The 125,142-nt window shown below is 43.4% G+C and overlaps 2 protein-coding genes across 5 annotated transcripts in view; both read left to right on the forward strand.

Moving 5' to 3' along the window:
- Positions 1-10,081, forward strand: part of ITPKA (inositol-trisphosphate 3-kinase A) — a 104,714-nt gene extending 94,633 nt beyond the window's left edge. Inside the window, exons 4-7 of the mRNA XM_056546787.1 lie at positions 4,945-5,149; positions 6,540-6,641; positions 7,497-7,568; positions 9,878-10,081. Of these exons, the coding sequence (XP_056402762.1) occupies positions 4,945-5,149; positions 6,540-6,641; positions 7,497-7,568; positions 9,878-10,078 (580 nt within the window). The 3' untranslated portion in view covers positions 10,079-10,081. The remainder of the gene's footprint in view (positions 1-4,944; positions 5,150-6,539; positions 6,642-7,496; positions 7,569-9,877) is intronic.
- Positions 10,082-40,411: 30,330 nt separating this feature from the next.
- On the forward strand, positions 40,412-120,095 carry ZNF106 (zinc finger protein 106). 4 transcript variants are annotated; one of them, XM_056546772.1, is made up of 22 exons: positions 40,412-40,534; positions 72,343-72,427; positions 76,731-76,792; positions 80,311-80,505; positions 82,058-84,166; positions 87,134-87,722; positions 89,577-89,646; positions 92,038-92,192; positions 92,469-92,529; positions 97,300-97,626; positions 98,286-99,009; positions 101,099-101,148; positions 101,251-101,396; positions 101,993-102,127; positions 102,914-103,030; positions 103,704-103,895; positions 106,320-106,382; positions 107,071-107,190; positions 107,292-107,363; positions 114,347-114,418; positions 118,510-118,656; positions 119,513-120,095. In XM_056546772.1, the coding sequence occupies exons 2-22, from the start codon at positions 72,374-72,376 to the stop codon at positions 119,567-119,569; spliced, it is 5,517 nt and encodes a 1,838-aa protein (XP_056402747.1). In that variant the 5' UTR covers positions 40,412-40,534; positions 72,343-72,373; the 3' UTR covers positions 119,570-120,095. The 4 variants fall into 4 exon arrangements, with proteins under 4 accessions (XP_056402747.1, XP_056402746.1, XP_056402748.1 ...); XM_056546771.1 differs by having other exon boundaries at positions 40,517-40,630; XM_056546773.1 differs by having other exon boundaries at positions 40,517-40,630; positions 98,349-99,009.
- The last annotated feature ends 5,047 nt before the right edge of the window (positions 120,096-125,142 follow it).

The following is a 125,142-nucleotide window of genomic DNA, read 5'->3' on the forward strand; positions in this document are numbered from 1 at the left end:
TGTTTTAGTACCACGTTTGCGCAAATATGACTTTTTGATAGCTTTTTATTAAATTCATTTGCAGTTTGATGTGACAAAAAAGCTGAAATTTTTGACCGGAGTCAAATGTTGACTTCGGTCGGCTCATTTTTGACCCGTATGCGGTTTCCTGACCGGACTTAAAACCGCAGTATACTACGGTTTTAGGTCCGGTCACAAAACCAGATACGGGTCAAAAATGAGCCGACCGGAGTCACAGTCGATTCTTTAAAGTAAATGGACTTCAGGGCTGGTCTGGCTGGGGTAAGGGAGAGCCCGTTTTGCCCCTCCCCCAGCCGGATCCGGCACCCGTAACGTAAAAACGAGGTGTGAATGCAGCCTGAGCTGTTTTGTCTCTAAGATGTTTACAGCAAAGTACCCCTTTAAAAGAGATCTGCAGCCATAGACACTTATCCCCTATCCGCAGCATAGCGGTACGTGGAACCGTACCCAAAACAGTGCAGAGAGAAGAGAGGGAAACTGAATCGGATGGCGTGCATAAGAACAGGCCCATGTTTCTAAATCTGTCCTGTTTTCATATTATTATTATTCACGTCAGGTAGCCTCCAGGGAATGTTTATTTTAAGTTTTTATTATATTTCCATGAAATGGAGTTAGCACGGTCAATTTCCGAAAGCTGTTAAGTTGTAAAAATGAGATAAATTGTTATGTGTGTGAAGCCACAAGTAAACAGGTGAATTGCTTGTGACCTGGCTCGGTTAGTTACTCTGCTGATTACTATCAGTTTGCTCATATAAAAGGTTTTCAATAATTTTCTCAGTTGCTTGGAAATTCACCCAAATGTGCATATTTATGAGTAAAAATGTATACAAAAAAGCTGAAACAGCCACATAAAGTATGTAGAAAAATATATAAATGTGTATTCATATAACTTCACCATAAGGAAATGCAGCACTAAATTGCCCATCAGAGCTGGTGTCATCCTAGTCTGTGGGATACCAGTTTTGGTTAGTACAATCCATTGGCATAAGCAGATAGTTATGTGCTATGACAATTGTGTATAGCACATATACTAAGGCTGCATTCCCACCACGATTTGACCTGCCGATGCACAGATACGATTTCGGAAGCTCAAATCGTATCTGTGTACGGACAGGTACTGACAGATACGGAGCCATTACAGTGACTATTATGGGGCTGCGGACCCGATCCTAGTCAGCTAATGACTACGATCTGGTCATTTTCTCAGGGGATCCGATTTTTGACTCGCACTGAAAATCGTGGTCTGCCACGATTTTCAGTCCATGCCAAAAATCTGACATGCCAAGAAAATTACCAGATCGTAGTCACCATTATAGTTAAAGAGGTACTTTAAATCAGCTGGTGCCAGAAAGTTAAACAGATTTGTAAATTACTTCAATTAAAAGATCTTTACCCTTCCAGTACTTTTTAGCAGCTGTATGCTTCAGAGGGAATTTTTTTCTTTTTAAATTTCTTATTTGTCTTGTCCACAGTGCTCTCTGCTGACACATCTGTCCGTGTCAGGAACTGTCCAGAGCAGGAGAAAATCCCCAAACCTATGCTGCTCTGGACAGATCCTGACACGGACAGAGGTGTCAGCAGAGAGCACTGTGGACAAGACAAAAAAGAAATTCAAAAAGAAAAGAATTTCCTCTGTAGTATACAGCTGCTAAAAAGTGCTGGAAGGGTAAAGATTTTTTTAAAGAAGTAATTTACAAATCTAAAAATACAATGTGTGTGCAGCTCACAAACCGAGGATATATTTGGTTATAAGCCGAAACCCAACGGCCAAGAATAAAATATAGAAGAAGAAATGTATAACCAATCCTCAAGGATTTTACCCCAAAAGGTACATAATGATATTCAAATAAAATAGGTTTGCTTTAGTTAACAATTTTATTTAATATATAAAATCAATAGAATAAATTGCACTATTTAGTACTCTGGCACAGATGTAATGAAAGGGGGTGAAAAAAACACTGGGCCCTAGTGGTAATAATCACCTATAAAAATACCCAAAAAAATATCAAAAAATATGTATATAAAATAAAAAAAATATATGAAAATATATATATAATGTTCCGTAATTATATTGGCGATCGACTGTGGACTGGTTTGGTTATGGGCAGGTCTAAAAACTGCAGAGGGAGCGAGAAGAGTGACAACCGAAAGGGGGCATGGACTAGGCTGCACAAAGTGACTAACCTGGCTGTCTGCTGGGGGGCGCTGCATGCTGAATGGAGCACTCAGCGAACTGCAAGTTATTTCTGATAGATGAGCAATGCCTGAGCCAGAAGGAGAAATTTACTTCAAATTGAAATCAATATTGTATTTATTTGACTTGTCTCAAGACTAGTGATGCTGCCTTTTTATTGTTGTTTATATTTTTTGGAATATTCTTAGTGAGGCTGTTTCAGCTCTGTTTGTTTTGCAGCCATTAATATATAAAGTAGAGTGTAGAGTGTAAGATTAGAGACACTGCGGGAATTGATTTAAAGGGGTACTCCGCTGCTCAGCGTTTGGAACAAGCTGTTCCGAACGCTGGAGCCGGGAGCTCGTGACCTCATAGCCCCCCCCCCCTCTCATGATGTCACGCCCCGCCCCCTCAATGCAAGTCTATGGGAGGGGACGTGACAGCCATCGCGCCCCCTCCCATAGACTTGCATTGAGGGGGTGGGGCGTGATGTTACAAGGGACAAGGAGGCAGGGCTATGACATCACAAGCTCCCGGCGCCTGCACCAGCGTTCAGAAGTTTGTTCCAAACGCTGAGCATCGGAGTACCCCTTTTAATAGTGTGGGTGTTTTTTTGTTTGGGTTTTTGAATTGTATATTCTTCTTATTTATTATTGTTGTGCATGTTACCAAGTAATTATGGTGCATTTAGTTCTAGCGCAGTGTGATGCTAGAACTCGTGACATCACGGCCACGCCCCCTCAATGCAAGTCTATGGGAGGGGGCGTGGCGGCCGTCACTCCCCCTCCCATAGACTTGCATTGAGGGGGCGTGGCTGTGACGCCATAAGTGGGACGTGGCCGTGATGTCACGAGCTTCCGCCCCGCATGGCCAATCATCCGGCATAGAGCAAAGTTCGGATGTCTGGGGTACCGCAGCCGAGATCGCAGCGGCGGGACCCCTGCGATCAGACATCTTATCCTCTATCCTTTGGAACTGGGGATAAGATGTCTAGGGGCAGTGTACCCCTTTAAGTAAATTGGGGCCATTAGGAAAAAGAAACCATTCGCAGCTCATCTTTCTATTCTAAAATTGCTCTGGTAAAATAAAAGCTAAGCTGTTGTTTGGTTGCTTGCTTTCTAACACATATTTCTCTCGGATTGATAAATTTGGGCCATTGTATTGATTAGGGCATGGAACCTATTTTTCCTTATTACCAGAATAGGCTGTGTTCACATGGCGGCTGTGCTCTGGTAAAAGAAGCTCTATCGCTCAGTCCATTGGAAAGATAGGAGCTGAGTGGAGAAAAAATACTATATGTCCGATCATTTTTTTCCGCTCAACTCCCCTAAAATACTGGACACCCGACTGACCCAATTCAAGTCAATAAGGAGATGTATGGCAAACTTCGAGGAGGATAGGAATTCCGGCGCTGACCAAGGAGGAGACAATGGAGCCAGGTGTGTAACGAACAGATTTAATCCAATGCGACGCGTTTCACCGCGCTTGCGCGGTGAAACGCGTCGCATTGGATTAAATCTGTTCGTTACACACCTGGCTCCATTGTCACCTCCTTGGTCAGCGCCGGAATTCCTATCCTCCTCGAAGTTTGCCATACATCTCCTTACTGTTTTTAGGAAGGCTGCAGACCGGGATCCTCTTATCAAACGCATATCCTGGTTGAGTGGGAGTGCACATAACATGGCAGAGTGAGCCTTTGCCTTTTCCCTCCCCTCCCACACACCTGTGATCCCGTTGATTCTCCACAAGGGAGCGCCTGTTTTTCCTTGTTTTACAATTCAAGTCAATGGAATCTGTCAGGACATGGAAGTGTCAGTTTTCCTGCGACCTGTTCAAGGTCTGTTCAGCACAACAACAAAAAAGGTCTGAACGGACCCTGAAGGGGTCAGAGCACAACGGCGATGTGAACCTAGCCTTAGGAAATGTTTGTGAGCCGGTCAGTGAACATATCTAGGAGAATGCTGGGTATTTGACCAGCAGCAAATCTCCACACTCTTATTCTTACCTCAAAGCAGCATTACATCTGATGTCAGCTATTTAACAGTGTAGTCAGGCTACCAGGAAGTTCAAAGTTCAAAGGTTGGACCCCCGCAATCAGTCGCTTATCCCCTATCCTGTGTATAGGGGATAAGTTGTCTTTTGTTGCAGTACTCCTTTAACAGACATCACAACAACTTTTTAGACCACAAAAAAATGACATATTAGGAGCACAATTGTTGCATGCCTCACCTGCCATATTTCCCACATCCCATAAATATCTAGAGAAATCCAAGAGAACATTAAACAGAGACGCACTGTTTTGACTACAGTCTGTCTCTATTTGTGGTGTTAGGATCTTCAATATTGGGATGAATAGTCTTTCTTAGACATTTTTATCACCTGGCCTGTTCTTAATCACATTCACAACTATGCTTGTTAACATATTTTTTTTTCTTCCATAATGTGGAAAAATCATCTCTTGTCCAAAAAGGGGAATGGGACATGTGCCTAGTGACACAATCTCAGGACACGGATAGAACGGAATCTCTGTTTATAGATTACGCAAAGGAAGAAAAGTTACAAAAAGTGACAGGAAGTTTGTGGTAGAGAAGCAGAAGTGCTAGAGTCAATAGACAATAATACATGAACTTGTAAACTGGTGTCAGAATGCGTGGAAGTCCTCTGTAATAGGCAAAGAGGACATACCTTTGCATATGTGACATGTTTTATCTGTTTGAGCTCAATTTGTTTATATCTTCATCATCTTACAGGACATATTTGGAAGAGGAGTTGACTAAGGCCCGTGGTAAGCCCAAGCTAAGGAAGGACATGTATAAGAAGATGATTGAGGTGGATCCTCGTGCGCCGACAGAAGAGGAAAGTGCGCATCAAGCCGTTACCAAACCCCGATACATGCAATGGAGAGAGACTATTAGCTCAACTTCAACATTGGGATTTAGGATCGAGGGTATTAAGGTCAGTGTGCTATGGTTTAAAGGGGTACTCCGGTGAAAAACTTTTTTTTTTTTTTTTTTTTTTTTTTTTTCAAATCAACTGGTGCCAGAAAGTTAAACAGATTTGTAAATTACTTCTATTAAAAAATCTTAATCCTTCCTGTACTTATTAGCTGATGAATACTACAGTGGAAATTCTTTTTCTTTTTGAAACACAGAGCTGTCTGCTGACATCATGAGCACAGTGCTCTCAGCTGACATCATGACCACAGTGCTCTCTGCTGACATCTCTGTCCATTTTATGAACTGTCCAGAACAGCATATGTTTGCTATGGGGATTTCCTTTTACTCTGGACAGTTCCTAAAATGGACAGAGATGTCAGCAGAGAGCACTGTGTTTCAAACGGAAAATAATTTCTACTGTAGTATTCAGCAGCTAATAAGTACAGGAAGGATTAAGATTTTTTTTTTAATAGAAGTAATTTACAAATCTGTTCAACTTTCTGGCACCAGTTGATTTAAAAAAAAAATAAGTTTTTCACCGGAGTTCCCCTTTAACTCTTAAATGAATTCTCTGGTCCTATCAAAATGTATTGTGGTGGTGTACCAATCATGTTATCTGAGGCCTTAAATAATGCTCTTGAGTTCATTAAATAGTCATAGATCACATTTAGTTGGGTCAAAGGTTAGACACACAAGCACATACTTTTTGACACAGCTGTATTTGTGACTTGCATTTCCCCTCAAAACACTAGTTTTTCTTTTCCTTATGGTTGGTCAGAGAACTCAGCACTGATCTTTATTATGTCTAAACATGTTAATTTGCCTGCCCCTGGGGGCCAAACATGAGGAAAGTGAGGGCCACTAGTCAGGCATCACTGCTGTAAATGCTATCATGCTTATTTACTTATACATTGCAGCAATAGAAACTGATAAAATATAATCTCAGTGTTAAAGGGGTATTCCAGGCCAAAACTTTTTTTTTATATATCAACTGGCTCCGGAAAGTTAAACAGATTTGTAAATCACTTCTATTAAAAAATCTTAATCCTTCCAATAGTTATTAGCTTCTGAAGTTGAGTTGTTGTTTTCTGTCTAACTGCTCTCTGATGACTCACGTCCCGGGAGCTGTGCAGCTCCTATGGGGATATTCTCCCATCATGCACAGCTCCCGGGACGTGACATCATCATTGAGCAGTTAGACAGAAAACTTCAGAAGCTAATAACTATTGGAAGGATTAAGATTTTTTAATAGAAGTAATTTACAAATCTGTTTAACTTTCCGGAGCCAGTTGATATATATAAAAAAAGGTTTTGCCTGGAATACCCCTTTAAGTAGCACTGGTTGGTGTCTATTTCCTCAGTTCTTGTAACTCTAGACTAATGTTCTCAATGTTCTCTTAATTCTTCAGAAAGGTGATGGGACCTGCAACACGAACTTCAAGACAACAAAAACTCGGGACCAAGTTCACAAAGCATTCCTAGAATTTATTGATGGAAATATGATCATTTTGGTATGTAGACTGGTAAAAATAAATGGTTGGAATAAACAGCTATCCACAGTGGATGAACCATTGTGGTATTCAGACAGCTGAAAGAAGGGGGTACCCCAGACCTCCATCCCTCCCACTAGCTCATACGGTCTTTGGGGTGTGATAGGCACCATATTGCTCCAAACAACTCTATGGAAGACACTGGTGCCCCATACTAGCGATTGATGATGGTTTCAGCAGTCAGTCCTCTTTAACCTAACATTTATCATCTGCCCTGTAGATAGGTTAAATGGGGTTTCAGCTGGAATAACACTTTGATTTTGAGAGCTACTCATAGTAAAAAGAAGTAAAGTTTGTTGTTGTCTACTATAAAGTTATTTCATAAGTATATAAACACAATACAAATTTTACAAAGATGAAAAGAAAACAGGATTGCACTCACCATCCAACGAATCTCTATTCAATACCAAACATGACAAGCAAGGTGTGCAGGTGTGGAGGTGGGGGACGTGAACCGGCACAGACTGTTTCGCGCACTTACGGCGCTTCTTCCAGCCGGTATACCGGCTGGAAGAAGCACCGTAAGTGCGCGAAACGGTCTGTTCCGGTTCACGTCCCCCGCCTCCACACCATCCTTGTCATGTCTGGTATTGAATAAAGATTTGTTGGATGGTGAGTGCAATCCTGTTTTTTTTTTTTTTCATCTTTGGATATTTGCTATTTTGGATATATGCACCACCGCTACCCATGATACATCCGAAGTTCTCCACGCTCACCACTATCATTGATGGTTGGCTCACCTGAGTCCTAGTCCTGTTAGTGCCGGACCATTTGCTCTCACCCACTAATTTTACAATGTTTTGTTATATTCTGCAGAAGAAGTATCTGGCTAGACTACAGGAAATTAGAAGTATTGTGGAGTCTTCAGAGTTCTTCAGACATCATGAGGTAAGTTAATTATTGACACTCGGTATCTAGTCTGAAGTCTAGAGATTACCGATTACTAGGTGCGGCAAAGGAAACACCAACAGCTAGAGAACATCATAAACACATAAAAAACTATAGGAAAGGCCAGCATGCTCTCAATATGTCCTGAATGGGATATCAATACTTAACTGGTATACAATTTCTTTACATGCATGTCTGGGGATGAGAGACAGTAGAAGGAGTGTAAAGTAGCTAATCCACTTAAGATCAGCCTTGTCGTAACTGTATTTTAATATTGACCATTTTGGGGCACATACAACTTTTTGATAACCTTTTATTCTGACTTTTAAGAGGCGGATACCAAATGTCCAGTTTATAATTAGGGTGATACCAATTGTGTGTAGTTTTTTTTCTTTTTTTACACAATAAGCCATCCTGTACAAGATTTTTTTTTAAAAATCTTAAATTTCGTAATTTTTTTAAATAAAATAATATTTCAAATTGGTTTTCCTAAGATTGTCCACAGGATAGGGAAGTTTATCAAGAGGGTTGGACCACTGGGACCCCCACCAATCTCAAGAATGGAGGTCACTTGTCCTCCAAATCAATCGCGCAGCAATGTGAATGCTCTGCCACCGCTCTGTTTATTCTCCACGGGACTTCCAAGCACTCAGCAATATTCTGAAGTCCCAGAGACAGTGAATGGAGTGATGTCTAGGGATGCACCTGCTGATCCATTCACTTGGGGAACAATTGACCCCCGCCCTTGTGATCACCACTGAGTCACAGCGGTATCTTCAGTGGTGTGGTGCATGTTCTAAGTGGGCATTATCCAGATACCCACAAAATAATTGTAGTCCAAACCGAAACATGCAGGGCAGCATTCACTTGTGCCAAAAAAATACACAAAAATACTTTAAACACCAGGGAAGCAACAGCTGCAATTGAAGTTTTTGCTCTTTTTCTCTATATATCTCTCTCTCTCTTTCTGTAGAGTAGAGAGCATATGAGTAGTAGGGGGATATGTGATTGGCTAAGATTGCTGAGCACAGCACTATGACATGTTTTGGCACCAGGTAACTACAGAAAAGGAAGAGCACTAGAAGGAGGATGCAGGAGTGTATTTTATTTTTCTTACTTAAATGTTCTCGCATAACATCTTGACCCATGTAGTAATTAAATGAAGAACCTTTAAGCACGTTATTATTATGTACACAACATGACAATTGATTTTGCAAAAGCTTTTTGTGCAAGACTCCTTAAAAAACACTGTAAAGTGTTAGTGTCATTTAAAACAACTTTTGCCCAGAGATCAAAAGTTTATATTAAAGCCAGGTCTCACTCCTGTGCTCCGCTGTGATTGCAAGCTGAAAGCCAACTCCATCCCCTGGCTGGCCAGCAGATCCGACCTTTTCTCTGCATATACTTATGCAAAGAAAAGGTCAGATTTGATTGACAGCCAGTAAATGAGGCGTGCACTGCCATGCACTTCAACTGGCTGTAGCTTGCAATCACAGCAGGTCTTAGGAGTGAGACCTGGTGCAATCTCATTTTTTGATATATCTGGGTAACATGTAAAATATAGTTTTAAAATACACTAACATTTAAAAATATAAGCCTGGTATGCTGTCTACCGTACATTATGGGGAGAGGGTCCTGTTACCAGTCTTACACATGAAATAAAGTAGAGGTACAGTTTTTTATGTTATAATGGAATTTGGGTTTGCGCCCTTAAATCATCTCTGTTTTACATGCAAATAATGGGAAGTATTTCTATGTATGACAGTGAGAATCCTTATTGACCATGTTGTTTCAGGAACCACTTTAAAGGCTTCGCCCACTAGGAGTGGGACATGTTATTATGGTGTCTAAGTTGTGCCTCCACCCACAGACTATTCCTCCGTGCTTTGCTGCAGACGATTTGAATTGTGTTGTTTAGTTTTATTTTACTATTGACCCAAGTTCTTTTTGTATGCCCTTTTTTGCTTTACTGGAGCAAGGCTTTTCCAGCGAGTCTTAGCATGTAGCATTTGTAGGCCTCCGGCAATAACTGCATATGTGTATCTAGTCTCCCGGTATAATCTGTTCAATTGTTCCACATGTGAATACAGTTCTGTAGAAGGAAAACAGAATGTACCAGAGTTTCTTTTCATGTAATTTTTCATTTTTTGCGGCTGAATAGAAATGTCATTTTACAGTTTGCCTCCCTATTGAAGGCTTCTACCACCAACAGGATCTTTCTCACAGTCAGGGATATACACAGTAGTTGTCATCTATTCACAAATGTTCAGTTCTGTAATGACAAAAAATTTATCTGTGCTTTCTGCTAGGTAATCGGAAGCTCCTTGCTGTTTGTACATGACAAGAAAGGAAAGTGTAACGTATGGCTTATAGATTTTGGAAAAACAACACCGCTGCCAGAGGGACAAACTCTGAATCACCGCATTGCCTGGCAAGAGGGGAACCGAGAAGATGGTTATCTCTATGGATTTGACAATCTTATTGAAATCTTATCCAGCATTGCATCTTGATAAGGACTCTCTGGCGACTCACCTGACCACTACATTAGGATTATACATTTATTTTTAACGCTGTTTACTATTTGAGATGGATTTTATCTACTGGTGATGGAACTGAAGAAGCTTTTAACATAGGAATCACATTGCTTGTAATATACATCTTTGCCATATGGTTGTTTTTATGGGTTATTTATGCCTAATTTTTAACCCCATGACTTCCTGGTACTCTCTGTGGTGATTTGTGATGATCTGCGCAAAACTTTGGCTTCTGTGTTGAAAACTTCCCATACTCTACAACACAGAATCGTCAGTGATGTCATTAGAGTTTACACATTTTCCAAAATGTAAAATATGACCTTTTGACTTGACCAAAACCTGCATACTATACTGCCAGTGATGCTGACAATCAATTGGGTCTGTTTTGCACATAGAAGGTGGACACATGTATTTACTTCAGTGTGCCTATGAGTTACACTAATAGGGATCACTATATGGGCTGCTCTAAAGGCAAATCTGTGGCTGATCTCCACCGATCCCTCATACACATGCACGCTCAGCTTGGCTGAAAGTGCAGTTGTTCTCAATAGGTAGAAGGCCACTACTAGACCTCTCTTCTGGTGGCAGCTTATCTAACCAAGAACAAAAGGACTGGGCACTTGAAATCCAGCATGCCCGATCCTTATCTTGCCTGGCATCTGCCATTGAGGGACAGTCAGGACTTCTGCATACACAACAGATCTGTGGGTTTGGCTTACACATTTTTAACCCATCATTAGCAATCAGGAATGTTTTGCACAAAAAGACTCTCAGGAAAGGTTTCTGAATTACTTACTAAATCCGATCAAGTTTTTTCCCTAAATATATGACTCCTGCATTGATCCACAATACAGCCATCTGACCTCATCCTAATGGTGGTTTCAAACGACTCTAAAGTGACAGAATTTTGGCATCTGCATTACAGCAACTGGACCAGAACTTTGTAATTCTACTGAATTGAATATAATCCTGGTGTCCAGGTTTTGCAGGCCAACTGGTCTTGGTCTGTTTACCATTAAGTTTTAGAACGACTACATTTAATATAAATATGTAGATCAAAAACGTCATCCTAAGGTAATTTACAGCACGTATAACTCACCTAGGCTATCTATATTAGTGGTTTCAAACTGTGGACCACCAGATGTTGTAAAACTACAATTCCAAACATGCCCGGACAGCCGGTTGGGAGTAGTAGTTGTGCAACATCTTGAGGTCCACAGTTTGGAGACCACTGATCCATATATTGTGTTTAAAGGACAATCTGTATGCATAACACAAAGGTTTCTTTATCTCTTAACCCTGGATTTTACAAGCTACAGTATAGTCGACACGTGTGCTTACATTTGTGCTTACGTGTAGATGACAATCTTTATTTAGAAACAGATTCTCCTGATCCATTGTGCTCATTCATTTTGTACGACGTAGAGCAAATGAGATTCTTTAGCTGCAGACAAGAAAACCCTTTCATCACACTGTGTTCATTTATAACTATGCATCGTACCAGAATGCAGCCCTTTATTTTCTGCTAATTTGCAGGGGGAAAAAAAAAAATAATATATATATATATGCAGCAGTATAGGTCATCAAAAATAGATCTGCAGGGTCTGACTCCCAGGACCTCCACCAATGTCTGAAATGGCATCAGCTCTTGTGTGCGCTCTAAAGCCTCTTCAGTGGATGCCAGCTCTTGTTCCGATATCGCTATACCAGCAGTGATACAAGGTAGTGCCCCATTCACTATAATTGGACAAAGTTGCATTGCTTTGCTCTACCGCTATAAAAAGTACGGCGACGCAGGGACAAGCACTTGGAAACATTTAAAAAGGCAGCAGCAAATCACACAAGCGTCATGGGCCCCTTTAGTCACCTCATCGGTGGCAATGCTGGCAGTCTGACCCCAGCTGATTGAATATTGATGGCCTATCCTACCCAGTATTTGGTTAGGTGCCTTGTTAGTTACCAGGATTTCTGGTATGGGAAGAGATTGGGGAATGCTGGTTACTAGTTTTGAGCCTTGTGTCAAAAACCTATGCAGGTTTGAGATTACCCATTGTATAAATGAAAGAGCAGTGGGGTCCATTTCCATTGTACTTATGAGGTCACTGCCCATTGAATGAGAGATACAGAAACCACTGATTATCTTTACCTGTCTCTCTCTCTCTGCATAAGAAGCACACCTGAGAGCCCCCTAGGCTTTCCGCCATTGGGTTAAATCTTTGATTGGTGTATGATCATAAGAACAGGGCACTCATCACTTATGATTTAGAAGCTCTCATAGCACTTAGCAGGGCCCCTGAGGTTAGTTATCCCCATGCCTGATGGACTATTTTTCCTCATCCACACATACTGAAGGCCTATGTATGGTATGCTGGTGCTGTGGATTGTCATCACAGTGATGTCATATATTTAACACTATTATGTAGACCAGTGTTTCCCAACCAGGGTGCCTCCAGCTGTTGCAAAACTACAACTCCCAGCATGCCCGGACAGCCAAATGCTGTCCGGGCATGCTGGGAGTTGTAGTTTTGCAACAGCTGGAGGCACCCTGGTTGGGAAACACTGATGTAGACACTTATATAGGGAGCATCAGGACATCATTCTGTGATTTACCTGACTTTTGTTTTCCGTACCCTCTGAATTTCATAAACTAATATGGGAGAACATCCAGAATTTTAAAAAAAAAGTGTGTGAAGTTTATGTGACTAGTTACATAGATAGTAAGGTTGAAATTACTCCTTTGAGTTCGGTGTTGATCCAGAGGAAGGCTCTTAGGCTAGGGCTACATGGCGACTTTTCGCTCTATTTACTCTGATGAAGATCGCTGTGTCGCACTGCAGGGATCTTGCTACAATACAGCTAATGTAGGTGAATGGGTCATATTGCGAACCACAAGTGGTTGTGGCCACGATTTCTGGTAGGGTCATGTTTGTGGCCACTGACTTACAATATCTGCAATGCAGCATGATCTCTCTCCAGTTTTGCCACAGGTCGAAGAACGATACCCTAAAAGAAACACTAATATACAGTGGTCCCTCAAGTTACAATATTAATCGGTTCCAGGGCGACCATTGTATGTTGAGACCATAACTCTATGGAAACCTGGTAATTGGTTCTGAAGCCCCAAAATGTCATCCAAAAATAGGAAAAAAAAGTGAGGATTAAAGAAAAATAAGTAGATAACTAATATAGATAAATCAAGTTCTTACATATAAAAGTAAGAAAGATCTGCTGGGAGCTGTAAATGTCTATGTAGAGGAAAGGAGCTTCTTCAGGGTCCTGTACATTACACAAAATGTCCTAAAAAAGCAAAATGGAGCCGACCTTACTTGGTGTCCAGAGGAGCAGGTAACCCTGGCACAGGTGAAGAGTAGTACAGAACATGTAATACCTCCCTGCACTGTAGGGGGCGCTACCAGACAGGAATTCAGTGCATGCACTTCAGTAATACAGGGGTTTTACCAGTGAATGCCCATTTTGATTGGTCAGTTTTTCCAGTCATTGACACGTTTCGCAGATCTGGACTGTCCGTAGCATTGTATGTTGAGTCTGGTTTAATGTTACAATGGTCCAGAAAAGGCCATTGTATGTTGAAACTATTGTATGTTGAGGCCATTGTAAGTTGAGGGATCACTGTATTGTGTTATGCTTAGTGCAGTTTTCTTTGAGGTCCTTTAAATTCTTGCCTCATGCACCGCCCCCTCAGACCTAACATCTCTGAGTGTTGGTATAAGTTTTTTCTGGGGTGTTCCTTTACTTTGTATATTAGCATTAAGTGATGTTTGTTCTTATTTTTATAGGGTTCACAATGTGTTTTTGACCTCTGTTTAACATACACCAGGAAAAGTTCCACTATATATATACCGTATTTATCGGCGTATAACACGCACGTTTTAGGCAAAAATTTTTAGCCTAAAGTCTGTGTGCGTGTTATACGCCGATACACCCCCAGGAAAGGCAGGGGGAGAGAGGCCGTCGCTGCCCGCTTCTCTCCCCCTGCCTTTCCTGGGGTCTAGAGCGCTGCTGTCGGCCCTTCTCACCCCCTGGCTATCGGTGCCGGCGCCCCATTGCCAGGGGGAGAGAAGGGGCAGCGGCACCCATTGCCGGCGCCGCTGCCCCGTTGCCTCCCTCCATCCCCGGTGGCATAATTACCTGAGTTGGGTCCGCGCTGCTCCAGGCCTCTGGCGTGCGTCCCCGGCGTCGTTGCTATGCACTGAACGGCGCGGCGCATGACGTCAGTGCGCCGCGCCGTGCATAGCAACGACGCCGGGGACGCACGCCGGAGGCCTGCAGCAGCGCGGACCCGACTCAGGTAATTATGCCACCGGGGATGGGGAGAGGCAACGGGGCAGCGGCACCGGCAATGGGTGCCGCTGCCCCTTCTCTCCCCCTGGCTGTCGGCGCCGCTTCTCTCCCCCTGGCTATCGGCGACGGCAATGGGGCGCCAGCACCGATAGTCAGGGGGACAGAACGGGCAGCGGCGCCGATAGCCAGGGGGTGAGAAGGGCCGACAGCAGCGCTCTAGACCCCAGGAAAGGCAGGGGGGAGAAGCGGGCAGCGACGGCCTCTCTCCCCCTGCCTTTCCTGGGGGTATATCGGGGTATACACGCGCACACACGCACCCTCATTTTACCATGGATATTTGGGTAAAAAACTTTTTTTACCCAAATATCCTTGGTAAAATGAGGGTGCGTGTTATAGGCCGGTGCGTGGTATACCCCGATAAATACAGTATATATATATATATATATATATATATATATATATATATATATATGTTAAATGCCTTATAGTGGCCTCTGTCATTCATAACCCAATGTGGCTTTTCCTTGATGTGTTCATTGAATGGATACCATTAGAGACTATGGATGAGACCAGCCATCTATAGATTATTACAGCATCTGAATATGTAAGAAAAGCTATGGAAAAGCTCTTGATGCAACCATTAAACAGTTGTCTGGCAACATAAAAATATTTTTAAGTGTATCTGTCATCAAACAAAAACTTTTTATATAATGTAGATAATACCATTATATATATATATATATTTTTGTAATATACATTGGTTAAAAAATGTGTATATGTTTATCCCTGCAGCTATTGCCTGTGTGTCTCCTATGAGGAGTCCAAATACAGGAAGTGAGAAAAAGCAGGACAGTGTGCACTGAGGCTCTATAACCTGCTCCTGGCTCATACATCAGGATGATTGACAAGCCAGGAGCCTGCACAGAGCCCCACTTGTCCTACCCTCACTTCCTGTATTTGGACTCCTCATAGAGACACCCAGGCAATAGCTGCAGGGACAGCATTTTGTTCACGCAAAAATATACACAATTTTTAACCAATGTATATTACAAATATACATATAATGGTATTATCTACACTATATAAAAAAATTTTTTGGGGACGACGGGTACACTTTAAGAGCTCTGGCTGGCTTAAAATTGAGAAATTGTACACTTACCCGCATGATCCGCACATGGCGTCCCAGAAGTGCCTGGTTCCTGTCACGCCCCCTCCCATATACTTGCATTGAGGGGCGGGGTGTGACGTCACGATCTTCCGTCCCGGTGGTCGAGATGGACTCAGCCTGAGGACCTCCAGCGGTTCCGGAAGCCGTACAGGTGGGTGCTGCATGGTAGATCCAGGGGGACCCCAGCGATCTGACATCTTATCCCCTTTAAATGGAGAAAATCAAACAATCATATTTATGTATGACAGTTCTGTTCATCTTGTGTTTCTATATCACTGCTCTCAGTTGCGTGTCAAGCACTGTGGAATATGCGGGCACTGTGTAAATAGCAAGTAATAATACATGAAGAGGAAGTGAGGGGCTTCAGCAAGGTGAGAGATCTCTGCGAGGCAGCCAATGGGATTGCGTTACCGCTGGCGGTTGCCGAACGGAGGACTTGAAAAAAGAGAGCTGGCCGCTCTCGAAACGCGTTGTCTATGTGAATTAAAGAACCAAAACCTAATCCACGGCATCCGTGGTTTTTGATACCTGCGGTGTGCGCCCCCCGAAAACACCTGGTTTTTCCTTTCCTTTCGGCAACCGCCATCGGTAACGCAAGCATCTTTCAGCCACCCCCTGCAGGTGGATCGGGGTCCGGAGGCAGCCACGCACTGCATTCTCTACGCTACAATAGACGTTGAGCTCTGAGCAGGTACGTGAGGAATCGGCAGTATTGTTTTACACTGTCACACCCCTGGTAATCGGCACAAAACAGCGTAATCTCAGTAAATGGGATTGGCCACTTTACCGAGTTTCGTAAGCCTTTATTTTATTTTTAGAAGGGAATGACATTCTTAGCCCACAAGCGTCCACTAATGTTATTTCGTGTCAGGTTCAAATGACTAAAGATTGTTCCACAATTATAGTAGATCATAAATTTACCACCTGGTCCAATGCAAACTATTTCATACCCACTTGACCATTCACTTCAAGCCTATAGTCAGACTGCTAATGTGCCTCATGGAAAATTATTAGTTTAGCAATATTTCCAAAGATTTTATGCAGTCTGATTCAGAGTTGTGGGCCCATTCAGCTGGAGGCGGGAGCTCACTGGAACCGGGAGCTCGTGATGTCATAGCCCCTCCCCCTCAATGCAAGTCTATGGGAGGGGGCGTGACATCCGTCACGCCCCCTCCCATAGACTTGCATTGAGGGGGTGGGGCTATGACGTCACGAGCTCCCAGCTCCAGTGTTCGGAACAATTTGTTCCAAACGCTGAGCAGCGGAGTACCCCTTTAATGAATCTGTCATTGGCCTTATATTTGTTTAAACTAGGAGCAGTGTCCACTTAAAGGGGCTGTCTAGAGCTTGAGAAACACGGCTATTTTCTTCCATTACTGCTTGTATTTAAGGCTTATTAGTGGCTAATAATGAAGCCCCCGCACATAAAGGTCCCCAGTTTATCCAAGGCATCAGTTACTTTATAGTGCGACCATTTTTTTTATCCAAACAACTACAGAACCATGTGATCCACTATGTTGAGGGCTTGGAATGCACTGTGATAACAAATAACCTGTAAAATGTTATAATGATGTATATATTATCTATTTTTTCAGTGAACAGATGGGAAACAATTTTGAAAATAAACTTCTTCGAAAAATGACAACCGAGATGTAAAAAAAAAAAAAAAAAAACTTTTAAATGCTAATTCATTATATAAAAGAACATTTTAATAAAAAGAGTTTGTTGGTAAAACGATATTGATATTGCAAGACAATGCACCTGTTTATATGTGCACATTACAGAATCCTTATATACGGGTTCAGAACACTAAGCTGCAGCAACTGTATCATAAATTGTAAAACGCTGGAAACATATATTGTGTATTGTTCACAAATATTTGTTGTACATCTATAAATAAATTGCCAACAAGTTTCAGCATAAATAGTCTCAAATATCTTGATATGTTTGTGTATTTCTATAACTGACCTTCATGTGATTACAGGACCAAACTATCTGGGGTAGGCTATTGCATTAAAATAATTTAGAAATGCTTAAGCTACATTAACCCCTTCATGACCCAGCCCATTTTCACCTTCATGACCTGGGCATTTTTTGAAAATCTGACCACTGTCACTTTAAACATTAATAACTTTGGAATGCTTTTACTTATCATTCTGATTCCGAGATTGTTTTTTCGTGACATATTCTACTTTATTTTATCGGTAAAATTTCACTGATATTTGTATCCTTTCTTGGTAAAAAATCTAAAAATTTCATGAAAATTTTGAAAATTTAGCATTTTTCTAACTTTGAAAGTCTCTGCTTGAAAGGAAAATGGATATTCCAAATAAATTACATATTGATTCACATATACAATATGTCTACTTTGTGTTTGCATTAAAAAATTGACAAGTTTTTACTTTTGGAAGACATCAGAGGGCTTCAAAGTTCCGCAGCAATTTTCCAATTTTTCTCAAGATTTTCAAAATCTTAATTTTTCAGGGCCCAGTTCAGGTTGGAAGTGGATTTTAAGGATCTTCATATTAGAAATACCCCATAAATGACCCCATTATAAAAACTGCACCCCCCAAAGTATTCAAAATGACATTCAGTAAGTGTTTTAACCCTTTAGGTGTTTCACAGGAATAGCAGCAAAGTGAAGGAGAAAATTCTAAATCTTCATTTTTTACACTCGCATTTTCTTGTAGACCCAATTTTTTAATTTTTACAAGGGGTAAAAGGAGAGAAATCACCCTAAAATTTGTAACCCAATTTCTCTCGAGTAAGGAAATACCTCATATGCGTATGTAAAATGTTCGGTGGGCGCAGTAGAGGGCTCAGAAGGGAAGGAGCGACAATGGGATTTTGGAGAGTGAGTTTTTCTGAAAGGGTTTTTGGGGGGCATGTCCCATTTAGGAAGCCCCTATGGTGCCAGAACAGTGGACCCCCCCACATGTGACCCCATTTTGGAAACTATACCCCTCATGGAATGTAATAAGGGGTGCAGTGAGCATTTACACCCCACTGGCGTTTGACAGATATTTGAAACGGTGGACTGTGCAAATCAAAAATTTTATTTTTCATTTTCACAGACCACTGTTCCAAAAATCTGTCATACACCAGTGGGATGTAAATGCTCACTGTACCCCTTATTACATTCCGTGAGGGGTGTAGTTTCCAAAATGGGGTCACATATGGATATTTATTGTTTTGCGTTTGTCAGAACTGCTGTAACAATCAGCCACCCCTGTGCAAATCACCTCAAATGTACATGGTGCACTCTCCCTTCTGGGCCTTGTTGTGCGCCCCCAGAGCACTTTGCACCCACATATGGGGTATCTCCATACTCGGGAGAAATTGCGTTACAAATTTAGAGGGTCTTTTTTCCCTTTTACCTCTTGTGAAAATGAAAAGTATAGGGCAACACCAGCATGTCAGTGTAAAAAATTTATTTTTTTACACTAACATGCTGGTGTAGACCCCAACTTCACCTTTTCATAAGGGGTTAAAGAAGAAAAAGCCCCCCAAAATTTGTAAGGCAATTTCTCCCGAGTACGGCGATACCCCATATGTGTCCCAAAACTGTTGCCCTGAAATACGACAGGGCTCCAAAGTGAGAGAGCGCCATGCGCATTTGAGGCCTGAATTAGGGATTTGCATAGGGGTGGACATAGGGGTATTCTACGCCAGTGATTCCCAAACAGGGTGCCTCCAGCTGTTGCAAAACTCCCAGCATGCCTGGACAGTCAATGGCTGTCCGGCAATACTGGGAGTTATTATTTTGCAACAGCTGGAGGCTCCGTTTTGGAAACAGTAGCGTACCAGACGTTTTTCATTTTTTGGGGGGAGGGGGGCTGTGTAGGGGTATGTGTATATGTAGTGTTTTTTACTTTTTATTTTAGGTTAGTGTCAGTGTAGTGTAGTGTTTTTAGGGTACAGTCACATGGGCAGAGGTTCACAGCAAGTTTGCCGCTGGAAGTTTGAGCTGCAGCGCAAAATTTGCGCCATCTCAAACTTGCAGCACTCACTGTAAACCTCCGCCCATGTGAGTGTACCCTGTACATTCACATTGGGGGGAGGGGGCAAACATCCAGCTGTTGCAAACTCCGAGCATGCCCTTTGGCTGTCCGTGCATGCTGGGAGTTGTAGTTTTGCAACAGCTGGAGGAACACTGGTTTGGAAACACTAAGTAATAAACTTTCAAGTGTTTTGCAACCAAACTTAGTGTTTCCAAACCAGTGTGCCTCCAGCTGTTGCAAAACTACAACTCCCAGCATGCATGGTCTGTCAGTGCATGCTGGGAGTTATAGTTTTGCAACAATTGCAACAGCTGGAGGCACTGAGGTAGGAAACTGACAATGTTTCCCAACTAGTGTGCCTCCAGATGTTGCAAAACTACAACTCCCAGCATGCCCAGACTGCCAAGGCATGCTGGAAGTTGTAGTTCGGCAATATCTGAAGGATCAGATGTTGCTGAACTACAACTTCCAGCATGCTTGGGCAGTCTGGGCATGCTGGGAGTTGTAGTTTTGCAACATCTGGAGGTCCACAGTTTGGAGACCACTGTATAATGATCTCCAATCTGTGCTCTTCCAGATGTTAGAGAACTACAACTCCCAGCATGCCTGGACAGACTGAGCATGCTGAGATTTGTAGTTTTGCAACATCTGGAAGAGCACAGATTGGAGACCATTATACAGTGGTCTCCAAACTGTGGACCTCCAGATGTTGCAAAACTACAACTCCCAGCATGCCCAGAAAGCCAAAGGCTGTCTGGGCATGCTGGGAGTTGCAGTTTTGAAACTCTCAGAGGCAGCAGTGAGATCGCTTTTCGGCGATCTCACTGCTGCCAATGAAGATGCCGCACTGCTGCCGGAAACTCACCTCCGGGACGCAGCGCAGCCGGGACCGCACGGAGGATGCCGGGACCGCACGGAGGACGCCGGGACCGCACGGAGGACGCCGGGACCGATCGGGACACCGCTCGGACGGGTAAGTGACGCCGGGGGACGGGACAGGGACACTTAGCAGAGCGGTATGTGTCCTGATCCCCGTGATCGGGACTTACACACCGCGCTGCTAAGTATTTTCATAGCGAAACGCTGCTATCAGCTAGTCAGATTTGACCAGCTGATAGCAGCGATCGCTGGGGGGGGTGGGGGATGAAACCCCCCGTGGTCGCACGGTAAGATGGCTGGCTATCAGTGATAGCCACCATCTTTCCGGGCGCTGCGGGATGCCGCGAGTAGCGGCAGTAATGTCCATGACGTACCTGTATGTCATGGGTCGGGAACACCTTGCCACCCATGACGTACAGGTATGTCATAGGTCGGGAAGGGGTTAAAGGGGTATTCCAGGAAAAAACTTTTTTTTATATATATCAACTGGCTCCAGAAAGTTAAACAGATTTGTAAATTACTTCTATTAAAAAATCTTAATCCTTTCAGTACTTATGAGCTTCTGAAGTTAAGGTTGTTCTTTTCTGTCTAAGTGCTCTCTGATGACACTCGTCTCGGGAACTGCCCAGTTTAGAAGCAAATCCCCATAGCAAACCTCTTCTAAACTGGGCGTTTCCCGAGACAGGTGTCATCAGAGAGAACTTAGACAGAAAAGAACAACCTTAACTTCAGAAGCTCATAAGTACTGAAAGGATTAAGATTTTTTAATAGAAGTAATTTACAAATCTGTTTAACTTTCTGGAGCCAGTTGATATATATATATAAAAAAAAGTTTTTTCCTGGATAACCCTTTTAAAAGTTTATTAACACTGTATATGCAACAAAATTTACCCTGTAACATACTTGACAATATTTAAATCACTAAAATCAGGATATTTAAAATGCAATCTTAAAAGGGGTACTCTGGTGGAATTTTTTTTTTTTTAAATCAGCTGGTGCCAGAAAGTTAAACAGATTTGTAAATTACTTCTATTAAAAAAATCTTAATCCTTCCAGTACTAATTAGCAGCTGCATACTACAGAGGAAATTCTTTTCTTTTGGGATTTCTTTTCTGTCACGACCACAGTTCTCTCGGCTGACACCTCTGTCAATTTTCGGAACTGTCCAGAGCAGCATATATTTGCTATGGGGATTTTCTCCTGCTCTGGACAGTTCCTGACATGGACAGAGGTGTCAGCAGAGAGCACTGTGGTCGTGACAGAAAACAAATCCAAAAAGTAAAGAATTTCCTCTGTAGTATACAGCAGCTAATAAGTACTGGAAGGATTAAGATTTTTTAATAGAAGTGATTTAGAAATCCGTTTAACTTTCTGGCACCAGTTGATAAAAAAAAAAAAAAAAAAAGTTTTCCACCGGAGTACCCCTTTAACTAACAAATATCCCCTATAAGTATGCACAAGCTGTGTTGCTGTGTAATACAGCCATACCTTTGTCTGCATGATTGGTGGCTTTATGTACTCAAAAATATTTTTTGTCCACAGTCAGGAACAGTTGGGGTCTGCAATGCCGGCTGTTGTACTGCATCCTTCGGGCTACGTCAGTGCTTGGCCCATTGTGTGATTGACCCACTGGGCCTCACTCACTCTCTGCATCTATCACTGTTTAAGCGCACTGAACCGGGAGGCATTGGGAGCAAGCGCTCACAGAGACATCTTGGGCATGGAGGCCCTGCATCTATAACCCAGTGGGCCAATCACTGATGTAGCCGGTGAGTGGCGGTGCGGTTCCTGATCTATTTGCTGAACAAAGACTGTGGCGGATGCCAACCAGTGGTGCTTGCCACCAATAGCCTATAATGGTATTGCTTCAACCGATGCATTTTATGCTTTTTCATGATGTATCAATTAAACCGATGCTATTATTGCTTGTAACACTGCTGTTAGGGATCTGTGCAACATGTAAATCAATGATAGGTTATTATGGTAACTGTTTATCATATATGTCATGAAAAGCTATTGACATGCTTATGATGGATACGTTTTAGATGCCACCACTTACTGCACTGGTACTTTGCTGGCCCAGTCAGAAGTGATGCAGGGATGTAGTGTAAAACACATGAACTTGTATAACTTATAGTAATGGCTTCTAAAATACGTATTGCACCTTAATCAGTGGTTTCTAAAGTGGGTGATACTTCCATCCTGGGGGGCAGCAGTAGCTATGAGTGCTATTGGGGGGTGGGTGAAAAATTAAAATAAGGCAGTTAAAGCGTAGAGAAAAAAGAAAAGTCATAAAAAAATAATGTTCATACATGTTTCATCTTTTGTGTAGCATAGCATTAAATAATCACTGTCACTTCAGGTCACTTAGTAATGGAGGTTACCTGTGACAAATTTGTAATTTAGTTGCATTAAAAAATATAAATTTTAATGATTAAAAAAAAATGTCCAAAAGTGGGGGCCCCTTGGGGGTTTCCTCCTGGCCAATATGAAGTCCACTTCTTGCCACAATGGTAATCCATCTCTAGCAAGTACTGTGAACAGAAGTGAGTGCGGCGGTCATACTCCTGCCTGCATCTACAGAGCGCCAGACATCTGAATTAAAGATAAATCTTTAGAAAAGTCTAAGGTAAAAGCCATGAAGATGTTTTGCAATTTTAAGCATTTGTGGATAGAGTGTGTATGTGGGTAAGTGTTGGCAAAGGCTCTGTGGAGAGAGGGGTGGGGGAGGTGAACTGGCCGTGGTTTGGTTTACTATTAGGTCCAATAAGGTGCGAGGATCCACCATACTAATCATTGTATAGAGTCTCTGATTGGCACACCCATTACTTAAAGGGGTACTCCGCTGCTCAGCGTTTGGAACAAACTGTTCCGAACGCTGGAGCCGGCAGCTCGTGACGTCATAGCCCCACCCCCTCAAGGCAAATCTATGGGAGGGGGCGTGACAGCGGTCACGCCCCCTCCCATAGACTCGCATTGAGGAGGCAGGGGGTGACATCATGAGGGGGTGAGGATCCGTTCCTGAGACTCAGCAAGCCTGGGACACAGGACATCGGTAGAAGTATAGGTACACAAAAATGCCAATGTGTCACTGAATACTTTTTGTTTGCTTATAGAATGTGGATTTTCGGGGGAGGTGAGAATTTTTTTTTTCTTAATATGGGGCTGTAGACCAAATAAGTTTAGAAACCTCTGGTATAAATGCAAAACAGTCACTTTTATTACACTGACAGTAAAGTATTGATGCCTTATGGCTTCCTTGGTCCCCCAGTTTGTCCCATACGTCGCGCTTTCTCTCCTTCTACTTAGAATGTTTATTTTATTTATATTCCTGTATTTGGAGTACATCTAACCCTTTATTCTTCCCGGTAACAATCCTTTATAATGGCTGTACTTATAGTACCTACTGTGGATTGGTATGTGAATGATGTATATCTTCTTTATTGCTCCTTAATCCCCCTTTTCTTTTTATTTCTCTTGGGTGTTCTTCTCGTCAATAACAGACATCCACTAGGCTCCCCTGTGTGAGTTCCTTACGTCGTCCTATTAACTTCTGTATGATTTGTCTTACAAAACATTAATAAAACTATTGGAAACTTCATTAAAAGCCAAGTGAACGAGTGAAGATGGTGAGTGTACTCCATGAAGGAACTTTTTGTCAGTGCTAGTTGGTTTATGAAAAGGCTATAATTTGCAGGACAGAATTGTCACTCAGATGCCAATGTGTTATCCTTTGTTCTTTCTATTAGCTTTATAATATTTAATGAGCTTTTTCCTTCTGAAGAAATGTTTACATGATATGTTGGCATCATCTGTAATGGGCTCGGGGGGAATAATACATTCTCTTTAAATTTGGGGAAAGAATCAAACTTGTCTGCCAAAATACTGTTGCAATTTGCGCCAAAAAACTGTCTTACATGACTTGCACCACATTTTCATAGTGCTTTAGACACATATTAAACACTTTTGTACTTTGCTAGACTACTGTGACTTACTGAAAAGTAAAAATGGCCTTTTTGTGCACATTTTTGGTGTAAAACTAAGCCAACTAATATATGTTACAAACTTACACCAGACAGTCTTAAAATGTGCCATATTTTTAGTGACCTGACTGTCAAAATTCTGGCGCATCGTTAGAAAAAAAAAAAAAGATTGATAACAAGGTTTTTTATTATCTTCCTCCAACAGCTATGAAGGTGCATTATTAATATAAAGTTACATTATTAATTGGTTTTAGGATGACCATTGTAAGTTTAAAAAAATGGCCTAGATTTAGTAGAACTGTCTAATTCTTACAGTGTAAACGTAGACTAGACAGTTTAAGAATGTGTAAAATGTTTCAGTGGCTCAGGCTTATAAATCATAATCTTAGGGTATGTTGACATTTCTTAAAATCACTGGCGTATTCTATTTTATGTGCGCATTTTTGGAATTTTAAGCCATGCCCTTTTTTTTTTTACTAAAGCCACATACAATTTTAACTGAGGTCCTGCCTTCTTTCAGACATAACAGAAAATTCTACAACTCATAATAAATGCAGCACAAGTCATGTAAGAGTCTTTTGGTGGCAACTCTATGTTGCATTTGTACTAGTAAATCTGGGCCACCGTGTCTTAAGGGGGTATTCCAGCATTCTGGTATTTTTTATTAATATAATGTAATGTGCTCAGCTTGGGGGGGGGCGCATATACTTACCTTTCTCACTCCCCTCACTGTTCTCCCTAGCGCTGGTCCCGTTACAAAGTACTTGCTGTGTTTGGGGTCAGCCAGTGCACTGCCAGATCAGCCAATCAGCAAATACAGTGGTGTTCCTCCTCAGCTGCTGATTTGCTTAGTAGGTAGTGCACGTGCTGACCCCAAACACAGCAAGCACTGTGCAATGGGATGGACTCTGGCAAATGGTGGCAGCGGGAGTGAAAAAGGTAAGTATATAGGTTTTCCCCCAGGTTGAGTACATTACATTAATAACAAAAAAAAATAAATTGGTATACCACTTTAAGACTATAAGCCTCTAGAAAACTAGTAATTGATTCCAAAGCTTCCGAAATGTTAACCCCAAATAATATCCAAATGACTTATACATATAAGGCATGTATGTACAAATTACCATATAGATGCTATATACTACAAATCACTTCATACATTGAGGGCAGGTGGTTTTTTATGGTTCTGTACAGAACAAGCCATAATTTACAATGAAGCAATGGAGCCGTCTTCACCTGGTGTCCAAAAGGAGCAGCTCATCCTGGCACAGGTAGAGAGCAATACAGTACTACATTATACTACTAGGGCTCCACTGGACAACCAAACAATGCATACACTTCAGTAATACAAGGGTTTTACACAGTGAAATGCCTATTCTGATTGCTCAGATCATCTACCAATTTATACATGCTATGGACAGTTTGTGGCATTAAATATAGGGTATAGTCTAGGAATGACCATTGTATGTTAAAAATATAGTAATCCCTTGAGTTACGATTGCCATCGTAACTCAAGGGATTACTGTGCTCTACTTAACTTTTTTCTTAGAGGTACACAAGCTTGATGGTTACACACTAGGCACAACAGAACAACCAACTGAACACTTCTGTTGCTTTTTTTAAGCCAAGGACCGTACGACAAGCCATTGGCCCTTCATTGTAAATTCCATTGTCAGTATTTTCTATAAATCAAGGGACAACACATGACCTACTCAGTCCAAGTGCTCAGTTCTTTAGAATGAACAAACTCCTTAAAAGGAGAAATGTGGCAGAAATTTTTTAAGTTTCCCTGTGCCTGGGCTGCAAAAACTAAAAAAACAAACTTTAACTCACCTTGCTACATTCCCCTGTTGATTCGGCATCACTGTCCAGTTCCTCCGGGGCTGCTCGGCTCCGTGCTTCTTAAGCTCGAAATGTCACACTGCGGTCAGCGTATCGCAGGTCGCAGCAATGTCCAGCCTCGGCTGGTGATAGGCTGAGCGCACTGTCATGTAAGGAGCCGGCCCCAACATTACAGGTTAATAGCTTACATCAAGCTGTTTGGGACAATAGTTTTGCACGATTAATGGCTGCACCTACTGTCATTCTCTCTTGCGGGAGTTTACCAGTTCTCCTGATTTCCTTAGCCTTTTAACCCCTTAAGAACACAGGTCACTTTGGCCCTGAGGATACAGCCAATTTTCAATTTTGCATTTTCTCCCCCCCCCCACCTTGCTTTTTAATAGTTATAACTCTTTTATTTTTCCATCCACAGGCACATATAAGGGCTTGACCAATTGTACTTTTTAATGACACCATGCATGGCACAAAAAAAATAATTTTGTGTATGAAATTGAAAGGAAAACGCTATTTTGCAACTTTTGGGGATTTCGTTTTTATGCTGTGCACTTTACAGTAAACTGAACATGTTCTCATTATTCTGTGGGTCAATATGATTACAGTGATACCCATATGTATATGCTTTTTTATTACTGTACTACGTTTTCAAAAAAAAGTCAAACTTTGTTAACAAAATACTTTAAAACTACTACTATACTAATTAAAATTTCCTTATCCTGACCCCCTATAACTTTCTTATTTTTCTGTGTATGGGGATATATGAGGTCTCATTTTTTGGGCTGTGATCTGTAGTTTTTATTGGTACCATTTGCATGTATGTGACTTTTTGATCACTTTTTATAAAAAAAAATTCTGGGATGTGATGTGACAAAAATCATCAATTTTGGACTTTGGTATTTTTTTTTTTTTACATGCATGCCGTTCACCATACGGGATCATAAACACGTATCCAGGATGTCTAAGCTATGCAGGTATTGAATGAATGAGTGACAGGGGCGGACTGACAACACTCAGGGCCCCCGGACCAAAAAAAGAAGGGCCCTCCTGCAATGCTCCACCACTGGTCACACTTCTGCCCCTATAGAAGTGATTACAGTTACATAAAGAGACTCACAATTACGTATTTTCTGATCAGCAGCGTTCTTTCCTTTTCTTCTCCATCTGGATCAGACCGCCATGTCGATCTCATCTGCAAGACAAACATGTTAGATTCTGCATTTTTCCAGTGCCCTCCCCTCCTCTACACAATTTTCCCATCTATAGGTCCACAAACTGTAATAATACCCCCTTGGTGTACTGCACAGTAAAAGGGAAGGTAGGTAGGTAGCCTGGTATATAGGTAACTATGTAGGTAGATCAGAAAGCCAGATATGTAGGTAGGTAACTAGCTAGGTACTTAGGCAGCCATGTATGAAGGCCAGGTATGTACATAGTTAGGTAGCCAGGTATGTAGGTAGGTAGCAAGATATCTAGCTAGGTAGTAAGGCAGCCAGGTATGTAGGTAGTTAGATAGCCAGGTATGTAGGTAAGTAGTTAGGCATCCAGGTATAAAAGTTAGGTAGCCAGGGAGTTAGTCAAGTATGTAGCCGGCACCCCCTCCACCCTGTGGCGCATCTACAGTCTAGTCTCGGGAGGAGCGCTATCAAAGTATTTTGTGTAAGCGGACAGAAAATAAGGTGTTGCTTACAGAAGTTACAGGTAGGAAATGTCCCCAGGAGGTAGTGGCTCCTAGTAGATCATGCCCCCAGGTAGCTAATGTCCCCCAGGTAGGTAGTTATGCCCCTGTGGGTAAATCCCCCAAATAGCTGCCCCTGTATGAAAACCACCTATGTAGGTAGCCCTCCTATTCGTTTGGTAGTTTGTCCCCATATTAGCTATGCAGGAACATAGTAGATAGTCCCTCACAGTAGGTGTAGACAGCAGAGTTCCCCCAGTGGGTGTAGGCAGGAGAGTTCCCCCACAGTGGTTGTAGGCAGCAGGGTCCCCCCAAAGTAGGTGTAGGCTGCAGGGTCTCCCCACAGTAGGTGTAGGCTGCAGGGTCCCCCCCCCCCTCACAGTAGGTGTAAGCAGCAGAGTTTTTATCCCCTCCCCCCCAATCCCAGGTTGGAAAAAAAAAAAAAATTATGCTCACCTGATGTCCCACGCAGCGATCTTCTCCTCCGCTCCGCAGCAGGGGCCCGAGTCTTCCTTCCTCCACAGTGCAGGCACTGATGAGTGGCGTCATCAGCGCCTGGACTGCACAGCAGGGGGAGAAGTCATGTATCCTCTGTGTAGGCGCAGATGCGGCTCACACAGAGGGGATGCCTTCTACTGTATGTGCGTGTACCGCACATACAGGAGAAGGCAGCGCTGTCTGCTGGGGATCCGGAACAAGTGTCCTGGATCCTCAGTAGTGCCAGCAACAGCGGTCCCTTTACCTGACGGGCCATTGGACTATGTCCGATCGGACCGGCCTGTCAGTCCGCCCCTGAGTAAGTTTACAAAATTCGGGAGGCGACAGACAGAAAGATGCTTCTAAGGCGGGAAGCTAAATGGATTCTTAGGGGTGAAGCTACAGAACCATTAGGAATAAATAATTGGGACAATTATAGTCCATTTCATTAAATTCTGTGTACTGTAATGTATTGTGTATATGATTGTTTTTACATTGTTTTGAGTTTTAGGATAATAGTGACATAGTATGCAGATGGGGATATCTTGTAGGTAAAAGTATGTAAAACTACACTCAAGTGGCCTGGAGAAAGCGCAAGTGAGCCTCTATACTTAGACTCCCTGTCCAAATGGCATGAATTTTAGTGTGTTTAGTGGAATAAAGAGGTCAAGAAGAGTGCTGTTTAGTTTTATTACCTGTATAATACAAGAGTCTTTGCTGTATACAAAGAGCACTATCAACTTCTGCCAACATGTGAACTAAAGATTCAACAATGTGAACTGGAGATTCCCTTTACGTTCTACAACAAAGGACCAGGTCATAAAGTGGTCGACAGCTGAATAACTATTAAGGATAACCACAGAAATGTTTACACAAAAATGCCATTAACATCAAAGGCTTCTGTCAGTAGTTACATCAGATTTGATGGAAGAAAAAGCCAGCATACTGTGCTTTTCTTTCCAATCAAAATGGAACCAGACACCATTATAAGACAGTGGGGTCTGTCAGACTTCATCGGTGTCTCACGTTTAATGGATCCGGCCCTGCCATCATGGTTTAACCATGATAGCCTAAAGACCCTTTTGTCTATTATCAGGCAAAAGTGTGTTTATATGTAACTGGTAACTGGCCCATCTAAAAGGGCAAGCGGTCAACAGACATAAGAAAACATTGGTCTTTGGGCTAATTGGACCTTTTGTGTGGGCAATAAAGTCAACGTTATTGGCTGCACATAGTCCTGTGTAAATAAGGAATGTGCAGCAGATAATGTTGAATTTAAATGGGCACTGTCATTAAAACTATTTTTTTCTATTGCACTCCTTATGGTAAATAAAAAATCTTTCTAATGTACTTTGTTTAAAAAAAAAAAAAAATGTAAATGACATTTTCTATGTTTTATTTGTGTCTAAAAAAGCTGCCACTAGGTGTCTCTCTACCTGTCCAGGGCACATTTCCCCCCAACTCTTGCACAGACTTCAGACTCCTGCTGACCTGGCAGAAGTCCAAAATCAGGAAATGCAGTCGGGAGTGCTGAGGGTGGTGTGTGCAGCCTTAGCCAATCAGCTCATCTCACAATGAACTGCTCTGGGCTGTGTGTACACTGGAGATAAAAATTAGAGAACAACACACAATTTCCTAAATGTAAAGGTCATAGTGTAGTCCTATGTGAATATATCCTAATATGAGTAAAATAGTAGTATTTTAAGCTTATTTCATAAATTGCATTTATTCTAAAATACAGAATAAAAATGTAAATGAGATAATTGAACAAAAACACTGATCAAAATTAGAGAACACTTTCATATACCTGCAAGTTGTTGGTGTTAATCTGGCAACTGGTGCTAATTTCCTTAATGATCGACAAACCCTATTTAACTGGCAGCTTAACTTTCCAGTTTTCATTGACTTTGTGAAAATGGTGTGCCGTTCCAAAGTGACTGAAACCCTCCGGCAGCAGGTTGTCCAGATGAAGGCCAAAAGGGGTGACCCTATCAGCCATAGCAAGAGAAGTTGGTCATTCCAAGTCTGTAATTTCTAGAATGTTGCATCTTTACAACATCACAAACTTATTCAAGTCCCCCAAGAAGGATGGTCGCCCTCAAAAGACAAATGCAGGAGAGGACAGGATAATGCGGAGAATCTCCAGGGGTAATCATTTCAACACTGCAGCTGGAATTACTCGACAGTTCATGACTGAAAAGGTTAAGGATCTCTCTCATCATACAGTGTCTTGACGTTTAAGAGCATTTGGACTGAAAGAACACTCTGCAGTGACCAAACCTCTCATTAGCATAAAGAATCAAAAGGCTAGACTCACCTTTACTGAGGAGCATGTTGTGTGGACAGAGAAGTGGTCCAGAGTTCATTTAGTTAGGAAAGAAAGTTTAATTTATTTGGGTCTGATGGGAAACATTATGTTTGTCCAAACTGTGGAAAAGACTGAACCTAAAGTGTGTAAAGAAGTCAGTGACTTGTGGAGGAGGAAGTGTCATGGTTTGGGGAATGTTTTCTGCAGCAGGAGTTGGACCTCTCATACAGCTACATGGCAGAGTGAATGCAAGTGTGTATCAGAACCTTCTTCAACAACATACGATTCCTTTCTTGTGTTCATCACTCAATCAGCAGCAATTCTCATGCAGGACAATGCCCCCTGTCACATAGCAAAACAGGTAAAACAGTTCCTTGAAACTGAAAACATTGAAACAATGAAATGGCCGCCCAGAGTCCTGATCTAAACCCAATAGAAAACCTCTGGAAAATCATTGGTGACAAAGTTATGGCCAAGAAACTTACAACAGTCACAGAACTGTGGGAGAGACTGGAAGAAGAGTGGATCGAAATCCCACCAGAACAGTGTGAGAGACTAGTGATGTCCTGTGGGGGGCGCAGATGTGCTGAAGTCATTCAAAGCAAAGGCCTGTACACTTCCTACTGATTGATGACTTTTGGAACCTTCAGAAAATTGACTTACAATTTGTATCTGTGCTACAGTCATTGCTGTTCTCAAATTATCATCATCACATTTTTTGAAAAATAGAAGGTTTTATTTTGATAAACTTTGGATTATTTTGTAAAACATTGTGCTATTGGCATGGTGTACCCCTTACAAAATATCCTTCAAATAATGATCAATGTAGATTACATTATTTCAAGTTTCCAGTAATTGTTCTCTAATTTTGATCTCCAGTGTAGCATAGTGAGGGAGGAAGTTCTCCCCTGGATGGCTTCAGATGATGTCACGCCTGCTTGGGAACATCCCTTCCCAGTCTGTGAATCTGACTGAGCAGAAAATACAGAGCAATATCAAGGTAGAAAACTAAACAATAATAAAAATGAAGGCAGGGGGTGGTTTATCATGATGGGGACAGTGAACTGGGAGGATTATTAAATTTAACAAGATTATGACAGGTACTCTTTAAGGGGCCCTACCAGCCCTTTCAAAGGGGGTTTACTATTATACTACTCTATTATAAAATATAAAATGTGATGGATAATGCAACGCACCATATAACAGCCTTGCACTAGTCCTAACCTCTATCCTATGACATCTAGTGTATGAGTTCTCCCAGATTTCCCCTAACAATTTGTAATATTTTGTATAAGCCTGGAGGTTTATACATAAATATCCCTGAATACAGTGCTTCCTATTGTTTTTATTGTGTTATGTTTTATGCCCTATGGGTACTATTACTAAACACTTGGACTTTTTTCCATGTACTTTGCCAGCACGCACAGCAAACACAGTTTCCTGCAGGTAACAGTTCTGATTACAATGCTTACATCTGTGCGGAGCTCACCAGCTTTTAACTCTTTGCCTGCCATTGGGCATAAGGTCACATTCTTGAAACCTGAGAGGTTTCTGAGGATTTGCTTCCACCTGCATATAGTGTCCTCTATAACTAGGATAGGTATTGTGATTTCATTGTTTTCTGCAGGGATGATATGGGTATGGTAAGGTTCTCCTTCCATTATAGTAATAACAAGTATCTATTTGCTTTTCAGTTGAGCCATCTGTAGCATCCGACTAATAAACCACCAAAGGTGGTTCAAAAATACCCTTGGGTTCCCAACCATCAACTATTTACAGGACTTGGCTGGAAGGGTCCAAACGAAATAATAATAATAATAATAATAATGAGTGCACTTAGTGTCTGAAAATTAAAGATGAAAAACACATATTTAAAAACAGTGAGCAAGTAACCACCATGATTACAAGTGATATGGGCTCTGTGGCTCCATTGATAGTTATTAGGTTGTAGGAAATATCTTTGTAACAATGCCCCCTATCTACTAGTATTGGTTAAAGCACACAGCTAGTTAAAACCAGTAAACAATGCCCCCCTCAACATTTTACCACCTAAGTGGCTTTGTCAAGAGGCACGTGGGCAATGGCATCCAAAACGCTGACCTGTGTTTATAAAACCTCCTCTGGTGATGTCAGTTACAACTTGTTTCAATCAGGAATCACTTCCCATATCTTCTAATTAAATACATCCAATCATGTTGCTCTATAAAGTGATAGACAGCTGAATAGTCCAAAGATGGAATAGGAGATCCCAACCTATCAAGAATTGCCACAAGTATAATCCTGATAGGTCTAGAGGTCGGATATCCTGCACTGACATCGTATGTCAACAATGTGCACATGGTGCTGCGCAGGATCTTAAAAAATGTTCTAAGCTCCGGCGGCGCTATGCGCATACAAAACTATACGATGCGCAGTCTCGGCTGCTCAAAAACGTTGCCATTCCGGCAATGTAATCAGTCACTGCGCCTGCGCTCAATAGCTGCACCGCACCGGGATGCGTGGGGACATAGAGCCAGAAACAACTCAGTTGGACTATAGATGGTAAGAATAATAGTAATAAAGGTTATTATATTAATAACATTGGGGCTGCTCCTATTTATATAGGGGATATCACATATAATGAGGATGTTTGTTGGCAAACATGATTGGTGCATTAGTAACACTATTAAGAGGTCATACTGGATGTTGATATAAAGCCACTTCTGCATATCTGTACCTATATCAGTACCAATTCCAGTATATCTCGGTACCAATTTTGATGTTAATAGGGGTGACCTTAATTTAACCAATCAAAATAGTATTAAGAAGTGCAGAAGTGTATCAAATTTGAGAACAGGTCGGCCATGTGCGTTCCATCTTATTAAATTATAGTCTTAATTTAGGGTATAATCACTATAATATTAATGCAAAATTGTGTGGTAGGATTCATAGAAAGGCAGAAAAGGTAAAACCCTAATTGAGCCCCTGGGGGCTTAAACTCTGTAACGTATCGATCCATTTAGCCTCAATGCGCAGCAACATTTTGTCAAGGTCTCCCATCCTGGGACCTAATTTACATTTAATAAAACCCCAGAATTGTAACTAGGACAAGTCACCATTGTGGATTTCCCACATGTGCCTGGCCAATGGTGTATCGCCTCTGTTCTTAATCATACTCAGATGTTTGGAGATCCTTCTACGAAATTGTTTGATAGTTTTACCCACATATATCTTGTGACAGCCACATTCCGCAATATATATATATAATCCCAGATATCTGCCAATTAATGAAATACCTTATTTCATATTGGTGATTATTAACCGGGTAAACAAAAGCCTTCTTCTTGGGTACGTATTGACAAAACGTACATCTTCCACAGGGGAAGGAACCAGTTACTGTAGAGCTTAGCCAGGTCCTAGGTATATCTTCCGTATAGCAGCTTCTCGCCAGATGTTCGCGTATATTGTTGCCTCTTCGATAAGTGATAAAAGGACAATCAGGAATCACTTCCTTGATTTCTGAATCCGCCATAAGGATCGGCCAATATTCCTGTAATATATTTTTTATTTGTCTGTTGTTAGAATCATAGTTGCCAATACACCTGATGATACGTTGAGTTGTATCATTACTGTTGTTCTTTGATAAGTCTGTCCTGTCTGGCGCCCTGGCATAAGCCCGGTGTAATGCTTTTTTGGGGTACCCCCGTACTGTAAACCTCTGGAATAGGATATTGCTTTCTCTCTGAAAAGATTCACTGGTAGAACAATTTCTACAAGCCCTCAGGTATTGGTCCGTAGGTATTCCTCTTTTCAGAGGAACTGGGTGGAAACTGGTCCATTCTAAAAAGCTGTTTGTGGAGGTGGGTTTACAGTAGACTTCAGTTTTGACACTGCCATCAGACTCCAGAGAAATTTTTAAATCAAGAAAATGAATAGTAGCAGTTTGGATTTCAAAAGGTGAATTTCATACCTGCAGTGTTTATATTAAGTTGAGTAACAAATTCGTGAAATAGTGATTCAGTGGCATCCCAAAAAAGTAAAATGTCATCTATATAACAACCCCAAAACAAAATGTGCTGAGTTAATGTAGGAAGGTGCTCGGAAAAAACAATAGTGTCCTCCCACCACCCTAAAAAAAGATTTGCATAATTAGGTGCACATGCTGTGCTCATTGCTGTGCCTTTTCTCTGAAAATAAAAGTGCCTATCGAACAAAAAATGATTGCGAGTGAGCAGAAACTGTAACAGTGATGTGACAAAATAATTGTGCACAGTGTATTGTGTGCCCTTAGTGCAAAGAAAATGCTGTACTGCAATTATCACAAGATCATGCTGTATATTAGTGTAGAGTGATTGTACATCTGGCTCTCAGTGTGCCTTGTGGGAAAGAAATTTCCTGGAGTTTGGTGACAGTGTCTTTGGTTTCTCGGAGGAAAGATAGTAATGTGGTCATGAAGGGGGAAAGAAATTGGTTTATGTATTGACCAATCCCTTCAATCAGGTTATTATTCCCCGAAACAATGGGGCGGCCAGGGAAAGGGCCACAGGACTTATCAATCTTGGGAAATGCATAAAATGTTGCCACAGTTGGTTTAGGATTATACAGAACCCGAAACTCATCATCAGCAATGAGATCTCGACTTCTGGCTTCTTGCAGCAATTGATATAATTCGGCAGAAAACCGCTCTGTGGGGTTAACATCCAGTAAAGTGTATGTATCTTGGTCATGGAGTAACCAGAGAACCACGGCCTTATAGTCACATTTGTCCATCAGAACAGTGTTGCCCCCTTATCGGAGGGATTAATTATGATTGTATCATTCCTCTCTAGATCCTGTAAAGCTTTCAACTCTTTAGACGTTAAGTTCTTATTGTGCTTGTATCTAGCTGGTTTCAGTTGTTGGAGTTCATTAGTAACCATGCATACGGACGTCTCAATATTACTGTACTGGGAGAAACTGGGTGTAAATTTTGATTTTGAATCGTACAGAAAGGAGCACTAGTAGTGCTCACTCCGGTCTCATTCTCCAACAGCAACGATTGAAGATCGCTGAGGGCTTGTTTTTCATGTCGGGACCTGAGTGTTGGATTTTGGTCACGATGGAGATGAAATTTATGTAAAGCCAGTTTCCTGGCAAACAAGTTAATGTCTTTCACCCACTCAAAGGCATCATACTTCGGTGTGGGTGTAAAGGAAAAGCCTTTCTTTAAGACCTTTCTCCGACGGTATGAATTTTGCCCCATACCGCTATACCGGTGGGGCCCCTCCCCCCGCCCATGAATGAATTACAGAGCCCACGGCTCCGCTCTGTAAGGGGAGAGCAGGATGAGACTCCTCATCCCCGCTCCCCCTGCAGTTTCAGGCCGGCTCCTCTCTGCAATCAGAGCCAGGGGAAAGCGCTGAAACTGCATTCCCTGGCTCTGATGTTTCCCGGAGCCCCGAGCCGGCTCCCTGCTCCAGTCCACCTCTCCCCTCTCTTTGCCAGTGTTCATAACAAGCGTCCGCACCCCTTGGTCCTGCGGCGTAAGGCAGAGCATTGCGCCGCATTTCTTCTAGCTCCGGCGCCCGCTCCTGAGGCCCCTAGTGCACGCCGCAGGACCGAGGGGAGCGATTGCTTCAGGGGCGGACAAACTGCCTGTCAGGGGGCCCGCTGATCTTTGAAAGAGCGGCGGGCCCCCTCACACAACGCACGTGAGCTGCGCCGCTGCTGCTCACTGTTCTAAAGTGGCCGTGGCGCATAATAGCGCAGTGGGCACTTTAGATCAAAATTTCAAATTCCCTCCTGGCGGAAGCGTCAGCATCCTGCGCTGAACGCTTCCGCCAGAGAGGATCCTGTGTCCGGGCGGGAAGTGCCCACGTTATTGCACTGATGACAGGGGCACTTCCCATCAGCCGCATCAGCGCACAGGTGAGGAGGAGGAGGGGAGGGGGTTAATAGAAGCAGAGGGGGTAATGGAATAAGAGGCAGGATAGGATAAATGAAAGGAGCAGGGGGGTTAATGGAATGAGGGGCAGGATGGGGTTAATGGAATGAGGGGCAGGATGGGGTTAATGGGTGTAGGGGAGTTAATGGGTGCAGGGGGGTGAATGGAAAGAGGGGCAGGATTGGGTGAATAGAGAGATTTTTGCTGCCCTGACTCCTCATTCCCTGTAGTGCAGAGCTGTGATAGACATCAGCGGGGGAGTATACAGTACAATGCTGTTTCCCCAACCAGTGTGCCTCCAGCTGTTGCAAAACTACAACTACCAGCATGCCCAGACATCCGCAGGCTGTCCAGGCATGCTGGGAGTTGTAGTTATGCTACAGCTGGAGGCACACTGGTTGGGGAAACCCTGATGTTCTGACACTTTAACAAGCCCCCCCTCCCCAATACCGTTAAATACCGTGATAACGCGATAATTTAAAAATACTGTGATACACATTTTTGGTCATACCGCCCAGCTCTAGCACCAAGCTCTGCTCAGTTGCACTTAGTTGTATGAATGTAGAAGAGGAGTTTAAATCAGTGAAAATGATATCATAACTGTTCCATTCATCCAGAATCAGGTCCCTTTTGTGAGCTATGCTCTGGACAATGATGCCACCTGGAGGCTGTTCAGGATTGTGCAGTTATTAAAAAGTCAGGATAGATCGCTGTCTTATGACCACAAGCTGATTTTATAGTTTTGTTCAGTAACAAAATCTGTTACTAAGGGGTCCAATTCTGAATTACTCATTTGACAGAAACTAATTATAGAAATCCTGGGGCTGAGACCCCTAAACTATATATAATCCACAAGGAAATCCAGCAGTAAAGGTTCTATTCCCCTACAGGGTGACTGAAAGAGAAATAGTGTCAGGCTGGGTTCACATCACATTTTTGCAATACAGTTTCCGAATCAGGTTTTTAATTAAAAACGGATTCCTAAAAAAACGGAATAAAATGTATCAAAACATGTGTACAAATTTTAAACCGTATTCGGTTTTAAAAAATGATGTCCGGTTGCATCCGTATTTAAGAAAAAAAAAAAAACTGACGTTTTTAACTTTTCACTCCATTATGAATAAAGTTTCACTTGTTTGACTAAAATTCCAAGAAAAAAAAACTTTTGGTGTCAAAATCCATATGGTGAAAACCAGATGGAACCGTACGCACATACGGTTCTGTACAGTTCCCATTGACTCCCATGTTAAAAAAAAAACATATACGGTTTTCATACGGTTTTTTCACCCGGACCAAAAACCATGACATGTACATTCACATGTACCTTCAGCTGTTGCCAAACTACAACTCCCAGCATGTACGGTCTGTCTGTGCATTCTGGGAGTATTAGTTTTGCAACAGCTGGAGGCACACAGGTTGGAATCACTGAGTTAGGAAACAGACGCTAGCTCAGTGTTTCCAAACCAGTGTGCCTCCAGCTGTTGCAAAACTACAACTCCCAGCATGCACTGACAGCCAAAAGGCATGCTAGGAGTTGTAGTTATGCAACAACTGTGGAAGAACAGTTTGGAGACCGCTAAGTAGTGGTCTCCAAACTGTAGCCCCCCAGATGTTGCAAAACTACAATTCCAAGCATGCCCACACTGTCCAGGCATGCTGGGAGTTGTAGGTTTGCAACATCTGAAGGGTCACAGTTTGGAGACCACCGTGTAGTGGTCTCCAAACTGTGGTCCTCAAGATGTTGTAAAAATACAACTTTCAGCATGCACTGACTGTCTGGGCATGCTGGGAATTGTAGTTTTGCAACATCTGGAGGGATACAGCTTGGAGACCACCATATAATAGTGGTCTCCAAACTGTGCCACTTCAGATGTTGCAAAACTACAACTCCCAGCATGCCCAGACAGTCAGGGCATGCTGGGAGCTGTAGTTTTGCAACTTTCAGAAGGCCACAGTGAAGATCACTTACCAGCGATCTTCACTGCAGCCTCCTCCACCGCTGTACTTTCCGGCCTGTATCCTCCTGCTGCTGCCCGATGTCTCTGCAGCTGCTCCAGTAAGCCGGCCATGCCCCCCCCCCCCCTCAGTGGGCAGTGCAGGGGGAAATGAACTTTAACCCCCCCCCCCCAACTGCCACTGGCCGGTCAGTCTTGATCGACCAATGGCAGGGGTTGGCCCAGACTCACCGCAAATCGTAGGTCTGAATTGGTCTCAGACCCCCCCTAGGCATTGCCACAGGGTGCCTGCTGATAGATATCAGCAGTCATCCCGGTCCGATCATCGTCCTTAAGTACCAGAACGTGAGGGTGTACCTGTACACCCTCCTTCCCCAACAGGTTAAAGTGCCAGTGGCTGCCAGCCCCAGTGGACAACTGTTGGCCATCAGTAAGTAAATTAATGAAGGGGCCATTCTGGGACAATGGGTCATGACCCCAAATATGAGAATGTCCCGCTGGATCCGGGATGGTTGGGCGGTATGGCCCCCAGGTGTTGCGAAACTACAACCCCCAAAGGCTGTCCAGGCATGATGGAAGTCATAAATTAGCAACAGCTGGAGGCCCGTTTGGGAACACACTGTCATAAGGGGTCTGTTCACATTATACATTTTTATCAGGCCTTTTTAAAACAAAAACATGCTAAAAACACATCATGTGAACAGAGACAGTGTGTACTGTCTGGCAGGAGCAGGGATGCTGGGAACTTCTGCACTGCACCCCCCCCCCCAAAGCTCAAGTACTTTATACAGCACTTAGAGTTATAGAGCAGTAGTTTCCCTATGCTGCATTGCAAATTTTTAAAGGGGTACTCTGGTGGAATTTTTTTTTTCATAAATTGGTGCCAGAAAGTTAAACAGATTTGTAAATTACTTCTATTAAGAAACCTTAATCCTTCCAGTACTTATTAGCTGCTGAATACTACAGAGGAAATTATTTTCTTTTTGGAACACAGAGCTCTCTGCTGACATCTCTGTCCATTTTAGGAACTGTCCAGAGCAGCATATGTTTGCTATGAGGATTTTCTCCTACTCTGGACAGTTCCTAAAATGGACAGAGATGTCAGGAGAGAGCACTGTGCTCGTGATGTCAGCAGAGAGCTCTGTGTTCCAAAAAGAAAATAATTTCCTCTGTAGTATTCAGGAGCTAATAAGTACTGGAAGGATTAAGATTTTTTTTTTTTTTATTAGAAGTCATTTACAAATCTGTTGTACTTTCTGGCACCAGTTGATTTAAAAAAATAAACAAATAAAAAAAAATTTTCACCGGAGTACCCCTTTAACCTAAAAGTCACTTTAGCTGTACCTGTCATTCATTGTATGATGCTCCTGGCGATGACGGAATGGATGGCTGGAGGAGGCTGCACACTGCTTTCTCTCACAGGACAACACACTGGATGCAGGCTCCAGTGGCACAAATAGCACTGAAGTACTGTAGAATCATGTGACCTGATCATGTGACCCGGCCCCAGGCTCCGCTCTGTACAGTGTGAGGGATTTATCTTCCCAGCTTTGCATGAAAATCGTACATAGCTGGGACTGACAAGCGGGACAGAAGGGGGTCATTCCGGGACAGTTGGGGGTATGCCCCACATTCCTCTAGTGCACTGCAGTGAGCTCGAGCGTGATACAGAGCCCATGCTGCCGAGTCACATGACTTTACCTTGTCACGTGATGGTATTTCAGTGGGTCCTTACAGATTATAGTATTTAGTCTGCAGTTTGGGACTTAAGCGGAGGGGACACTCTACTCTAGAGACTTCGTGAAAACAAGCCAAGGGTCTGATATAACGCGGAACAAGCCCCGTTAGTATGCTCCTGTTCCGGAAGAGTCTGGTTCCCATGGTAACAATGTTACGTAGGACGCCATGTTTTACGCGCTGGTGACCGGAAGCGGAAGTGGCTGGTATTTGTCGGTGAAATCATACAGTAGTGGCTGGCGGGAGTGTCGCTTAATAACCCTGAGGGGAGCGGGATATCTGGGGGCACGGTGCGGGGTCAGGTGAGGGTGTATGTGTGACGTCACATGACGTGTGAGGTACAGAGGCTGCTGTATACTCTGACAGCTGTGGGAGCCTGTGCGGTGCCTGAGAGTGACAGCTGTATACATGACTGCAGGGTCCCCCAGGCTGGAGCCATTGTAATCCTATGGGACCCCCTAATCTTATGTGTCCTGTGGGACCCCCTAATGCAATTTGTCCTGTGGAGCCCCCAGTGCTATTTGTCCTGTGGAGCCCCCAGTGCTATTTGTCCTGTGGGACCTTCTTAGGCTAAGTTTCCACTGTATTCAAAAGGAATGGAAAATATAAATGAAAGACTTACACATCTTCTCCCTTATGGATCCACTTCTGACTTTGGCTCAAAAACTGCAGTGGCAGATATCGAAAAACTGCCAGAAAAAAAAAGTGGAAACTTAGCCTAATGCAGTGTTTCCCAACTAATGTGCCTCCAGCTGTTGCAAAACTAGTTTTGCAACAGCTGGATGCACCCTCGTTGGGAAATGCTGCTCTACTGTCTTGCTTGTCTTGTGGTACCCCCCCCCCCATGCTAATGCTATGTGTCCTGTGGTACCCCCCTCAATGCTATGTGTCCTGTGGTACCCCCCCACCCCAATGCTATGTGTCCTGTGGTACCCCCCAAATGCTATGTGTCCTGTGGTACCCCCCAAATGCTATGTGTCCTGTGGTACCCCCCAAATGCTATGTGTCCTGTGGTACCCCCCAAATGCTATGCGTCCTGTGGTACCCCCCCCCCCCATGCTAATGCTATGCGTCCTGTGGTACCCCTCCATGCTAATGCTATGCGTCCTGTGGTACCCCCCCATGCTAATGCTATGCGTCCTGTGGTACCCCCCCCTCAATGCTATGCGTCCTGTGGTACCCCCCATATGCTAATGCTATGCGTCCTGTGGTACCCCCCATATGCTAATGCTATGCGTCCTGTGGTACCCCCCCATGCTAATGCTATGTGTCCTGTGGTACCCCCCTCAATGCTATGTGTCCTGTGGTACCCCCCAATGCTATGTGTCCTGTGGTACCCCCCTCAATGCTATGTGTCCTGTGGTACCCCCCAATGCTATGTGTCCTGTGGTACCCCCCCATGCTAATGCAATGCGTCCTGTGGTACCCCCCCCCCCAATGCTATGTGTCCTGTGGTACCCCCCCCAATGCTATGTGTCCTGTGGTATCCCCCCCCAATGCTATGTGTCCTGTGGTATCCCAACCCCCAATGCTATGTGTCCTGTGGTATCCCCCCCCCCAATGCTATGTGTCCTGTGGTATCCCCCCCCCAATGCTATGTGTCCTGTGGTATCCCCCCCCCAATGCTATGTGTCCCGTTCTACCCCCCCAATGCTATGTGTCCCGTGGTACCCCCCTAATGCTATGCGTCCTGTAGTACCCCCCCCCCCCCCAATGCTATGCGTCCTGTAGTACCCCCCCATAATGCTACAGTATGTGTCCTATGTAACATACAGTCAGATAATGGTAAAAGAGTCAGCACTGCTTCCCAAATAACAACAGATCCTGTGGGCCAGGATCCATGGGGGAGTTTATTTTTTTATTCATTTTTTTTTTTTTTATATCAAACTCTCTGTAGCAAGAGTAGGGCAGTTGTCCATAGCAACCTAGAGTGCTTCTTTCGTTTTTACAAATGCCTTTGAAAAATGAAAGAAGCAAGTTTGCATAGCAGTAACTCAACTGTTATTCCCACAATGTGCCAAATTGTGCAGATTTTTGGGTGCATTTGCCACAGTGTAAAGGAGCGGGAACTTCTTTTTATCCCTCTGATATAGAAGTGATTGATGAGGCATGCAGTACTGTACAGGAGCATGGAGTCCATAGGAGTCTCTTGTCCTGTTAATATATTTTAGATCTGTAGCTGAAGCTCCACACCAAAATTTTCCTTACTTACAAACTTTTTTGTGTGGAGAAATACCACATTTGGAAATTCTGGTGTTCTCAATGGACATCTGCTGCACATTGCTGAATTTCCACTGCAGAAATTCGGAATCTGGATTCCTCCAAAATCCACGTTTCTGCCAATGGTGATGGTGCATGGCCAAGCGCACAAGTATGTGTGAACATACCGTAATTGTGCATTTTGACTTTCCTATGAAGATGCTGTTACACAGTGCGAAACTGCATCAAAAAACACATCCAGTTTTTAGTAACACAGTTAGAGATGAGCGAACTTACAGTAAATTCGATTCGTCACGAACTTCTCGGCTCGGCAGTTGATGACTTATCCTGCGTACATTAGTTCAGCTTTCAGGTGCTCCGGTGGGCTGGAAAAGGTGGATACATTCCTAGGAAAGAGTCTCCTAGGACTGTATCCACCTTTTCCAGCCCACGGGAGCACCTGAAAGCTGAACTAATTTATGCAGGAAAAGTCATCAACTGCCGAGCCGAGAAGTTCGTGACGAATCGAATTTACTGTAAGTTCGCTCATCTCTAAACACAGTACTAAACAGCTGACTTCATGCATACTACAATTATTGTCAAAGCACCCTTCACCTGAGGGTGCTCTTACACAATGTAGTTATGCTCAATTCTTCTGCTGCAGTTTTGAATTACAAAATATATGATGCTCTTACACATAGTGGTAAAAGCCTGTGGCTGGTGTGTGGCTGGTGTGTGGCTGGTGTGTGTGTGTGTGTGTGTGTGTGTAATCATTACAACAATGATTGGATATTAGCCAGCGCTAGTGGCTCCAATAAATGCGACCAGCACCTGGACTTACCACTGCTTAAAGTGCGAGCGCTTTTAAAGGAAAACGGTTCTCCCGTTCGCCTGCATTATAACCTGATACACAGAGTTATAGTGCGGATTAACAGGAGACCGATGCAGGGTCTTAGACCGCTATACCTACCTGCAGTCCGGAGCTCAAATCCTCTGAAGGTCCTCCTCTTCCAGCGCTGACTTGTGCACTGGAGACGGGCCTGCCAGCTAGATTTAAATATTCATAAGTGCCGGTCACGTGAACGCTCAGTAGGCACGAGCGCTCACGTGACCAGCGCTAATGAAACTTTAAATCCAGCCAGTGGGCCCGCCTCAAAGCGAAAGTCAGTGCTTGAAGAGGAGGACTGCAGGTAGGTATATCAGTCAGCGGCCCCGCATTGGTCTCCTGTTGACCCGCACTATAACTCGGTGTATCGGGTTATAGTGCTGGTGAACTGGTGACCGTTTTCCTTTAATCCCTAGAGGACACACAACATACATGGGACTTGGAGCACAGCAACATACACGCACGCCGCATGGTTCAGTGATACGGTGATCGGAACCTTCCTGCTGTTATTAGCAGCTGAGACATGTAGTTAATGGCAAACATCAGCAATATTGTCGCTGTCCGCCATTACCCCTACAGATGTAATGGCATCTGAAGTTATGTGGAGGTATAAATTTACACAATTGACCACCAACAGTGCACTGAAGTGTTAAAGGGGTACTCCGTTGGAAAACTTTTTTTTTTTTTTTTTTTTAAATCAACTGGTGCCAGAAAGTTAAACAGATTAGTAAATGACTTCTATTACATCTTAATCCTTCCAGTACTTATTAGCTGCTGAATACTACAGAGGAAATTCTTTTCTTTTTTGAACACAGTGCTCTCTGCTGACATCTCTGTCCATTTTAAGAACTGTCCAGAGCAGCATATGTTTGCTATGGGGATTTTCTTTTACTCTGGACAGTTCTTAAAATGGACAGAGATGTCAGCAGAGAGCACTGTGGTCATGATGTCAGCAGAGAGCTCTGTGTTCCAAAAATAAAAGAATTTCCTCTGTAGTATTCAGCAGCTAATAAGTACTAGAAGGATTAAGATTTTTTAATAGAAGTAATTTACAAATTTAATACAGAAATTGGGGCTCAGAGTCGTGAATATTAGGATAATATATGTTTATTTCAGGATATAATGTATAAAGTTAGTATACTTGTGAACTGTGAATCACAGGGCCCTTGTGAATCAACATAAACAAAAATGGTTGTTCAATGGTTAATACAATAAAATTAAAATCATGGCAAATGAAAAGGGTTATTACAATACAATATGGCTTGTAAAACACAAAATAATCCTTTAAATAAGTGTCCACACATCTATAGGAATGAAAGCAATGGTTTAGAGATTTGTAAAAATGCAGTGATTTCTCTGATAGTCTTGGTTCGCTATTTCCACAATTATTTTGTATCCTGTTAGAATAAATAGTAAATGTCTTGAGTAAAGAATGCAGCGATTTGTGCAAAGTTAGTTAGTGGCAATTGTATCAATTGACTTTAGAATGTAACAAATCTGGATCCTCTATGCAGAGGGCTCACTGTTGGAGACACAGCCGTCTCCCAATTGTGCAGCGGCAGTGTTAAATTCAATAAGAACAGCGATTTAAAAGAGTAGTAAGAATGGGTAACTTCTGTAGATTGTGCTGATCGCCGGACGAGTCCCAGTCCCTGGGCAGAGGGTGCGCTGCTAGAGACTCGGCCGTCTCAGATGTGCAGTGGCAGCAGTGGGCTAAGTCCATGGATACTGCAGCGGTCCTCCGTTGTATTCTTGTGGAAAAGGTTGATGTGGCACTTGGATTGGTTGTGGTTGAAGCTGGACGCATTTCAGGTCCTCCTTACATATGAGGAAGTTATTTTCCTTCCTCTAAACAGAGGAAGTTCTTTTCTTTTTGAATTTCTTTCCAGTCTGACCATAGTTCTCTCTGCTGACACCTTTGTCCATGTCAGGAACTGTCCAGAGCAGGAGATGTTTGCTATGGAGATTTGCTCCTACTCTGGACAGTTCCTGACTAGTGATGGGCGACACAGACCAGATTCGAATTTGCGATATTTTGCGAATATATGAACGAATATTCATCCTATGTTCGAAATTCGCATATTCTGTTTTTTTTTTCTTTTTTTTTTTTTTTTTTTTTTCATGCGAAAATTCGTAATGAAAAACGATCAGTGTCCAGTCTGGAAGTGCCAATATTCGCATAAATTCACATAAAAAAACAAACAAATATTCATCGTTACGAATACGGTGTATATCACTATATTCTAAATATTCGCAAAATCGCAACATGCCGATATACGTGGTAAAAATTTGCATATTCACGCTCAACACTATTCCTGACATGGACAGAGGTGACAGCAGACAGCCTGTGGTGAGAGTGGAAGGCTGTCCTGGCATGCTGGAAGTTGTAGTCTTGCAACAGCTGGATGCATCCCTGTTTGGAAACACTGGGGGAGATTTATCAAAACCTGTCCAGAGGAAAACCAATCAGATCGCTTCTTTCACTTTTGAAAAGGCCTCTGAAAAATGAAGGAAGTGATCTGATTGGTTGCTATGGGCATCTCAGCAACTTTTCCTCTGGACGGGTTTTGATAAATCTCCCCTACGAGTCAAGAAACAAAAATCAAACATTAAGATGGTAAATATCTGACAAATGCTTACAAAATATAGATTTTAACTCTATGTATTGTATTTGGCCCTCAACGCATTAGATTGACAACTGATAGTATACAATGAATGTACATGTACTGTTGTTTGGTGGGTGGCAAAGATCTGTAGGACTGAGTTGTTTGCAAAAATCTGCAACATATAACTTGACTGTGCCCACTTTTAAATGAGGCCAAACGTGGCCATGTTTTGTTTTGGATTGAGTGACAAAAAGACGGGGCATAACTGGTTCCTAGTATGACTTCTAGAAGTTGATCTGTCGGGGCGGGGGTCCCCAGCGGCGGATAGGGGATAAGATGTTTAGAGCGGAGTACCCCTTCAACCACTTAGAGACCCAGTGTGTACAGGTACGCCCTGGTACTTAAGGACTCGGTGGGAATTTAGGTCCACGCCGGGCAGGGACCAGAGCGGGATGCGTGCTGAAATCATTCAGCAGGCATTCCGTGACAATGCTTGGGGGGGACCTGAGACCCCCTCCCCCCCCCCCCTCATGTCGGCGATCGACGCTCAATTCAGATCGGCAATTCTGGGCTGATTGGGTCTCTGGTGACCCGATAGCCCTGAAAATAGTGATGATCGGAGCTGTCAGAAAGAGCTCTGACCATCCTGACGGGCAGGAGTGAGGTGGCAAGGGTGCCACCTCCTCCTATCCCCTGCGTTCAGCCGGTCAGGACTAACCGGCGAATCGCAGGGGTGAAAGTTCAGATCCTCCCCCTAGAAGTCCGGGAAGAGTGGGGGAAGATGGTGGCGGGGGCCGTCTATGCGGGGGGGGGGGGGGGGGGCGGCAGGTACCTCGGGCACCGGCAGGCAAGTGGAGGCAGCGGTGGCGTCCGAGGCAGCAGTGAAGATCGCTGTAAAGTGATCTTTACTGCTGCTGCTCGGACTTTCAAAACTACAACGCCCAGCATGCCCAGACAGCCTTGGCCCTGTGCAGTGGTCTCCAAACTGTGTCCTTACAGATGTTCAAAACTAAAACTCTCAGCATGCGCAGACAGTCCAGGCATACTGGGAGTTGTAGTTCTGCAACATCTGAAGGGTCAAATGTTACAGAACTACAACTCCCAACATGCCTGGACTGTCTGGGCATGCTGAGAGTTGTAGTTTTGCAACATCTGGAAGGGCACAGTTGGGAGACTACTGCACAGAACTACAACTCCCAGCATGTCTGGACAGTCTCTGCATGTTGGGAGTAGTAGTTTTGCAACATCTGGAAGGGCACAGATTGAAGCCCTTCAGATGTTGCCAAACTATAACTCCCAGCATGCCTGGGCAGTCTGGGCATGCATGGAGTTGAAGTTTTGCAACATCTGGAGGGCTACAGTTTGGAGACCACTGCATGATGGTGTCCAAACTGTTGTCTTCCAGTTGTTGCATAACTACAACTCCCGACATGCCCTTCAACTGTCTGGGCATGATGGGAGGCACATTAGTTGGGAAACACTGAGTTAAGTAACAAACTCTGTGTTTTGCAGCCAGTTTGCCTCCAGCTGTTGCATAACTACAACCCCTAGCATGAACGGACAGCAAAAGGGCATGCTGGAAGTTGTAGTAGTATGCACACTGGTTGTGAAACACTGAGTGTTTGTTACCTAACTCAGTGATTTGCAACCAGTGTGCCTCCAGCAGTTGCAAACTAAAACTCCCAGCATGCACTGATAGACCGTGCATGCTAGGAGTTGTAGTTTTGCAACAGCTAGAGGCACACTGGTTGGGAAACAGAGTTATTTAACAAACTGTGTTTTGCAACCAGTGTGCCTCCAGCTGTTGCATAACTACAACCCCCAGCATGCACGGACAGCCCAAAGGGCATGCTGTGAGTTGTAGTTTTGCAATAGCTATAGGTTTGCCCCCCCCCCCCCCCCCCCCCCCCCATGTGAATGTACAGGGTACATTCACACGGGCGGGTTTACAGTGAGTTTCCTGCTCCTTATTTGAGATGCAGCAAATTTTCCTCAAACTCCCAGCGGGAAGCTCACCGTAAACCCCCGCCATTGCGAATGTACCCTAATAACACTACACAAAATAAAAAGTAAAAAAAAAAAACTACAAATACACCCCCTTACACAGTCCCCTCCCCTCTCCCAATAAAAATGAAAAACGTCTGGTACAGCACTGTTTCCAAAACGGAGCCTCCAGCTAGTGCAAAACAACAACTCCCAGTATTGCCAGATATCCATTTACTGTCCAGGCATGCTAGGATTTTTGCAGCAGCTGGAGGCAACCTGATTGTGAATCACTGGCATAGAATACCCCTATGTTCACCCCTATGCAAATCCCTAAGTTAGGCCTCAAATGCGCATGGTGCTCTCACATTGGAGCCCTGTCGTATTTCAAGGCAACAGTTTATGGCCATATATGGGCTATTTCCATACACTGCAGAAATTGCCTAACAAATTTGTGGGACTTTTTCTCCTTTCACCCCTTATGAAAAGTTGGGGTCTACTCCAGCATGTTATTGTAAAAAAAAAAAAAGAATAATATTTTTTACACTAACATGCTAGTGTTGCCCCATACTTAAAAGGAAAAAAAAGACCCCCAAAACGTGTAACACAATTTCTCCTGGGTACGGAAATACCCCATATGTGGATGTAAAGTAATCTGCGGACGCACAAGGCTCAGGAGTGAGAGCGCACTATGTATATTTGAGGTGATTTGCACAGGGGTGGCTGATCGTTACAGTGGTTCTGACATAAACACAAAAAAAACACCCACATGAGACCCTATTTTAGAAACTACACCCCTCACGGAACGTGACAAGAGGTATAGTGAGCCTTAACTACCCACAGCTGTTTCAAGAATTTTCTTTAAAGTTGGACGTGAAAATGATTTTTTTTTTATTTTTTCACTAAAATGCTGGTGTTATCTTAAATTTTTCATTTTCACAAAGGGAAATGCCCCCCAAAATTTGTAACCCAATTTCTTCTGAGTATATAAATACCCCACGTGTGGACGTAATGTGCTCTGCTGGCGAACTACAATACTCAGAAGAGAAGGAGCGACATTTGGCTTTTCGAGAGAGAATTTGTCTGTAATTGAAGGCCATAGTGCCAGAACAGTGGACCCCCCACGTGACCCCATTTTGGAAACTACACCCCTCACGTAATAAGGGGGGTACAGTGAGCGTTTAAACCCCACAGGTGTCTGACAGATTTTTGGAACAGTGATCCATGAAAATGAAAAATTAAATCTTTTCATTTGCACAGCACACTGTTCCAAAAGTCTGTCAAACAACAGTGGGGTGTAAACACTCGCGGTACCCCCTTATTACATTACGTGAGGGGTGTAGTTTCCAAAATAGGGTCACGTGGGGGTGTGTGTGTGTGTGTGTGTGTGTGTGTGGGGGTCCACTGTTCTGGCATCACGGGGGCTTTTATAAATGCACGTGGGCCCCCCCGACTTCCATTCCAAACAAATTCTCTCTCCAAAGGCTCAATGCCGCTCCTTCTCTTCTGAGCATTGTAGTGCGCCTGCAGAGCACTTGACGTCCACACATGGGGTATTTCCATACTCAGAAGAAATGGGGTTACAAATTTTTTTTTTGGGGGGGGGGGGGTATTTTCTCCTATAACCTCCATTAAAAATGGTAAATTTGGAGGGGGAAAAATCAGCATTTTAGTGAATTTTAATTTATCTTTTATTTACACATCTGACGTTAACAAAAAGTCGTCAAACACCTGTGGGGTGTTAAGGCTCACTGTACCCCTTGTTACATACCTTGAGGAGTATAGTTTCCAAAATAGTATGCCATGTGGGGTTTTTTTTTTTTTTTTTTCTGTCCTGACACCATTGGGGCTTCCGAAATGTGACATCCCCCCCAAAAACCATTTCAGAAAAACTCACTCTCCAAAATTCCATTGTCGCTCCTTCCTTCTGAGCCCTCTAGTGCACCCACAGAGCACTTGACATACACATATGAGGTATTTCCTTACTCGAGAGAAATTGGGTTACAAATTTTAGGGTGATTTCTCTCCTTGTACCCCTAGTAAAAATTCAAAAACTGGGTCTACAAAAATATGCGAGTGCAAAAAATCAAGATTTTGAATTGTCTCACTTACACACTTTCTGAATGTCTTTTTGAATACTTTGGGGGGTGCAGTTTTTATAATGGGGTCATTTATGGGGTAGTTCTAATATGAAGGCCCTTCAAATCCACTTAAAATCTGAACTGGTCCATGAGAAATTCAGATTTAGAATTTTTTTTTGAAAAATTTGAAAATTGCTGCGGAACTTTGAAGCCCTCTGATGTCTTCCAAAAGTAAAAACATGTCAACTTTATGATGCAAACATAAAGTAGAGATATTTTATTTGTGAATCAATATATAATTTATTTGGTATGTCTATATTCCTTATAAGCAGAGTTTCAAAGTAAAAAAAAAAGCAAAATTTTCAACTTTTGGAAATTTTCACCAAGAAATGATGCTGAAATGCTGAATGATATTTGATATTTACCACTGACATAAAGTAGAATATGTCACGAAAAAACTATCTCGGAATACGAATGAAAAGTAAAAACATCCCAGAGTTTTTAATGCTTAAAGTGACAGTGGTCAGATGTGCAAAAAATGCTTTGGTCCTTAAAGGGTAGCTCCCACCATCCTATTTTTTATTTTTTTGCTAGCCCCCCCCGCGCTACGGCACTAGCCCGTTACCTCCTCCCCCCCCCCCCCGCATAACCCCGTTCCCTCATTACACTTGCAGTTACTGCAGAGTCCGTCAGCGGGCGTGCAGGGACAGCGGCGGCAACGAGGCGGCAGCGGCGATGTGCGGGAGGAGTGGCCTCCCAGACAGTGGCCGGGGAGCCAATGCACTCGCTCCTGCCTGTCTGATTGACAGGCAGGGAGCGAGTGCAGCCTAACTGAAAAAGGACTGATTGCCACTACAAAATCAGTCCTTTTTCAGTGGCCGGTTTTTAAATGTAAATTAAACCTTTTTAATGAAGAAAAAAAAAAATACAAGTATATTAGAGAGATGTTGTAGTACATAAGTACTACAACATATCAAAAAATAAAGTTGGTGACAGTGCCCATTTAAGGTGAAAATGGGCTGGGTACTTAACCCCTTTTAAAGGACCCTTGACGTATGGAGAATTCCGGGGATCGGACCGGGATGCCTGCTGAAATCATTCAGCAGGCATCCTGTGCAAACTACCAGGGGGCTCATCAGACCCCCCCCCCCCCCCCTCATGTCGGCGATCGCGGCAAATCTCAAGTGAATTCACATGACCAATAGCAGATCGGGGGTGGGGGTGGTGGGGTTACTTTCGGTTTCCCCGTTCTGCCCACCGACAAAAGGCGGGGCAGGACGGGGAAACCGACGGGGACCGGCGCGGAAGGTCGCTTACCGATCTGCGGAAGCTACGGGCACGGTGATCGATGGGCGGCGATGTCGTGCGGCTTTATCCTACGGAAGCTGGTGAGTTGCCTAGCAACATCTGGAGGGCTACGTTCTGAAACCACTATAAAGTGGTCTCTAAACTGTAGCCCTCCAGATTTTGCAAAATTAGAACTACCAGCATGCCCAGACAGCTGTTTGGGCATGCTGGGAGTTGTAGTTTTGCAACAGCTGGAGGTCTACAATTTAGAGACCACTGCACAGAGATCTCCAAACTGTAGCCCTCTAGGTCTTGCAAAACTACAGCTCCTAGCATGCCCACACAGCAGTTTGCTGTGTGGGCATGCTGGGATTTCTAGCTTTGCAAGGGCCACAGTTTGGAGATCACTGTGCAGTGGACTCTAAACTGTAGCCTTCCAGATGTTGCAAAACTGCAAATCCCAGCATGCCCACACAGCAAACTGAACCTAACTGAAGATTTCCAACCAGTGTGCCTCCAGCTGTTGCAAAAGTACAACTCCCAGCATGCACGGTCTGTCAGTACATGCTGGGAGTTGTAGGTTTGAAACAGCTGGAGGTTTGCCCCCCATGTGAACGTACAGGGTACATTCACAAGGGCAGGTTTACAGTAAGTTTCCTGTTTGAAGTTTGAGCTGCGGCAAATTTTTCACCGCACCACAAACTACTAGCGGGGAACTCGCCGTAACCCGCCAGTGTGAATGTACCCTAAAAACACTACACGAACACATAATAAAGGGTAAAACACAACATATACACCCACTTACACTGTCCCCCCAATAAAAATGAGAAACTGATTGTATGGCAGTGTTTCCAAAACGGAGACTCCAGCTGTTGCAAAACAACAACTCCCAGCATTTCTGGACAGCCACTGACTGTCCAGGCATGCTGGGAGTTCAGCAACAGCTGGAGGCACCCTGTTTTGGAATCACTTGCGTAGAATACCCCTATGTCCACCCCTATGCAATCCCTAATTTAGTCCTCAAATGTGCATGGAGCTCTCTCACTTCAGAGCCCTGTCGTATTTAAAGGAAACAGTTTAGAGCCACAAATTTTGGGGGACTTTTTCTCCTTTTACCCCTTATGAAAAAATAAAAGTTGGGGGCTACACCAGCCTGTTAGTGTAAAAAAGTAAAAATTTGCCCCATACTTTTTATTTTCACAAGAGTTAAAAGGAAAAAAGCCCCCCCCCCAATTTGTAACGCAATTTCTCCTGAGTACGGAAATACCCCGTATGTGGGCGTAAAATGCTCTGCGGGTGCACAACAAGGCTCAGGAGTGAGAGCGCACTGTGTACATTTGAGGCCTAAATTGGTGATTTGTACAGGGGTGGCTGATTTTACAGCGGTTATGCGCAAAAAAAAGAAATACCCACGTGACCCCATTTTGGAAACTGCACCCCTCACGGAATGTAGCAAGGGGTATAATGCTCCTTAACACCCCACAGGTGTTTAATTAAAATTCTTCAAAGTTGGATGGAAAAATGGAAAAAAAATTGCTGGTGTTATCCTAAATTTTTCATTTTCACAAGGGAAAATAGGAAAAAAGCCCCCCAAAATTTGTAACCCCATTTCTTCTGAGTAAGAACATACCCCATATGTGGATGTAAAGTGCTCTGCGGGTGCCCTACAATGCTCAGAAGAGAAGGAGCGCCATTGGGCTTTTGAAGAGAAAATTTGTCCAGAATTGAAGGCCACGTGTGTTTACAAAGCCCCCTTGGTGCCAGAACAATGGACCCCCCGCCACATGTGACCCCATTTTGGAAACTACACTCCCCACTTAATGTAATAAGGGGTAAAGTGAGCATTTACACACCACAGGTGTCTGACAGATTTTTGGAACAGTAGTCCGTGTAAGTCAAAAATGTAATTTTTCATTTTCACAGCCCACTGTTCCAAAGATCTGTCAAATGCCAGTGGGGTGTAAATGCTCACTGCACCCCTTATTAAATTCTGTGAGGGGTGTAGTTTCCAAAATGGGGTGGTGTGTGTGTGGGGGGGGGTTCCACTGTTCTGGCACCACGGGGGCTTTGTAAACACACATGGCCCCTGATTTCCAATCCAACCAAAATCTCTCTTCAAATGCCCAATGTCGCTCCTTCTCTTCTGAGCATTGTAGTACGGCAGCAGAGCAGTTTATATCCACATATGAGGTATGTCCATACTCAGAAGAAATTGTGTTACACATTTTATGAGTTTTTTTTCTCCTATTACCCCTTGTACAAAAGAAAAATTTGGGGTTGCACCAGCATTTTAGTGGAAAAAAATAAAATTTTTCATTTTCACGTCCAACTTTAGTGAAAATTCGTCAAACACCTGTGGGGTGTTAAGGCTCACTCTACCCCTTGTTACATTCCTTAAGGGGGGGGGGAGTTGGTTTAGTTTTCATAATGGGGTCCATTATAGGGTATTTCTAACATAAAGACCCTCAAATTCATCATGATCATGACAAGAGCACAGGGTAAGCCAGCCCATCTCCTTTTACTCACTGCCTTGAATAAGAGGAGATGTACTGGGTAACCTTGGGCTTTTTCTATGCTGTATTTTTTGCCCTATAGGACGCACAGGCATATAAGATGTACCCAATTTTAAAGGTGCAAAATCTAGAAAAAAAAAGATTCTGCACCCAACAGTGATCTTCAACCTGCGGACCTCCAGATGTTGCAAAACTACAACTCCCAGCATGCTGGGAGTTGTAGTTTTGCAACATCTGGAGGTCCGCAGGTTGAAGAACACTGGATAAGTGATAGTACTCACGTGTCCCAGCCGCTCCGGACGTCTTCTTCCCCGGGATCCACGCTCTCCGTCATCACGTCGCTACGCATGCCGCTCCTATTGGATGATGGGACGGCGTGCGCGACGACGTGATGATGTCGAAAGGGAACGCCGGCCATGCAGGGGATCCCGGCATGGAGCAGACACCGAGGAGGCAGGTAAGGTCCCTCCTGGTGTCCTGTAAGCTGTTCGGGACGCCGCGATTTCACTGCGGCGGTCCCGAACAGCCCGACTTTCGCTTCAGACGCGGCGGTCAGCTTTGATCGCCTTGTCTGAAGGGTTAATACAGGGCATCACAGCCATCGGTGATATCCTGTATTAGCCGCGGGTCCCGGCCTTTGATGGCCGCAGGGACCGACCTGATAGGTGTGTATTCGCCGTATAAGATGCACCAACTTTTCCCCCCCAGTTTTGGGGAAGAAAAAGTGCATCTTATATGGCGAAAAATACGGTACATCTTAGCAAAAACGCTTATATCTGAAGCTGAAAAAGGACGATGGAAATAAAGAGGTATTGCCAGAATCCTGATGACCAGCCCTGTGCAGCTGTGGGATTATTTTTATTTCTGTTTAGCTGCTGACAGGTCAATATACGGGGTGCGGATGTGCAGGGGCAGGCTTTCCCTGAGCAGGGAGAACTTCTCCGCTGCATTTCCACGTAGCTTAGACGGAGCAGTGCTGGTGAGTAGTTTTGGTGCTTAGTGAAAAGGTTCCTGTAGCTTTGTTGGTATAGTGGTGTAAATGAAGCCTTGCTTGTGTGAGATCCGATGACAACTAATGCATGAGAAACATGTATGAGACAGCTTGTCCGCTTTCCTTTAGTTTATTTATAGTAGGGCTGTTCATACCGTAAGTATTCCTGCAGAGCTTATTTCTTTAAGGTTACTCTGTACTTTTATTAACTGTAATGTGTATAAGTGAATGTGCAGATCTTGTCTCTGATACTATTCTGAGTCTCTTCCTTACTGAAATAGTTCTTACTTCTGGGCCAAAATACTACAGGGCCTTAAGAGTTCCTGTCCTGGGATGTGACGGCTTCATAGAAAGACTTTCTCACTAATTTGAGACTTTCTCTTCCCCCGGTTATGCAAGACCGATAGCTGCAAGAGTATGTTAGATACTTCCGCTGTGGGAGCTCTATGGTATGCACCCTAACGAATGGCATGTAGTGTGTGTCAGGAACACAAACTAATCTAGCTTGGCATGTGCCTCAAATCTTAAAGGGGTTAACTAGCCCTTGAAATATCATAGCCTGTCCTCTGGCTAGGCCATCAATATTAGATCAGCGGGAAAATGGCTTCGGGCACCTCCAACAATCAGCTGTTTGTAATATCGCTGCTCCTAATAGTACAACGTTTCTAGGAGTAGTCCAGTGAAATGTATTGTTCTTCCGTTCTGCCCAGGCTGAAAAGAGTAAAATTAACTGGGTTTTTCCTTTCACCTTGTCAATGGGAGGGACGCGTCCCTGCACCCTGTCCTAGCGACTCCGACTCCTCCATATGACTGCATTATACTTCCTCTTGGTCCAGATTACTCTAGGCTTTGTACATATGTTTGTTTTTACAGTACGGACCCATATACCTTATGTTTCAGCGACATGTCCCCGTATATGCTGCAATACCTTCAACAATGTGTATGCCACCATATAAAGAATTGGGGCCCATTCACTTTAATCGACCTTACATAGTCTACAATGCTTTTGATTTTTGCAAAACAAGTGACCGGCTCAGTGACAGGAAGCAGAGGTTGGGTGACAGTTACAAGTTGGGTTCCACAGGGGTTAGTACTGGGTCCACTTCTTTTCAATATTTTATTAATGACCTTGTAGAGGGATTACAAATAGTGCTGAATAGAGAATATTCACAATGCTAATTTTTACCACGAATATCGGCACTTCACAATTTCGCAAATATTTAGAACATAGTGATGACTTAATGAAGAATATTCATTGTTGTTTTTTTTTTTAGTTTTTATGCAAATATCGACTCTTCCAGACTGGACACTAATCCCTCCCTTTTAGGTGAAAGATATAATCATGCATGTGCACTATGCTAATTTCATTACGAATTTGAAAAAAAACCAACATAGCGAATATCGCGAACGTAGGACGAATATTCGTCCATATATCCGCGAAATATCGCAAATTCGAATATGGCCCCTGCTGCTCATCACTAATTACAAAGTAGAATTTCTATATTTGCAGATGACCCTAAACTGGGTATGGTGATTACCACAGAGGAGGATAACCTAATATTAAAGAGGGATCTGGGGAAGCTGGAGGCTTGGGCACAGACATGGCAAATTAACCTCTTAAGGACTCAGGGTTTCTCCGTTTTTGCACTTTCGTTTTTTCCTCCTTACCTTTTAAAAATCATAACCCTTTCAATTTTCCACCCAAAAATCCATATTATGGCTTATTTTTTGCGTCGCCAATTCTACTTTGCAGTGACATTAGTCATTTTACCCAAAAATGCACGGAGAAACGGAAAAAAAAATCATTGTGCGACAAAATCGAAAAAAAAACGCCATTTTGTAACTTTTGGGGGATTCCATTTCTACGCAGTGCATATTTCGGTAAAAGTTACACCTTATCATTATTCTGTAGGTCCATACGGTTAAAATGATACCCTACTTATATAGGTTTGATTTTGTCGCACTTCTGGAAAAAATCATAACTACATGCAGGAAAATTTATACGTTTAAAAATGTCATCTTCTGACCCCTATAACTTTTTTATTTTTCCACGTACAGGGCGATATGAGGACTCATTTTTTGCGCCGTGATCTGAAGTTTTTATCGGTATGATTTTTGTTTTGATCTGACTTTTTGATCACTTTTTATTCATTTTTTTAATGGTATAAAAAGTGACCAAAATACGCTTTTTTGGACTTTGGAATTTTTTTGCGCGTACGCCATTGATCGTGCGGTTCAATTAATTATATATTTTTATAGTTCGGACATTTACGCACGCGGCGATACCACATATGTTTGTTTATTTTTTTTTTACACTGTTTTATTTTTTTTATGGGAAAAGGGGGGTGATTCAAACTTTTATTAGGGAAGGGGTTAAATGACCTTTTATTAACACTTTTTTTTTACATTTTTTTTGCAGTGTTATAGGTCCCATAGGGACCTATAACACTGCACACACTGATCTCTCATTCTGATCACTGGCGTGTATTAACACGCCTGTGATCAGCATTATCGGCGCTTGACTGCTCCTGCCTGGATCTCAGGCACGGAGCAGTCATTCGTCGATCGGACACCGAGGAGGCAGGTAGGGGCCCTCCCGGTGTCCGGTCAGCTGTTCGGGGCGCCGCGATTTCACCGCGGCGTTCCCGAACAGCCCGACTGAGCAGCCGGGTCACTTTCAGTTTCACTTTAGAAGCGGCGGTCAGCTTTGATCGCCGCTTCTAAAGGGTTAATACCGCACATCGCCGCGATCGGCGATGTGTGGTATTAGCCGCGGGTCCCGGCCGTTAATGAGCGCCGGGACCGACGCGATATGATGCAGGATCGTGGCGCGATCCCGCTTCATATCGCGGGAGCCGGCGCAGGACGTAAATATACGTCCTGCGTCATTATGGGGTTAAAGAGGTATTCCAGGATTTTTATTTTTTTATTTTTTTTTATTTGACTATGCTACAGGGGCTGTAAAGTTAGTGTAGTTCATAATATATCGTCTGTACCTGTGTGTGACGGTTTTCTCACAATTCTTCTGTGATTTTCTCTCCAATATTTATTTTTTAACAGCATACAAAATGACTGTTGTCTCAGATTTTTCACAGGTTGCAATGCGGCCGAGACCTGACATCACTAGTCAGCTGATGACAGGGAGCCTGTCTGCTTCAATGGGTGGAACGAATGCTTGGTGGGAGAGAGATCATTCTGCAACTAATGCAACAGCTGTAGGCACCCTGATTGAAAACCACAGGTCTTTGGATGCAGCTCATTTATGTTTCAATAGGTGGGGTGGCTGATGTGTGGGAGGGAGGAAAATGGAATTATGGGATTTGTAGTCAAAAAAAGAAAAGTCAGACAGGAAATATCAGTTCACAAAAAGCTATCCACAGTGTTATGGTAATCTGACAACATAGCCATTTATCCCCAAGACAAGCGCAGATCCTTCCTAAGCATGTCCATTACTGTCTGCCAGGTACTGTCTGGTGGATAACCCCTTTTAAGTTTAATGTGAATAAATGTAACGTTATGCACTTGGGCCGTAAAAACAAAATGTGCAGGTATGTGCTAAATAATAAGACACTAGGTCAAACTTCTACCGAAAAAGACTTGTGGATACTGGTGAACAGTAAACTCGACTTAACCACTGTATAAATCATTAGTCAGATTACATATGGAATATTGTGTCCAATTCTGGGCACCTGTGTATATATAAAGGACATGGCCGAACTGGAGAGAGTGCAGAGGAGAGTGACGTAGATAATTAATGATATGGGAGGATTACAGGACCAAGACAGATTATTAAGCTTGAGGTTATTTAGTTTAAAGAAAATATGTCTTAGGGGCGATCTGATCACAATGTATAAATATATGAATGGACAGTACAGAGATTTTTCTAGTGATCTTTTTATACCTAGGCCGGTAACCATGACAAGGGGAACATCCTCTCTGTCTAGAGGAAAGAAGGTTTCACCATCATCACAGACAGAGATTCTTTACTGTAAGAGCAGTGAGACTATGGAACTCTTCCACATGATGTTGTGATGTCTCACTCAATGAACAAGTTCAACGGGGGCCTGGATGTTTTTCTAGGGAGTAAAATGACGGGTTATGGATAGTAGATTTATGGGGATAGAACATTGATCCAGGGATTTATTCTGATCGCCATATTGGGGTCGGGAGGGAATTTTTTCCTCGGTCATGGGTCAATTGGCATCAGCCAATGCCAAAGCATGTGGGGGGGGGGGTTCCTTCCTCTGGATCAACACAGTAGGGTTTTAGGTTGAACTCGATGGACTCTTATCTTTTTTCGACCTTACAAACTATGTTCCTATACTAAAAGTAAAGCAAAGCAGAAGGAAAGACTCTGCAACTCACCACTGCTGTAGAACGCGTGGACTTTATTCAATGTATTTGATCATGACACAGCCCATCTCGGGGAAGGGAGATACAGGAGGCAGGGGGTACGGGTGGGACAGCGCAGTTTCGTGCTGACTGGGCACTTCCTCAAGCCAAACGAACCAGAGTCTGGTTCAGCTTTGCTTTACTTATCATATTCACGCATTCCTCAGAGCACCGCCTAGCTGTCCAGCGGGGATCCGGTACACCTGTCTCCTTCTTTAGCCAGTTGCTGCACTTCTCAGGGAACTAGTAATGCTGGATGAATAGGACTCTTCTACATGGTATCTTACTATACTGTAGGTTCATATAACCTTCTCATGTATCTGCTGCAGCATTTTTTCCTGCTGACTTACTGCAGATCTACGTATTTGATGAAGCTGGCATTCTGAACCACTAGATGGAGTTTAGACTTAAGTTTGTTGGCAAGAAATACAAGCATTGTACACCAGGGTAGAGTATTTACTACATATACTTCAGAAACGAACACTCAGAAACGGCAGAAAACCTGAAAAATAAATCAATGGTTTTTGGGCCCAATCTATGCCAATTTTTAATCATTCTTTATTTTGTTCTTTCTCATTTCATTGTACGGTCATAAAAGTTAAGGGGTACTCCGGTGGAAAACAATTGTTTTTAAATCAACTGGTGCCAGAAAGTTAAACAGATTTGTAAATTACCTCTATTAAAAAATCTTAACCACTTAGGGACCAAGGGCATACAGGTCCCCCCCCCCCCCCCCAAAAAAAAACAGAGCCTCCAGCTGTTGCAAAACAACAACTCCCAGTATTTCTGGACAGCCACTGACTGTCCAGACATGCTGGCAGTTTAGCAACAGCTGGAGACACACTGTTTGGGAATCACTGGCGTAGAATACCCCTATGTAATCCCTAATTCAGTCCTCAAATGCGCATGGCGCTCTCTCACTTCGGAGCCCTGTCGTATTTCAAAGAAACTGTTTAGAGCCAGGTATGGGGTATTTCCGTACTCGGGAGCCATTGCGTTACAAATTTTGGGGGGCTTTTTCTCCTTTTACCCCTTATGAAAAGTAAAAGTTGGGGGCTACCCCAGCCTGTTAGGTAAAAGACCCCCAAAATTTGTAACGCTATTTCTCCTGAGTACGGAAATACCCCATATGTGGGCGAAAAATGCTCTGCGGGCGCTCAACAAGGCTCAGGAGTGAGAGTGCACTATGTACGTTTGAGGCCTAAATTGGTGATATGCACAGGGGTGGCTGATTTTACAGCGGTTCTGACACAAACCCAAAACAATAAATACCCACATGTGACCCCATTTTGGAAACTACACCCCTCGCAGAACGTAACAAGGGGTATAGTGAGCATTAACACCCCACAGGTGTTTGATGAATGTTGGAGATACCCTAAATTTTTCATTTTCACACAAGGGAAAATGGGGAAATAAAAGCCTCCCAAAATTTGTAACCCCATTTCTTCTGAGTAAGAACATACCCCATATGTGGATGTAAAGTGCTCTGCTGGTGCCCTACAATGCTCAGAAGAGAAGGAGCGCCATTGGGCTTTTGAAGAGAAAATTTGTCCAGAATTGAAGGCCACGTGTGTTTACAAAGTCCCCATAGTGCCAGAACAATGGACTCCCCCCACATGTGACCCCATTTTGGAAACTACACTCACGTAATGTAATTAAGGGTACAGTGAGCATTTACACCCACAGGTGTCTGACAGATTTTTGGAACAGTGGTCCGTGAAAATGAAAAATTTTTTCATTTGCACAGCCCACAGTTCCAAAGATCTGTCAAATCTAGTGGGGTGTAAATACTCACTGCACCCCTTATTACATTCTGTGAGGGGTGTAGTTTCCAAAATAGGGTCACATGTGGGGGTCCACTGTTCTGGCAGAAAGGTGGACTTTGTAAACGCACATGGCCCCTGACTTGCATTCCAAACAATTTTTCCCCCCAAAAGCTCAATGGCGCTCCTTCTCTTCTGAGCATTCTAGTGTGCGCCAGCAGAGCACTTGACGTCCACACATATGGAGTAATTCCATACTCAGAAGAGATGGGGTTGCAAATTTTGGGGGGCATTTTGTCCTACTATTCCTTGTAAAAATTAAAAATTTGAGGGAAAACTAGCATGTTAGTGAAAAAAAAAATAATTTACACATCCAACTTTAATGAAAAGTCGTCAAACACCTGTGGGGTGTTAAGGCTCACTTGACTCCTTGTTACCTGCTTTGAGGGGTGTAATTTCCAAAATAGTATGCCATGTGTGTGTGTTTTTTTTTTTTTTTTTTTTTTTTTTTTTTTTGCTGTTCTGGGACCATAGGGGCTTCCTAAATGTGACCTGCCCCCCAAAAATCATTTCAGAAAAACTCGCTCTCCAAAATCCCACTGACGCTCCTTCCCTTCTGAGCCCTCTACTGCGCCCGCCGAACACTTGACATCCACATTTGAGGTATTTTCTTACTCGAGAGAAATTGGGTTACACATTTTAGGAAGATTTCTCTCCTTTTACCCCTTGTAAATAACTGGGTCTACAAGAACATGCCAGTGTAAAAAATGAAGATTTTGAATTTTCTCCTTCAATTTGCTGCTATTCCTCTGAAACACCTAAAGGGTTAACAAACCTTTTGAATGTGATTTTTAATACTTTGAGGGGTGTAGTTTTTATAATGGGGTCATTTGTGGGGTATTTCTAATAGGAAGGCCCTTCAAATCCACTTCAAAACTGAACTGGTCCCTGAAAAATTTCGATTTTGAAAATTTTGTGAAAAATTGGAAAATTGCTGCTATACTTTGAAGCCCTCTGGTGTCTTCCAAAAGTAAAAACATGTCAACTTTATGATGGAAGAAACATAAAGTAGACATATTGTATATGTGAATCAATATATAATGTATTTGATTTGTCTATTTTCCTTATAAGCAGAGAGCTTCAAAGTAAAAAAAATGCAAAATTTTCAATTTTTTCATAAAATTGTGGAATTTTTCACCAAGAAGTGATGCAAGTATAGACAAAATTTTACCACTAACATAAAGTAGAATATGTCACAAAAAAACATTCTCGGAATCAAAATGAAAGGTAAAAGCATCCCAGGGTTATTAATGCTTAAAGTGACAGTGGTCAGATGTGCAAAAAAGGGCCGGGCCCTATAGTGAAAATTGGCTGGGTCCTTAAGGGGTTAAAGTGAAAATGGGCTTGATCCTTTAGGGGTTAATCCTTCCAGTACTTATCAGCTGCTGTATACTACAGAGGAAGTTCTTTTTGAATTTATTTTCTGTCTGACCACTGCTCTCTGCTGACAACTCTGTCCATGTCACGAACTGTGACCGTAACCCTTTAAATGTTTGTTCATTTTTATATTTATTAAAAATATTCATGAACATTGTAAAAGCAATAGACTTTTATTATTATTATACATTTATTGCACATTGTGACAGGTTACAGGTATTAACAAACATACTTTGTTTCATACTAGGGCTGCACTATAGTTCGCAATCAAATTGCAACTTTTGCGAATTACGATATATTTTGCCCTTTCAAAAAATGTGCGATTATTAGGAGAGACAGGCCAGGTGATGTCTGGCATGAACCCTTTAGGTGCCGCAATCAAAGATTGATTGTGGCGTCTAAAATGCTGAAAACAAGTGCTGGTAGCTCAGTAGAGCTGATTAGGACACCCATGGGGTCCCGATCAGCTGAGTGGAGGGCGGAGGGTCCCTACCTTTCTTCTCCTTGTCCGATTGGCTCTCTAATAAAGCAGGCAGCCTATAGTAATGGAGTGCCGATAACACTGATCAATGATGTGATATAGACTTTTTTTTTTAATAATCAAACCACTATAATATCACATTCTTTACCTGGGGCCTACAACCCCTTCAATGTCTTCCTCTTGAACTTGATCATCTATCTACTTTTACTTTTGTTCTTCAGTAATGCATAGTTCAAGACTTATATCATCCTTTCTTCTTTATTAATCTACAGTGGAAATTGGCAACAAAATCAGTGCTAAGGAGGTCAAGCAGAGAGAGGGGGCCATAGAACGGGAATAAAAAAAACACACACAACCTCAATACCTTCAATCTTTTTCTCTTTTCCTCATTTTCCTTTATCATTTCACATTTTTACAACTCCCTTATTACCTCACCCCGACTTGCCAGCCCTAGACTGTACCTTTTTTAAAGGGGTACTCCGCCCCAGGCATCTTATCCCTTATCCAGGGGGGATGATAATCCCCACACCCCCTCCCATAGACTTGTATTGAGTGGGCGTGACGTGACATCACGGGGGCGGAGCCGTGACATCACGATGCTCCGTCCCCTGCATCGCCAGTTTGCTCTGTAGTGATGACGGCGGGGTGGCGCTGGTTAGGGGATAAGATGTATGGGGCAGAGTACCCCTTTAAGGTTCCAGCCTTTGATTGACTTTCCCCTGACCCCCATAGATGGCATTCAACTCATCCAGGGCTGTCAGTGGTGCGAGGAATTAGGCATATTTTGCCCTTTTTTGTTTCTTTTTATTTACTTTATATATTTTTCCACTTCTGTGATATAGATTCTTATGACACCGCATTGATCAGTGTCTGCATTGTATTACATCTGTGTGTCATAAGTTGTTGTAAAACTACAACTCCCATCATGCCTGTACAGCTTTTGGCTATCTGGTCATGCTGGGAGTTGTAGTTTTGCAACAACTGGAGACACACTGTGTGAAAACCTATCCTTTGGATAGGGGATAAGATTTTGCCCGGAATACTCCTTTAACCCCTTCAGGACGGAGCCCATTTTGGCCTTAAGGACCGGAGCGTTTTTTGCACATCTGACCACTGTCACTTTAAACATTAATAACTCTGGGATGCTTTTACTTATCAATCTGATTCCGAGATTGTTTTTTCGTGACATATTCTACTTTAACATAGTGGTAAATTTTTGTCGATACTTGCATCCTTTCTTGGTGAAAAATCCGTAAATTTGATGAAAAATTAGAAAATGTTGCATTTTTCTAACTTTGAAGCTCTCTGCTTGTAAGGAAAATGGATATTACGAATACATTTTTTTTTGGTTCACATATACAATATGTCTACTTTATGTTTGCATCATAAAATTGATGAGTTTTTACTTTTGGAAGACACCAGAGGGCTTCAACGGTCAGCAGCAATTTTCCGATTTTTCACAAAATTTTCAAACTCCGTATTTTTCAGGGACCAGTTCAGGTTTGAAGTGGATTTGAAGGGTCTTCATATTAGAAATACCCCATAAATGACCCCATTATAAAAACTACACCCCCCAAAGTATTCAAAATGACATTCAGTCAGCGTTTTAACCCTTTAGGTGTTTCACACGAATAGCAGCAAAGTGAAGGAGAAAATTCACAATCTTCATTTTTTACACTTACATGTTCTTGTAGACCCAAGTTTTGAATTTTTACAAGGGGTAAAAGGACAAAATTTTTACTTGTATTTGTAGCCCAATTTCTCTCGAGTAAGGACATACCTCATATGTCTATGTAAAGTGTTAGGCGGGCACAGTAGAGGGCTCAGAAGGGAAGGAGCGACAAGGGGATTTTGGAGAGTACGTTTTTCTGAAATGGTTTTTGGGGGGCATGTCACCTTTAGGAAGCCCTTATGGTGCCAGAACAGCAAAAAAAAACACATGGCATACCATTTTGGAAACTAGACCCCTCGGGGAATGTAACATGGGATAAAGTGAACCTTAATACCCCACAAGTGTTTCACGACTTTTGCAAATGTAAAAAAAAAATAAAAAATTTTTTTACCTAAAATGCTTGTTTTCCCAAAAATTTGTAATTTTTAAAAAGGGTAATAGCAGAAAATACCCCTAAAAATTTGTAACACAATTTCTCCCGAGTACGGCGATACCCCATATGTGACCCTAAACTGTTGCCTTGAAATACGACAGGGCTCCAAAGTGAGAGCGCCATGCGCATTTGAGGCCTAAATTAGGGACTTGCATAGGGGTGGACATAGGGGTATTCTACGCCAGTGATTCCCAAACAGGGTGCCTCCAGCTGTTGCAAAACTCCCAGCATGCCTGGACAGTCAACGGCTGTCCGACAATACTGGGAGTTGTTTTGCAACAGCTGGAGGCTCCGTTTTGGAAACAGGGGCGTACCAGACGTTTTTCATTTTTATTGTTGAGGGGAGGGGGGCTGTGTAGGGGTTATGTATACGTAGTGTTTTTTACTTTTTATTTTTTGTGGTAGTGTAGTGTTTTTAGGGTACAGTCGCACGGGCGGGGGTTCACAGTAGTTTCTCGCTGGCAGTTTGAGCTGCAGCAGAAAGTTTGCGGCAGCTCAAACTTGCAGCCAGATACTTACTGTAATCCTCCGCCCATGTGAGTGTACCCTGTACGTTCACATTGGGGGGGACATCCAGCTGTTGCATAACTACAACTCCCAGCATGCCCGTTGGCTGTCGGTGACTGCTGAGAGTTGTAGTTTTGCAACAACTGTAGGCACACTGGTTATGTATCACTGAGTTTGTGACCTAACTCAGTGTTTCACAACCAGTGTGCCTCCAGCTGTTGCAAAACTACAACTCCCAGCATGTACGGTGCATGGTGTACGGTGACTGCTGAGAGTTGTAGTTTGCAACAGCTGGAGGCACACCGGTCGTGAAACACTGAGTTAGGTAAAAAAAAAAACTCACAACAAGTTTCACAACCAGTGTGCCTTCAGCTGTTGCAAAACTACAACTCTCAGCAGTCACCGACAGCCAATGGGCATGCTGGGAGTTGTAGTTATGCAACCAGCAGATGCACCACTACAACTCCCAGCATGCACTTTAGCTGTTTGTGCAAGCTGGAAGTTGTAGTTATACAACAGCTGAAGGTACACTTTTCCATAGAAAAAATGTGCCTCCAGCTGTTGCAAAACCATAAGTCCCAGCATGCCCATAAGGGAATGCTGGGAGTTGTGGTGGTCTGCCTCCTGCTGCTGCATAACTACAGCTCCCAGCATGCCCTTTTTGCATGCTGGGAGCTGTTGCTAAGCAACAGCAGGAGGCTGTCACTCACCACCTGCTGCTGCTTGATCGCCACACAGGTCAGTCCCGCCGCCGTCGTCGCTCCTGGGGCCCCGATCCCAACATGGACGCCTGGGATCGGGGTCCCCAGCACCCGGGGTGCACGTCCCGCACCCGCTCACGTCCTCCGGAAGAGGAGCGGGTGCGGGAGTGACACCCGCAGCAGGCGCCCTGATTGGTCGGCCTGGGAATCCGGCCGACGAATCAGGGCGATCGTGAGGTGGCACGAGTGCCACCTCACCCCTGCAGGCTCTGGCTGTTCGGGGCCATCAGAGACGGCCCCGAACAGCCAGTAATTCCGGGTCACCGGGTCACTGGAGACCCGATTGACCCGGAATCGCCGCAGATCGCTGGACTGAATTGTCCAGCGATCTGCGGCGATCGCCGACATGGGGGGGCATAATGACCCCCCTGGGCGATATGCCGGGATGCCTGCTGAACGATTTCAGCAGGCATCCGGCTCCGGTCCCCAACCGGCTAGCGGTGGGGGCCGGAATTCCCACGGGCGTATGGATACGCCCTCGGTCCTTAAGGACTCGGGATGCAGGGCGTATCCATACGCCCTATGTCCTGAAGAGGTTAAGGGGTCAAAAGAGGACATTTTAAAGGAGAACTCCGGAATAGGAAAATTATCCTCCATACTGCCGGCAATAAAAAAAATAGAGGTACATACCTTCCTTTGCTCCCTCGGTGCCTCCAGTAACCGGCTCTGGTCTCCGCCGCGATCCTCTTCCTGGTTGCCGGTGGTCGGCGAGTCATGCTGCACTCAGCCAATCACCACCCGCAGCAAAGTCCCGACTCGGCCGGCGATAGGCTTAGCCGCCGTGTGAGAATGCTTCAAGACACACAATTCTTCACTACACCGGCACCTGCTGCCGGGGCTGAAAACATCACACTGCCGCTCAGCCTATCGCCGGCCGAGTCGGGACTTCACTGCGGCCGGTGATTGGCTGAGTGCAGTATGACTCGCCGACCACCGACAACCAGGAAGAGGATCGCGGTGAAGGAAGGTATGTAAATCTTTATATTTTTTACTGCCGGCAATTTTTCTATTCCGGAGTTCTCCTTTAAAGGAGTACTCAAGTACTGTAAAACTTATCACGGCACCCCCGAAGTCCCCAGGAAGGGGGCGTGCCGATCCCTGCACAAAGCATCGACTGGCAAACACCCTCTCCATGTATCCCATAGAACTACATGGAGCGGGCGTGTCGACCGACTCTTCCTTGGGGGGGTCGGCACATCCCCTTCTTGCGGACCACCGGGGTGTTGTGCAGGAGAACACAAAGGTCAAAATCAATGGCAAAATCTACTTTGAAAAGGGTGAAATCTGTGATGAAAATCTGCACCAGAGGTCATTTTGCACTTGAAAAAAATTCTATTGCATGTAGATCTCTTGTCTTCTACTGTATCCTGCTGCATGTGTTCTTTGTGCAAATCCACACGTAAAATCACATTCATCCCCTCATGTCGTCTGCCTCCACGCTGTTACCCCTTTTATGTGATATTACTGTTTTCAGTGTATTTTGGTGACCTTAACATAGGTCCTTAGACTATTTGACTGCATCGTTTTAGAAGGTCTTATACTTCTCCTGAGGTCACCAATGGGATTCATTGCCAGGGAAGTTTGCAAGAAGTGAAAGTCTTTAGATTTTAGAAACAACTGCTCCTCTGAGTCCATGGCGCTGCCTTGTTCCTTTCAGCTGTCGCTTTATATAGTTAGAACATTACAAGCATAGATCGATGGGGGAAAAAATAGCTTTGACATAAGGTCTTTTTTGCATGCAGAAGAAATTGATCGTGGGAGTAAATACAAAATTGTGAAAGTTGTTAGGGTAACATGACCGCATAAGAGAGTGCGCCTTAATCTTTTTCCTCTTTCTCTTGCATGTCTCCAGGGACAAATACTAGCTAATTACTAGCACTGTATCCACTTTTCTCTAGTATAGTTAGAAAGGTGCTGAGTGATATGTCCGGAGAACCCTTTTAAAAAAAATATTTTTAAAAATTCAAAAAAAAATGCATAAGCAATGTGAAGGTAGATATTTTGTCAAAAACAATAGTGTTTACCTGTTTAAGCTGACAATTTAGGATACACTGTCCTGAATTGACACCTTATCTTTATGCTGTAGGTCCATATGATTAAAATGATACCCTACTTATATACCGTATATTTATTTTGTTTTAATTCTTAAATTATAACTTTTTGTACGAAAAATAGCATGTTTAAAAATGTCCTCTTCTGACCCCTATAACTTTTTTATTTTACCATATACAGGGATGTGTGAGGGCTAATTTTTTTGCGCTGTGATCTGTATTTTTTATCAGTACTATTTTTGTTGTGATGGGACACAATGGGTATACGCCATTGACCATGGGATTAAAGTAATGTTACATTTTTATAGTACGGACAGTTACGCACGCGGCGATACCACATATGTTTATTTTTGTTTACATTGTTGTTTTTTTTAATGAAAAACAGGGGTGATTCAAACTTTTATTAGGGAAGGGATTAAATCACTTTTATGTGACATCACGAGGGGGACTTGGCATGATGGTTCCAAGACTAAAGCAACAGCCCTGCACTGCTGCGGTCCCAGCGGTGGTTTATGGGATAAGATGTCCATGGGCGGAATACCCCTTTAAAGGGTAGCTCCCACCATCGGTTCTTTTTTTCTGTTCCTGCCTATTGCCCATCTATCCCTAACCCCCTCCCTGCCTTTATATATATTTTTTTTTTACTATATTAAAATGGCTTTTTGTCTGCCTAATGTGCTCACTATCAGGCAGACTTCCCCAGCAGGCGTGACTCACTGATGTCTGCTGGGGCCGACACTTTCGCCCTTAGTTCACTATACAGGGTGCCTCCAGCTGTTTCACCACTACAACTCCCAGCTTGCCCTGACATCTACTGGCTGTCAGGGCATGCTGGGAGTTTTAGTGGTGAAACAGCTGGAGGCACCCTGTGGTGAAAACAATAACTTTGTTAGCGCAGCGGTGCTACCCCGAACCCCGCTACCCCCCGCCATACCTCTAGTGCAGAGCAGCGGCAGCACTCCCCCGAACCCCGCTCCCCCCCCCTTGTCACCAGTGCTGAGCAACGGCGGTGCTCCCCCGAACCCTGCTTCCCCCCCCATATGCCACTAGTGCTGAGCAGCAGCGGCGGCGCTCCCCCTCCCCCCGCTCCCTCCCCCCCATGCCTCTAGTGCTGAGCAGTAGTGGCAGTGCGCCCCAGAACCCCGCTCCCCCCCTCCATGCCACTAGTGCTGAGCAACGGCGGTGCTCCCCCGAACCCCGCTCCCCCCCCCCCCCATATGCCACTAGTGCTGAGCAGCAGCGGCGGCGTTCCCCTCCCCCGCTCCCTCCCCCCAATGCCTCTAGTGCAGAGCAGTGGCGGCGCACCCCCTGACCCCCCCCCCCCCATACCTCTAGTGCAGAGTGGCGGCATGTAGATGCTGGGAGGTGGGGCCGGCGTGTCAAGCAAGGGAGCCAATGCGCTCTCAGCGCTTGCTCCCCCCTTTCTGATTGACTAGCAGGGAGCGAGCGAAGGCAGAATGTATTAGGACCGATGCCCGGCCGGCATCAGTCCGAATTCAGGCGTGACATCACGTCAGCCTGCAGCCGGCCACTAGGAGGGAGACCCCTAGTTGCCGTTTTCAACATTAAAATAAACTATTTTAATGAAATCATTTTTTATAGGTTTATACTAGAGATATGTTGTTGTACATAAGTACTACAACATATCGAAAAAAAGTTTGGTGACAGTGCCCATTTAAGGCATTAGTATTTGAGCAATAAGGTGTGTGGGCAAACCCCATAAAATTTAGTTTTGTGAACACCGTTTATTCTGCATATTAAATGGTATATATCATGATGCATGTGCCTCCTGAGCAGCTCTTGTAGTAAATCATCACTCGTACGGTGCTTTTGTCCTCAATGCTCTCTCTGATATCCAATCATCGGTTTCCTATGTATTTATAGTGCCGGTTCCCAAGCAGTGTAATGTTTAAAGGTCTGCTGACTCTGGGTCTTCCTGTAATAGTGTATTATTACTCCGATACAGGCTGGGAACTGTCAGTATAATTTTAGATAAGGGGTGTTTATATGTTACAGGATCTTATAATCAGTAAATAAATGGCAAATGCTTCAGGGTTCATTTTTTGGATAACGTAAATTGGTTATCTATTCTATCAAAATTTGATTCCCTATGTTCAGGATAGGCTGTCAATATTACTTCAATAAATGTGTGTGTCGGGGGGGGGGGCTGGGGGTAGGGGATCGGAATCCTGATAATTTGCGACACTTTGACTTTGATGGAGTACCGTGCAGCTATTGAACACTGCATGTGGACGTTGATTTGACCACACGCAATTAATGCAATTTGGTATCTGTCCCCTCTCGTCTAGGAATGTATATTCCCGAGATTTATGCAGGGTGAAAGAGAAATGGTGGGGAGAAGAGGAGGTAATACTTTTTTGGCTCCATGGAAAACACCCTTTTAGTTGGCCATGCACATTCGGCTAAACCAGCTGATGTAGGTTGTATAGACCAACTATCTCATTTGTATGGTGTATGACCAGCTGCTCCCGAACAGCTGATGTCAGGGGGGTAAAACGGAAGTTGGATTTTTGCTGCCCCAATCCATTTGTTGTATGGGAGATCAGCTGCTGCCAGAAGAGTCTGGCAGCGGCTTTCTTCTCTCTCCTCATTGAGAACCCATGCATGTTCAGACAAATGTGCATTTCTATGGATGTTCAGGAGAGATGGCTGTTGGATGAACGCTTGTAAGCAGAGCCACCAAAATTCACCGGGTCTACCAGGTAGACCATACAGTGTAAATTTTAAATGGCACAAGGGAAGTATCTGGCAGCTGCTCATTGTCATAGAATTAAAGAGGATCTGTCAGCCCTTCTTAAATATAATTTCATAGACAATCCAAGTATTTACGAAAGCATTTCTGGAGTAACCTTTTTATTAACTCTGTGTGGTGCAGTTCATTTGTTATTCTGCTCATAAATATACAATTCTATATAGATAGATCTATTGTTTTACGGTCCAGCACTGTCAACACTGATAGTACAATATTGGATACAGACACTCCTAACAAGTATATCCCTGTTGTCCTTTTCGTCATAAATTTCCACAAGTCCAATTATATTACGGTACTTTCCATATAAAAATATGTGTTTGCTAAAAAATAGTCATGTCTGGAATGTCATGCTTAATACAGAATAAATAAAACCAAAGTTTTAGTCTTAGTGATAGTAAACATTTGACTTTTTTTTTTCTACTTTTATTTTTGGGAGACTTCTTAAAGGAAAACTGAAATAACCAGCACTAACCTATAGTGTGGATGACCCTCTTTCTAATTATGTTTACCTCAAATCCTACAAATCCGTCCAGCCGTTCAGATCATATGAGCAAAAATGTATTTGCAGAAACTAGTAATGGGGATGTTATCATTGCTTTATTGGCAATGGTAAGGCAGCATAAATACATTTTTGCTCATATCTTCTGGACAGATTTGGTAAAGATAGAAATCATTAGAAAGAGGGTCACCTGCATAATATTCCTGCTGGTTAGTGCGGATGATCGTCCTGTCAGTTTCCCTTTTTAATTGAGTGTCACAGTCAGCATATAGCTTTGCCTGGTAACTGCATTAATGGTTTAAGATTAAAGGAGTATTCCAGCGCAAAATAATTTATCCCCTATCCAAAGGTTAGGGGATATGTTATAGATCACGGCGGGTCCGAGCGCTGGGGCCCCCCCGGGATCTCCTGGACGGGGCCGTGGCAGTCTGCAGAAAGCCGCAGCAGACACGCCCCCTCCATGTATCTCTATGGGGTACATGGAGGAAGCGTGTCGACCGCGTGTCGACCGCGTGTCATGCGGGGACGAAACGCCCCCTTTCCAGCATACTGCTGTGGCCCCGTCCAGGAGATCCCGGCACTACAGATCTCCTTTAATATTTGTTTGGCCCAACAAGCATCCCAGATAATGGCCTAAAATAACCTCATTCTTCCTCTTTTGCTTTTACGCTAATAGTTTTTCTATTTTTGCTTTGACAGATATGGCTTGAGTTTTTAGTAAGAAGAGACAATGGTGCGTCAACGAAAATGCATCTTGTGCGAAATTGTATACAGTTCCAAAAAGGTAATTATTTTTAAATTGAAATGTTACAGTTTGTAAAACTATAAAAGACATATGGCCATCCAATTCAGCCTATTGCCCTATAGAGTTGATGTAAAGGAAGCTAAAAACCCCATGTGGAAGCGAATGTTCATCATTTTAGGGGTAAAAATTCCTTCCTAACTCGAAGTCTGTCAATGAGAATAAATCTCTGGATCAATGTCCCACAGTGAGTTCCATAGTCTCACTGCTCTTTCAGTAAAGAACCCCTGTCTGTACTTGTGTAGAAACCTTCTTTCATCCAGATGTAGAGGATGTCCCCTTGGTAAAGATACACTCCTGGGTATAGGCTCACTTTTCTTGCAAATGTTTAGACATTAATGGCTGTGTGTTGAATTATTTTGAGGGGACACAACATTAAATACTCTTATACAGGCTGTGCACTCACTTTACATTGTAGCAGAGTGTCATTTCTTCAGTGTTGTCTTTTTTTCTAATCTAAATAACCCTATTTTTGATAATCTTTCTAGGTACTGTAGGCATCCCATTTGCCTAATTTCTCTGTTTGGCTGTTTTTGTAACCTCTCCAGGTCCATTATATCTTTCTTGTACACTGGTGCCCAGTACTGTACACAGTATTCCATGTGTGGTCTGACTTGTGATTTGTACAGTGGTAGAATTATTTCCTTGTCGTGGGCATCTATGCCCCTTTTTGATGCACCCATGGTTTTATTCACCTTGGCAGCAGCTGCCTGACACTGGTTGCTACAGTTACATTTACTTGTCTAAATCCTTTTAAAATATCATTATTCCACAGTGTTTTCCCATTTTAGTACATATTCCCAACCTGGATTTTTCCTCCGCATGTGCATAACCCTAAATTTATCAGTGTTGAACCTCATCTGCCACTTCCCAGCCCAAGTCTCCAACTTGTTGAGATCCATTTGTAACAGTGCACAGTCCTCTATTGTGTTATCTTCTATACACAGTGCATTGTCCTCTATTTTTATCTACTTTACAGAGCTTAGTAACATCTGCAAAGATTAACACTCTACAATCCCTCTACAAGGTCATTAATAAATATTTTAAAGAGAATAGGACCTAAAACTGACCCCTGTGGTACCCCACTAATTACAGCAACCGATTGTTTAGTTAAAATAAAACATTTTGAAAATCTTTATTGATACAGGATAACCTCTGTTGTCTCAACTGAACAGTGCCTGGACATTGTTAGGTCAAGTGCATACAGGAATGTGGAGGTCATACACAGTACTGATTTATATTTAAGGGTTACTCTCATAAAAAAAAAAAAAAATAAATAAATAAATTGAGGAACATTTATCATGGTCTTTAGTGTCTTTTTTAATTTTTTTTCTTACTCTGGGCGCACAAAAAGTTGCACGTGCACCTGTGCACATTTTTGTGCGACTTTTGTGGGTACGCATAAAATTGCAAATAGCCTTACCTTAGCAACTTTCAGTTTTCACTTGCAGTGGTCGGGAATTTATAAAGTGCAAATGTCGCACAGAGGCAAAAAAAATCGCAAACCCTCCAAAAAGTCGCAAGTCAAAGCCAGGTCAGACCTGGCTTGCAAAAATGCCTTTTGACAGCATTTTTAAAAAGTCACAACTGCGACTTTCTCGAAAGTTCCGCTCTCCAGCCACCCGCCCTCTAACTGTTGCAAGACTAAAACTCCCAGCATGTCCTCACTGTAAGGGCATGCTGGGAGTTGGTCCTTCAGCAGGTGGGTGGCCGCAGGGCTGGCCAACTCACAGAAATATTAAAACACGGCAGTGTAATTTCATATTTCCTGCTCGGAACCGTGTTTCATATTCCTGGGAGCCGGCCGGCTCCGCTCCCCGGCCACCCGCCCGTATGTACCACCGCCCACTAGTGGTTGGAAGAGTACAACTCCCAGCATGCCCTTACAGTGAGGACATGCTGGGAGTTGTAGTCTTGCAACAGCTAGTGGGAGGGTGGTTGATACTGGTGTGTGGCCGGTGAGGGGAGCTGGCCGGCTCCCAGGAAGGTGAAATTACGGCACTATAATTTCACATTTCCTGCCCGGAGCAGCAGCCAATTACAGCTTCGGCTGGGAAATAAGAAATTATAGTGCCGTAGTTTCTTATTTCTGAGAGTCTGCCTATGAGCAGGACTCTATGCAGCCTGCTTCCCGGGCTTGCATTTTCACTAAATGGTGCCTCCAGCTGTTGCTAAACCCCAATTCCCATCACAGGAGTTGTAGTTTAGGAACAGCGAGACTCCAGCTGGTGCTTAATTGGAGGCTCGCTTTTGTTAAATTACAACTCCCATCATTCCCAGACAGCCAAACACTGTCTGGAAATGATGGGGGGGGGTTTAGAAACAGCTAAAGGGTACCTGTTTGGAAACCCTGCTTTATGGGCATTCTCCTCAGGGGAGAGCGCCATAAATGTACTTTACCAATTTTTTCTTCTCATTTTTGATCCATATATCTTGTGGAGAATAAAAATAGGGGGAACCACACACCTTTATTTTTTTTATTTATGCAAAAAATATGTGGGGTTACCCATATTTTCATTCTTTGCCAGATACAAACCAAGCAGAAACAGCCTGATGTTACCAGGGTGGGCGAGGGTCATTGTTACTGGCCCTCCCCAGCCTAAATAACGCCAGCCTGTTACCACCTAGGCCGAGGAGCACCATTTTTGACCCTCCTGGCTTGTTGGTACCGTCTCTTTCTGGCACCCCTGTGGCGGTGGGAACTGGTGTAGTAATTGGGGGTTAGTGCTAGCTGTAATTAAGGCGAACACTAAGCCCTGGCTTAGTAATGGACTCAGTCTATAAGATAGCTTCCACTACTAAGCCTGTAAAGTAAAAAAAAAATCCTGTTTAGTCCACGGAATCCGAAAAAAATTCTCTGCATACACAGATCTGAAAGGGGAAAAAAACAAAAATATTTAACATATATATCGCACATTTTTAACACTGCTGCGACTTTAGAGCAGAAAATAGGAGGTATTGTTAGTGGTATTCTGAAGACAATTATTGTTCTTCGCTAAAAGAAAAGTGGTATTCTAAAGAGATTTAATTGTGTTTTGCTTATGTGAGAAATTTATCAACCCCCTATGATAGTTTGATAAATATGTCACACATAAACAAAACTAAAACAAATGACTTCATGATTTCAAAACTCTCTTGCAAAAGCAAACAATGATAAATGTCCCCCTATATGTTTTAGAAACGTCAAGTTTGTATTGGTCATAGTCTAGGTGGTGAGACCCTCACCCACTGATTGCTAGAATGAACAGGGAGAAGCCCCTAGCGGAGCACTTCTCTCCCTGTTGTCTCCTAGCTCTAGGAGACAGGCTGCAAAGACTTTCTATACAATCCATTTTAGCTCATTGCAGCATGGAGATGAAAAATAACTCAGCAACCAGACCCTGACCAATCAAAACTTTTGACATGTCTCAGTGATTTTATTTACTTATTTATTTATTTTTAAATTACTGTAATGCTTAAAAGCATACATGTTGTGTACCTACTCTCACTGTTATTGAGTCCTTGAGAACCCCCTCCATGGTGCACGGCTATGTCTTTCTCTCAGTTTTTAGGTGGTGGGGCTAGAGCTGGGCTATTTGACAGTAGAACACACAAAATAATCCTTTCCTTTACTTCTCTGGCTTATAACAGCACATATACCTCTCTTCTATGCCATCACAGTGCTGGTGAAAGTGCTTTGACCAAGCTGCCATTGTGATGGGCCTATGGTTTACATGTCCCACTACTATACATGGCATATGGAGGTAGAATGATGTTACTGACGCACTGGGTGTGCAAGGTGTTATGTAAGCAGAGCTAAAGAAACAGCAGCAACACAGCAAGGAAGGGGTAACACTAGTCACTGAACTGCTGCTACAGGGGGAGACTGCATTGCAGCGCTGTGTATATTGAGTATTACCAGGGTACACTAGTATTTACATAGGGCACAGCTTTCATGGACTTTATGGGCGGTAAGAGATGAGCTTAAAACCTTTTAGGCTCAGACGGGCTCCCTTTCATCACCCTCTCAAGTAGTTGATGATTTTGTTTTCCATTGTCTTGTAAAGTTGCTCTCAAGAAACTAGGCATTTTTTAGTAGTAAAGATCAAAGTCAACAAACAAAATTGAGATGGAGGGAAAACAATTGACATAATCTAGTCTGCTATTGTAACCAGGGGAACTGGCCTGTATCCTATAAAGGCAAAACATGGTGGTGAAACATGTTTTTCGGTCTTATGTATAGATAATTTATACTATATAGTGGATAAATTATTATTTTATAATTACAATTTTCGCTCTTATGCAGGAAATGGATGAACACATGCGTAGCATGCTTCATCACAGGGAGCTGGAGAACTTACAGGGCAGGTAATATGCATAAAACAAATGGAAAAACTTGGAAACGATTTTTACTTTATTTTAGGCATTAAATTCTTCCAGTCTAACACCATTTCATGTATGTTAGTGTGCAGATCTGTTGTGACTCGTACTAAAGAGGCGTGAAATAGCTAGCGCCTATATGTTAGAAATCTGTGACATTCTTCCATGGGCAGAACAGCTGGCACCCAATATACTGCATGCCCCCAAGAAAGTTCTTTAGTGCAGTGGTTCACTGTCTTGAAATATCCACTCAACTGTTCAACTCGTCACCTCCCTTCCTACACACACTCTCCAAATATAAAGGCACAATCATTTGTTGTAGAGCATTACTTTATTAAGAGCTGTCACATTCTCAAATACAAGTGACTTGGACATAAAACAATTTCCTGATCCATCTACAAGATTATGTCAGAGATTTTAGGGGAGATTAATCAAAACCTATGCAGAGGAAATAGTGGTGCTTTTGGCCATAACAACCAATCAGGTCGCTTCTTTTGTTTTTCACAGGCCTTTTTAAAAAAATTAAAGAAGTAATCTGGTTGCTATTGGCAACTGTACCATGTTGCCTCTGCACATGTGTTGAGAAATCTCCCCCTTTGTGTTTAAAGTTTACCTATCATTATAGAAAAGACGATTTACATGTTTTAGGTACATTTAAAAAAGTTTTTATTGGTCAGGGTTTGAGTGTTCAGACCCCGACCGATCATTAGAATCGTTTGCCCCCAGCCACACTCTTTCTCTATGTGAATGGGGTATTCCTGTAGACTGACTTTATGAGAAAGTCTTAGTCACATGACAGAGCTTGGTGAGAATCCGTTGAGTGTGCACTTCTCCTGGCTCGTCTGACTCCAATCGATCAGAACTTTTGAAATGTCTGTGTGACATATAAAAAAGATTTTTTTTTTCTATGCTGACAGTGTCCATTTAAGTGCCTTGTCAAACACCTTCTGTCAAATTCTGACTTAAAGGTGGTATGTCTATTGCTGGTTTTGCTATCACTTTGAGAGATGGGGGTCAGACCTCTGGGACCTTTAGCAATCTGTCATCAGGGAGGGAGTCTGTCATCAGTTTCACCTGCACTAACCTGTTGGTACAGGCTGGTAGTGCGGGCAGCAGGCATTGCGCATGGCTTTGCGCATTTGCGCCAGTGCTTGGCCTGGCTGTGAGCAGGCTTGGGGAACTTTTGCCAAGTCCTAAAGATATGTTAAAAGGTTTGATCAGTTGTGATCTAGATGCTGAGCAGGAAGAAGCGCTTCTTTCCATGCCTCTCTCCTCTGTGCAGGAGACAGGCTCCATAGACTTACTATAGAATCCATCTCCTGGAGCCTGCATGACAGGTTATAGGTGTCTGATCACGGGGGCTTCTTTATCCCCTAGTTGAATGTAGCAGCAGTAGAGTTTATGAGGCTGTCTGAGATAGCAGAGGGCTGTGTTCTGTTATCTCTGTCCAATCCTTAGAGACTGAATGGAGCAGCATCTGGTATGCTTTACTGCTGTTTCATTTAAATAGCAACTGGCAGCAGGGTCACCCGCACTAACCTAAATATATACAGATTTGCATTTTTTTAACGCTTTTTTTTTTTACCGGCTGAAAATCAGTGTAGCCATTCAGGAGAAATCCATCTTGTTGTAAATATGTGAATTTCATTATGTTGTTTCTTATTTTCAATGGGCTGCTGCTATATGAGCAACACTTTCTCCTTCCCGCTGAGGCCGATGTCATCTTCCCCTTCATGAGTATTCATCTCTGCTTTACTCTCATAGCATGGCAGGGGCAGTTACATTGGCCTGAGCTGGCGGAAGAAAGCAGTGCCCATACAGCAGCAGCCCGCCTCGAGTGCCCCTACAGCACTCGAGGCAGGCTGCGGCTGTGGGGGCACTCGAGGCAGGCTGCGGCTGTGGGGGCACTCGAGGCGGGCTGCGGCTGTGGGGGCACTCGAGGCGGGCTGCGGCTGTGGGGGCACTCGAGGCGGGCTGCGGCTGTGGGGGCACTCGAGGCGGGCTGCGGCTGTGGGGACACTCGGGGCAGGCTGCGGGGGCACTCGAGGCAGGCTGCGGGGGCACTCGAGGCAGGCTGCGGCTTTGGGGGCGCTCGAGGCAGGCTGCGGCTGTGGGGGCAGCTGCAGCCGCAGCCTGCCTCGAGTGCCCCCACAGCCGCAGCCTGCCTCGAGTGCCCAACAGAAGAAATTACCACATTATGAACAAGATGGATTTCTCCTGAACAGCTTCACTGATTTTTGCCCTGTAAGAAGTGTTAGAAACAGGGTCACCTACACTCTCAACCTGTATTTTCAGGTTAGTGCAGGTGACTCAGCTATAAGTTTTCCTTTAAGCTGTGGATATGGGGCCTCTTTTCTCATCATAGGCTGCCCTGTGTTCAGACACTTATATGTAAGGAGTGCCAATCTTGGGAAAAACCCTTCAAAAGCTTGAAGAAAGACTGTTAGTATGCCTATAATAAAGAGCATCATTCTGTAGCACACCACCGCAGTGTTTTCCAACCAGTATGCCTCCAGCTGTTGCAAAACTATAGGCAGACAAAGCCTGTCCAGGCATGCTGGGAGTTGTAGTGTTTCAACAGCTGGAGGCACACTGCTTAGGAAACACCTTTCTAATCACTAGTCTTCTGATGGCAGATGTCAATATAAAGTCAGACTGACCCTTTACACATTGTGTTGTCAATGGATCATCATCAAAGTCTGCAGATCCAACAAAGCATTAATTTATATTTGGCCAGCTTTATTGTGCGTCCGTACAGAAAAGAAGGCCCGAATACCCTTGGTGTGGAGGCTGATGTAAGTCTGTGCACAGATGTAGCCACCATTTGTGCTCCTGCAGCTGTTAGTGCCCACACACTGAATTAGCCTCCTGCGGCATAATGCAGTGTTTGTTGGAGTCCTGCTCAGTGTGTTGGATACTAGGCTGTCACTTTTATCATACGCCGTAGAGTTTCAGCTGTCCAGGGTCTAGTTACTGCCATGTGATTGGCTGCCATCCCACCCCCCTTGTACCCTTTCTGAACTTGTGGGCTGTACGTGTGGTGCTAGAAATAAAAGTGAAGTGTGTGACACAAGCGGCTCGCAGCAGCTGACACCATGCTTGGGCTTCAGGGCTGGAGTAGCTAGCTCTGTAAGCCCAGCTCCCCCTGCCTAGCCTCCCTTCCTCTATGCTGTGTGTCCTCCGTGGGCAAGATTTTCAGTACAACAATTTAAGAAGATCCTTTTTTATTTCATTTTATTTTTAGAAGCTTTGCCTCTTAATTGTTGGAGAAAAATCTATCTGAGCAGTTTATTTACTTGCTAACGTTTCTGCAATTTCTATATACCTGAAACCACATGGTATGAAACATTGAATTAGGTGCTGAACAAACTTTCTCTGTGCCAGAAAGTTTCTCAGAGCTGTAGCAATTGTTCAAGGAGACCCTGCCCTTAGAGGAGACACAGCATAGCCTTGTCAGCAATGCCTGTCGGAAGAATTGAGTGCCCTCCTTCTGCCTCTCTCCCCAGAGACTGCAACCATGAATGCCGGGTCTGCAGGGTGACTGTGGTGGGCCTCTCAACATATGCCAAGCACATCTCAAGTCAGCTACATAAAGATAATGTTGAAGCCCTGGAAAAGGAAGAAGAGAAGGAGGAGGCTGAGGAAGAATACTTTGACAAGGAACTTGTCCAGTTGATTAATAAAAGGAAGGAGCAAAGCCGGTAAGTTACTTTATCCTTTAATAGAACTTTATTGGGGTGGACTTAAATCAGCAGGTAATAAAACTTGCATTTCCAAACGGTACAGTGCCACAAAAGAATACTATCACAATCGTCATATTCAGTCCTTCACTAAATGCACATCCACTGATAAGTCCAGCAGAGATGTGTGCCTTGGAGTAACCTTGCTTGACCTCTGTGGTACATGGACTGACTTTATTCACCACCTCTTTGTCTGATTAAAGGGAATCTGTCACTTAATATTTATCATATGAACCGCAGATGGACGACAGGTCAACAATATCGAACATACCTTTCTTAGTGTTCATGGGTTGCCACAACTATTAAAATGATTATTTTCTTCCCAGGCTTGTGTCAAGGAGGAGGGGCCAAACTGCTTAAGTGCCACAGCATTTCTTGCCTCCTGGGTACCCTTCTCTTTTCATTGTCCTGGTTTATTGATTTACAAGATGCTGAGCCATGTCTTCAAATCCCTTGCAATACTGTGGTACTTAAGCAGCTAGGCTCCGCCTCCTTGACACTTGAGCCAAGAAAGAAAATCATATTTTTGAGTTGTGACAAGCCCCTCAACACTAACAATGCCATGTTTGATGTTGCTGTCCTATCTCATATCCGTGTATGTAGCTCACATTATAAATATTAACTGACAGATTCCCTTTAAGCCTCTGTAAAATCTTCATTGATACGTTGTATTTATCTTCATGTCATTCTGATAACATATGAGATTGATCAATATTTTGTAGAAGTGACTAAGATAGAACAAATGCTGTTGTCCGTTACATTATGTAAGCTTTGCTATGGATAGCTCTCCTGACCCCTGCAGGAACCAGCAAGCATGTGCAGGTTTTTGAATTCTATTTAGGACTTAAGAGTAGAAAAAAGGTGTAGAAAGGAAACAGAAATAAGCATATTATGTATATAGGTGTAAAATGTGGTATTTTTTGGTATTGGAATATTGAGTCCCCTGAAAGTGTGTTCTGAGAATCTTATGTAAATAGTAACTCAGATGAGTGAATCAGTCAAGTTTTACTGATCCGGGTGCTGAGATCCCTTTTACAATGAACAGAAGCTAAGCTAAACCATCTCTCTTCTCGCTTACTGAAGGTTGGCAGTTCCTATGTTGTTGTTGCCTATGATGGTAGTTTTCTCTTTGTTATACATATACAGTCTCTTATCCAAGTAAGGTAGATGATTGAAGACAATGGCACTCACCATTAATGCTTTTAGGCTTTATTTTCAATATTGCCAATGTACACATGGACGCATTATAAAAGAGAGTGACGCATGTTTCACACAGCTACCGCTACTGTTATATATTTTGCTTTATCTGTGTAGAAGGGTGTGCTCACTTGTGTGGCCATGCCCAGGAAAGGGTCATGTTTTAATTACAAAATCATACTGGTAACAGCCATGGGTAAAGGGTGCGGAACGCATCGGTCACAGATTATATTAACCCTTCACTTATGCTAGTGCAAGGAAATATGAATATTATGATTATTATTTATATGTATATATTTTTTATTTATTAATTTAGGCAAGAGGAGACCCGTTACTCCTCCAAAGATGATGAAGCTGATAATTATCAGAGGAGGAGAGAAGACCGTCTTCCATTTCAAGAGGCAGGCCAACAAGAGTGGCTCCGAGATCCATCAGATCGGAATTGGCAGTGGCAAAATGACTGCTTCAGTAAATCAAGACAGAGTTTTATACATCCTGCTTTAAATCACAAGTCTAATAGACATCTCAGTAATCCAAATGGGAGATCTGGTTGGCATATAAACAGTCCTTCAAATCGACATTTAATCCATGTTAATGTTGGAGGCACTTGGCACTCAAATGCAGGGGGGGCAACCAGCTGGCACCAAAGAAGCACAAGTAGAAATTTTCATTGGCCTCAAGAAGGCAGTGAAAATTTTTCCAACCAGCATCCTAGAAACTGTGGTGGAAATCGGCAATCTAATTCATATAATGGTAACCAGTGGAAATTTGGTAATACCGATGCGTTTCCTCAAGGAAGAAACAGACCATCAAGACACAGCGACACTGTTCAGGAAAATGATCCAAGGTGGAATACAAAAAACTGTGCATCCAGCTCTTTCTGTAAAGAAAGATTTAAATGGAAAAATGTTGATAGTAAAACCAGCAGTAGCACACCTATCCCTAACTCAAGTGTAAAACCTTCAAACAATACAGAAAGCTCATCCAGTTCTAAAGTGAACAGTTCAAAAAATAAAAATAGCTTACCAAATTCTAATGTGACCTCTTCAAAAGCTACTGAGGACTTTACAAGTAATAAACATATTGCAGACAAGTTCTTGGGGTTTAAAATTTCAGAGAATTTAGATGTTTCATCCAAAACAAAACCTACACAATGCTCTGAGAAGAGCATTAACCCATTAAGAGAGAAACCCCATCGATGGTCTCCTTATCCATCACAAAAAGTCTCTGAGATTCAACAAACAACTCCACAATCTGTTGACAAAGATCTAGCTGATCAGTCAGACAAGACCAAAGAGACCGAAAGTGGAGATCCGAAGAAAGACCAAATATTGGGAGACAAAAATGTTCCAGAATTTTCTCCTGAACCGTCAGATGGAAAGAAAACTCACCACAGTGAATCAACTTGCTACCGCATGCCTTCGCTAAAATCCCCCCTATGTAACATATCTGATGTAAAAGTTTTAACTTTAAAAAGAGATCAGAAAAACCCTTTAAAAGGCGTAAAACTGAACTCTTCAACTACATTTGGGGAGAGACAGAATCGATTAAGTGCTCTTAATTTAGAAACAATTCGGTCAAATTCTTACATATCCAAGTTGCGAAGTGCATCCAAAAAGACAAATCAAGAGCCCCAAGATGGCGGCAAGAAAGAACCAGTCGAAACTCTTAGTGAGGTACTGCGCAAGGCCAAGGAAATGCTTCGTAGTAGCCAGGCAATTCAGAGTCCATACGTGCAGTCTCTTAGTAATTCCCCCAACCATGACAACAGCACAAGATCTGAGGCGTCTAACAATTCCCTTCAGACTGGTATTTCCTTTGATGATACCTTAGAAGATGTGAGCGACGATGACTTTTTCTGTTCTGAGGAAAAAATGGCTACTGCGGAGGAGTCCAACAGCTGTTATACAAACCAGGAGAGGGTCGAAGACTTAAAAACCACTGAAAACACTCCATCTATTACTAGTTTTGTCCAATTCACAGACACAGCTGCCAATTCACAAAGCAACTCTGAGTCTCTTGACTGTGAAAATGACCAGAATTCTCACCCTTGTCAAGACTATCACGATACTGACACTTTAGAAAATGTTGCCGATCTTGAATTACAAAAAGAGGCTACACATTTGACCAATACAATCTTACCAGAACTAAGCAAGCTGGGGCTTCCTGTTTCCCTACAGAGAGATCTAACTAGACACATAAGTTCACGAAGCAAAGCTGGATCACATCTCCCTGAGCCCAACCTTAACAGTGCCCGACGCATCAGAAATGTGAGTGGTCACCGCAAAAGTGAGACTGACAAGGATTCAGGTCTGAAACCAACCCTAAGGCAAATTCTGAATGCTTCGAGAAGGAATATAAATTGGGAGCAGGTCATCCAGCATGTGACCAAGAAGAAGCAGGAACTAGGCAAGGGTTTGCCCAGGTTTGTCTCTATGTGTCAATTAGAGCCTTTAAATAAGAATGGGTGTAAACTTTAAAAAGCAGAGCAAAATGATAATTTTGTGGATAATATAGTTACAAAAGAGACCTGCTCATCAAATGAAATAATTGTGTATAAAGTACATTTATGTATATGGTCTTCCACCCTAGGAGGATCTGTTAGGGTGTTGAGATTCCCTTTTGCTGTAAAAAAAAGTTTGCCAAAGATGCAATCTATTTAAATTGTCCTTATCACCAGTGTTCTAGTTTAGCACCAGTGACCTTACACTGTATATACCAACCTGCCCTGCATGCACACATTTATTTAGATCAGTGTTTTCCAACCAGGGCGCCTCTAGCTGTTGCAAACTACAACTCCGAGCATGCCTGCACAGCCTTATGCTTGTTATTGGTTGATTGACCTATTAGTAAACACAATCAGTAATCAGCATTATAGGTGAATTCGGAGGCTTTGAGTGTTTAACCCCTTATTTACGTAATTGTACGTCCTGATGTCCTGGTACTTAAACATAGTAACATAGTTCATAAGGTTGAAAAAAGACCAGAGTCCACCAAGTTCAACCTATATCCCTAATCAGTCCTTATTGAGTTGATCCAGAGGAAGGAAAAAAACCCTCATAGTAGAGGTAAAAATTCCTTCTCGACTCCAAATATAAAATAAAGAATAAATCCATGGATTAACGTTCTGTCCCTATAAATCTAGTATCCATAACCAGTGATTTTATTACTCTCCAAAAATGCATTCAGACCTCTTTTTTGAACTATTTTACAGAGTTCACCATGACCACCTCCTCTGGCAGAGAGTTCCATAGTCTCACTGCTCTTACAGTAAAGAACCCCCGTCTGTGCTGGTGTAGAAACCTTCTTTCCTCTAGACGTAGAGGATGCCCCTTTGCTATAGATACAGTCCTGGGTATACATAGATCATGGGAGAGATCTCTGTACTGTCCCCTGATATATTTATACATAGTTATTAGGTCGTCCCTAAGCCTTCTTTTTTATAAACTAAATAACCCTCATTCTGATAATCTTTCTGGGTACTGTAGTCCTCCCATTCCCCGTATTTACCTGGTTTGCCCGAGTTTGAACCCTCTCCAGCTCCACTATATCTTTCTTGTACACTCGTGCCCAGTACTGTACAGTATTCTATGTGTGGTCTGACTAGTGATCTGTACAGTGGTAGAATTATTTCCTTGTCGTGGGCATCTATGCCCCTATTGATGCGCCCCATGATTTTATTTGCCATGGCAGCAGCTAAATTTACTATTAACTAAGACTCATAAGTCCTTTTCCATGTCAGTCGTCCCAAGTGTTCTTCCATTTAATACATAATCCCAGCCCGGATTTTTATTCCCCATGTGCATTACCTTAAATTTATTAGTGTTGAACCTCATGTGCCACTTCCCAGCCCAAACCTCCAACCTATCCAGATCCATTTGTAACAGTGCACTGTCCTCTATAGTGTTTACCGCTTTACAGAGTTTAGTATCATCTGCAAAGATTGCTACTTCACTATTCAACCCCTCTACAAGGTCATTAATAAATATATTAAATAGTATAGGACCCAAGATTGACCCCTGTGGTACCCCATTAGTAACAGACACCCAATCAGAATAAGTACCATTAATAACCCCCCTCTCTTTCCTATCACTGAGACAGTTACTTACACACATTCTCCCCCAGCCCAATCCTTCTCATTTTATGCACCAATCTTTTATGTGGCATCGTATCAAATGCTTTGGAAAATCCAGCGATTTCCCCTGGTCCAGTCTGGAGCTCACCTCCTCATAAAAGCTGATCAGGTTAGTTTGACAGGACCGATCCCTCATTAACCCATGCTGATATGGTGTCATACATTTATTTTTATGAAGATACTCCAAAATAGCATATCTTAGAAAACCCTCAAACTATTTACATTCAACAGAGGTTAAACTAACAGGCATATAATTCCTGGGGTCACCTTTTGACCCCTATTTAAATATTGGCGCAACATTTGGCATGCACCAGTCCTGGGGAGGGAACAGTCCCTGTCACTATAGAGTAGAGCTGGGCGGTATGACCAAAAAATGTGTATCACAGTATTTTTGTAAGTTATAGCGGTTCCAAGGTATTTTCCACACACCCCTCCCAATCATGTGACCCGTGACCTGTTTTTCCCATGTACCGTAGGTACAGTACATAGATGATCTGTTTTTCATATGGGATGGCAGGAGAGAGCACAGAGGAGTGCTATCAGACCAGAGAGAGTACAGAGGAGTCCTATCAGACAGTAGAGAGCACAGAGGAGGAGTGCTATCAGACAGGGGAGAGCACAGAGGATGAGTGCTATCCGACAGGAGAGAGAGCACAGAGGAGTGCTATCAGACAGGAAAAAGCACAGAGGAGGAGTGCTATCCAACAGGAGAGAGAGCACAGAGGAGTGCTATCAGACAGGAAAAAGCACAGAGGAGGAGTGCTATCAGACGGGAGAGCACAGAGGAGTACTATCAGGCAGGAGAGAGCACAGAGGAGTGCTATCAGACAGGGGAGAGCACAGAGGAGTCCTATCAGACAGGAAAAAGCACAGAGGAGGAGTGCTATCCGACAGGAGAGAGAGCACAGAGGAGTGCTATCAGACAGGAAAAAGCACAGAGGAGGAGTGCTATCAGACAGGGGAGAGCACAGAGGAGTACTATCAGACAGGAGAGAGCACAGTGAAGTGCTAGCCCACTCTCACTTACTAGACTTTGTATATGCCTGTGCTTCAGCTTGGACAAAACCATGATTTTGAAAGCCTTTATTTCTATAAAAATAAAATACAATTTTCTTATAAAGTATATTAGAAAGGTTAATGTTTTTCAAAGATGTACAACATATAAAATGTTTTTGTATCTGACATTACCTATTTAAATTTTTTTTCTTAAATGCAGTGTTTTTAATGTGGTGTTTTTTTTCCCTCATCCCTGTTAAGATTTGGTATAGAAATGGTAGCACAGGTTCAAAGTGAACAGGAAGGTCTTGACTTTGATGAAGAATCAGACTTGGGAATTGAAAGTTACCATTGGGAAGCCATCACTGCAAGTCCACTGGGCTCATCACGGAAGCGGAGCCTCTCTGAAAGCAGTGTTATTGTGGAAAAGGCCTCTGTTTTTGACATTATTAACAACCATAGCACAGAGTCATCATGTGGGGGACAAAACAGTACAACTCTGCACATAACACAAGCCGCAAGTGGACAAGAAGTGTCTTCTTCTAATGTCAAACATCCCAAAGGTCAGAAAGATGAGCGAGGCCTTCTTGTGAGATCTTCCTCTGCAGCTGACATGACAGATCTTTCTAACCCAGCATTTTCTGAAACCTCACAAAGTCAGAGGAGCAACGTGGATACCTGTGCAGCCTCAGACAGCTTGCGCATGTGTCAGAGCGCTAGTGAAGATGTGGTTCTCAGTGCTGCTCAATGTATAGAAGCCAATAATGCTGATGGAGCTACTGATAGCTGTACATCTAGCACTGAACAATATGATGGTCCTGGAGTTGGAAAGAAAAGAAGGGCCACTGGGGTAGGTCACCTCTTAAATTTTCAGTCAGTTTTACTAAAAGACGGAAATTGACATCAAACATATTCCCCATGTTACACCTTGCATATAACACATTAACATCCATTGAATAATCTATTTTGTAAGACGGGTTGCATTTTTATTATGTGAAGTCATCTTGAATGCTTAAACTAACTATTGGTCTATCACATTCATGCTTTTGCCCTTTATAGTAAAATATTATGGTGGCTTTTTAAATTAGTTAAAGGGGTACTCCGGTGAAAACCTTTTTTCTTTTAAATCAGCTGGTGGCAGAAAGTTAAACATATTTGTAAATTACTTCTATTAAAAAATCTTAATCCTTCCTGTACTTATTAGATGCTGAATACTACAGAGGAAATTCTTTTCTTTTTGGAATGCTCTCTGATGACATCACGAGTACAGTTCTCTCTGCTGACGTTATTATAATAATAACGCTTTATTTATTGTTGTCCTTAGTGGGATTTGAACCCAAGTCCACAGCACTGCCAGGCAGCAGTGCTAACCACTGAGCCACCATGCTGCCCTTAGCATACATCGGCTATGCATGGTTGCTAAATTGGACAGAGATATCAGCAGAGAGCACTGTGCTCGTGATTTCATTATTCAGCAGCTAATAAGTACTGGAAGGATTAAGATTTTTTAATAGAAGTAATTTACAAATATGTTTAACTTTCTGCCACCAGTTTATTTAAAAGAAAAAAGGTTTTCACCGGAGTACCCCTTTAAAGGAAAACTCAGCCAGTTCACCCACACTAAACCCAATACACTGGGTTATAGTGTGGGTGAACAGGAATCCATACAGGGGGTCACTTGCATTTTTTTGGGTTTTGTTGCCGCCAAGTTTTTGTCCTTCTCAAGTTCTGTAATTCACCTCCTCATTTGCGCTCTGCAGGCGTGTCCCCTGCCGGCAGTCATGCTTTGGGTTCCGGAGGAAGGGGCTTAAGCCCGCCCCCTCTTATTTGCATATAAATTTTCTTCAACTCCACGTCCTAGTGATGTGGAGTCACATGCCCCCTGAGCGCAGTGCTCTGATGACGGGAGAGCTGTGCGTCTGGAGAGCAGCTCGGCGCAACGTAACTGCGCATGTGCTAGTCCCTCGCTACCCGGAAGAGCTGGGTAAAAACTTCAGCGCATTCGCCCTGCATACAGAACGCTACGCTCAGGGGGCGTGTGACTCCACGTCACTAGGACGTGGAGTTGAAAAAAAAAGGAATATGCGAATAAGGGGGCGGGCTTAGGCCCCTTCCTCCAGAACCCAAAGTATGACTGCTGACGGGGGACACGCCTGCAGAGCGCAACTAAGGGGGGGAATTACAGAACTTTAGAGGATGAAAACTCTGCGGCAACAAAACCAAAAAATGTAAGTGACCCCCCCCTAGAGACTCCTGTTCACCCACACTATAACTCAGTGTATTGGGTTTAGTGTGGGTGAACTGGCTGACAGTTTTCCTTTTAAGGCTTTGTTCTTATGGCTTTTTGTCTAAGTTTACACAGGGAAATGCTCCCAACATATACACGGTAAATGTAAGCCGTGGTGGATACCATACATCCATAGACAGGCCATAATGGCATTCGTTTAACATATATGTCATTTAAATGGATGTCTGTGACCCATGCCATATAGTGACATCCATCCCCCTTACGCGAATACGGTATCTGTTGAACATAATTTTTTTTTTTAGGTTTGAATTATTTTTTTTTTTTTTTTTGTGGTATATTCTGACTTTTACTGGTCCTAAATTTTTTTGACCCATAGGGGGTCTTGTATTTTTTTTTCTTTTCAATTTGATGTACTGGGTTATTAATATATATATATATTCATTTTTTTTGGTTAAGGATGGTTCCTGCCCTGAAGCCTCAAACCTTGAAAGAAACAATAAAAGAAGAAAACTACGTGGAAGGAAAGGTAATTGATTAATATGCTATATTATTAGCCCATTGCTGCTCTGTTCTTAGTCTATGGAACTGTCAAAGATAGCAGAGTAAAGTCTTCCGCTATGTATGTGTTCACATGTACTTTACTTGCAGTGTGTTTTGTTTATGAAAACTTGCTATTAAAATACTATGAGAGAAATCGTTTTTTTCATTGATGAAAGCTGCAGCAAGTAAAGTACATGTGAACATACCCTAAGGACACATTCACACGTACAGTGTTTGCTGCAGATTTGATGCTGTGCTAGTTACATTTTGTTTTGTTGATTTACACAGCATCAAATTCATAGGAAATGTGTGAATGTAACCTAAAGCTATTAAAAGGATAACCTGGCCTGTACAAAGAATGGCTTATTGCATTATCATAGCGGAGATGTTTTTCATGTTTTGAGCAAATTACCACATTAGAAGCGGCATAAAAGAGGAATACCGTGTTATTAATTCGTTCGTTCATTTATTTTATTTATTTAACTGCATTTTTTTAATCACTGGGCAAAAATGGGTTCCATGGAAAGTACGTACTGCCTTTAAAGTATTTGGCAGCTAGGTGCTTAGACCTATTGCTGAATGTTTAGATCTGATGATATTATAGACAGCACCAAGCGTGAGGTCACCCTGCAAAAACTGGCACTGTAAGATAGGGATCGTCTGATTATCGGTTTGGCTGATATTATTGGCCGATATTCACGATTTTGGGCGTTATCGGTATCGGCAATTACCTCGCCAATAATGCCCCGCCCCCACCACGCCGCACCACCCACCCACCGCGACTGACCCCCACCCCCTCCCTCCCCCCACTGACCCGCCGCACCGCCCTGGCCCCATTGCCTTCCCCATCCCCGGTTTTATAATTACCTGCTACCAGGGTCCACGCTACTTCTTGCTCCTGCTTCGTCCTGTGCGCTGCGCAATGACGAGTGATGTCCTCAACGCAACAGTCAGTGCGCACAGTGACAGCTCAGGAGGACGCCACTGGAACCAGATGTAGCGGGGATCCCGGGAACAGGTAATTATAAAACCGGGGATGGGGGAGGCAATGGAGTCGGTGCGGTGGGGGGCGTGGTCTGGGGGGCGGTTATGGTGGTAGGACTCAGAAGGACCCCCGGACAGGCAGGGGGAGAGAAGCGGGTGGCGGCGGCCTATGGCACCGAAAAAGACGCTGCAGTTCATTGATTTAAAGCGCCCGCTTTAAATCAATGATCTGCAGCAGTATCGCGGGGGGAAAAATAACCGATAATTTATACCGGAATATCTGTATAAATTATCGGCTATTGGTCCTAACCTCCACAGATTATGGGTATCTGTATCGGCCCTAAAAAATCGATATCGGTCGATCCCTACTCTAAGACCTCTGTTTGAGATCTCTGGAGTCCCCCAGTGGTCAGATCCCCAGCAGTCATTGATCACCTTTGTATAGGCAATAATTGCTGTTAGAATCTATTCACATCATCCATTAATCCCTAAATCGTAGCCGTACAAAAAAATCAGCTTTATATCAATCAATGTAAATGCTCAATATTGCAGAAAAAGGATTGTGCTCTCCGCCAAGACTTGCAGACTCACATCTGGGAGAAATGCATCAACCTGATGGGTTGAGGATACAGAAAAACTAAATCCACTTTTTTAATATGATATTCCTTTTTCCTTATTGAATATATGTTATATAGACTAGATGCATTTTTTCTGTCCTTATGCATGTATTGTCAATTATAAGCAAGAAATAAAAATCAAGACACTTACTATGTTTATACGCCCTCCCATTTCCCTTTGTCCGGCAGTATTGCTACTATTATTAACATAGAGGCACCACCTCAGCACTCTGCTGGTTTGATCTTACCTTTTTTTTTCTTTGTTTGTTATTTTTTATTTCTAAATTTATTTTTTAAAAAAGTCATAAAAAAAAAATAAAATAGATAATTTTGTCAGGATGCAACACAGTTAATGGGAACCTAGCCTTAGTGGGTCAGCACTTTTAGGGGGGGGGGGGTCACGCGTAACGGATCCCCCAGTGACTCAACCCATATTGTGCAGCTGTTGCCGAAATCACTCGCCCTACCCCCTCGCCTTCTCCCAGCGGTAATCCGCCGCTCCGAGCAGCCACACTGGGGGCCTGCGGGTTGCCGAGTGCACTCAGACATCACGGCTACAGCTGGAGTCACAATATGGGTCGGGTCACCGGCAAATCTGCAGCGTAAAATACGCTGTGGATCCGTTACGTGTGACCCTACCCTTAAGTTAAATTCAACAAATCACCTGGATGAAACAAGCAAAATATATGACTTTATTTTATGATAAATTACTAAAGATTGCAAACCTTTGGTGAAAACTAAAAAAAAAAAACTTAAGCTATTGTTTTTGCCTGTAGAGCGTTCCCAAGTGGATCAGCTGTTAAACATCTCCATAAGAGAAGAAGAGCTAAGCAATTCACTCCAGGGAGTCGACAGCAGCCTTCTACAAGCCCGCGCTTCTCTGCAAGCTGCTTACATGGAAGTTCAGCGTCTGATGGTGTTAAAACAGCAGGTACGTCTGAAGCAAATTCTTGTGATTTGGCAAAGGAACAAAAGGGGGAGATTTATCAAAACCTGTCCAGAGGAAAAGTTGCTGAGTTGCCCATAGCAACCAATCAATTGCTATGGACAACTTTTCCTCTGGAAAGGTTTTGATAAATCTCCCCCAAAATGATTACCATAACTTTCCTTATTCTAGCTAGGTGAATTGTGAGCATAGAGTTTAAAAAGTACAGAAATTATATATTACATAAAAATGAACTAGTTTTTATTTTATATTGTTGTTTAGATATCAATGGAGATGAGCGCCATGAGGACACAGAGAATTCAGATTTTACAAGGATTACAAGGTAGAAAACCCATTCAGATCCACACTGTTTTCTGTATTTCATTGGTTCCTAGTCCATAATCATGTATCTCCTCTTTATACAATGGCTTTTAATTATGTTATGATGATTTGTACTATTGTCTGCAGTAGAAGAGACTTCCTTATTGTATGTGCAAACTCTTTCTTACTTTGCAGGAGTTTCACTAAAATCCACTTGTAAAATCCACAGCAAATCCGTATCTCAAATCCAGGTTTCTGTGCAGATTTTAGAACAGCTTCTGCATCCTAATGTTCAAAGGAACGGTGCACATAAAAACAAAACAAAAAAAGTTATCCCTTTGGTAATGCTGTATAGTACCCAAAAAATTTTTCCTAAAGCTTTAATAAAGTAATATACATTTGTACTTGTCCAGCAATTAGAAAAGAAGACACGTGGCACTACTAGTCAGTGCAAAAACAAATAAAAAAAAGAACATGAGGATCACTCACCACAAGCACAGTGCTTCATTCCTTTATTTCATGTGAATGACAGGTATGACTTACTGTGGATAGTACAGCAGGGCAGGAGGTGTCAGGATCACAGTTCAAGGTGACGGCGCTGTTTCACGCCGTCTAGGCGTTTCTTCAGACCCGGAAGTGACTAGTAAAATGGCGCCATCACCTTGAACGGTGCTCCCAATGCCTCCTGCCCTGCTGTACTATCCGCAGTGAGCCATACCTGTCATTCACATGAAATAAAGGAATGAAGCACTGTACCTGTGGTGAGTGATCCTTGTGTTCTTCTTTTTTTAATTTGCATTTGTAATTTAAATATTTTTTTTTATTTTTTTTTTTTAAAGGGTTATAAAAAAAATTATAAAAAATAAAAGAACAGCACCACACCTATTTGCAGGTTGTGTGTGGTATTACAGCTTGATTCTATTCACTTCAATGGAATTGAGCTGCAATACCACACAACCTGTAGAGTGCTGTTTTTTACACAACATGTGTAGTGCTATTTTTTTATTTATTTATTTTCTTAAATATCTGTATGCATCAGGAAGTTCTGTATCCAAAGAGCTCCAGCACATGCTCTCTGTTGCCCCCCTCTGGCGATGTCTACTCTGCTACAGGGAACCCATTGCTTATCATTGATTGCAGAGTGGCATCAAAGCTACTTAAAGGGGTACTTCAGTGGAAAACATTATTTTTTTTTTTTTTTAATCGACTGGTGTCAGAAAGTTGTAAATTACTTCTATTTAAAAATCTGAATCCTTCCAGTACTTATCATCTGCTGTATGCTCCACAGGAAGTTATTTTCTTTTTAAATTTATTTTCTGTCTGACCACAGTGCTCTCTGCTGACACCTCTGTTCATTTCAGGAACTGTCAAGAGCAGGAACAAATCCCCATAGCAAACCTATCCTGCTCTGGACAGTTCCTGACATGGACAGAGGTGTTAGCAGAAAGCACTGTGGTCAGACAGAAAAGAAATTAAAAAATAAAAGAACTTCCTTTGTAGTATACAGCAGCTGATAAGCACTGGAAGGATTAAGATTTTTAAATAGAAGTAATTTACAAATCTGTTTACTAGCGGTTTGGTCAGAGTCCTTTTTAAAGAAAATAATTCACAACAAGTTTTGACAAGTCAATTTTTGATACATATTTCAAATCTGTGTAAGAAAGATCAGTTTGAGAAAACACAGAAACACAGATTTCTCGTTCGGCTCCATTTGGGGACACAGGAACCGCGGTATATCTTGCTGTCACTAGGCATTAACAAAAAAGAGTTTGGGATATACCCCGCTCACTGACTCTGAACTAATCAGTTTTAGCTTAGTGTCAGTAGGAGGCAGATTTAGGTCTGGAGCTCTCCAAACCTGGTCTTCTTTTTATTATTTCTTTATTTTTTCTCTCCTTTATTATTCAGGTTGGGGCGACAGAAGTATGGTGCTGCCAAGCTGCTTGAAGACTTCAGAGGTGAGTATATGGGTTCTTTTTAGGCAAGTATCCCTTCCCCCTCTCCCTTTACTTCATCCCCGAGCCCCCCCCCCCCCCCCCTTGGGCTGCTAGGGTTTTCATTTATTCTTTCTTTTTATCATTCTCTCAATTTTTCTCTTGGGGAGGGAGCCTGATCGTGGGTCCAGTTCCCCCCCCCCCCCCCCCCCCCCAATTACCTTATCTTGTCAGCAGCCTGTTTGGAGGAGTCCTCTCACTGTCCGACCATGTGACGCTTCTTTCTGCAGTGCGACAGTCTTTCTGACTGTCGCATGGGCCGGCTCTCTGTTACGGCCGTGGTGTTCTGTACGCGCACGGCCCTTTTCTGACTTCTGCAAACTTCTTCCTTACAGAGGCCACAGCCAGCCTCCGTATTACTCCCGACAGCATGCTTGGTCCCTGTTTCTCCGGTGGGTAGCGCTGCTATTTCCGCGCGTCAGGCGCTCCTTCCCTTCCTCTTGGGCCACATCCAGTCCCCTGCTAGCACGCGCACGAGAGGTCAGTGCCAGCCTCTCCGGGTCTAGCTGCATGCTGCTGCTGTTCCTGTCCCCTCCCCGACAGGCAGTCACCGCCTTAGTCACGTACTATTTTTGTACGGGCTGTAAAACTAAAATGCTGGTGGTTCGGCTGAGCCCATCTGTTCTGCCTGCTCCGCTTCACTTCTCAGCCCTTCTGTGCCTTCCGCCCAGGATCACTGTGGTCACTGACCCTCCCCCGATTTTGGTGTCCTCACTCTCCCAGACTATTTCTGATCTGGCGCAAGTTTCAAGGGAGGTGGCTACTGCCTTGAAGCACTCTTCCTTGGGTCCAAACTCCCGGGAGGCTCGTTCAGCCTCCTCTAGTTGCCGAAGCTCTCACAAGCGCACCAGGGTCACTTACTGACCGATGCGACGTCTCCACGTCACTCTCGCTCCCTATCCCCATCTACTAGGCAGCATCCTCGCTCCCGTGGTCGCTCCCCTGGGGGCCGCTCCCGATCCCCGGCCCACCATTCCAGATCTATGTCAACTAGATCTAGAGCCTCCACTGACCGTTCCCAGTCTCCTGGGGAACTGGTGGATGCAGACTCGAATCTGCACTCGGATTCCGAAGAGCTGTCATACATGTCGGACATGGTGGACAGTTTGGTGTCGGCTGTCAGGGACACCTTTCACCTACAGGACCCTGGAACTTCGGACCCAGCTCCAGAAGTTTCCTTTAACTGCACTCGCAGCTCTCCAAAGATCTTCAATACTCATGCAGAGTTTGCTGACCTGCTAAAGACTGCCTGGAAGCACTCTGAAAAACGCTTCCAAGGGTCTAAACTGCTGAAAGCTATGTTTCCATTTGCTCAGACCTGGTCTCCAAATGGACCGCCCCGCCTACAGTTGGCCCTCCAATCTCTTGCTTATCCAAATCCACCACTCTTCCCCTGGCTGATGCAGCTTCCTTCAAGGACCCCATGGACAAGCGAATTGAGAATTTAGCGAAATTCGCCTTTGAAGCAGTCGGCTCGTCCTTGCTTCCAAGTTCGCCGCAACTTGGGTATCGAAGGCCTTGTCAGCCTGGGTCTCTCAACTATGCCAAGGCGTTTTATCCGGGACTCCTCCAGATGATCTGGCTGACCTAGCCCTCCAGATTTCCAACACTGGTGATTATCGATGTTCAGCGTCTTTGGAATCTGCACGCTGTGCGGCCTTTGCTTCTGGCAACTAGGCTATCCGCCGATCTATGTGGTTGAAAGACCGGAATGCCGACGCAGCTTCCAAAAGATCTCTCACAGAGATGCCCTTTACTGGCGGCTGCCTTTTTGGCAAACGCCTGGATTAAATCATCTCCGAGGATACAGGCGCTGAGAGCTCTCTGCTCCCTCAGAATAAGGTGTGTTGCACCGATTCTCGCCGCAAGTCCTCTTTGTTCCAGTCCTTTACCTCAGGCCGCCAGGACAAACCAGCGTCTTCACTGTCTCGGAAGGCTCCTACCTTCAAAGCACGCCCCTCCTGGAAGCAGAACAGCCGTTCTGGATGTTTCTCCGCCAAGCCAGGTACTCGCAAGCCTACCCCCGCCTGAAGAAGCATTCCCACCTGAGCCTTCCCCTCGGGTGGGTGGTTGCCTCTATGTTGGGGCCTTCTGGGTGGTCTTCAACAGGGCTTCGGCCCTGCAGGTGTGTAAGGCAGCCACTTGGTCGTCCGTGCACACGTTCACCAAGTTCTACCAAGTGCACACTGCTGACGCTGATTTTGGGCGAAAAGTTTTGCATGCGGCGGTGGCGTTCCACCTGAGTTCTCTAGCTGGGTTCTGATTTCCCACCCTGTTGACTGTTTTGGTGCATCCCACGGTTCCTATGTTCCCCAGTGGAGCCGAACGAGAAAAGTAGATTTTTTTTTCTATACTTACTGTAAAATCTCTTTCTCGGAGGATCCATTGGGGGACACAGCACCCACCTGTTGGTTATCAGTCTGTTGACCTGAGAGTAGATTCCCTGTCTGTGGGTTTGTTTGATTTTTGTCTGGGTCTTCTTCGGACTCTCTGTAGTGATTTGTCGGTTTCCTCCTACTGCTTTGGGACTAAACTGATTAGCTCAGAGTCAGTGGGCGGCGTATATCCTGCCTAGTGTCAGCGAGATATACCACGGTTCCTGTGTGTGTCCCCCCCCCCCCCCCCCCAATGGATCCTCCGAGAAAGAGATTTTACAGTAAGTATAAAAAAAAAAATCTACTTTTCATGTAGGTCTTGACATAGAAACCAAGAAAAATACTTCCTAAGGCCTAAGGCCTTTTGCATGCTGCAATATTTTTACAGTTACAATATTAATTAATTATTCCTCTTTATAACAGAAACCTATGAACCCACCAATGATGGGAAAGAGGGATCAAACAGCGAACTACAGACACCAGTCTTGTCTCCAGGAAATGTATTTCCTTTTTTCTTGGAGACTCCAGCTTTTCGGTTGTCTCCACACCCAGAATCAGATATCCCCATCCTGCCACCTTCTGTCCCCGTGTGCACTTCACCAACTGTCCCTGCTGTTCCTGATTCCTCTATTATGATTAAACAAGAACCACTTTCGCCTATAATAGTGGAGGACAATGTTATTGCACCACAGCTGCTGCCGCTACCACCATCGGCCCAAGCACAGTCCACCCCTCCGCCACAGACGAACGGTATGTACACTGCAAGTGACCTATAGTAAGGGTTATACTTAAAATGCTCTTTTTTTTTTTTTGCTTGAATCTTGTATGGTTATATTTGAGCATATATGTTATATTTATGGGCATATCTTCTCATTTCTGCACGGAAAGTTCACACATTGGCCTAGATTTACTAAACTAAAAGCAGACAGTTTTTGTTGGGGCTTTTCTTTTTTAACATTTTAAGTTTTCTCAACAAATTTATAACGTTTTCTATCTTTTTCTAACTTCACCTGATTTTGCTTTGAGACCGACCAAAGCATCTCAGAAACCTGAAAAGGGGACATCATCTTTGTTTATTTCTACCTCCCAAGATATTTTTGAAGGGTTTATATAAAGGTTTTTAATGCAAGTTGTCTCATAATGGTGCATGGTGTTTGCACCATTAAATTGATCTGTTTTCACATTAGTGATGTGATTGGTGCAGTTCAGTGTAAGCGTGATTTTGAAAACAAGACCAATTAAAACCCTGGGCCAATGTTAATAGGATTTGTAAAATTTAATTCACTTTCTACTATAATCTGCTTTGGATTTTACCAGTGCATGTCCGCAGCAGTATTTGTAAATGTATTTATTTATATAGTTTTATATATCATTTTTTTTTTTTTTATCTTTGCTTTTTTATCTTTAAGGTGAACATGATCAAAATACATCCTCTCTGTATCCAATCATTACAGCTACCATGTCTCTTGCAGAGTTAACCAGCAAATTTCCAGCTGTTGCTAAAACTAGTGTATCTGTTGCTACATCACCACTAGTATATGGCTCCCAAAAAACAGACTCTGACAGTACAGAAAATCATCCTGCTCCTGTTCAGAGTCCCCAACAAGGTCAAGTTCTAACAACCAATATATCGACACAAGAGACCACTTGTTCAACAGGCCCTGCAGAGAATGGAGAGTCAACTCTTATTACCATTGAAACAAAATCAGGGAAAAAAAAGAAAAAGTTGCGCAAGAAGAAAACCTTAAGAGCTGCGCATATACCTGAAAATAGTGACACTGAGCAGGACATTGACAGTAAGCCAGTGAGAAAGGTCAAGTGTAGAAGACTGTCTAAGGAAACAACAGTAAGTACTTCTACTTCTCTGGAACAGGAGGGTGACACTGCATCGCAGGAAGCAGAGTTGAATAGAGTGGGCAATTACAGTGATTCCAACATTGAAGTGATGGAAATAAAAAATCCTCGGTTCGAGGTGGTGGAGATAGACTCTCATTCTGATGATGAAAAACCAGACAGTCCATGTAAAAATGACCTTGCAGATTTTGTGTGCTCAAGCCAGGGGCATATCGAAACACATGATGAGGTTACCTCTACCAGTGAACTGGGCACGAACTATTCAGAAGAAATCCTAAGGTGAGCAGCACCCAAATAATTTAGATGTCCTCCTAAACAATATCAATACTTTAAGGAAATCTGTCACCCGTGTCACCTGCACTAAGCTGTCGGTACCGACAGACAATGCAGGTGACACTGATGACAACGGTACTTATCTTGTTCCGATCCATGGCGGGGATCGCCTGTAATCTCCTCCGTTAACTCCAGCTCCGGGCACTGGCTTGGGGCACGGGCGGGGCTTTATGATGTCACCGCTGCTGTTCCCAGGAGCCGGGACCCAGCAGAGAGCAGCAGCGGCTTGGGGCACGGGCGGAGCTTAGTGATCTCACCGCTTCTGCCCTCTGCTGGGTCCTGGGAACAGCAGCGGTGACATCTTTAAGCTCCACCTGTGCCCCAAGCCAGTGCCCGGAGCTGGAGCTAACAAAGGAGATTACAGGAGATCCCCACCACGGACTGGGACAAGGTAAGTACCGTTGTCATCAGTGACACCTGCACTACCTGTTGGTACCGATAGGTTAGTGCAGGTGACACTGGTGACAGATTTCCTTTAAAAGCAGTGGTCTCTAAACTGTGGAATTTTTCAAAACTACAACTCCCAGCATGTTCTGTTCGGGCATGGTCAGAGTTGTAGTTTTGCAACAGTTGGAGATCACTGCTTTAAAAGCCATGCACAGGTTTGCAGCACTGTGGAATGATAATACCTTCCTGGTGCACACCTCTTGGAAAATTGTCCCTAGATTGAGATGATCTTGAAATGTTGTAAGTGAATTGTATGTGAGTGAATAAATGACTCCCTCCATATCCACTAAGCAGCAATTGTTTTGTTTCCTCCAATACATCAGAGATTTCCTAAAGATGATTTCTCACCAAGAATCTTTTATTACCTATCCATAGTAAGGCTGGGTTCACACTGTGTTGTTTCTATACATTTTTATACACTTGAAAAAGATTTAAAAAAAACATGTTAGAATGTGATTCTGCATTATGCCATTTCCTAATGACTTACATAGAAAAAAAATAGCAAAATGAAAGGTATTAAAGGGGTATTCCGGTGAAAAACAACAGTGCTCTCTTCTGACACCTCTGTCTGTTTCAGGAACTGTCTAGAGCAGGAGTGGCTTGCTATGGGGATTTGCTCCTACTCTGGGCAGTTCCAGAGACCGACAGGGATGTCAGCAGAGAGCACTGTGGTCAGATAGAAAAGAGCAACTCAACTTCAGCAGCTGATAAGTAAAGGTAGGATTAAGATTTTTTAATTTCATATATCTAAAAAACAACAATAAGCAGAGCTCCTCATAGGACAGTATGTTTGGAACAAGATTGATGCAAGAGGGTGCAGGATTCACAAGCGTTTCAGTGGTCCTCTCACCTGGCACGGTTGTGTAACTGACACAACTACACAAGCGCATGAGATTAGTGGTTCAGCCTCCCGGTATCGGATCCAGCGATGAGCAAGCCGATTCAGAGCAGGATGTAGATGAGGAAAGAAATACCCGGTTCCACGGTGCGATCCACAGATTCAATCGAATGATAGTGATGAATAAATTATAAATATTTATTAAGCCAGGGTGCAATGCGTTTCAGGGTTTGGGATCCCCTTCATCAGGCAGGTAGGCATCAGCATAAGATTTTTTAATAGAAGTAATTTACAAGTCTGTTTAACTTTCTGGAGCCATTTGATATGAAAAAAAAATTAGTTTTTCACCAGAGTACCCCTTTAAAACTGTGAAACAGAAAAAGAAAATACAATATGCACTGAGCTTAACAGCACTTGACTGTTTCTTCTGGAACTCTAGTTGAGTTGTATGGATTGGCAGCACACATGCACTGCTTCTGTTTCATGCAAACTCCTCACTGCAATTATGCCAGTAAGAAGGCACAGGAGACTGGGGACCCCTGTAATAGGTCTTGTCAGGGTTTCTGTTGTTTTATTTAGAAAAATAGATTTTTTTTTTGTATGCAAATCCATTTAAATGCAATTGAGACTGATTAGTGCCTACAATGTAGATGTGTACAGAACCTAATAATAATTCCTCCGAGCTACCAAAATGCTTGGGTCCATATTGTCCCTTTTATTCATTTTCCTCTTTTCCCCCTACATCTGCAGAAAGGCTAAAACTTGCAGAGACTCCAGTAATGCGGTAAAGATTTCAGCAGGTAAGTAATTCATGTCTGGGCAAAGACCACTTGAATCAATCACAAAGGTTTAGGATGACAGTAAGTAAGTGTGTAGCTAATCTCTCAATTTCTCTTTGTCAGAAGTGTCATCAGAACCCGGTGAAGAAGACCAACCTACAGAAGGCAGCTTTGAAGGACATCAAGCATCTGTTAATGCCCTTCAGATCTTTGATGGCACACTGTACACATGTTCTGCAGACAAATCAGTGCGAGCTTACAACCTTGTGGTGAGTGCTAAACCATCAAGGAGTACGCGCCTAATATAAATGACTACCATATGAAATAACAGTCCAGAAAAAAAATCTTAGTCCCATTATAAATGCAGTGGTAGGGTGGTGCTAGGAATGGAAACATGCAAAAGACACTAGATACAAAATGTAAAAAAAAGATATTCCTGCACTCACCACAATCTGTTCACTGTAGAGGAAGCCGCGATGGAGGTATGGGGATAGAACGAGGCCTCAGAGGCTACAACTGGTGGTTTCGTGCAGTGAATGCACTACTTCCGGCCTCCGGCGGAGGCCGGAAGTAGTGCATTCACTGCACGAAACCACCGGTTGTAGCCTCTGAGACCCCATGCTATTCCCAAACCTCCATGACTGCTTCCTCTACAGTGGTTTGTGGTGAGTGCAGGAATATCTTGTTTTTACATTTTGTATCTTCTGGTGAGTGCCTTTCAGAATTCTCCTTGTTTGGGCTATACCAGTTTCCTAGGGTAATGTAAATAGACAGATTGTTCATACCGCATGGTTTTACATGCACATCTGCACTGCTGGTGAGATATAAACGAAGTGGTAACGCTCGTGCTCTGTTCTTTTTAAAGACCCGGAAATGTGAAGGTGTTTTTGAAGGACATACATCAAAAGTCAATTGCCTCCTCGTCACTCAGCCACATGGGAGGAATGCTATGCTGTATACTGGATCTAGTGACCACACAGTCCGATGCTTTTCTATAAAGGTACTTTGTCCTGAGAGTTATAAAACTGTAAGTTGCTTTTGTGCTTTATTTTTTTTTTTTGTGCCATTTTCATTGCCATTTTTTCACTGCATTAGTTTAGGTTTGTAAAATGCTTGTCACATGTTACTTTAATGTATATAGAAAAATATTGTCTACACTTTCAGCATTTAGATTTTTCGAACTACTTAATAGCAGTTTACAAACACCATAGGCATGCATGTACAGAGAAGTCGAAATTTCTCCCAAAAAACACTTAAAGGGGTATTCCATGAAAAAACTTTTTTTTATATATCAACTGGCTCCAGAAAGTTAAACAGATTTGTAAATTACTTCTATTAAAAAATCTTAATCCTTTCAATAATTATCAACTGCTGAAGTTGAGTTGTTGTTGTTTTCTGTCTGGCAACAGTGTGCAGTTCCCGAGACAAGCAGAGATGTCAGCAGAGAGCAGAGTAGAAGAGGTTTGCTATGGGGATTTGCTTCTAAACTGGGCGGTTCCCGAGACACGTGTCATCAGAGAGCACTTAGACAGAAAAAAACAGCTCAACTTCAGCAGCTCATAAGTACTGAAAGGATTACGATTTTTTAATAGAAGTAATTTACAAATCTGTTTAACTTTCTGGAGCCAGTTGATATATAAAAAAAAGTTTTTTCCTGGATAAACCCTTTATGAACACAAAGTGTTCAAGCATTTTAACACGCATGATAATGACTCAGATATGCTCATCAATAGTATTGTATTGTATTGCAACTTAGTATTTGCTTTTACTCTATTTTACTCTTTAGTCCCGAGAATGTATTGGAACCTTAGATCTTGAAGAACGAGTCCTGTGTCTGCATGTCAGATGGAAAATCCTCTATGTGGGACTTGCCAATGGAACAGTAGTCACATTCTCCATTAAGGTTAGTAAATCAATACTTTATGTTAAATTGCTTTTATAAATTAGTGGGCTGTTTAGGCTTTCAGATATAGATCATGCACACTATTTGTCGCTTACTACAGATTCACTAGGTTTAGACTACAGAATTTCCAAGGATAATTCTACTTTTACTATTACGCTCTGTAATTCCGGTCTCATTGCTGTCAATGGGATGATAATGCACAGTGCACACTACAGAATTCTAGCAACGGAGCTTCCATCACTAAAATTCTGCTACCGAAAGAATGGACCTGCTTATTACTCTCAGCAGAATAGTGCACAGAATACATTGCGGTCTATTTGAACTGACAGTGTCTGCACAGTCCTAGAACTGATTGAGCCAGGTGCCAGTCAGAGATTCCTCAGTCTGAACCTAACCTAATAATGGTAGTTCGGTATCCCTTGATCATGTACTAGTGCCACCACCTCTCCATACTAACATGAACTAGTAGTAGTTTTACTAGAAATTACCATGGTCATATCTGTGAAGTATCTCTGTAAGACTAAACGTGCCGTCTCAACATAACAGTAGCTATATTTGTAATTGTTACTTAGGAGGGTCTTACCACAAGACACCTAATACAAAACTATTGGTATAGTTAAGTTTTTATTTACTCTATTCCTAAATTGTCCTTTTGTATTGTGTTTTTTTTAAGAACAACAAGCCCATTGATGTGTTTGAGTGCCACGGTCCTCGGGCAGTTAGCTGCTTGGCAACAGCTCAGGAGGGAGCTCGAAGATTACTGCTCGTCGGTTCCTATGATTGTACGATCAGCGTTCGAGATGCCAATAATGGCCTCCTGCTTCGCACTTTAGAGGGTCACACTAAAACAGTCCTTTGCATGAAGGTGAGAAGATGTTTTTAGATGAGCATTAGTAAATTTTTTCTGTTAGTTGGCCATTATATCATGTAAATTGCTAAGACAATACAGTGACCCCCCGACCTACGATGGCCCCGACATACGATCATTTCAGCATACGATCACTCTCAGAGGCCATCGCATGTTGAAGGCAGCATCAATATACGATGCTTTTGTATGTCGGGGCCATCGCATAAACGGCTATCCGGCAGCACTGACTGCTTCAGCTGCCACCGGATAGCCGTATACGGTGCCCCGTGTGGTCTGCTGACGATCACTTACCTGTCCTCGGGGCTCCATCGTGTCCTCTTCGGGATCCCCTGCATCGTCGGCGCTCTCTATCTTCATCATCACGTCGCTGCGCACGCCGTCCCATCATCCAATAGGAGTGGCGTGCGTACCGACGTGATGGCGGCAACGGAGAGTGAGGATTCCGGGGAAGCAGAGACCTTGCCGGAGCGTCGGGGACCCGGCGACAGCGATGGAGGGCGACATCCAGGGCAGCGGTGACGGTCCGGAGCGGCGGGGGACACGTGAGTATAACCTCCAATACCAGTGGTCTTCAACCTGTGGACCTCCAGATGTTGCAAAACAACAACTCCCAGCATGCCCGGACAGCCATTGGCTGTCCGGGCATGCTGGGTGTTGTAGTTTTGCAACATCTGGAGGTCCGCAGGTTGTAGACCACTGTCCTATACTTTACATTGCACGGATCCCTCAACATACGATGGTTTCAACAAACGATGGTCCATTTGGAACGGATTACCATCGTATGTTGAGGGACCACTGTATCCAGAATTGAAAAAAAAAAAAAAAAAAAACTTGTGGCACGTACCTCAGTGTAGTAAACTGGTATCCTTTAATGAGTACCAATGTTCAGAGACGCATCCCCCCCTATCTTCTTGGGAAGACTAAAATATAATATACCTATTGAACAGTATGGCTACGTTATTTGTCTTTTTACCAAGAGAGTAAATACAATTTCTCTTGTAAATCATGTTCTTGAAATTTATTATCAAATCCTAGCCTCTCTGGGCATGCAGGACGTTGTAGTTTTGTAAAAGCTGGATGCATACTTATTGGTAAACAAGGAATGTAGAAAGAACAGAATGTGGCACAGCATACAAGGCAACGATGTAGTAAATGGACTGATCTGTTCCTGTAGTAGGGGGTTGGGGTTACTCTTGGTCATAGGCATGGTGATATCCTTTCACATCCACTGGTGCACAGCTTGTAAAAAACAGTCCATGTAGATCCAGCACCAAAAGAAGAAAAGCGGCACAAAAAACGTTTTCCTTTTGCTTTTAAAAATACCCCACAGAATAGTGTGATAAATAGGGCAATATGGAAGTTCTGGTAAGTTTTAGAATCAGACCCGGATCTGCATGAAATAGTGGCCAGAAAACCACTGATCACATACAAAAAAAATAAAACAATTGGGGATCTTATTAAAAAAGAAAAAGCAAAAAATAATGTACAAGAAAATTGGCTCACAAATATAGTTCCACAAGGGAATTCTGCAATTGGGAGATGTCAGTCATCTAATAAGATTAATTTTTTTTTACTTGCAAGACCACTTTTGTTGTATATGTACTTTTTTTGTACTTGTGGGTTCTACTATGTGGGAAAAACCAGACGAAAGTTATTTATAAGAGTAAGAGAACATCTGTACTCTGTACGTACTGGAAAAGGAGCTTCAAGGTTAATCCACATAGTAGAAACGCATAATGGGAACACCGCCGTATTGAAATTTGCTGCCATAGAAAGAATAAAACCTCAAGTCAGGTGGCGACCGTTATCAACTACTGCTTCAAGCTGAAGCAAAGTGGATTTTACGCTTGAATGCTTTGGGTCCAATGGGTCTAAATGACCGGAATTCTTTTTTGTAATTTGTATATGCATTTTCTGGTATATGTTCTACATATGAGTAACAAGTTTCTGTGATCAGCACTTGGTCAAATGTCTGACGTTGCAATGCAGGTGATCTAGGTGGGTGGACCTGGCTGGTCATTTGTAGGCGGAAGCCCGTCCCACATAAACACACCTGTATTAGACAACTTCCAGACAGGGGCCAGTAGCAGCACATTGCCTGTGCGAAACAATTGTTGCCCGTCCTTTTTGCCTTCTGCATTTTTGTCCTCCCCCTACCATGTGTTAATCTACACTAAATAAAGTCCTGGATTTTACCTTCAAGTTATCCCGGTGTGCCGCTTTTCTTCTTCTGGTGCTGGATACTTATTGGTAAACACTTGTTATAGTGAGAACGAAAGTACTAAACTAATTCTGACTGTTATTAGTGGTAAATCATATACAGGAATCTTTCCAATACCAAATAGCATTGAATAATGGCTTAAGTTGTAAAATTCAGACTGAACAACACTGAATATAATTTACTTATTTACTTTTTTACAGGTTGTCAACGACTTGGTGTTCAGTGGTTCAAGCGATCAGTCTGTCCATGCTCATAACATTCATGTAAGTTTATTACAGTCAGTGACAATGTTATTTATGCCCAGTGATTCTGCTGTAAAGTAATGATAAAACTTGATCACATCTAGAGGTCAGTGGTCCACAGTTTTGTGTATTTGCCAAAATCAGGAGCCGGACAAAGCTTAAAGGGGTATTCCAGGCCAAAACTTTTTTTTATATATCAACTGGCTCCGGAAAGTTAAACAGATTTTTAAATTACTTCTATTAAAAAATCTTAATCCTTCCAATAGTTATTAGCTTCTGAAGTTGAGTTGTTGTTTTCTGTCTAAATGCTCTCTGATGACTCACGTCCCGGGAGCTGTGCAGTTCCTATGGGGATATTCTCCCATCATGCACAGCTCCCGGAACGTGACATCATCATTGAGCAGTTAGAAAACTTCAGAAGCTAATAACTATTGGAAGGATTAAGATTTTTTTAATAGGAGTAATTTACAAATCTGTTTAACTTTCCGGAGCCAGTTGATTTATATAAAAAAAAGGTTTTGCCTGGAATACCCCTTTAAGGAAGTGTCACTTTTCCTAATATGTTCCCCCTTCCTTTCTTTTCTCTAGTCTTATAAAAATTTTTCCTATTATAGATGGTGTATGGGCTATACATAACTCTGTAAATGCTGAAATTGGTGCAAAATCCTGTATGTATTATTTAACATCATGTTTTTTTGTCTTTTTCTAGACAGGGGAACTGGTGCGAATTTATAAAGGACACAATCATGCCGTCACTGTAGTTAATATCTTGGGGAAAGTCATGGTGACAGCCTGCTTGGATAAATTTGTTCGTGTTTATGAGTTGCAGGTAGAGCTGGGCTTTTTCACTTCTTATTCCTATATTGTGCGATTTTTAGAAGCTTTCATAATTCAAGTACTGATAATCATATGTCCCTTTAACTATTCTAGTCACATGACCGGTTACAAGTCTACGGAGGACATTCAGATATGATCATGTGTATGACAATCCACAAAAGTATGGTAAGAATGTATACAGTAAATTGACTTATATCACAACGAACCTTCAGTGAATACATTCACAAGTTTCAAATTTAGTTGCAAAAAATATCACTGCACTACTGCTAGAGTATTCAGTATAATGTGGTGGTAATTTTTTTTAACAATGTTTGGAGTTCAGTTAGTTCTGTTGAATTTACCAGTATAACTGAACTAATAACACATACACCTTTCGTGTGTTTTAGGGTAGGGTCACACGTAGCGTTAATACTGCGTATTTGATGCACATGCAATAATATTAATAAACACTAATATACTTTGCTAGTACTAAAAAACACACGTGCATCAAATACACACATGCGTTTTTCAGTGCTAGCAAAGTATATTGGTGTTTGTTATTACTCCCATACACTTTGCTATTACTGAAAAATGCACATACCTCAAATACACAGCTTTTACGCTATGTGTGACCCTACCCTTAAGGATCACATTGTGCTAACATTCACATTGCTGCGCTATTTGAGTGTGGCATAAGCCTGGTGACAGGGACCCTTTTGTATAACGGTTTCTTTATTCAATCACTTTTAACCATATCAAATGGCTCCAGAAAGTTAAACAGATTTGTAAATTACTTCTATTAAAAAATATCTACCAGTACTTATCAGCTGCTGGAGTTGAGATGTTCTTTTCTGTCTGACAACAGTGCTCTCTGCTGACACCTCTGTCGGTCTCAGGACCTGTCCAGAGCAGGAGAGGTTTGCTATGGGATTTTGTTCCTGAGACAGACAGGTGTCAGCAGAAAGCACTGTGGACAGACAGAAAAGAACAACTCAACTTCAGCAGCTAAGTACTGGTAGGATAAAAATGTTTCAATAGAAGTAATTTGCAAATCTGTTTAACTTTCTAGAGCCATTTGATATGAAAAAATGGATCCAGGCATGCTGGGAGTTGGAGTTTTACAACATCTGGAGGGCCTCAGTTTGAGATCACTGCTATAACAGATACCTATTCTGCTTTTTAAGAGCAAACACGTTATCAGCATGAAAAGGAGATTTTTTGTTTACTTACCGTAAAATCTCTTTCTCGGAGGATCCATTGGGGGATAACAGACCGTGGGTGTATGCTGCTGTCTCTAGGAGGTGTGACACTATGGTAATAAAAAAAAAGTTGGCTCCTCCCAGCAGGATATACCTGCCTTCAGGCCCTGAGCTAATCAGTTTAAGTTCCAGAGCAATAGGAGGAGACCAACAGGTCAAAGAAAAAACCCAAAACTGTCCGAGAACCAGAAGAAAGAAACATAACCGAACACACCCTCGGACAGAGAACCAAAGGAAACCCCAAAAAGGGCGGGAGCTGTGTCCCCCAATGGATCCTCCGAGAAAGAGATTTTACGGTAAGTAAACAAAAAATCTCCTTTTCTCTATCGGCTCCATTGGGGGACACAGACCTTGGGACGTACCAAAGCTGTCCCTTGGGTGGGCAGATAGACTGTCAGGCAGACGGCCGAACCACTGCCGCCTGCAACACTTTACAACCCAGACTAGCATCAGCCGATGCGAAGGTATGAACTCAGTAGAACCTCGAGAAGTGTGCAAAGACGACCAGGTAGCCGCCTTGCAAATCTGCGAGGCCAGCTCATGCCCCAACAGAACGGGTAGAATGAGCCACAACCCTGAAAGGAGGAATCTTCCCCTTACAGCGATAGGCTTCCGAAATGGCGGACCGAATCCACCGAGAATGGTGGCCTTGGAAGCAGGTTGTCCCTTACGATGACCTTCCGTAAGGACGAAAAAGGAATCACACTGATTAAACGAAGAAGTGATGGAGAGATGAGACTGAACAGCCCGAACTACACCCAGCTTGTGTAGTAAGCGCTCCTTAGGATGAAATGGAGCAGGACAAAAAGACTGGAGGACAATGTCCTCATTGAGATGAAAGGCCGAAACCAACTTAGGCAAAAAGGAAGGATCTTGCCGGAAAACAATCTTGTCCTGGTGGATCACGAGAAACGGAGAAGGCAGGAGAGAGCTGCCAATTCAGACACCCTCCGGATGGAGGTGATAGCAACAAGAAACGCCACTTTCCAAGAAAAGAGGCGGAAAGACACCTCTCTAAGGGGCTCAAAGGGTTCACCCTGGAGGGCACTCAGAACCAAACTCAAGTCCCAAGGGGGAGAGGGTGACCGATAAGGAGGAACAGCATGCGCCACTCCTTGAAGAAAGGTCCGGACATGAAAATTAGAAGCCAGGGGGCGCTGGAAAAGAATAGCAAGGGCCGAAAACTGACCTTTAAGGGAACTGAGAGGCAACCACAGTTCCAAACGCGACTGCAAAAAGGAGAGAAGACAGGGAACCGAGAAGGTTACAGGGGATAAATCCTGAGCTTCACACCAACGAAAATAAGACCGCCAAGTACGGTGGTAAATTCTTGCGGAGGAGGGCTTACATGCCCTGAGCATGGTGTGACTGACTTGGGAAGAGAACCCGCGGGCCCTCAAAACCGCGGTCTCAACCGCCATGCCGTCAAATGCAGCGACTGTAAATTGGGGTGGCAAAGAGGACCCTGAGAGAGCAGGTCCGGACGGAGCGGAAGGCACAGAGGAGCGTCGTCCAGGAGCCTGACTACGTCAGCGTACCACGACCTTCGGGGCCAATCTGGAGCTACCAGAATGGCGGGGACGCCCTCTGTTTTGAGCTTCCTCAGAACCCTGGGAAGGAGCGGAAGGGGAGGGAACAAATAGGGTAGGGCAAACCCTGCCAAAGGAATCACTATGGTGCCCACGGCCAGAGCCTGAGGGTCCCGGGACTTGCTTTCCACCCAGAGGAGAATCTTGGTCACCTCGGCCATGGCTGCCGAGCTGCGAGTGCCGCCTTGTCGATTTATGTACGCCACGGCCGTGGCGTTGTCCGACTGGACGCGGACAGGACAGGACTGAAGCCGGGACTCCCAATGAAGAAGACAAAGAAGAATCGCCCGTAATTCCAATATGTTTATCGGAAGAAGGGTCTTTCGGGGAGACCAGAGTCCCTCAACTGTCCAATCCCTGAACACACCGCCCCAGCCTGAAAGGCTGGCATCCGTTGTAACTACCTGCCAGTGAAGGGGAAGAAATGACCGCCCTTGGAGAAGAAGGGGGGGGGGCCGAGCCACCAGAGCAGAGACTGACGGACCCTGCAAGGGAGAACAATCTGACGATCGAGGGACAGAGGAGGCCTGTCCCATCGAGAGAGAATCGCCAGTTGAAGGGGGCGGTAATGAAACTGGGCAAAGGGTACGGCCTCCATAGTTGCCACCATCTGACCCAGGACTTCCATACAAGTGCGGATGGGGACTGACCTGGGAGCGGACCCCGACAGAAGCACCAGACGTTTGTCCGGTGGGAGGCAAATTCGGGCAGAAGCCGTGTCGAAGCGAAGTCCCAAGAAGGTTACAGACTGGGTAGGACAGAGGACTGACTTGTCCCGGTTGACCATCCACCCGAAACGATCCCGAGTGTGGAGAGTGACGTCCACATTCTTCAGAGTCTGGGCTCTGGTTGGAGCCAGACTCCCCTCGACCGTAACAGGCCCATCACTGGCGCAAGGATCTTGGTAAAGACCCGAGGAGCCAAGGCCAGACCGAAGGGGAGGGCTACGAAATCAAAATGCTGCTCCGGAACCGCAAAGCGGAGGTTCCGATGATGGCCTGGAAATATTGGCACATGGAGGTAGGCATCCTTGATGTCCACCGATGAAAGAAACTCCCCTTGTTCCAGGGACGCCACCACCGAATGGAGAGATTCCATTCGGAAGTGACGATGACGGTTGAGACGCTTGAGGTCTAGGATTGGTCGCACAGAACCGTCCTTCTTGGGAACCACAAAGATTGGAATAGAAACCCCGGAACCGTTTCCCTGGAGGAACGGGAACGATAACCCCCTGGAGAAACAGAGACTGGAGCGCCTCTCAAAATTGCTTCGCCAGAGATGGCGACTGGGGGGCCCGGGAACGAAAAAAGCGATCCCCCGGAAGGGAGGCGAATTCGATTCAGTAACCGTTGGACACCATGTCCCTGACCCAAGGTCCAGATGTCTCGAAAAAGTAAGAGACGGCCTCCCACCCGAGAAAAAAGTTGCGGGTGGGGGCCTCACTTCATGCCGAAGTGGGTTTGCGGTTGCCTGATTTGGGCGCAAAACGGCCGGACCGGTTGGAGTCTGACTTCCAAGACAGGCGCACCCGGAACGAGGGACCCTTTGCTGGAGCCAAAGGTCCGAAAGGACCGAAAGGAAGAGGACTACCTTTGGGAAGTAGGGGAGCCTTATTTTGAGGCAACAAGGAACTCTTACCTCCCGTCGCCTCAGAGATAATCTCATCAAGGCGCTTGCCGAAAGGATAGCCACCCGTAAAAGGAAGCACAGTGAGAGACCTTTTTGGAAGCGGCATCCGCATTCCAAGCTTTAAGACACATAGAGCGGCGGAGAGCCGCTAGGTGACCCACAGCAAAGGCAGGACAACAGGCTGACTGCCTGCAAGCTGCGCACAGGAAGTCCCCAGATTTAGAACATTGGAGAGCCAGGACAGATAGATCATCTGGGGGGGATCCCGCTAAGATATCCTGATGGAGCTCTTGGCACCACTCCGACAGGGCCTTGCCCATGTCGAGGCGAAGATGGGAAGAAGAGAAGAGCCAGCTGCTTCAGAGGCAAACTTCGCTAAGGATTCTACCTTCTTGTCCGTGGAATCCTTGAAGTCCGCGGCATCTGCCAGTGGCAGTGTAGTCGCCTTAGAGATCCGGGAGATTGGTGGATTCACAGAGGGAGGGGAAACCACCTAGGTGACAAAGTCCTTGTCAAATGGATAACGTTCTTGAATCGTCTTGATTCCCGGGAACCTCTTTTCTGGATGTTTCCATGCAGATTCCAGAATGTCGTCAAAGTCCGCGTGAGAGCTGAACCTTTGAGGTGCTGGCTTAGCACGATGAAAGGATACTCCTGGAGTGACATCCGAAGATCCTGGGTCCTCTAAGTGAAAGGTGTCTCTTATGGCTGTCACCAATGAGTTCACCGTTTCAACTGAATCCAAGCGGTCCTCTGAGTCAGATGCCGGCTCGGAAGCCTCGTCCGCCAGTTCACCAGGAGAATATGAACGAATAGAGGCAGTCCTGGAGGGGGGCGACCCTGACCGGGTACGCGGCCCTGGCGTGGCAGAGTGGCGACTTGGAGAACGTCCTCTAGAGGAGCGACGTTTGTGCCCAGATGACGGGGGGGGGGGGGGGGGGGGCAAGGAGAACGCCTACGTCTATCTGAAGACTCAATGGAAGAGTCAGACGAGGCACCCCTAGTACGCTTCTGAGAGCGTGAAGTTTGTGGAGATGAGGAGCGGGCCCTTTCAGAGGCCCTGCGCAAGAAAGACCTCCACAAGGCGGACACCACTTCCCGGGAGGCCTCAGCCACCGAACGGGAGACTTGGGTCAAGTCAGCCATATACTGGGTCAGGGAAGAAACCCAGGCTGGTGGAGCGGCTGAATCCACCGGAACCGAAAGGGCATCAGGGGGTCTGGGGGAGCAGTGGAGCAGGCAGGGCAAGTGGGCTCAGCAGAGCCAGGCATCTTGGTATTACAGTGCTTACAGGCAAAATAAGTCACTGACGTTCCAGGATTCTGTTTAGAGGGAGGAACAGCTCTGGGTACAGACATAATGAGAAAAAAAAAAGACAGGGACTTTCTCACCCTAGTCTGTGACCCCAGGCAGCTGCAGTGAGGAGAACTCGGCTCCGTGCAGCTAGAGTGCCAGCCAATAGGGAATGAGGGGCGTGCCTGAAGCAGAGGCACTAACTAATTGGCCCCTCCTAACAGAAATTCGCGCCCACGGCGCTGATTGGAGGCTACTTCGCGCCTCTTAAGAGCTCCGACCGCCCTGTGGGCGGAGCTATGGCCTACCGAGAAGAAGCAGTAATGGCGCCCGCTCCTTGTCCCGAGCGCACATGTCAGCCGCATATGCGCTCGGGGAATAGAGCGGGCGGCCTGTACGCCAGCAGAGACTGCCGGAGAAAGTGAAAGTAAGCCGGCACTGAGAGCGCCCGGGCCGTACCAGCGCCGCGGCTGTCAGCCGCATATAAGGCGCTGTTGGAGAAATTAGAGTAAGCCGGTACTGAGAGAGCCCGGCCCGTACCAGCGCTGCGGCTGACAGCCGCATATAAGGTGCTGCGGACATAGTTGCAAGAAACACGCACACATACAGTAAAGTGGCCAGTAAATTACATGCCCCCTGAAATGTCACTGCTCCACATGCCCCCTGAAATGCCACTGCTCCCCAGAATAAAAGGCCAGCCCCATAACCTGAAAAGTGGGCCAAAACAGAGGGTCTCCAGAGGTTGCAAGTCTGTACCTAGGGAGGAAAGTACTTACCTCAGTCAGAAGAACTTACCTAATGGAGTCTTCAGTGAAGTCTTCAGTCAGCTTTAGTTACCTGCATCACGCCTGGCTGCTATGCGCGAGCGAGGCGAGCAGGGAAATAGGGGGACCCGGACCCATGAGGTACCAACCCAGGCGCTGACCGTTGGCGAGGGGGGGGGGGGGTGAACAGCGCATATACGCAATGTCTGTGCCCCCTTACTCGCAATGGGGAAACAGGGAACCTTAGTCCCTGAGTCCCCACCTGAAAACAGGAAAGAAAAAGGAATAAAAAAATAACACGTCCCTATACTAGGAAAACAAAAAATCAGAAGACCTGGTCTGGAGAATTCCAGACCATGTCCACCTCCTTCAGACACTAAGCTTAAACTGATTAGCTCAGGGCCTGAAGGCGGGTATATCCTGCTGGGAGGAGCCAACTTTTTTTTATTACCATAGTGTCACACCTCCTAGAGACAGCAGCATACACCCACGGTCTGTGTCCCCCTATGGAGCCGATAGAGAAAGATGTGTTACCTAATCCATGAAGACCTACTTTCTCTTTTTTAAATATGTTGTCCACTTGCCGTCGAAATAATGAATTTAGAAGTGTCTCTTATTGATGAAATATTCCATAGATCTACACAGGCTGCTATGACGGAAGTGTCCAAGCCGTGCGTTTGAACTTGATCCAGAATTACCGCTGCTGGGTAAGAATAATATTGCTTTAAGACTAAATGTAACAGATTACAGGAGTAGTAGTGCAGTGAAATATAACTTATCCCCTATCCAAAGGATATGAAAAGTTATAGATCACATGGGGTTCGACCACTGGGACCCCCCGCGATCTCCTGAACGGGGCCCCAGCAGTCTGCTGGAAGGGAGTGTGCCGACCCCTGCACGGAGATATATGGAGGGGGTGTATTGGCCGCAGCTTCCTGCTGGGGTCAGAACGGTCGCTTCCGGCAGACTGCCGGGGCCCCGTTCAGAAAATTGCGGGGGGTCCCAGTGGTCGAACCTCCTGTTATCTATAACTTATCTGCTATCCATTGGGTAGGGGATAAGTTCTATTTCACTGCACTACTCCTTTAATACTGGGGTGCCATTACCACAATAGTTTTGTAGTGATGATACAAAGCACTGTAACTTAGCTGCTGTAGAATTACTTTACCCTATTATGTGCAGCTACATTTTAAAACTTCTATTTCTTTCCCTCATAGTTTTTTTTTTTTTTTTTTCAATAATAATTTTTGTTTTCCAATAATATTTTTCCACTTTAGTAAATATTTTTTAGTTGTATTCCCTTTTTATGTAAATGCTGAAATTGGGGTATTCACTGCTAGTAAAGGATATGCCATTACTTTTAGATCTGTGGGGATCTGACCTCTGGGGGCCCCCACCAATTCTGACTAGCAATGCACTTCATGGTTTATCTCTGCACAACGACACTGTGCAAAGAACTACAACACTATCCCTTTCAAGTTTCTGGAGCTGGTGGCAGGTACCTGCATGTTGGGTGGCTAGGGACAAGGGGTGCAAGGAAAACATTGAATGGGATGAAGCGCTACACCAGCACTGCTTCTCCTTCTTTATCTGGATTAGTGGGGGTCCTGGGGGTTGGACATCCAGCAGTCATAAAGTGATGGCATATCCAATCTGCAATAACCCTTTATAGGGAATCTCTATTTGATCCAGCTGCACACATGGCTGGATAGCTGTTGGGCATTATAATGAACGATACCTTTGCTGGAGTTGATGATCGTTTCAAGACTAACTTAAAGGGAACCAATCATCACTTTTTACCCCCTGTAACTATTAAAAACACGTCCTAGAGTATGTATCCATTGTTCCTACCATGTTTCTGTAGTGCATGGCAATGAATGAAAAGCTCCGAAAATCAACTTAAAATCAAATAAAATGTCCCGCGCTGTATGTTAATTTCTGTAAGTAGTCACTTGGGCGGTGCTGCATTCCTATTTAGTCGCCGTGGCCAGAGCTGAAATCACGCCCCTCCCGTCCTAAACACGCCTACATGGGCGTGATTAACAGCCCGGCCGCAGTAGAATCAGCCTCGTCTCTCCTGTCAGCTCGTGCAGGGAAAGGAGTGCGTGAGTCTGCAGACTACTGGAGTGCCGCTGGGTCCTAGTGCCAGCCGGATACATACACTCTCCTGCTGTCAGTGGAGAGATCAGAGCAGAACATCTAGAGATCGGCGAGGGACACATAGGACATATTGTACTTCAATCCTCCTGTCCACCTGTCTTCTTGGGTAGATTACTAAATGTTACTTAGGTGTATGTATTAAATTATGTTATACACTGAAAAGAGTGGTGGTGTGGGGGGGGGGGGGGGGGATCTGATGATCACTAGTACAATATGTCCTATGTGTCCCTCGCCGATCTCTAGATGTTCTGCTCTGATCTCTCCACTGACAGCAGGAGAGTGTATGTATCCTACTGGGCCCCGGGAACAGGTAATAATAAAACCTGGGATGGGGGAGGCAATGGGGGGCAGTCGCGGTGCGGGGGGTGGTCATTATCGGCTTATCGGCAAGGTAATTGCCGATACCGATAATGCCCAAAATCGTGATTATCGGCCGATAATATCGGCCAAACTGATAATCGGTCGATCCCTAGTCCGCAGCCTTCCTGGAGACTGGTGAGCAATATGGAGATACAGGAATGAATCCGGCGCTGGATGAGTAATTGCAGGAAAGTAGCAGGTGTAAAAGCCAGGCAGGTTTATTCAACAAAGATGCAACGCGTTTCGCTGCGCATGCGCAGCGAAACGCGTTGCATCTTTGTTGAATAAACCTACCTGGCTTTTACACCTGCTACTTCCCTACAATATTTCTGTCAGGAAGGGAAAGGGCAGGGCCGTAGCAGCTCAGCACCGCCTCCTGAAGAAAAGGGTTTATAGATTTGTAATTGGCTCCAGTAAAGGTACCAATTGTTCAGTCGCCCGAACAGCTAACCAGTAATGTGAGTAGCTCTATGCATAAGATTGAGTTGACAGATTCCCTTTTAATAGGTTTTTGCTGTGCATACAATGTGTGTTGCACATGGCTGCTAAAAATTTTGAGAATAAAACTATTACAGTGGTCCCTCAACTTACAATGGCCACAGGTTACAGTATTATAAAGATACAATATTCTCTCCTGGAACATTGTTTGTTGGAAGTACACACAACATGGAATCAACACACGGGGAGATTTATCAAAACCTGTTGAGAGGCAAAGATGCCCAGTCTCCCATAGCAACCAATTAGAGGGCTACTTTAATTTTTCAGAGACCTTGTTAAGAATGTAGGAAGCGAGCTGATTGGTTGCTATGGGCAACTGGGCAATTTTTCCTCTCCACAGGTTTTGAGAAATCTCCCCCATAGTCCTGAACTGCAGTAGGTGTAAATGGCTGGATGATTCGACCAATCAGAGTTGGTATTTCACTTTATCAATTTCATTATTCTGCTTGTAATGATTAAAGGGGTACGCCCGTGGAAAACTTTTTTTTTTTTTTTTTTTTTTTAATCAACTGGTGCCAAAAACAGATTTGTAAATTACTTCTATTAAAAAATCTTAATCCTTCCAGTACTTTTTAGGGGCTGTATACTACAGAAGAAATTCTTTTCTTTTTTGGATTTCTCTTATGTCACGACCACAGTGCTCTCTGCTGACCTCTGCTGTCCATTTTTTGGAACTGTCCAGTGCAGGAGAAAATCCCCATATGAAACATATGCTGCTCTGGACAGTTCCTAAAATGGACAGCAGGGGTCAGCAGAGAGCACTGCGGTCATGACATCAGAGAAATCCAATACGAAAAGCATTTCCTCTGTAATATACAGCCCATAAAATGTATTGGAAGGATTAAGATTTTTTAATAGAAGTAATTTACAAATCTGTTTAACTTTCTGGCACCAGTTGATTTAAAAAAATAAATAAATAAAATAAATAAACTCTTCCACGGAAGTACCCCTTTAAATCGTAACCTCCATTGTTTACTTCCATAGGATAAAGATCAGTCCTTGTCATGTCCATGGCATGTTACAATACAGATATCTGTTCTCATCTGTTAACCATTAAGGTTACCATTCAGTGACTTATAAGCAGAGATCTTGAAAATTGTATGACGTTTATAAAGCATGTTAGAAAATGTATTTTATAGTCAGATGTTATTTGCTTTATCCGGAGTATTGATTCAAAGAGTTTTTTTCCCATTGATAATGGAGTTTCCAAGTTACCCTAATGTCTAAAACCTCTCATCTTTCTATACACAGTGGTTATTGATTTGTTTACCATTCAGGGTCCGTGAACAGTTGCCTTTCCTATGAGCACCATAATAGCTGCCATTACTGGTTGTCATCCACCATCTGCTACACAGAGTTTTCTCAACAGCACTGATGTAGGACTTGAGTCTCCAGGTTATTTCCTATGTGGTAGGTCAGGGCTGCAATGAGTCATTGTGCTGCGCTACCAAACGATTTTAACTATTGAGGGACTGGTGCAGTCCATCCCATGCAAATCAGTTGTAGCTCATTGGTTAAAATCTTTAGCGCTGCAATGTTACTCAGTGACGGCATAGCCTGCTGGGGAAATACTCATTAAACGTTTAAGTCAAAAATACAATTATATCTTGGAACTATATATTTACTCTACGCCAAATGTTATGGCTATATTTGATTTATAAATAAAATTTGAGTTATGGCTATATTTATGTGCACAAGTAATTTGTACATGAAACAAAATCCACTTATGTTATGTCAGAGAGCAAAATATGCTGCTTGACTCTATTCTATTGCTTTGCAGTGGCACGGATGCTCACTTAATTTTGGTGTTGCCGAACATCTGAAACAACATCTACTGACAGATCACACAAATCCAAACTTCCAAACGCTGAAGTGCAGGTGGAAAAATTGTGATGCATTCTTCACAGCCCGGAGAGGTTCCAAACAGGTATTTACTCAAAAACATTTGGTTAATATCCTCTTCACTTCATGTACAGTGATCCCTCAACTTACTATGGCCTCAACAAACAATGGTCTTTTCTGGACCATTGTAACTTGAAACCAGGCTCAACATACAATGCTACGGACAGTCCAGATCTGCGAAACGTGTCAATGGCTGGAAGAAACGACCAATCAGAATGGGCATTCACTGGTAGGGGCTGCTCCATTTTACTTTTTTAGGACACTGTGTACTGTACAGGACCCTGAAGAAGCTCCTGTCCTCTACATAGACAGTGATTACAGCTCCCAGCAGCTTTTATATGTAAGGATTTGCTTTATCTATATTAGTTATCTACTTATTTTTCTTTAATCCTCACCTTTTCCCATTTTTGGATGACATTTTGTGGCTTCAGAACCAATTACCAGGTTTCCATAGAGTTCTGGTTTCAACATACAATGGTTTCAACATACAATGGTCGTCCTGAAACCAATTAATATTGTAACTTGAGGGATCACTGTACTAGGTGCTCTTGAAATTATTAACTTTAATGAAGTGTGTCATATGCTAGGAAACGATACATGTTCACAGTATTGGTGGGAGATCGAGAAAAATGTGCAAGTGTATTCTTAATTGACTTATGGAATTGCTTGTATAGGTACAGTCTCTGTGCAGAGATGTTCAAAGGATTTGCCAACATATACAGAACAACATATAGGATCAATGTATATGTTCACAGTGGCATATGTCGCTTTTGATCCCAAAAAATAAGACCCTGCATGGTATTATTTAGTTGTGGTGGCCCATTATACAGGAGATTGCAGTCTGCTGTGGTACAATGCTTTCCTATCTGTTTTTATTGTAGGATGCTATTGGACACATTGAACGTCATGCTCAAGAAGACAGTCTAATCAACATGTAAAGAAGCACTCTACCTCCCATATTGGGAAGATCCTTTCTTAGCAACATTGAGAAAATTTTTACAACTGTGAACGTCTTGGCCTTCCTGCACGTTACACCCTGAAACTAGCTGGAAGATGTAATGTGCAGTGAAGTGTCTTCTCTCCTTATTGTCAGTGACCGCACACAAAGCGACAGCCGAAACGGCTCCTATGTCTATGGTCCTTGTCACTCTTATGTCCGGCGTCCTTGTTCTTTATTTTACATTGCTTATTTATTTGGTCTTACGGAACAAGAAAAACGTTTTAACTGTTCAAAGTATATGTTTTTCCGTTTCTCATGGGCACAGCATGAAGAGACGCACCATAGCTTTGTTATTCCACTTTCATTCTTAAAATTCCACTTTTACATTTTTATAGTTGATCCTTCTCATGTTTTTAATTTCACTGACAAATCTCATCAGTTCAGTTCTGCAGGTAAATTTACTCATAGAAATCCAAGTTAACAGATATTTTTTTTCCCCCTCTTTTTTAACACTTAAAGGGGAACTCCGCTCCTAATACATCGTATCCCCTATCCAAAGGATAGGGGATAAGATGTCTGGTCACGGGGGACCCACGCCACCTGTCATTACGCACCCACCTTTGTGAGCTCTCCGCAGCGTTGGAGGCTCCAAATGTGTAGCGTGACCACCAGGGGGGGTCGGAGTATCTTGACGTCACGACTCCGCCCCTGTGTGATGTCACGCCCGCCCCCTCAATGCAAAATGAAAGGTGGGTGCGCAATGACAGATTGCGGGGGTCCCCAGCAATCAGACATTTTATCCCCTATCCTTTGGATAGGGCATAAGATGTATTTGGGCCGGAGTACCCCTTTAATATCAGATGGTTCCATATCATTTTTCTCCCCCTAAAAAGCGTTAATATTTGATACAGTCAGTTTCTTTATGTAAAAGTGTTTCCCAACCAGGGCGCCTCCAGCTGTTGCAAAACTACAACTCCCAGCATGCCCGGACAGCCGAAGGCTGTCCGGGCATGCTGGGAGTTGTAGTTTTGCAACAGCTGGAGGCGCCCTGGTTTGGAAACACTGGTGTAAAACATAGTGGCTTTTTTTGTATGAATGATGTCATTAAGGGTCTTTTCACACTGCATTTTCGTTGCCTATTGGAAATTATACATCAGGAGAATTTTCCAATATAACCTCAGACTGATGCCCTTTTATCTTAATACTTACCATCTGTCACCCATAGGCTCCTGCATTAAAAAGAAAAGAATACTGCACATATTACGTAATTTTTTTTTTAACCAAAATGCTGCTGTATACCAGGGTTAAAAGGGCACTTTTAGTCTGAATGAATAGAGCTAGAGATGAGCGAACTTACAGTAAATTCGATTCGTCACGAACTTCTCGGCTCGGCAGTTGATGACTTTTCCTGCATAAATTAGTTCAGCTTTCCGGTGCTCCGGTGGGCTGGAAAAGGTGGATGCAGTCCTAGGAGACTCTTTCCTAGGACTGTATCCACCTTTTCCAGCCCACCGGAGCACCGGAAAGCTGAACTAATTTATGCAGGAAAAGTCAGCAACGGCCGAGCCGAGAAGTTCGTGACGAATCGAATTTACTGTAAGTTCGCTCATCTCTAAATGGAGCCTACGGATACACTTGATGTATGTGCCAGGCACTTACCTAGCATATACAGCAAAATGCAGCATGAAAGTAGCCTAAAAGGCTGCTTCTTTTTGTTCACCTTCAGATAAGACATTGGCAGTCTCTATGCAGAATATTGCCTTTTAGTACATACAATTTTACAGAGCTATACAGTAGAGGTCTACCACTGCCATTCAGGACACGATCATGCTCTTGTCTTTCTGTACTAACAAACATTCTTGTTTTGTAGATCTTCTAGTCTTTTGTTGCATGAGCACGTGTCATTGTGGCAGAGTTGACTTTATTTGAAGGTGAATGAAGTGTATTTGACCAAACGAGTGACTTGGCTGAAGCTTTGTGTCTTGAAAACTCCATGAAAGTTAAGCAGTGTTCACACAAGTGTCAAAGCTTCTTTGTCTAATGGATCCTAAATAGATGCCATTGACTTTTAGGGCGAGTATCCAGGAGCAGCTGAACGCTTGCATCGGTAACCCCGCCTGCGGTGTCCAATGGCTGCACAATGTTGCTGATGATCTTGGTCATTGGTCGCCGCATGCACGTGTGGTTGTGGACTTGCTGTAGTGGTAAAAAAAAAATAAATCAAAGTATCAGATATCTGTTTTTTCCTGGGTTAAATAGTCTAGCAGGCTACACTATTCTGCCCAAAAGGAACCAACAGAAATCTGATGAATTGGGAGCTGATGCTAATTGAAACATCCCAATGTTTCCATGAATAGACAACATTTCTCTGTTTATTCATATAAGTAATGGAAACTGAGAATCACCAGTGTGAACAGAGCTTAACGTTCTTATTACTAGTATTAAAGTGGAAACCTAAGAGTTGCTGTTTCATGTAACTCTGTAAGCGACACACCAATAACTTGCCTGATGTTACAGTATTTGGGGATAATTTTGATCTGGTTTTTGATGTGTTTGGGTTTTGTTTGTTTGTCACGTTCCTGCCTTTAGGAAAATATAAGTTTACATATCTGTCCCCAGCAGGCATCATAGATGACTTGTGTTATGTTAAGTACTGTAAAAAGATCAGGAATAACAATGGGCGGAACTTACAATCTCATGTCATACTGTAACACTGTGTCGATTTTTCTTTGTAGTTTGATTTTTTTTTTTTTTTTAACGTTTTCACTCAAATCTACTTCAGGTTGTGAAACAGTTAATTACTAAGATGCTGACAACTTATCCATTTATCCACCGGTCACTACATATAACACAAGATTTTGAAAGAATATAAAGCACCATTCACATCCTGCTGAGGGTATGAATCCTGCATTTTGAGGACTTTACAGTAGTTTTGATCTTTTGTTGTTCTGTTGCAGCATTTTAAGGTTGTATATTCTGTATTTCAACACACACACACACACACACACACACATATATATATATATATTTTTTTTTTTTTACATAGAAATAGTTCCAGCAACATTCTGTAAACCTGATTAGAGAGACAGCAATATGTGTAATACTCTTCCTATTTTTTTTTCTTTTATAGTGGTATATTTTTCACTGCACCTCACAAATGGGATTATACTTTTCACACGTGAATTTTGCTGCATATTTGCAGCAAGATTGACGGCGCATGAATATTTTACTGTAGATTCACCAGATTTCATCCTTGCTACATTAATAGTGGTGAAAACCACAGTGAAAATACAAAACACATCCACAACTGGAGCAGATTAGAAAATCCGCACCATATTTATATTTCTACTCGGAAAATCTGTAGCATTTGTACCTCAACCACGTGTATGCTACTGTAAACCCCTGTGCAGATAAACTCAGCAGTTTGTGAATCAAAGGGTTACTCTGCTGCTCAGCGTTTGGAACAAACTGTTCCGAATGCTGGCAGCTTGTGAAGTCATAGCCCCGGCCCCTCATGACATCATGTCCCGCCCCCTCAATGTAAGTCTATCGGAGGGGGGCGTGACGGTGGTCACACCGCCTCCCATAGCTTGCATTGAGGGGGCGGGGCTATGACGTCACGAGCTCCCGGCTCCAGCGTTCTGAACAGTTTGTTCCAAATGCTGAGCAACGGAGTACCCCTTTAAGTCTTAGGGTAAGGTCACACACATTAGATTTGTTGCAGAAATTTCTATACCTGCCCCGTTCACATGTGTAGAATAGATTTATCATCATTTGCAGAAATTTTTGAGACTGATCTGCCACATGCAAACTCACCCTAGTTGTGATCAGTATATAAATGGTTGTTGCCAAGGCTTTTGGACATGTGTAGCATTAGGGTCATATTACACAGGACGATTATTGACTGAACAGGCCAATATTGCCCTGCGTAATAGAGCCAGCAGTTCTTCATGCCTCCCTGCCTGAACGACAATCGAGCTGTGTAAGGACTCTTTTTAAACAAACACGATCAATAAGATCAGCCAGCCCTCATATTGTGCTGCAGTCGGCCCCTTTAAGCACTAGTTACAAGACCACACATGTTCACAAGCTTAAAGAACCACAAAAACCATCCAGTTTCTAACCATGTGTGAGTGATCCACCATTTGTGTGCTTTGTGTATGCATGATGAGTGTCACTTTCTTTTCTGTTCTTATATTTTGTTTTAGACTCCTCAGGATAGTATTTTACATAGTTACAAAAATAAATGATGTGACTTCCCTATGGCATTTGGCCGCATAGATGCATAACCTTTACCCTTCCACAATAGACCACTTTTATGGGGTTACATTATTTTATTGTCTCACTTTTCAGAACAAATGTAAATTGCCAAATGTGAAGTAAAGTGGGTGATTCTAATGTAAACATGGTCCATACTGCCAACAAAAATGTAAACATTAGTAAGGCCTTGTGCACATTGTATGTCATACCCTTGTGCCACCATTACCTTATTTTAACAAGAGGACGCTTTGAATGGGTAGGGACTGAATGAAAATATATTTGTGTCCCCTTATAGAGATGAATGAAGTTACAGTGATTTGATTCGTCACGAACCTCGCGGCGTTTGCTGACTTTAGCCTGCACAAATTAGTTCAGCTTTCAGGTGCTCCGGTGGGCTGGAAAAGGTGGATACAGTCTTAGGAGAGAGTCTACTAGGACTGTATCCACCTTTTCCAGGCCACCGGAGCACCTGAAAGCTGAACTAATTTGTGCAGGCTAAAGTCAGCAAACGCCGCGAGATTTGTGACGAATCGAATCACTGTAACTTCGCTCATCTCTATCCCCTTAATAAGCAATGTGAACACAACCCTACAGTATACATCTCTTGCGACAGAGTTCTAATTTAATACAATGTATCATTTGTCATCTTCTATTGAGATGTATGACACACAAGACCTGAAACCATAAGTGTTACCTGTTTGTTTTCTATATTCAGATTTTGTTGAATCCTCCTATGTACAATGTTTAGCAATGAACGGTTTCTTCTATGAGGAGTGCCATATTTTAAAATTGTCAAGTCAAGCTTGTATGTGTGTCTCTTTGTCTATGGTTTTACAAATTGTGTTCCTGTCAGTTCTCTCAGATCTTCCATAACATTATCAGGATTTTTCATTTCTTGAGGGCTAATATAAAATAAAAAAATATTTAAAACTTTACGGTCTGTCAGACTTTGCTCACTTATTGCTCATGTTCTGCACTGTGATGACTTTTAAGGTGATTTTACACAGGGCAGGAATGTAGGTTAAATTCACACCAAGTTGCGTAGGTTTGTTTCTTTTTTGCAGTTTTTGGCGTGCATCATGTAAAAAACAAACAAAAAAAAAAACAACTATTTGCCGTTGCAGATTTTGCTGTGGATCACCAGCATTTCCACAGCAAAATCTGCAACATTTAAAGTGGTACTCCACCCCTAGACATCTTATCCCCTATCCAAAGGATAGGGGATAAGATGTCTGATCATGGGGGTCCCACTGTTGGGGACCCCCTTGATCTATCTGCTGCACCCGGCATTCGTTTAGATCTTTGGGTGCA

The sequence above is a fragment of the Hyla sarda genome, chromosome 11 (assembly GCF_029499605.1).
Source record: "Hyla sarda isolate aHylSar1 chromosome 11, aHylSar1.hap1, whole genome shotgun sequence".
NCBI classification, from domain to species: Eukaryota; Metazoa; Chordata; class Amphibia; order Anura; family Hylidae; genus Hyla; species Hyla sarda.

Coding starts and splice junctions, on each gene's coding strand:
- ZNF106 (XM_056546772.1), top strand. CDS start 72,374: ATGGTGCGTCAACGAAAATGCATCTTGTGCGAAATTGTATACAGTTCC. Junction 102,128..102,913: donor TCCGATGCTTTTCTATAAAG/GTACTTTGTCCT, acceptor TTTACTCTTTAG/TCCCGAGAATGTATTGGAAC. Junction 106,383..107,070: donor TCCATGCTCATAACATTCAT/GTAAGTTTATTA, acceptor GTCTTTTTCTAG/ACAGGGGAACTGGTGCGAAT.